This window comes from Episyrphus balteatus, chromosome 1 (assembly GCF_945859705.1).
Source record: "Episyrphus balteatus chromosome 1, idEpiBalt1.1, whole genome shotgun sequence".
In the NCBI taxonomy this organism is placed as follows: Eukaryota; Metazoa; Arthropoda; class Insecta; order Diptera; family Syrphidae; genus Episyrphus; species Episyrphus balteatus.
The window spans coordinates 2418779-2562957 of NC_079134.1; the positions used below are offsets into that span (position 1 = coordinate 2418779).

A 144179-nucleotide genomic window follows, 5' to 3' on the forward strand; every position below is an offset into this window, starting at 1 on the left:
CGGAAAGTGATTGGTGATTGCAAAATTTAAAGTCTAAGTCTCAAATGTAAGTCAATGAATGCAATCTTTTGATTGAAGCCGTTAAAGATTCCATTAAAAACATTGCAATCTTTTACAACTGTGATGAAAACCACTTTTTTACTTGCGATATAGGTACTATAGGGCAAGTTAAGGATTCGTAAAAAAAATCGAACTCGAGATAACAATTTTACATGACATTACGATGATGGAGAATGCCAAAAAAGTGGGTCCGGCAATTCTGTCTGTCTGTCTGTCTGTCTGTCTGTGTGTACCTCCGGCTACCACCTAAACTAATGGAGCGATTTCCTTCAAACTTGGAAGTTAACAGTTTTGGGTGATTCCCTAGAGGACAAATTGAAATATTTTTTTTAGGACCAAAACTACCGGTACCTTTCATATAACGGAAATAGAAAAGTTAATTTTTCTCAAAAACGGCTCTAACGATTTTGACAAAAATTTTTGTGTGTAATGTAACACATAAAAGCTTCCTTTGGAAATAAAAAAAATATTTTTTGAACCGTTATTAACGGTACCTGCCATAGAATGGTTTTTTTGATTTATGAATTTCTCGTAAACGACAAAACATATTTCGACCAAAATTTTTTTACAGAAACATTTAAACTATCGTTATTTTAAATTTTTCAAAAAACACATTTTTGAATTTTTAAAAAATATTTCAAAATTTTTTTTTGAAAAATCAATTTTTTGGAAACGGTTTCTCATAGCTCATATCTCATATAAAAATACATATTTATGTAAATATACTGAACTCAACCATCATAAGCGCAAAACAATTATTCTTTTAACCATATTCAAATACCTATGACCCGCAGTGTACCTACGAACTACCAATACGCACCTTGGTGCTTGGTCACAGAAATCAATTAAACTCACGCTTACGACTTCTCTTCAAAACATAAAACAAGTAAACTTAAGAGAATTCAAGTTCGTTTTGTATTGTGTCTCCCTGTTGCTGCTGTTTCCCATCATTTTACATTCATACCTGTGCAGCATAGTAAATAAATCGTTTGCGGTTGGTATTTCTTTTTTTTTTTTCTTAATCCGATTGTTACGGCTTCCAGTGTTCCATACCACATCTATGAGCTGGCATTTTAAATTGTGAATGAGAAGCTCAGAACAGAACCGAAGTTATTCGCGGTGAGAGAACAACTCACAGATACACCACACACCACCTGGGCAAGTAAGAAAAGTCTATTCGGGGCTTCGAATACTGAAACAGTTGTGATTTCGGTTTGGGTGTGGTATATTCGGTATAATTATATCGGATCGGAATTCCGTTTTAAATAAAACAAAAGAAAATAAATTTAATTTGTTTAAATAAGATAACCTCTGTATGCACACACACACCACTAATTAAGTGGATCAATATATTTCCTAGTGAATAAATACCAACGAGAATTTATAAATTGGTAAATACGAAATATGAGTGATCTAGTGAGTGAAAATCAAAATGACCAAAATGGTCATCGAGATATCCGGTTAACGGAAGGAAGTGATCCCATATCGGTAATCAATAGTCCATTATCGGATGTCGTCGATAGTAGTGGTACGGGTACCAAAAGAACATGGGTGAAATTCGATGATGAAACAGAAGAGGTGAAAAATAAAATAAATGAAAATAATTTATCTAATGCACTTGGGGGGGAACAACCCGCCATCGCCAGCACAGAAACACACTTAACAACAACAACAAAAACATCACCACTGGAAGCAAACAAGTTATCTCCACCACCACCATCACAAAAAAATGTAGCTACGCCAGCAGTGAAAGAGAGACAACGTTTACCATTTCCCTCTTCTGCTCCAATGACAACGTCAACGACGGCAACCGCTTCTCAGATAACTTCGAAAACACGATCAAAATCTCCTGTACAGGTAAAAGTTACAATCACACACCATTTCAATAAAAGGTAGCAAATTTTACCTAACTGATGTGAGTTTTGTGACCTGTCTCTTGTTTGCGCTCTTTAGAGAAAGTGTTTTGTAAACAACTGAGACTCTGTGAGATCCAAAAAAAATGTCAAAATATTTAAAAAGTAGTATGGTTCACATGAAATTAAGTTACTAGCTAATTAGCATCTCCTGACTGCCAATCCGATCATCATCATCATGTGATGTGGATCGAATTTGATGAGTTTGTTTGCTGTTGTTAAATTTATTTTCTTATTGAAAAAATTGTTGATACTCGATATTATGGTACGCTTCAGTGATGAAGTATTGATATCTTTTAGACGTAAGCAAACACACCTTGTGGGGGGTTTGAATCTGAAGCTCTATCTAATTAGGAATTGCTTTATATATTTTTCTCTTATCTATGTTTGAGAATAAGACAATTAAATAGCTATTTTGAAACAATTTCCACGCTTGTCACGTGCGTGATTGTTGTTGTGAATGAAACTGCTAGGGAAAAAAAGTTACTTTTCAAAGTGTTCGCAAAATAGAAATGAAAGCGCATGGATAGGTACATAGATGGCTTTTAAGTAATTGCTGTTTTTATTGTATTTAATAAATGTACTTCAGGCTAATAAATCCTCGTTAGTAAGTTGAATCACGTTTATTTACTGCTCAAATTGATTGCTCTCATCCAATTTTTTTAAACTTTGTCTTAAAGTTTCGTAGTTGTGATTTGTCTTCTTCCTTTAATTCGGCGCTGTTATGATCTCGATATCGAGGGGATCATAGGTAACTTCGTATTTATGATAAGGCCACAAAAAATAAGTTGAAAGTTGAAGAAGTTAAACATGTTTTTCAGCGGCTGATAAATACACTCGCCGAAGACGGCATAAAGGGGTTTGCCACACCGGAGGGTATGCGGTAGCAGTAACGATATTTGTATTAAAAAAATTCCACATCTGAACGTTGATGTGTCAGTTTGGAATTTTTTTTAAGGCTTGGCCACACCGGAGGGTATGCGGTATAGCGGTAACGATATTTGTACTAAAAAAATTCAACACCTGAACGTTGATGTGTCAGTTTAGAATTTTGTTCATACAAGTACCCTCACCGCTACCCGTACCGCTACCGCATACCCTCCAGTGTGGCCAAGCCTTTATACAAGTACCCGTACCGCTACCGCATATACCCTCCGGTGTGGCCTAGCCTTAAGAGTCGAATTTTAGATACACTAGGTTAGCAGTAGCAGCTTTTTCACTCCTAACAAAATGTTCAAAATTTAGGCCTTATCCTCTTCCAATTACAAAAAATGGAATGATATTTCTTTCAGTCTTACATTATGTTCCTGCATCTTCTTTTATTTTAGGAGATTTTACTTTTTTTTTAATTTAATTGGTTTTTACAAAATTTGGATACAAAAGTGTTGACTTGGAAATAATTTAAGTTGCTTAAAATGTAATCGCTTACGGAAACTAAACTGCTTAGCAAGAACACGGAGGACGATCCTACATATCTACACAGAGAAAATGGGCCACCTAAAATTAAGAGGATTTCTGTAGGTATATTTTTTTGCCAAGATGTCTTCTTATGAAAGTCTTATTATTTTTATCATAACAAGAAAATATTCATGTTAAATTAAAGGGATTCCCGCTTAATTTAAGACGGAAGGCATTTTCCCAAAAAAATTGTAGGTGGCCTTTTTCTCTGAGTACATAATTATTTTATATGGTTATGACTAGACTCCGATCCTCGCTTTTAACGTGCAAATATTGTTCCTATTCAAAAAATTAAAAAAAATTTAAATTTATATTAATTTTATTAATATTCTCATTAACTGTGACATACAAGGTAGTTGAATACTTATAAAGTGAAAAAAAAAAATCGTTCACTCAAAACCTTTGTTAATATTATTGAAAAATTAGATTTTATATATTTTTTTTTGTAATTAAGTAAATTTGTCTGTGGTATATTAAACGAATTTCAAGCGTACAGGTTTTGTCATACCTATACGTAATAAATAAAAAAATCAATTATGTTTGGCACGTTTTTATTGACAAGAAGTAAAATAAATAAAACAAAACATAAAAGGCAAACACAGACTTTTTAAACATTTTCAAGGTCGTTCGATTTTTATATTTTAATATAAAAATAATGTAAATGAATTGATTTGTTCTTTGCGTTTCATTCAGATTAGATTTATAAATATAGTACGCTTTTATCTTGATATATCGTTATCCTGATTAATTAACCACTCAATTTTTATTTATTAGGGGGGTTCACATTGACTAACTTACCGGACAGACCAGCCACCATTTGGTCTGATCTGATGCTGTTTTGATAATGTGAACACCCATCCGACGGACTGTCCGGTTTGCCGGATGGTTTTCAAAAAAATTTGATTTTTTGGTGGTCGGACGGACAAGTTAGTCAATTGAACGACATGTCTGTCCGGCAGACAGTGATAATCCATTCTCTTTAATTGGAGAGCAGAATATACAAAAGATACATTAAAAATAAGCTGAAAAATGGGTTTTGATGAAAATTGTCTGATGAGTGTGAACGAAAAATATAATTCCGCCATCAGGCCAAATGACAATCGGTCTGTCCGGTAAGTTGGTCAATGTGAACCCCCCTATTAATTTTCAACTATTAGGCTAAGCGCACACATACGATTTTAGTCGCGCGATTATTCAGTCTCAAAAATGGATCACAAGGATTTTAATGCCTGTGAACACACATGCTTTCCGCGATTAAAAATTTGAAAATTGTTTCCACAGTCATCGAAATTCTTGTCATCTTATTTGCGACTGAATAATCGCGCTTTCAAAATCGCATGTGTGCGCCTAGCCTTAATTCCGTGTGTGAATTGCGTTAAATAGTTAACCCCTGTTAAATTTTTGACACTATTGAGGTTAATAAAAAAATTTGAAAATTGTTTCCACAGTCATCGAAATTCTTGTCATCTAATTTGCGACTGAATAATCGCGCGATCAAAATCGCATGTGTGCGCCTAGCCTTAAGGCCGTGTGTGAATTGCGTTAAATAGTTAACCCCTGTTAAATTTTTGACACTATTGAGGTTAATAAAAAAATTAATTGTTTCCACAGTCATCGAAATTCTTGTCATCTAATTTGCGACTGAATAATCGCGCGATCAAAATCGCATGTGTGCGCCTAGCCTTAAGGCCGTGTGTGAATTGCGTTAAATAGTTAACCCCTGTTAAATTTTTGCAACTATTGAGGTTAATAAAAAAATTTTCAGCTGTATGGCTTCCTTTTTAATATTTTTCTCCGCCTTTTTCTGCCATGATACTTTTTAATAAAAAGAAAAAAAACTAAACAAAACCATCTGCAAAAAAAATTTAACTTTAATTTAACCAGGTCCCAGAGCCCATTAAATTTTTAATAGATGACAATTTTTTATTCACCTCAATAGTGTCAAAAATTTAACAGGGGTTAAATATTTAACGCAATTCACACACGGCCTAAATATGATGTGGTTTAGACAATGGTTCATATTAATTTGTTGTTGTTGTCTTACTTAACCTGGAGTTTATCCATAATGTTATTCAAATAGGATACACTTAAGTTTTTCTTCAAAGTAACTTAAACAGTGTTCATGAATAAACCCCAATATTTGTTTTCAAAATTTAAATATTTTCAATTTTGTAATGTAGATGGTTTGCTCTGAGGCAACGTTTCCAAACATTTTTTATTAACGGTTCAAAGACAACAGGAACGTTTTGGAAAAAAATATCTTACATTTCGATACAATTTGTAATTTGTGAAAAGAAACATAAGTCCTTGTTTTTTTTTACCTTTTTGTTTTTCTTCTTTTAAATTCAAATTATAACGCATTTGGTTTTACATCGATATCGAGGGCCTATTTGCCTCCTAAAAATATATCGATGTTGAAAAACAAAAAGTTAAATAATATATATGTATGTGAGTCCTTGGTTAAAAAAAAAATAAGTATACGCCACAGTGAACAAGTGCTTATTTTTGTTTTTTACCTTATTTGTAAGTCCAATAATGGTTTTGTCATAAGAAAAACAAAATTTAGGCTTTATGTTAAAAACAACAATACAACAATACTTTCTCTATCTGAACCAATATCATCAGAATACACCTTTTACAGTATCGCCACTATTGTGAGGAGGTTTCTGACAACTCAAAAATAAAGTTAGTAATCCTAAGTTAACTTTGGGTTAATTTACTTCGAGGTCTAAACTTATCACTGGTTAACTCCAGAGCTAAATTCGCACTAAAAAACTGACGCTGGGACTATTAAAATTGAGTTGGTTGGGCAGTCGTTGTTCTGCTTTTTCGACGAGTGGTGCGATAAGTTTGCTTTATTGATAAGAAGAGCCTCTAATAACTCCGCCACAAACTTCCTAAAGTTTCTGGCGTATGATAAGCACTATGGAAAATCTCCTCGGTTTTTTTGCGTTTACATTATTATCACTGTCATGTGAAAGTGCCTGTCATTTACACCGTTGCTCGGACTAGGCACAATTTTAAAGGTATCCTTCCCACCTATCTTGCAAACTTAATTCATGTACACAGGAATGGTTGATAGTTGTAAATTCATTACTCCAGCTTTTCTTTTCTTTTTCAACATTCATGAATCTACAGAATTAAAAATGTTGTTTTTAATTTCAGAGCCCGCCCACTATATCAGCAAGCATCACACCTGCTGTTTTAACTACCGAAAGTACACACGTCAATTTAAGTCATACATCTTCCACAACACCGGAAAAACCGGTTCCCCTTACTAACATCACAAATACAAACAAAACCACCTCAAATAATGCAACATCACCAACAGTACCCAAACATGATGTTTCAGTTCCAATTGGTTCCACAATGCGAACCATTGAACTTTCAACAGGCACAATTCGCGAAGGATTTGGTAAAAACCAAAACTTTTAAAATGTTAAACCATAATTAAACTGCATTTTAACCACTTTTTTAGCGAACGGGGATGTTATAGTAACATTGCTTCCATGTAATACAAAATGGCCTTGGGTCACTCCAGCAATTTTCCGCCCAGAACTGGTGCCAGAGGAATTAATGGCGCAAGGACTGACTGTAAGCCATTGAACCTCTAATTTGTTTCAGATAAAACCGTTAAGTTTTCTCTTTTTTTTCTAGCTAACCGTTGAGGAATATGTAAACGCGATGGAAACACTTGTTAACGACTATCGATTTACACTGTACAACATTTGTTACAAACGCATTCTTGTGTGTTGGATTCTTTTTGCATTTTGTGTCCTCTTGACCATGTTATTCTCAGGCCTCCAGGGAGTAGCTTTATTCTCTCTGGGAGTTGCTTGGTTATTTTTGAATGCTGCAGCTATCTTCTTGTGCATGTGGATGAAACTACGATTGTCACGTGGCTTAGAAAAATGCCTGGCACGAGTTAATAAACAGCTGATAAAACACAAAATCATTCTGGTTCTTGATGATAGAGGAAAAATATCATGTCACAAAGTTAATTTGTGTTTCTTGTATTTTGATTCGACACAATGTGTAGAGTTTTTGAATAGTTTCTTGGAACATACTGAACAAAATGGACATAACCTTCAAGCTGGATGGGAAGCAAAGCTTGATTTGGATGTAAATGATATTGTGATTCAAGGAAGCAATCCAATGAGATTGTCAAGGAAACAGGTGAGAATCAACAGATGATTGGATTTTTAGCACTATGAATATTTTTTATCACTCACTTCACTGCATAGCGTTTTTCTGTTAATTTAGCTTGTTTAGACATTTTCCAAGAACATTTCGTGGAGTTTTTAAAAATTGTTTTTCGACGAATTTTTTCCACATTCTAAGCTAAACGCGTTTTGAGTTTCGTTAGATTCTTGAAATCACTTTTTGAAACATTATTTTGCATTGAAGGGAATTAGTTTTCAATACTTTTTGAGATTGCATAAGTAGTTTTGCAAAAAAATAACTTAAAGGTGATGTAGTTCGACGTCAAATGTCCCAAAAAAATGCGTTTTTGACCTGTTAGTATTCAAGTATTTCAAAAACTTGACGTGTTAGTGAAATTTTGACTTCGGATTTGGACTCAACACACAAAAGTCATTAAGAAAAGTAGAGTTTGGTTCAAGCTCTATTTTTGTTGCCGACCAGTGTTGATCGGGCGCTTTCAGTGGTGTACGTTTAATTTTCTTTCTATGGAAAATTTCGACTAAAAATTGCCGCTAAATCTCTGTTATTTTTAAAATATTTTATATGATTCATTCGGAAGCAAAATTTCACCCTACGAGTATATAGCAGGTTATTTTCTCCGGAATCCCTCTATGGGCTTTTTAAACCGCACTTAGACCCAATTTATTCACTCTCCATTAAATTTAAAATCGCCATTTAAAATGGGAAATTTTAAAATTCGTATGCGATTTGACAGATTTTCAATTTTTAATGGAGACTTTAAATTTAATGGAGAGTGAATAAATTGGGCCTTAAAGTAGAGGAGTATGTTGATGATATCTGACTGTATCAAATGATATCAAAAACATTCCGAAATTTAATTCCGAAACTATTAAAACCATTTTGTACATAATTTAAGCTTTAATAAAAAAAGATGTTTTTATAATTCAGTATTGAAAACTATCTTTTAAATATGCGCAGCATAATTCCATCACTCAAAAAAATATAGGTATAGGTCATAATATCTAATTTTTGTTTGTTTACTTTTTTATGTTAATATGCCGACCACACAGAAATATCAAATAACGATCTGTTATCAGGCACAAGTTGACTTTCAATTCAAATTTTAACTAGCGGTAACGCATTTCAAGTTAACCATACGCCATACCCCAATACTGTATAATGTTAAAGAAGTCTCCACTCTTTTTCTTCCTTGTTGCAATTTTATTTTTAACGCTTTGCAATTTTGGACCTAGGATTTGAATCGTAGCTCTCTATCGTTTTCTACAGATTACTTATAGACACGGAACATTAAGGTTCCATCATTTTCTTAAGCAGCGATGCGATATTTATACTGGCCTTATTTATTAAAAAAAAAAACTACAACTTTTTCTTAAAATCGCTATGCAGTAGACGAAATATAAAGTACTGATATGAATATTGACATAAAAGCTAGAAAGTATCATTTAAGCTATTGCTTGTATTATTTTTCTTTAGTTTTACTAAACATTCAAATAATCTCTTTGTACATTTTTTTTTGTATTATTAACCTATGCAGGCAATTGCACAAGAAATATACCTCAGCTATTTGCAACGATGGGGTAAAGACTTCCTTAGAAGACGTTTGGATTGGACAGTGCAAGAAGCAGGAGTTCACGAAACCCCACGGCATCTGCAATCCTCCATATGTCCATGCCAATACGAAGAAGAGGTCCTACGAAACAAGATTAAAATTCAAAACCAAAGAAATCAATGTTGTGGCATAAATTGTTTAGGATGTTGGCTGTAACTTAAACAAAAATATAAGAAAACAAAAATTTAATGTACTTAAAGTTAATTATTATGAAAAATTTCGTCTCCTTTTGTTTTGTTTTAGAAATTATTTTTTAGTGGCATAAATTAAATAAAAACGCATATGCATTTCAAATTTAAATTGTTTCTTTTTCTATGCACTTACGCTTATTTTGTATTTATTTTTTTTTAATACATTCAATTTTTAATTTTACAATAAAGGAATTCGGATGGCGAGTATATCTACGATATGCTTCACGTTGGGGTTTCGACGCTTTAAATGGACACTTAAATGTTACACCATTTCAACCTGGTCGACATTGCTCAAAATATTTGTGCCCTTGTCAATATATTAAAGAACATATTTCGTGCAAACCTGAAAGTAAGTATATTTATCTAATTTAATTTATCGAATGTAAAACAATTAAATGGACCACACTTTTTATTGAAGTTCATAATTTGATTTATATTTTTAACGAAAAATTAATTTTTGTTTACCAAATTGTTACAGAATATCCCTGCAATTGCATTGCGTACTTATCGGATCCGAACTTTCAGAATCGCTACTAGTAATTTATTATTTTTTTAATAAGCGCAAAATTTTAAACGATTAAGTAAAATGCTTAAGCCATTTTAGGAATTTACTAAGTCAAAATCAGACTAGAGCAAAATTTTAAACGATTTAGTAAATTGCTAAAGCCATTTAGAAAAACGGCTTAGTAACTTACTACAATGGCTTTAGCAATTTAATAAATCGTTTAAAATTTTGCGCCGTTGTGTTTATACAATTTAATGGTGCTTGCTTACATTTAATAAAATCTTCTATTTTTTGTTTCTGTTATCTATGTAATATTTAATTTCATCAATGTCCAAGGTTTCATTTTTATTGCTTTTTTTCTGCTGAAAATGCAGTTAAAGGCTTGGCCACACATGATTGGTATGCGGTGGTGGTAAGGATAAATTCTATGAAAAAAAACCGGAACGTCAACGTCCAAATGTGGATTTTTTTTATACAATACCTACGACCATTCCAAAGTAACGGAGAAGACATGTTGACCTTGTTTCCAGTTTATCTCGTTGAAGAAGCAATCTTTTTTCTTGAAACTTGGTAGATCTGAAGGACTCATGATAAAGTTGATGTTCTAGAAGTTTCACGAAAAACTAATTAAACGTTGCCAAATTATTCACAGGTAAAACGGTAACAGAGAAGACGCGTACAACTCTTCTTCGTTACCGTCTTTGTCTGTTAATAATTCAGCTATTTTGAATCAAGGGGCACGGTAGTGCCCAGCCAAGTTCTCTAGCAACTTTGGCACTACACCCTTATTTACAGGAAACAACTCAGGCCATTTTCGACCCCCCTCTAACTTCCACACCAAAGATACTAGAAATTTCAAACTCGCTTCATTTGTTAAGCTAGTCAAAACAAAACTCCTCACAAAATTTCAGCTTGCTACGATGAGTAGTTTCTTAGATATAGGGCTTCGAAAATCTCAAAAACCGTAACTGACTGACTGACTGACTGACTGACTGATTCACTCACTGACAGATCATCAAAATTATGGAGAACTTCCCGTTATCGTAGAAACTTGAAATTTTACACGGTGATAGGACTTGTGGTGTATACAAAGGAAAAAATCGAAAATTTGAGATTTTCAATTCAGGGGGCGTGGCATCCGCCCATTTCCGCTGAATTTTCATCAAATATTATAGAGCACTTCTGATTATCTTAGAATCTTGAAATTTGGTAGAATGGTAGAGTTGGTAGTTTATACAAAGGAAAAAATTTTAAATTTGAGAATTTCGGTCAGGGGGCGTGGCAACCGCCCAGTTCCGCTAAATTTTCATCAAATTTATAGAGCACTTCTGATTATCTTAGAATCTTGAAATTTGGTAGAATGGTAGAGTTGGTAGTTTATACAAAGGAAAAAATTTAAAATTTGAGAATTTTAGCCAGGGGGCAACCGCCCATTTTCACTGAATTTTCATTAAATATAGAGATTTTCAATTCTACAGCCTTACCTTGCAAAAAGTAGTGAAATCACAACAAAAACATTACTGTTAAAAAAAGAGCCAAGTTCTCCTATGTTGAAATTATGCTGGCACAAAAAGTACTGAGATGTAAAAGTGTACCAAGTTCTAAAGTTTGGGTTCAAATTCGTATCAATAAAATTTTGATTGTTTACTTGGCAATTTTTGAAATAACTTTAAAAATCGTAAATTAAAAGAAAAATTGTCAAGAGAACAATCAAAATTTTATTGATACGAATTTGAACCCAAACTTTAGAACTTGGTACACTTTTACATCTCAGTACTTTTTGTGCCAGCATAATTTCAACATATGAGAACTTGGCTCTTTTTTTAACAGTAATGTTTTTGTTGTGATTAGTTTTTCTTGAAACTTCTAGAACTTCAACTTTATAATGAGCCCTTAAGACCTACCAAGTTTCAAGAAAAGAGATTGCTTCTTCAACGAGATACACTGGATAATAAGCGTGAAAATGTCCTAAGAATGCAAATGGCCCTACTAACAATTTTGCTTCTATAATGCTTTACAGAAGCAACAATTGCATCTGTAAAGCTTTATAACACCAAATTTGTTTGTCGGGTGGAATGGCCGAATAATTATAATTATTACCCATACCACTACCGCATACTTTTTCGATGAAAAAGCGAATGACCAGTCTCTTTTTTTATACAAAAAAAACTACTAAAACTACTACCGGGCTTAAAATTTTGCTTCTATGTTTTGGTTTTTTTACTGATTATAGCATTAAGGCTTGACCACACCGGAAGGTATTTGCTGTAGCGGTACGGGTACTTGTATGAAAAAATTTCAATCTGGAACATCAATATTCACGATTTAACGATATTTTTATTGATTAGTAATTATGTATGTATATACAATTTGCTTAAAGCTAGTTATCTAAAAATTTACATTGATTATATTAGTATTATGTTGGCACAAAAGGGGCCTAACGTTTTTACATTGTTTTTTTTTTTATAAGCTAAATTTACAATTACCTAATTGTAATTGTGTTTGTTTTAAATATTAATTCTGCTGGCAGCTTCTTAACTCAGGTTGTTCAAGTCCGGTTGTCATTGTAATGGTTGGATTAGGGAGGGGTGAGGTTTTCAGCCACGATAGTGAGCTGATCCAGGATCAGCGTAGAAGGGGATGTTCTCTTCGTCGTTGGTTGATACCAAATCCTCATCCAAAAGTTCCTTAGCTTCTAGGTACCGCTGGTTAGGATGTCTTGGCTGGTTTATGACTCTTCCTATTATTGGGTTTGGATGGTTGCTCAGGTTCTATAGGCATCTTCTGCTCGATTGGATAAGATATTTGTCGAGTTTTATAATTTTTGATTCTTAATACAGTCTCTTGTTGCTGACGTGTTTCCTGCGTATTTTGTCGTAGAGCATGCCTGTACATGTACAGATCCTTAAGATCTTCCTCTCCGGGATTGCTAACTTGTTTAGGTGGAATTTTGTCACAGTGAACCAGATAGGAAAACAGTAGGTGATGATAGGCCTTATGAGCTGCTTGTACAGGAGAAGCTTTGTCTTTTGGCTGAGTCCGTTTCTTTTCCGCATAAGTGGATGAATGCGATTAAAGGCGAGGGTTGAATCGGTTCTTCTCATCGAATTGTATTCCCATATATTTGACGTTATTTTTTGCTGAAATTTGTGTTCCGTCGGGAAGGCTTTATCTTGATGTTCCTGCAGTTCCTGGCTGAGCGTATTCTAGGATTTCCTGGGGATGCTGGTCGTCTAAAGCATATCAGTTCACATTAGGCTGTGTTGATTTTGAAGCCCCACCGCTTATAAAACTCGTAAAGTCGTCTTCCACTTTCCTTGCGGCTAAAATGGGTGACTTACGGCCATATTATTCACTAGTTTAAAAAATACATCTGGATGTAAACAATGTCAAATGTCAAAAATAAATCCAATTCCATAATATTCACTACTTAAATCCAATCTTAAATCCAATTTTTTAAATCCAATCTCGTTAAATCCAAACAAATTTAAACTGCTCTCTGGAGGTCTGTTTAACTTTATAAATCCAGATGTAAAATTAATTTTCACAGTGTTCAGTTGTTTTTTCACGTATTTTGTGAAGAAAAAATAAAGATAAATGCAAATTATACAAAATTTATTGAATAAACATATAATTTTTTTTGAGTGAATAATATGACCAAAAAATTAAATCCTTGGATTTATGAAATTCTGATTTAATGGATTGGATTTAAAATTAACTTAAATCCAAACTAAATCCAGAGTGAATAATATGGCCGTTAGACTTCGCGTACGTGAGAGAGTCGTCTGCAAACAGGAGATTCTGAGCTAATTCAGGGTGTGGCTGATCGGATGTGTAAATATTAAAGAGGAATGGTCCTAGCTTCGATTCTTGGGCAACTCCGGCATTAATTGTGTTCATTTTTGATAGGCTGTTTCCTAATTGTACAAAAAACGATCTGGAAATATTCACGTGTGGTTTTCATACAATTACCCGTCCCGCTACCGTATATACCCTCCGGTGTGGTCTTCTAGCCTTTAAAGGGCTTTTTTATACGAAGGATTTTTATTTTGAACCTTTAAAGACTTGGCAACACCAAGACAACACCAAAGGGTACTTGCGGTAGCGGTACGGGTAATTGTATGAATAAAGGAGATGGGGCAAAATTATATGGGACCTGGGCCATGAGCGTACATTAATGAGACTAGTCTCAAAATGTAGCAGGAGGTTAGTATATTCAATCTATGAATTTTTTTTTCAAATCGTAAGTCAAGGTCTTGAGATGCAAGGCTCCAAAGTTCGTTCTAATAACCCTTACTTGTCCCTTTTACATGCAAATATCATGAGAGCTACAAGAGATATATTGATGTTTTTGATGTCAAATGAAAGGTTGTTAAGTACTATGTAGTTAAAGACTAACCTTTTAAACAATATAAAATACATATTACACAAAACGAAGAAAGAAAATCGATTGATGTTCGAAATTAATGGCATTTATTTTCAAATTAAATATGCTTGCAATCGACACGTATGCATGTGTAGTTATTAAACTGTTTTAATTTTGTAGAATGCGATTAGAACCGGTTTAGAAGCTTGTTTATCTGACCAAATTATGTTATATGGGGAAAACCAATCGGCTAATACACTTTCCAAAAAACTTGGGAGATCACTTATAGAAAAGGAACGAATAAGATGTTGTTATTGTAAAGAACAATTTTATTAGAACACTGGTTTATTGTATTTAATTCCATTTTAATTAATTTCAAAGAACTAATCACTTTATTATAGTTTCAAAAAGGTCCAAGAAACATATTTTTAAATAAAACTGGGATAAGAGTGGATTTATCGAAAATCTTCTTTAGTACCTATGTATTTATTTTGTAATCTAGTTTATGTAAACAAGAGCGTAGCCCAGAGTTCATCACAAGAAATTATAGTTTTTGTGTCTCTCTTACATAATTTGGTCAAATAAACAAGCTTCTAATCCGCATTCTAAAAAATTCAAACAGTTTTATAACTACACTCCTGCGTGTTGATTGCAAGCATATTTAAATTGAAAATAAATAAATATTTTGAACAAAAATCGATTTTTTTAAATAACTTTTTACTTTTCTTTATTAGTTCGCCGTTTCTTTGTTTTGTGTAATATGTATTTTATATTGTTTAAAAGGCACTAAAACAACCTTTCATTTGACATCAAAAACATCAATAAACCACTTGTAGTTCTCATGATATTTGCATATAAAAGGGACAAGTATGGGTTATCAGAACGTACTTTGGAGCCTTGTATCTCAAGACCCTGACTTACGATTTGAAAAAAAAATCATAGATTGAATATACTAACCTTCAGCTTCATTTTGAGACTAGTCTCATTAATGTACGCTCATGGCCCAAAAACGCCCCATCTCCTTTCCACAGCTGAATTTTGATGTTCCAGTTTGGAATTTTTTTCATACAATTACCCGTACCGCTACCGCATGTAGCCTTCGGTCATGGTATAAGAAGAGAAGGTATGATCATTAGAAAAAACTCAGTATCGAGAACTGTCAAATGAAAGAAAAAAAGATGGCTACTTAAGGTTTTGACAGCCCAGCCCATTGAAATTGTTGTTGTAAACAAATTTGTCTTGGAAATTGTTGTTGCTTTTGACTTTGCCAAATGCCAAACGTCAAAACACTATTACCCCATTTTGTAAGATGGCGGCTCTAATGATCATACCTTGTCTTTTTATACCATGGCCTTCGGTGTGGTCAAACCTTTATAGAAATAAGTGTGACTTGCGCTTTATTATTAAACCTCTGAACGCAGCAATTGAAAATGACAGATTCTTTTGAGCGCCCATCTAGCTGTTTTTTTTTTTATACGAGTTGTGACAGATGTTCCATCTGTCATTATTCTCAATACAATTTGCAATCGTCAACACAATTTTAATAAATAGAAAACTTTTAAAATAATAAAAATGTTTAAGAAAAACAAAAACACAATTCAACCACCGACATCACCATCTACAGATGAAATCCTAGAAGATATTACAACATTTCACGTCGACAGACCAGTCACTAGTAAATGCAGGAATCTAGAAACACCACATAATCTTGGTGAATGGTGGAAATCTTTTGAAACATTTGTTGAAGATATCGAAGATTTATCCTCAATTCATACAGAAATTAATGGGTATAAATTAAAATTAGAATCAGCTAAATTAGATGTTCAAACTAAATCGAAAGTTATCAAAAACGACATAAGTGATAATCTCGAAGCAGCAGATATAAGTTGAAGTTGAAGAATTTTCTTTAATTGGTCGAATACGATTTGTGTTTATGAATTTATGTGATGCTACAAAAGGATTATTTGTAAAAATTTAATAAATAAATTTGAATAGTTATTACATACATAATTATCATATTTTTATATTATCTATCTAAATTAAGTTAGAATATAAAAATCTCAGACCCAAACATTTTTCTATGACCAAAGGTAAAGGTAGTTAAACCAGAGCTGACACTTTGTTGTGTTCGCTTAAAAGCCACTTGGTACCACAAGTATTTATTATATTTACTTTACTGCTTCGGCCGGTCTCACTTTTTTAGCGTTCCATGTCTAAGGCAATTCCAATGCAGCCTGCCAATACGGGGACTCTCAAGAAAAGAATGCGCAACATACCTTATTGGTCTGTAGGCGATGAGAGACTGAAAGAGGAGAACTGGAGGGAAACATCAGCATCATCACCCCAGATTTCACTGGTCAACAAGGTTTTTGCCACAGCAACTAAAATATACTTTTCTAGTAGTTTTTGATGTGCTGAACTCGAATCTGAAGTCAGAAAATTGTTATTGGCCTCCGTTTTTTAAATATTACCGTTAGAAAATGTCAAAAAACATCATTTTGGCTGCTTTCGAGGTTATTTTTTTATGTGGGGTAATACATTATGAATAAATTTGTAACGGTGGCTATAAGAACTGATTTTATTCTTTCAAAAAATGTTTAAAACTTTCCGATATCTCCTTTACTGCCCGAGATATTTAAAATTTAAATAGCGGTCTTTGAATCAGAAACAACACTGGCCAACCAAAATAAACTTTTTTTGCCACAAGAACCAAAATGTACTTTTCTGAAGGTTTTTGGGTTGTTGAGCTCGAATCCGCAATCAGAAAAATTTTATTAGCCTTAGTTCTTGAAATATTACCGTTATAAAATGCAAAATAAAGGTTTTTTTTATAACGGTTATATTTCAAGAACGGAGGCTAATAGAATTTTTCTGATTGCGGATTCGAGCTCAGCAACCCAAAAACCTTCAGAAAAGTATATTTTGGTTCTTGTGGCAAAAATTCTGTGACCAGTGACTTAATCTTTAAATTAAGTTTAGTTTCTCTTTGGCTTATTAACTGAAACTTAAGATATCTCGAGCAATAAAAGAGACATCGGGAAAATTTAAACAGTTTTGAAAGTAGAATATTAGTTCTTATAATAACCGTTACAAATTTGTTTATAATGAATTAGCCCACATAAAAACAGAACCTCGAAAACAGCCAAAATGACGTTTTTTAGCATTTTATAACGGTAATATTTCAAAAACGGAGGCTAATCAAATTTTTCTGACTTCAGATTCGGATTCAGCACCCCAAAAAATACTAGAAAAGTATATTTTGGTTCTTGTGGCAAAAAAAAGTCAAATTTTGTTGACCAGTGTAACACTAGGGGCATTGACCTACTATATATGGACTGCTAGTCGTTTGACTTTTACATACAAAAATTGAAAAAAAAAATGATTCCACATCTTTCTAGCTCTACTAGCGGTATAACCTTAGACGGCGAAAAGAGGAAATTTTTAGTGAATGACATCTGTCGTTAAAAGGTAGTGCTTTCTCTGTTTTTCTATATTTGTTCCTTTCGCACTTCGTCAAAAATGTTAGACTTATTCTCCGCTTTTTTTTTTAGGGCGCTAGTATTGCGAAGAAACAAGTGGAACCAACCTGAATATGCTTCTAGCAGTCCATATATATTAAGTCAATGACTAGGGGTATTCACGATTCGATGCAAATGGTCTTGTATCGTTGTAAAAGTGCAAAAGTGTAACATTTTCTTAAAATAAAACAACCAAATATACAGACTAAATTTTTTTTACACTTTTACACTTTTGCTATACCCCAACCCTATTGCAAAAATAAAATACAATGGTGTAAAATTTGTCTATTGTAGTTGTAGTAGTAGAAAACAAAATTTTGCATTTTTACACTTTTTTGTTACACCGGATCGTGAATACCCCTACTGTTTTGAAAAAATGCTAGCAAGCGAACAGAACTGGAGCAATTTCCGCACCTATTCAAATGACCTTCTCAGAAGGAAGAACTGTTCCACGAGACATAGGGTACTATTTTGATTTGATTGACTATTTGATTGATATTTGGGGTGTAAGATGTACTGCGACCTGTAAGATCTATTGTACCCCCTTTTAAGGTATATGAGTTAGTACCCCATTTTATAGCTCCTCTAACCTAATTTCTTTCATGAAATTGATTTATTTGGGGTATTTTCAAAGAGTGCATTTTATCCTCTTCGACTTGGTAGCGACCCATGTGTTTTATTCTTTGGTGTATTAGTGCATTGCAACTACCCAGGATGTGATCTGGTGTTTCTTCTTTTTCGCTACAGAATCTACATGTACTATTTAATAAGCCCAAAATATGTAGGTGCCTTTTTAACTTACAGTGGCCCGTGAGGAGCCCAGTGATTAATCTGAGATTGTTCCTAAAGACTGATACATGATTTGAAACGCTCTCGGTTGTAGTTCCCGGGAAGCATTTTCGACTTATAGGGTACTACGACAGCACACCTTCTTGAAGAAATACGAGGATTGGTCCCTTAACTAGCCTAAACTAAACTGAACTAATATATCTAATGAAACCTAACCTTACCTAACCTAACAAAACCATAACATAAGAATGGAAGAACAGTTCCGCGAGAAATCTTGATTTTTCAGGATTTGAGTTTTTTTCTAAGTGGATTAGTACGTATCTCATAATGCAGAGTGAGGTATTTAAGCCTTGTACGCAGCTGAAGCGAAACGAAAAATTTTCAAGTCTCCAAACTCCAAAGTCAAAATAAAAAAAAATTCCATAAATTAATTTAAAATTAAGAAAAATCAACCGAAAATAATTTTTAGCACAAGAAATAAATGAACCCGTCAACACTGCTCTTGAAGTCAAGAAAAGAGCACAGTAAAAATTAAAGTAAGGCAAATAAGTGAAAACTCTCCAAAAATACCATCGGGTATTATAGCAAAGTAAAAATAATAAAAATACAAATAAAAAAATTCAAGAAAAACATTGGAAAATAAGTTTTAAAGCAAAAAAAAAACAAATTTAATTTCGTTCAAGAGTTCGTTAGCGAAATTTGTATGGAAAATTTCGTTTCGTTTCAGCTGCGTACTAGGCTTTAAGATTAGTATGCTGCTGAAGCGAAACGAAAAATTTTCAAATCTCCAAAGTTGACAACGAAAATGCTAACGAAAAAATATCATCGAGTATTCTGTCAAAGTCAAAATAAAAAAATTCTAAATTAATTTAAAATCAAGAAAACACAAGAGATAAATGAATTAAAAGTGAAAAACTCGTCAACACTGCTGGTGGAGTCAAGAAAAATGCACAGGGCGATATAAAGTAAGTGACAAATGAGTGAGCTGCGTACTGAAAAATGAAAAGCTAAACGAAATTTTTCGTTCAAGATTTCGTTAACGAAATTTTGTATGAAAAATTTTGAAGGCTCCAAAGTCAACAGCAAACATGTTAACGAAAAAATACTATCGGGTATTATAGCAAAGTAAAAATAATAAAAATACAAATAAAAAAATTCAAGAAAAAACAGCGGAAAATACGGTTTAAAGATAAAACAAAACAACAGCGCACTAGGCTTTACACTTAAAAAAATTCCAATTGGAGACTCATAAAAATAAAGTGGTAGCTCTGATAGTACCTATACAAAAAGTACTTTATACCATTTAAAAAGTCATATGACGTCACATCACATATGTCACCCACCATTCACCATTTTTTCACTAATCATCTGTCAAATTTCCTTCAATTCAGTCGAAATTAAATTAATTAACACAAAAATTTACCCAAAAATGGTAAAATTACAATAAAATTGAATGCAAAACATCCACAAAAGCCATAATAGTAGTTTATTTCATTTATTTAAATAATATTCTAAGCTTAATTTTTAATTAATACAATTTTGGAGGTAAGATTCCGATTGACCTAATTTATCTTTTTTTTTTTTTGAGGTTATATCCATTTTCCATATTAGCAAGCAAAGAACTTTTTTCCATATCATTAAAAATTATTACTTTTTCTAGATGAAACTATCACTGTTACTTATCTTTCTATCGATATATTGCTATTGCGATAGATTCGCCATAGTCGGTGGTGATAATTCATTCGAAGACAGTGACTTTGCTGAATTCGAAGATTTCGATGCTGATGAAGAAGAATTTGATGGCAATGGAGCCACAATTGGTGACTTCAAAGAGAGCGATGAAGACTCGGTGCCAAAAGAGATTCCTGTTCAGATAAAGAAATCAGCAGATAATGATTTTGCTGCCATGAACGATGACGAAGATGACGGAGTCGTTGAGGACGATGACAACGAATTCGAACACTTTCAAGACGAGGAGGAATTTGAAGGTTTCGATGGTGGAGATGTTAAAGATCTTCCCGTAGATCAAAAAGCACCTGAACCCAAATTGACTGTTGCCAAAATTCCATTACACTTTAGGTAATTTATTTATTTAGTTGGTACCAGATACTCAATACATAATAAGACTGACTTGACTTGTAGTTGTTGGTAATTGGTTCTTAAACTTAGTTACAAAATATTTGGTTCTTTCAAGTCTTTGCTTTTAAGACAGTATTTTCCATACATATTAAGGTCTTGTACTAGTTTAGTAGTTAATGGACAAAAACAGTTTTTTTTTTTTATTATATCGGGAGCAGAGATGTAAAGAATCTTATTAGAAATGGCTCCTTAGTTCGGCCAATGGGAAAATTAACTTTAAAAAACAAATAAGTGTAGCACAGTCCGAGCGTTTGGGAAAAGGACGAAATAGGAGAACATATTTCAAATAGAAAGTAATGCAAAAATGACATATTCAGAAATCATATTTTTTCGCCCTTAACTTAGGGGGCGTTATAGCTATCATTGAATTGAATCATTCCAATTTTCAATTTCCAATTTTAAAAGAGGAAGTACGCAAGGAGGACATTTTGAAAACTTGCTTTAACTTCACTTCAAATGAAAAATATCTTAAACAACAAAATAATTTTGTTTCTTTTTTTCTTTAGCATTTTTATTTTTTAATTTTACCTAGGTGCTTATATTGCAGATTTTCAAGTATTATAAAATGTGTGGGTTTTTTGGCTTCCTTATTAATGATTATTGTTATCTTCATAAAGATTAAGTAATACGAGATAATAATAATCTTTTTCTCAATTCACTGTTCCATCTATCTTTCTATTCCTTCCTACTAGTGCCGTGCATTATGCATTTAAAAAAGACCTTAGGTGTTACAGGCATATAGTTAAAATTATTATTATTATGAATATAACGTTATGTTATATACACATTTTTCATAGAAAACTGGCCTCAAAAATAAAAAATTAGTACGGGCAAGAAAAATGAAAAAGCCTTAAAAAAATAATATCTGACCTATACAAAATATATAATTAAACGCAGTTTAATTAAAAGAGCATTTCCTTAAAAAAAATGACCTTAACAAAGTTTCTAGCGATAGGATTTAGAGAGAAATTAGTGTTAAAAACATAGTAAGCGTTTTTTTTTTAATCATCGAAAAATGCTATCAATTTTGAAGATAAAAACCTACTGTAGAACAATTTTTTCCTTAGAATGTAGCCAAAAACCACCCCTTAAATGTACCTTATTAGGGGACACCTTGTAAATAAAAAATAAGTGTCCGTTTGTAAGCTTATAACCAGGGCCCGGATTTCATATTTATTTTGGGCGGCAAATGAATCAGATAGTCTATCTGTCTTCGTCTGGAAAAAAATACTGTTGATATGATAATGAATGCTCTTTTAACGTCTTTTGACGTGGAGAGGTAGTTTTCCATATATATGTACAAAAGTTTTTTGAGGCCAAATGGCCAAGGTTTAAGTTTTGAAAACTAATTTATATAATAAGCTCATATTATTTATTGATGGCATTTATAACAGACGGAATTATTTTTTATTGTATTTCAATAGTTTTTTTTCAGCATATTGTGGATTTTGTAGAGCATATTTTAGATTTTTTTAAAACATATTTTGGATTTTTTATGGGATGTTTAGTCATTTTAAGCGCATGTTTTGTGTTTTATAGGGCATAAATGCGCAAACGAACGGGAACGACTTTATTCTTTTTGCATGCTCTTTGTATTTGTAAAGGGAATATTTGTGTGAACAATAAAATACACTTTTTTCAATTAGGAATAACAAGAATAAATAATAAAATTATAACAAACAAGAAGTGAAACAAAATTTGGAAAACTACTTACATTCTCAAACTATGAAATTTTCTTAGTCATATTATCGTCCGCGTTCAATGTAACATCCATCATGAATTTATAAAATTTCTTCACTGAGCGCTGAGCATTTTTCGGCTCCCACTGGTGTTTATGACTACAATTGATTCACTTCCACGAAAGATGTGACAATTCATCAATTTGTGATTCTGTAATTCAATTTAAAAAGTTTCTAATTCTGTCTGGTTCCATCGAACTGAGAGTTTGTCTGAAGTAGAGAAAAATTATTTTCAAACCTGAGTGAAAATGATTGATTGATACAGTGTACTGTGGAAATTGATATTGTTTCAAATTTGATGCTGATCCATCTGTTCGTGTAAGTGTTGCCGTGGGGTTTGTTGTTGTTGTTCGCTTTACTGCAACTGCAAACCCATAACACCACTAAATTCTGGGAAACCATTATCATTTTGAAAAGAAGCTTTAAAAAAATAACTCACAATTTCACAATTAAAAACTCTAAGGTTGCTAGAAAACTGACAGAAAATTTTGTTTATAATCCGTCTAATTTAAGCTGGGGATACATAAAAGAATGCTTCAAAAGGAAGGGCTTACTAAACTATCAGCGCACTTTAAGTTGGCGATGATTGTTCAGTAATCCTGAGCCGAGGGCTATCGACTTTTACGTTACAAAACATTGTTGTAAACTTATCATGATTTTTTTGTATATATTTTTAGGACTCATTGGGATTCCTATTGGATGGAAATGTTAATGTTGGGCGGCCTTCTAACTTATTTTGCCAATTTCTTCTTTGGAAAGTCTAAAAACTCAAAATTAGCACATCTTTGGCTAAATACGCACAGATCTCTATTAGAAGATAATTTTGTTCTAGTCGGTAAGTTAATATACACTTAAACATCCTTATATATATATTTTTTTTTTTAAATTTTTTTCTATTTTTCAAGGTGATGATGGAAAAATGGAAAATGAAAATCCTGGCCTTAATAAGGAGAGTGAAAGTCTATACACCTTATGGTGTTCTGGTCGTACATGCTGTGAAGGTATGTTGGTCGAACTTAAAATGATTAAACGCCAAGATTTGGTAGCCCTAGTTGCTGGTCTAATGAGACCACAACAAGATCAAATCCATATAAAAGTGGAAATCTCTAAAGATGCAATGGATTCATTTGTATTCTGTGTTGGCTCGAAGAAGACAGTCACTAAGTTCTTTAAAGAACTTGCTGATTTGGTAAATACATACATAACAATCAAAGGCTTTTTAATGTGATTTTTAATAATATCTTTTTGTAATTTAGAACAAATACTGTATTCTAGTCAATAAACCAGAGGATAGATTTAATTTACCAAGTGGATTTAGCGTGCTATCTGAGATACCTGAAGCCACATCGGCATTATTAGAGTCACGTGTCGTGGCTGTTTTAAGTAAATACCAAAATTTCATCGATTACATTCAAATTTCCGACCAATTCAGCGGCCCAGTTCAACAGGATGATCCAAATAATTTGAAACAACCTGAAGTTAAGCGTATGCTTATGGCTGGATTTAACTTGCCCAAAAATTGTGACATGGAATCGGTTAAGCCTTTGCTAGTTTTGGTCTTTTATATTATGGAAAAGTTGAAGTCATATCGATTGTCCAAAGATGTAAGTAGAAACGTGCAATTGGCTAACGAATGAGTTTGAATTTTTCTTTTTTCTCTTTTAGGGCAAAGCAAAAGCTGAAAAGAACCGCCTACGCGTTGAAGAAGAGTTCCTTAAGAGCACCCATGCAGCTCGTGCTGAAGCAGCTGCCCAACGCAGAGAAGACAAACGCAAGCAAGAAAAAGAGCGCGTTCTTGCCGAAGACGATCCAGAAAAACAGCGTCGCTGGGAACTCAAGGAACAAAAGAGACAAGCCAAGAAAAAGGCACCCAAGATGAAGCGCTTGGCCGTCAAGTCACTTTAAATGTTTGTTTCGTTCTATTTTGTCCAAACCTATAGAGAACAAAATAATTACTTTTAGATTGCTTATGTACTTCAACATTTTATTGGAATACATTGATCATTGGACAAATAACTTATATGATTTTTGAGTGTTTTAATTTGTTTTTGAGCCGAATCGAAACTATACGACAGAGTGCTGAGTTGGCTTTGCATTTCTTTTATAACAGCTTCTCGGTCGGTTATGGAGAGACAAGCATTTGCTCTGCATTGGGCAAGTTCCTTTTCGAGTGTGTCAATTCGAGAGTTCATTGAATTTTTTGTCATTTCAAATCTTTCCTTGGTGTTGGTGATTATTTTGGCCGACTCTCCTCTCAAGGTGTCCAAGTCAACCTTGGCTTTGAGCATTTCCTCAGAGACAATGTCCTTTTCTTTGAGTAGTTCCTCAATTTGGTTTTGCAAGAGTATCATTTCTTTTTCACAACTAGCAAGTTTTAGGCTACAGTCTGGCTTCTCTACCTTGGATGCTGCACTATCCTTGAGAGACTTTAATTCTTTGCACACAAGTCTGAGTTGTCCTTCTAGCTCATCACGCTCCTTACATATGGTTGCATATTTAATTTGTTCGTTTTCCAAAAGTTTCGGATACTGAGATAATTCACTGAGTTGTTCTTTAAATTTGGACTTGATTCGTTTTACTTCAGCTTCGATTTGTCCTTCGATACGTTTGTTATTCATATCAATTTTTACAAGTGTACTCTTTTGTTCTTCGACTTTTTGTTGGGAATCCATGTATTTCCGACGATATTCATCGAGTTGCTCTGATTGCTCTTTTATGATACATTTGTACTCTTCTTGCTCGTCTTTCATGTCTTCAAATTTTTCACGCAATAATTTGAGTTCAGTTTTGTCGACGTCACTACTTTTTTCATTTGAATCTCCTCCACAGTAGCCTTTTATTCGGCCAGACATTTCTTTTATTTGAGCATCTTTCTTTGCAACGCATAGCAACAGTTGGGCATAGTTTTCTTTCAACTTCTGGAGTTCATTTGGTTTTTTCTGCTTCGCTTTTGGTTCAGTGGCTTCTTTTTCTCGTCGCAAGCATTTTAGATCTTCTTTGAGAATGTCTACTGTGTTTCTCATGTATTCCATGGTATCGTCGTCTTGGTGTAGATTTTGTTTTCTACTTGGCTTTGAACGACAATTAATTTCCCTTTGAATGGTTTTCAATTTATTTGTAAGTCGTTTTATCAATCGGTCTTTTATGGCCATTTCTTCAAAGAATTTACATGCGTCAGAGTCCAAATCATCTTTTTGTATACCACCACATGGTTTCTTCTTCTTGTTTTTGGACTTTTTAATGCAAGTATGCTGATCATTTTTTATTTCTTTTGGTCTTAAGCCCAATGATGTCAGAACATCATAATTGCCAATACTTGGAAATACATCGTCTTCAATTGTAGTGACAATTGGAACTTCATCCCAACATCGACTCGGAATTTCATTTTGCATTTTGATGGCTCTCTGAACCATGCATTGTAATTTTAAGTTCTCATTTTCCATACAAGATCGTAGTTTTTTAATCTCTCTTAGTTGGCATTTTGTTAAGCAAGGATTATCGCAAGCTGTGAATAGTTGATCTTTAAGCTGTTCTACAATTTGATTTTGTCCTTCGATTTCTTTTAGTAATTGAAGGTATTCAACTTGGTGTTTCTTTTTATCAGCTGCACTCATGCCAGTAAATGAATCGCTCTGAAAGTAATAAGTATAAGCTAATAGCAGAACTTGATGATAGAAATCATGAAAGAAACCTTTTCATCATCTTCTTCTTCTGCATCTTCGAACATCTCTTCTGCAACGATCTCTTCTTGTTCCATTGGAATAAGATCTTCTTCCGAGACTACATCCGGGGAATTTACCTCGTTTGCTTCCATTTTTTTTTAATTTTATGAATTTTTTTTAATATCTGAATTAAATACTTATTTTTTATTTAATACAAATTTTATTCCCGAAAATATAAATCTTGTTGATCTTGTTTTACAGAAAATTTTATTTATAATGAATTTGTTTTGAAAGATACGGCATTTATGAAAATTTATCAGAAACAATTAAAGTAGTTTTGCCTCAGAGTAGTTGTTGATATCATTGCATTTATTTTTTGATAACAAGTTGGCCAAGTTGGATAGTCCTTCGTAAGCTATTTGAAAAGATTATAAACTCTCATACAAAAATATTTAGACAGTTTATGTTTCCGATACTCAGAGAACTTTTTCCATCAAATTCAGAAATAAGGAATATTAAATTATTAAAGCACGGGCAACACTTAGCTGTTTGCCAGTCGACAATTGGGGGAGTCACTTCATGCAGACAAGCGGTGCCATACATATTTGGTTTGATGATGTGAGTTGTGGAGTATTTATGATCATATGAGAAAGTTAAAAATGGGTAATAATTTTGTTGGAGCCTACATGATAAAAACTGTTACGTGGACTTTCTTTGTATTTGTTCCTCGAGGTCTCAGGCACACAAATAAAATTTTTGAAATCGACCTTTCTTTTTTAGCTACTTCCACATACGCCCTAGTGACCGCCAAAATGTAAACTAAAAATTTCTTATATTCTAAAAAATTACTTGTCGATTTTCGCTATTTTTTTGGAGATGAGTGATTTAGAATTTGATATTTTTTGGTTGTAATGTTTGTAACTTTCAAGGCTTGAAGGTATGCGGTAGCGGTACGGGTAGCGGTATCGTTACTTGTATTAAAAAAAATCCACATCTGAACGTTGATGTTTCAGTTTGGAATTTTCTTCATAGAAGTACCCGTACCCGTACCGCTGTCGCATACCTTTCAGGTGTGGTCTTTCCTTAAGTGTTAAAATAAATATAATTTTTTTATTTTTTATTTAATTTCAGATTGCAACGCATAATACACATGTTTTCGTATTCATTGTTCGCATTACTATCACTAGCCTAAATTCGTTGGATTAGTGTTTATAGGATAACATTAACCCCTAGAATTTCAATCAACGCAGAGCGGCTTAAATCTCATTAAATTAAAAGAAATATTCTTAGGGCCAATTTTTCAATAGTCAGATAAACCTCAGTTAGAGCTTATTCCTAGGAATATCTATTTTTGATTGATGATTGAAAAATAAGGGCTTAATGTCTTAAAATTCTATGTGTTTTCATACAAAATATCCATAAATTATAGGTAGTTTTGAAATACATAGATATGTTAAAAAATCGGTAAAACTGTTAGAGTTGGTAGAAAAGTTCCAAAACTGGCAAAAGTTTCAAGACTGTAAGTAGTAAATACCATTTAAATCAATCAAACAGCAAAATTGGCGGTTATTTATTAACTGGGTAAACATATCTGAGCATGAACTACAGGCATACCACCTTCCCACAAGGGCCCCCCGCTGTTTTTGTTTTTAGGTTAATTCTTACGAGGGTGGATTTAATTATTATAATAAAATTAATTTACATTTTTAAGGTACATTTCGGTAACTACTAGCTTAGCCTAAATGTGCTTACCTAAAGCCTTCATTAATTAACCTTTATCTAAGGAAAGGTTTTGCTTTAGGGCTCAGTTATAGCAGCTATCAGTAAAATCCATCAGTAAAAATTCTGGTTTGCTATTTTGATTTCTTTAAGATTCTAATGTATTGTAACGATGAATTACCGAACTACTTTTAAGATAAAAGTCTGAACACACTACCTGCTACAGTAAAGGTAGAAATGTGAACGGACCTTTAGTAATTAAGAAACTACCCTCTGAACGCATCCAAAGAAATTCCCTCGACTGCTGAATATCCCAAAATATCCCACTGGACTGGAAGTATGAAGCGCCCCCGTGGACACCGACCGGAGACAGTTTAATCTTGAAAGTGAAAGAGTACAGAACAAAGTGAAATAAAGTGTTGGAAATTGTTAGTAGTAAATAAAGTGTGTTTGTTTAAGCGAACAATAAAAGTAAATTGAGTTGAAATAAAGTGTGTTCTTATTTGAACGGAAAGTAAAAGTGGAAAATAAATAAACGAAATAAGTTTTATTGTGAACCCGAAATAAAACATTACAGTATGCAAAATCTTGATGAAATAAATTAAAAACACATTTTCAACTTACTTTTTTGAAAAAGAAGCAATGCATTTGGTGTTAAATTTTATGCACAAAATAAATTTTACTGATGAAATTTAATTTTACTGAACAGTAAAATTTATAAAATGGATTTGTGCATAAAATTTAACACCAAATGCATTGCTTCTTTTTGAAAAAATTATTAAAATAAGCTTTCAACTTATTTCATCAATATTTTTCTTAAAATAAAAGTTTAAAGTATTCAAAATAGCTAAAGAAAATTTAGCTATAACAGAGCTCTTACCATGAAAATACACAGATAAATATTTTATGTTTGATGAGATAATCTTACAAAGGATTTTTCTCTGAGTGTATGCATTTTGTCTTTTTATATTTTTGTCGGAAACTGATGATACAATAAGGAATTGGGTCGATTTATTGATCACATTAATTTTATCAATAAATTAATCAATTTTAATTTTTTATAAAAAAAAGTTGCACATACACCACAGTGTCCCATAAAAAAAATTGAGCATTTCTCTTGCATGGAGTGTGTACAACTCTTTTTCAGTATATGCACTTTGGCAAATCACCAATGAAAGACTTACACCAAAACAACGTTTACAAATCTTAGGATTTTACATACATACATACAAATTCAAAAATTCGGTCTGTTCACAAAAATTATAGGAAATACATGACGAAATCATTTTATGCGGTGTGCATAATCATTAATGTGACCAGCTTAAACGCAATACTGTGGATCGATTCTTGGGCACATTTAGGGGAGAGTGGGGCAGTTTTGAACACGGGGCACATTTGAACACTGCATATAAAATTTTAGTATATCAATCTTTTTTAGAAGTTTTTCGATATTTGGACCCGTCAACACGATATCCATAAATGTTAATGACTTTCCATCGTTATCTCGACTGACTTTCAGATTTATAGGTGGAAGGTGATTTTTATAGTGGTTTTGCATTATTTCAGTTTTTTAGTTGTAAGAGTTTAAACAAAAATTGGTACTTGATTTCAAAACGCAATACAATTTTTGTTAATGGTTAATGAATTTTAAACTAATTGACGGTGAATTTTTGAATGAATATATCAATGTTAAATATTTATTCAACATTTTATGTCGTTGACACAGTTGGGGCAGTTTTGAACAAGTATGGTGGGGCACTTTTGAACATGTTCAAAACCGCCCCGAGCAGTTTGTATCAGATATTTTAAGGACACTTGAATGTCTTTTATTTAATAAATCGTAATGTTCTTATAAAAAAAAATAATGAAACTAGCATTTGTGGCCAAAATTAAAGAAAAAATGGGAATATGTACAACATAATTGAAGATTTAAAAAAATGCCTGAATTCTTCAAGTTCTGCTAGACTTTTCTCGATGAGAACTCGATTATATACCGCTTAAGCGTTATAGAAATTAAAGTCAAGCTACCTACACCAATTAATGCTCCTGGTACATGAAGAACATCCGCTTTGCTAACATTTAGATTTAATATTTAAATCTAAATGCGATTTAGATCGCAAAATAAATCTATTTTACTCTGAGAAGCATAAATGGTATGAATACCATTTTTCTAAGATATATTTTAAATGAATTTTTCTTGGTTTTTGTTTTTCTTTTGAACTTATAAATGTGATAAACTGATAACTATAGTATACATTTTAATGTTATTTTTTCTGAGTTTTTATTATTTGTTGGTTAATTGGATATGATATAATAATCAATTTGGAGTTTTTGTATGTTCTTATTAAAAAACTAATAAAAAGTTAAGTATTATTTATTCATTACAACGAAACTAATACTGCTGTTCAAAAGTGCCCCTTCCATGTTCAAAACTGCCCCATACATGGGGCAATCAATCAATCAAATGGGGCGCTTTTGAACATAAGAGCCTATATCTTTAAAACATCAAAATTCAATATAAATAATTTGTTTAACTCACGAAATGTTCTTGGAAATCGAAGTTCAATGTTACTGTTCAATTTTAGTAAACTTTACAGATCAAGAAATCGAACATATTTCGTTCAAGCAGCTTCGAAAGCAAAAAGTGTTCAAATGTGCCCCACTCTCCCCTACTCTTTTAGACACAGCGCGGGAAACCATCATTCTGCTGAACCAAAGGTTTTGGTGACCAAATCGTCTTCTAAAATAGATCTGTGATTTGACACTTTTGCACTTAAGTTCTATGTCTCAAAAAAAAAAAAAATACTCTTTACGAGTATAATATTGAAACGCTGCAAAACAAAATTTAAAAACAAAAGGCTCTGACTCTCAATACAAGCAAACATAATTCTGGGATTCTAGCAAGTAAAACCTGCCCAGTGAGTGAAAAAGAAGAAATCAAACAAAAAAAGACAAATCAGATAGTCGAATTCCTGTGATTTATTCAATTAGATACACAAGTTTGTTAGGAAAGTTTATTACATACAAAAATAAATACATGCACTTTTTTCGTTCTTATATTTCTATAACTAAAATTATTAATAATTGTTAAATAAATAAATAAATTCTCCTCACTTTATTAAGTACTTTCTCATTCCCTATTCAAATGTTCATAATAACAATTACCAGTACTCGAATTGTACTCGATAATTTCTTCATAAACTTTTGCAGCATTCTGATGTGGTGTTGTATCCTCATAGGCAACATTCAACTTACAACAAATCTTATTCGGATGACCAGTACAATTACATCCTTTCATTGGAATTTCGTAACCTTGATTTGTAATGTTTGCCGCATTGTTACATGGCAATTGACGCACAATATCAAATCTCTCTGCTGAACTTCGAACCAACGGAAGACTTCGGTAATAAGATAAATGGAAGACTTTCTGACAATTTATCCAAAGATACAACAAGACAAATAGAAATGCTATTCCCACTGGCAACATAAACACAATTACCAAGGCTTCAGCTTTTTGATTTCGTTTTGACTCTCTCGGTCCCCCATAGACAATTGTGAATTTTGCTGTCGAATTTTTGCGACGATCATTTATTGAATTATCCATTGCATCGTTATCATCTGGCGGATAGGTCATGCACTCGAGTCCATTTACATTGATTTTTGAAATAAATTTCTCATAACGAAACACTCGATATTGTTCTGGCAAATTATATGAAATATTTACCAACCACAAACAGTTCCAGGGGTTCCCATCGATAAGAACGCGAAGATCTGTATTCAAAACAAGCAGCTCAGTGACGTCATTGATGTATTTCAGATCATTACTACGCAAATCAATTATTTGCAAATGACTCAACGAATTTGTAAACATCGACATTGAAAAACATTTCAATTTATTTCTTTGCAAATAGACAAAGTCCAGATGATGGAGTTCATCGAATTGATGGAGCGGAAGTTGAGTAAAATTGTTAGAACTTAAATCGAGAATTTTTAGGTGTGTACAATTTTTCAAGGACAATAATTGGCTAAGTGAATTGGCACTTAGATTTAACTGCGTCAGCATTTCATGTCCTCTTATAGTTGCAGACTTTAGGCCACAGTTGGTGAGAGTGAGATTTTTCAATGTCGGTGGAGCTATCAAGTCGATAGTTCTACTGTCGAATGTCGCTTTATTTATAGTCAATTCGTCTAAATTCACTGGCAGGTGCTGTAATAAATCACTGGAAACTGTGTCAATACCACTCAAGTGCAATTTTTCCAACCGAAGAAGATTTTCAAACAGTTTAGCATAACGTATTCTTAGATTCACTTCGTCAATCACACTAAACTCTCTCAAAGCTTGAAGACTATCGAATGCTTCAGAGTTTATATGCCTCAGATTATTTTTTACAAATCTCAAAGTCCTTAAACTAATCAAATTCGAAACACTAGCAGCACTTAAACTTGCAAACTCATTATGTTCGAAACGAACATTTTCCACTGCAATCCCTGACCCACAAATGATCTCATAGATTTCATCAAAATGAAAATTCCTCAAATTCAGCGAAGTTATCTTATCGCAATTAGGAATATATTCAAATCCAAATGTATTAACATTCAAGGCTGTTCCGCATCCATCCAGCGTGACGGAGCTAATATTTTCATAACGACGCTTTACAATTGAATTAATTGTTTGATCAAATAAATTTTCAGCTACCGAACAATTCACTGTAATAGGCAATACGTTGCCCGAATTGAAATGCAAATTCGCCGCGATTAGACATTCGTTCGAACTCCAACAGGAATTGGTCATAACTTCGTAATCAATTCCAATACCGTCTGATGAAATGGTTGTCGTTGTTGATGATGATTCTGCTAATATAACAACCGATTGCAACACCATCGACAGGGTGAAGATACATTGAAAAATTAGTGTCAACAGGCGCAACAACATATCGCTTAGTTCTCGACCCGATTTGCACTGGTCGTCGCCGTTGAAGATTCGGAGATTCCATTCAAACAGACTATGGTGGTGCTGTGAGATTGTTTTGTTTTAAAATTAATTTAATAAGAAATTCGGTCAGTAGCCTAAGCAGCGCCAAAGTAAAGATGTGAATGCTATTGAGTGCGAATGACAGTCGGGATGGAAAGTTTTTCTACAGATGTTGCATTTTTTCAGTTTAAGTCTTTAGTATTTTGAAAAACATACAACATTAAAACATTATTTTGAAATACGAAATTTTCATTCAGAGTATTTTAGGCATTTTATCGGCACGATTTTTTAAGAGAATTTAGTTTAGAAGAAAATTTGAATTGTTTGTTACAGCCATACAAAAATTATACAAAAATCATAGTTTAATTTTAAATGGTCACTGTGGCGTATGCGTATTTTTTTTTTGCTAAAATTATTTTTTATTTTGCTAAACAAATAATGAAATAATCGATCCAGAAAAATATAATAAACCAACATTAACATCTTGAAGTTTAGTAGTTTCATAATTTTTATACTTAGTATAGGATGGCATTACGAACGCCAAGGACAATAGATATCCCTTTTGGATACATATCAAAGCAGTCGCCTATTAGTATCCATATAAATTGTAAATTATATTATGTCAATTAATCCTTATTTTTTCGATTGGAAAATTTTTGAGCGGTCACTGTGGCGTATGTGGAACTTTTTAGTTGAACGATTTTCGATTATGAAGTGTTTTTAGTATAAAAATGATAACTGTTAAAACTAGCATTTAAAGCTCCAAAATGTTTTATAAAAAATTGTAAAATAGCCATTGAGAGTATTGAACTACCTAAAACTAAATGAGCTTGCGTTCAGTGCGTTTATGCTCAAAATAGTAAAATACAGGCAAAAGGTAAAATAGAAGTAGTACAATAATGAATTGTTTTCAATGGAGTTTAAGGAATAAAAAAAAGAACGTCTTTCAGTAACAAATAGTTTTTAATAATAAAATTTTAATTAAGATTTTTCACAACAAACAAAGAAAGCAAATTTTATTTAAACAAAATTTATATAAAAAGATTATATAAAATCAAAGTAGAAAACACTCTGAGAGCGTATTTTCAACATGTTTATCATAAAGAGATATGAACTGCTGGTGCTTGTGGATCTTTCAGGGTCAGAGCAAAATTGACAGCTGTACCAGAACATTAGAGACACGTAGTCTCTTTAGTTTAAAATCACTGTAAACATTTTTGAGATTATTGAAATAACTTACAGTGAGATTAGCGAAATACCAGGTCTAAAACCTGGTCAAAAATATTTGGGCACATTTTTCACATCAATTAGGTACCAAATGTTAATGTAAAATCACACAACTTTTTGAATATGTTGATGTTCTTCATTCATTACAGTTTAATTTATAAAATAGATTTAAGTATTTTTAAGTATATTTAATGTACATTATGTTATAATATAAGAGATTAATGCGTTAGTATTTAACGTGGGGAATAAATAAATAAAATGACTACAAAGTTATTTGGAAGGAAAAATTTTCATTTTCTTCGTACAGTTAAACCCACTTAAGTGCTTACCCACTTACCTCCCTATTAGCAGGGAGAAACAAATAGGTATTAAAAATCAAAAAAAGGCACGTACAATCTTCAGTTATAAGTATTCTTAACCATTTCGGACCCAGCGTTACTCTCATGTAACATTTTTTTTTTAAATTCGTAAAAAATATTCCATTAAATATTTTTTTAGGTTTCGATGGCTTAATTGAAAGATAATGATGCCAAGTTACTGGATTATTACAAAAATTTAGTCAAATATCATACCTTTAATTTTTTTTATCGAAAAAGGAACTGAATTTTAATTTTTTCTTTTTTTTGAAAAAAAAAAAAATTTTTATAAATGGTCATAATTTTGAAAAAAAAAAGATATAAAAAAAGTTAATCCAGAAAGTTTTTTGCTTTTTGCCTTAGAAGAAGTAGAATATATTATTGTTCTATGTATGTATTATGTATTGTATATACATATATTATATTATTGTTCTATAAAAAGTTATTCAGCCCTATCGAGGTATACATTCGGAGAAAGTTCCGAAACGATAGCCCGTTCCGATCGGAACTTACATTTCTTTCAAGGTATCCACTTTTGAACAAAAAATTAAAGTATACAATCGCATTCATTTAACACATGTGCCAGCGTGATTTATTCTTAATTTCAACCAACCTCTCTTGCCGAGGCTTTGTCGCTGTTTTTTTATTAATCTACACTAAAAAATCAAAATTATATTTACATTCTTCAGCTTTTCTGAAAATATTCCTCAACTATTTTGTGTCGGAGAATTTCCGATGAAATTCAGAGCACAACTGTCAAAAAGTCTTTGCTGAACACACTTCATCGCGATGCGTTGATGGGCGCCATGTTTCATCGGAAGATTCTCCGATATGTCAATCGGAACGGATACCTCGATAGAAAATTCTCCGATTTCGAACAAATCGGAAAAAAAATTTCTCCGAACGGATACCTCGATAGGGCTGATTTTCTCAGTTGTCCGAATTTTTTTGGTGGTCATAGGCAGTGCATATTACTAACATGTAACATGAGAGTAACACATTAATTTTGCTATTTATTGTTTTGGAAAATAACTTTTTGCTATTCATATTTCTTAGTTGTGATGTTTTTGATACGATAATACTGAAAAAAACATTTTTTAATATTGATTTTCATAGCTTGGCTCCGAAAGGGTTAAAGCTAATAATTTATTCTTTATTTTGTATTTTGACTCAAGTTGTTTCTTTAAGTGTTTTTCAGTTTTAAAGAAGAAATTTAGAAAACATTTTTTTTTCGTTTTTTAATTGATTTTGTATAAAATTTTGCAATGCTATGGACATTTTTTTTTATCATTATTCAATGGCCTGGTAGTTTTAAGTAAATTACTAAAGACCTAATTTAATAAATAATATCAAACTGAAAGATACTCTTTTCCCGGAAAACCTCTTTTTTATTTTTTTTTTATTTGCATTTACCTAAGTTGTTTTGCATACAAACTTTCAACAACCACTGTGAGATGTTCAACCTCATTGACTGATTAAATTGTTCCCAGCATGATTTTTTCCAAACAAACCATTTGCTCCCCAATAATAAATACTCTTCTCTTTCCAAAGCGCCCGCAATCTAAATATAGAATTTGCAGTGATTGGTTCCACCTTTCCTCATTTACAACACAGCTCGATGGCATGCGGCAGCAACGGCAGCAGCGATGTCGGCATCTCGGCATCGACATCGGCATTTAAAATTTATATCTTCTCAAGTAAAAATTCTTTTGGTTTTTTTTTTTGTTGTTTTTTCTTTTCGGAATAAGAAATTTTTCAGTTTATTTTGTAAGGAAATGATGTAACAAAAATTTTGAAGAAAACTTACAAAATTATTATTTTTTTTTTTCAATTTTTATTTTGAAATATCAAACCTTGAACTTTTTCAATGTTCGAGTTTCAAAATAAAATTTTAAAAAATAAACAAACATTTCGTAAGAATTCAAAGGAAAAATCATTTTCAAAATTTTTTTTGGAGTAAAGTGTGAATAAAATTTACTCCAAAAAAAAAGTTGATTGATGATTTTTCTTTATTTGGCTTTAATGGTTTCTGATGAATTTCCTGACATCGAATGAATATGTTTCCTCAACATGCGTATGTGTTTTTGGGACACCTCAAAGTTATGCACCAGGGTATTCAACTGTTGATGGAGTTCGGCAATAAGTTTGTCCCGTTCTTCAACCAGATCACTTGTTGAGTTTCGACTTCGCGTTAACTCAAGTTCAAGGTCGAGTATCTTCTTCTGTAGCAGACGTTGTTGAGACTCGCCACGTTCTTTCTGACGAGTCAAGTTGTGAGAATTCCGTTTAGACAATTCATCGTTCAAAGTTTTCAATCTTTTCAGTTCTTCAATCAAAGTACGTTTTTCGGTCTTTAGAATAGTATTTTGGTTTTTGAATATCTTGAGGTCTTTTTCGCTAGCTTTCAACTTTGTCAGTGTGGTGGTTCTCTTTTGAGCAGCTTCAACTAGCTTAGCGCGTGTCAAGGCCAGTTCATGTTTAACTTCCTGTACCCTCGTTATCAATTCACAATTTTGTTTGCTCAACTTTTCAACTTTGATTTTCTCTGCCTTTATGGCTTGTGGCAAATGAGCAGCTTCGTTGGTTTTGTCCTGTAACTTTTCCTTTAGCTCAGTTATATTTGAATTAAGCTCGTTTTCTAGTTGAGTATTGGCGAAATTGAGCTTTTGGATTTCACATTTCTGAGACTTGATTATATTTTCAGCTTTAAGGTACTTCGATTGGAAATTATTGAGCTGATCTTGTTGGGAGCTTATAAGGTTTCGAAAATTTTCCTGTTCCTCTTGCAGATTCTTTACGGTTTCATACAACTTTGCCATCTCACTAGAGTCTTTTGAAGCAACAGGAGCAGTCTTGACAATTTGTTTAAGAGTTTTTAAAATTATCTTCAAGTCTTTGTTGTTGTGAGATTTTTTCTCTTTGTCTTCTAATATTCTGTTGCCATTTTCTTGTTGCTTTTTAGCTGGAGGCGTTGGTCTGGAAGATTGGAGAAATATCTGAGTGTACTTTCTTTCTAAAGTGATATCAGATGTGTCACTGTTGTAGTCTTCATCGTCAGCACTGTTTTGTGAAAAACTTTGGTTGGTTAGATAATCTCCATGTCGTTCTTGTAACTGGTTGAATTCAAAATTAAGAGAAATACACTTTTCTCTTAGATTTTCGATATTGGATTCACTTGTGTTTCGTGCTGTTTCCATTTGTTCTTCCTGATCTTCATCATAACATGACGAAACTCTTGAACTTCGAGAAGATCTGAATATTTTTGAATTGCTTGTAAAACCACTGTCTCCAATGTTTTTGTCTTTTAGAGGGCCTCTTAATATTGACTTATCTTTGTTCATTTTTTTACTGTGACGTCGAGAATTATTATTCATTTCGGTGGAAGAAGCACTGCATTCACTGTTTTCTTTTGCCGAATTTCGACAAAATTTTCTACATTGGACGCCATTGCGAGGGATGCTTTCAATGTTGCCATGAAATGAGGGAACCAGAAAATCACCTCCAAATTTTGATCGTGTTCGTGGAAGGGACATTTTGAATTTATGGTTTAATTTTTAAACGTTTTATTGGTAAGATTTTTAAATTTTGTTTTAAATGAGAAAAAATTTATACCGTTATTAAATAAAATAGTGTGAACAGTCAGATTTCGGAATAACTTAATAACATCTGTGGAAAAATAAATTACATTTGTTAAAACTCCATAACATTTATTTATGTATCACGCTTCTCACCAATTCAAATATGGAACACATAAAACGGGGACAAAAATTTCAAAACATTTGAAATTGATATGTTGACAAGAAACTAAATATTTTTTTTCTAAATTTTGTTTTATAATTTTTTTTTTTGTGTTGAGTTAAACAAGTAGAATTATGATGGCAGTTAGTTTGGGTGATATATTAGCAGTTTTAACTTTGGGAAATGAGGTGTACAGAGAACTAACCGAGTCCTTTAAGATTTCGCCCCTAGTTCGATCTTAATAACTTGCGATGAAACGCAATACAGGGGCCCAATTCCGCAAGTGTGAGTTTTTCTGTTTTGCTCTTCTCACTCTTGCGGAATTGAGCCCCAGGAAAGTAGGGAAAATCTGACAAATGTTTTCAAGTCTTCATAGTTTGAATGAAGTACATTAATTATACGTAAAAAATATGTATAATTACGTATACGTATTTATAAGTGATAGTATGCACTATATTTGGGATTGTGTCTTCGCTATTTTGAAAAACACAGTTTGAGTAATTTCTCTAAAACAAATACTTGACAGTATTTTTTCTGATCGAAAATAGATGGGTGGCAATGGTGCAAAGGTAGCATAATCATTAGTCTTTTTTTTTAGTGTAGTGAAGCCAAAAAATTTAAATTTTTAATTACCGACTATCATAATCGGAGCTGTTCGGCCCGGTTACCTAATATTACCATTATTTGAGCTTTAGTTATACCACTTTTATCAAAATAACCGACTCAACAATTATAATTCGTAATTTGCCCTGGCGCAGATAGATACATATTAGGGTGGGTAAAAAAAAAAAATGGAAATTCGTTTTTCTGATTTGGTACTTCGAAAACTCGATTGCTAGACACCTCTAGAATATACTCACCAAATATGAGCTCTTTATCTTAATTTTCCATTTTTACATCAAGCTTCTACTAAAAAAAAATATTTTTTTTATTAATTGAATTTTTAGCCAATTTTTTTACATGTTCTTGTAGGAAATTGAACGCTCTACAAAAAAGGTTAAATACACTTTTTTGAATTATCTAACCGTTTAGTAGATATTTGAGGTCCAAAAATCGGGAAAATCTTTAAAAATTCGTTTTTTGTTCTTAATTTTGTAACAAATTGAAAAATTATAATAATCAACCGCGCATGACATATTCTTGTAGGAAACAGATTGTTCCACAAGAAAGGTCTTAATAATTTTTTTCAATAATCAAACCATTCTAAAGATATTCGAGGTCAAAGTTAAAAAAAAAAAATATGAAAACATTTTTTACTTTTCAAAATTTTCTAATTCACTGAAAATTTAATATTTTCAAATTAGCAAGATGTTTTCTTGTAGGGACTTAAACGTTCTATAAAAAGTTCCTTGGCAGCAAATTAATTTCTTTAACCCTTTAGAAGATAATCGTATTCAAAGCGCAATGCATACTTGTCATAAGAAAACTATTGAAATCAGTGGGCATTGGTTTGGATACCAATATCTTCTTAACGGTTAAAGCAATTAATTTGCTACCAAGGAACTTTTTATAGAACGTTTAAGTCCCTACAAGAAAACATCTTGTAGGGACTACATATGTAGGGTAAGCGGGGGAACATTTGACACCGGGGCACATTTGACTTTGCGTTTTTCGGTATGATCGTGCCCTTAATTAACAATAGTTTGGATGAAGAAAGAAGCTTAGTTTGATTTAAAGAAATTTTGCGAAATTTTGCAGTCTTTCATTAACTTTTCGCGGAGTAACACGTGTTTTCGTGTTTTCTGTATTTCTGATCTTATTTTTGACCACCGGTATGTAAGCGATTTCTGAACCTAATAAAAAGTTTTTTCAATGCTGAATCAATATTTTGATAGCACTATGCTTCAAGTTAAGTAAATTAAAACCAGCTTTGTAAAAAAATAGTATTAGTTATTGAAAAAAAAAGAAGAACAGTTATGAAGCTCCTTCGGGGCACCTTTGACTTTTGCAATTTGGGCACATTTTTACGTTGATTTTGGGGAATTATTTATTTAATAAATTATTTAAAAGTAAATCCACATCGATTAATTTTGATTAAGATTTAAATGGAGAGATTTTTTGAAATATTTTATGGTTTTTTGTTTTTTCTTCTTCTTTTTAGAAAATAAATTTTTTGATTTATTTTTTTCGTTATATTGTTGAGTAGATTGTTTAAAACCAAAAATGTATTTTTTCTAATTAAATAATAGGCGAGTAAGATCCGCTGAAAGTTTTAAAAATGTAATGCACACGATGTGGGGTTTAATCCACCATTGTCAAATGTACCCCTTTTAAAGTCAAAAATGCCCCGGGATCGGGGCACTTTTGATAAAATGACTTTTTTTAGAAAACATAATTTTTTTAAATGTTGTAATGTTCTAAAACAAAAAATATTACTGTTAGTATAATCTTGAATAGTCAATAAATCAAATACAAAACAAAACATTGGAAAACATTAACAGTTTTCGAAAATACAGACCTTTAAAAGCTAAGTGTCAAATCTACCCCCTTCTCCCCTATATTGATACTTATTTAAAAAAAAATGTTTTCTTTTTATAATGCTTTTGTTTTCTTCTTCTTTGCTTTCTTTTACATAGATTCCAAAAAGATACCAGATTAGCAAAAAGTGGAGTTTGGACTAAACGATGTAAATATACTTACCAAAACTTACACATATGTATGTACTTCAGAACTTAAAATTGCATAAACAATTTTCTAATTATTCCTTATTTCGTGACCTTTTTGAAAGTAAAGTAAATTTTACTGTTTCGTGGGCTATAGGTCTTGCTTGTATTTTCTAATGGTCAAAGTTCGTACCAGTCGACGTTTCGGGTATGGATATACCCTTCTTCAGGACTAATATTAAAAACTTTTAACCTCTTAAGGTTTCAAGATATTCTATTGTTGAATTTTTTGAAATATCACTGATATAAAAAAAGCTAAGTAGTTTTTGACAAACCACTTTTTGGGAAACCTTAAGAGGTTAAAAGTTTTTAATATTAGTCCTGAAGAAGGGTATATCCATACCCGAAACGTCGACTGGTACGAACTTTAACCATTAGAAAATACAAGCAAGACCTATAGCCCACGAAACAGTAAAATTTACTAAACAATTTTCTTTTTCAATTTCCTCCTGAATTTTATTTTTGACGTACTGAAAATTGCAACACAATAAGTGAATTACTAAGATTTTTTTCAATAAAAAAAAACATTATTTAAGTTTGAATACAAGCTTCATATAGTTGTTTTATTTTTGACATTTAAAATACATAAAAGGTCTAGGACATTCTTTGCAAAATGCCCATAATTATTTCGAGTATAATATAGTTTTTAAATTGGAAAATTTTGTGATATTATATCAGAATTTTGAAATATGTATAGTATACAATAATATGTGTCTTTTAATATAATTTTATTAATGTCGAATAGTAGGAGCCGAAGGCGTGTTCTTATTTTTCGAACCTACTAAAATTCTTCTTACAACAAGGCTTGATTTATTTCGCTTCGGCTTGGAAGCTGCCTTCGATTCAGCTGATGAATCTGATTTAGTGACTGAATTTGTAAAATGCACAGTCTTTGTGTTGCCTTCATCGGCGAGAATGTCTTTTTTAGTTACCAAAATCGATGGTCTTGATTTGGGACTATTAACATACTCTGGCGTGGTCGTCGTCGTTGTGATATTTACATTAGATTCTTTAAGTGTGATTTTGGCACAAATATTTGGCAGAGTTTCTTCATTGTCTTTAGCTATGAATATGTTTTCTTTATTATCTACATCTCTTGATTCGGTTTTAATACTTGGATTGTTTAATTCTAGTTGAGCTTGTGAGTTAGTAATTTCGTTATTTGATTGCTTAGTAGTATTGCTTTCTAGTGGCTCTGATTTAACGACACAATCTAACTGTTCGTCTTCAAATATTTCAATACTCACACTCTTGATGATTGGTGTTTTTTGATCTTCTTCAACTTTTATGACGGTTGGTTCTTGAGCAATTGCTACTTTGTTTTCGTTGGTATCATGTGTTGGCTCATCGCCATTTAATTGAATAACAGAAACTTCTAGTTTCTCTGCGACACTTGTGTCGAGATCAATAATCTCATTTTGTTTCGAGCTTTTATCCTCTTCAGAATGTGGACTTGCGAAAGTTAATTGAGGTTTGGCATTATTCAGTTCACTTTCGCTAAACGATACATCTCGATTTGTGAAGACTTTGAATTCGATGTGGTTGTCAGTGAGTAAGGTTTCGCGATCAATTAAAATGCACCGCAACTTTAGCGCTTCAAATCTCCACCTGTGATGAAAATATTTTTTTTTATTGCAAAAAATGTTTCCGCATTTTTAGTTATTTCATATTTTTTTACTTAGCCAATTCCTGTTGGGAGTTTCGTAATTTTTCCTCAAGAATTCCCTTCTGAATTCGGATACTGTGGAGTTCCAGCTTCATTTCGTCGGTTTCTTGTCTTTAAATTAAATTTTTTTTTTTTTAGTTTTTTTTCTTTTTATATAGTTTTAGGATTTTCTGAACACACACTAGTTTTTTTTTCTTTGTTAACAACTATTTACTTAAATCTAAATGGGGGTTAATACGCTTTTGTTTAAATGTATTCTAAATTAGTAACACGCAATAAATAGGACGAATACGATAATATTAATACTTAGGACTAAAAGCACGATCGACAATTTCTTTCTTTTTTGGTTTGGATTATTTACATAAGAAATTTGGCAAATGAAATGTGTATTGCTGTTGCTCTAAGATGTTGAGCTAAATAGAATATTTTTGAAATTGCATACTTGCAGAATAACAACATAGAATCTAGCCATACGACTCCTTTGTCGTTGGCCAATGAAAGGAGTTCCTGTTGAGTGAACATAAGCTTCTTTTCCAGATCTTCGTTTTGTTTTAGGAGTTGCAAAATTCTTTCGTTCAGTTTTTCTAAAAAAAATAAGAAAAATATAATATGATGAGGTATTACTTGTAATTGAATAAATTAATTGGAAGAGAAATTTTGAAATAATTTTCTTAAGATAGAAGAGCAATAAATAAAGAAAACTCCCAAAAAATTTCAACCCTAACTACAAATCACGCAAAAATATTTTGATTTTTAAACATATATGTATTATGTTTAACGGCTTACCCGTATTAGCAAAGCGATTCAATCTTTGGTAACATAATTATTTACAAAAATGTATTTCGAAGTACTCCTCGCGATCCAAAACACTCAAACCATAGAAATTAAAAACAGTTCTAAAACGAAAGGAACATTGTAAGATTATGTTTCTATTTTGATGGGGGTCTTAAGAAAACCAAAAATTGAACAAATAACATAGGAACCGCTGAAATTTTATTAAAATGTTACGATTTCTGAGAAAATCATAGCACAGCAAGAAAAAATCATTTCACAAAGATGAAGTTTTTCAACCATTTAATAAGAAAAGGGGTTTGCGGTCCGAGATAAATATTCACAATATTTCTTCTCCTACTTAAATAAATTTATTTTTAAACATTACCGTTGATACGGTGTAATCGAACTCCAGCCTATGAGCTTGATGGTAACACACACAAGAAATTTTTCATATCGTTGCACTTACACTTTTTTATTTGTTGATGATTTCAATTAATTATTCGGCCTCAAATTCTGAATTATACATAAATTGATACTTTATATAAAATAGTTTGATTGGTACCGCATTCAGTTTTTAACCCTTCAGTGCAGGCGTTAACTTAAAAACTAAGGAAACTTCTAAGTGCACTTTTGCTCTAGTCTAATCTTGAAAGCCTATAATCAAAAAAAAATATTTTTTTTTTATTTGAGTAGTTTACAACAAATATTTAAAGTCTACTCCTTGATTTTGTATGCATAATAGTTCAATACTCAATTGTAACGGAAAAAGTTTTTGGAATTAAATGAAAACTTACTAGTAAACACCACATAAAAATGGAATAAAGGAGTCTGATGATCGGATTGGCATCCGTGAAACAGTGCTGTAACTCTAGTCATTAACACTTCGTTGTAGCACCTCCAAGATGTTGTTGTTCAAAGATTATAATGAAACTGACAGAAAACAGCAGCCTAACTGCAAGTATGGAAACATATGAAAAATAAAATTTTATAATAGAACCCGTTTTTTTGGATTTTATTGCGAATTTTAATTGGTGGAGGTTTTGAGAAATAATTTATCTGATCTATTGAAAACTGGGATTCCAGCTCACTACGGACATGCATTTAAAAATTTATTGAAGAGTACGGTACTTATTTTAGTCCACAATTTCCTATTACACAATTCAAACTAAGCACGATAACTACGCCCGATCGCATTTTCCATTTCTTGAAAAATTGACATCTCTACCATTTCTTATGGCAACGAACTGCGTAAGTGAGAGAATATTCCATAAATTTAAAAAATCAGATATATTGGCTTTCTGATTAGCGGACATGTAAGTTTGAAATTTGGAGGATAAGTAAGGTCATTATTTCAATGTCATCCTTACCACATTACTTTGACACTAAGATTAGGTTGATAATCAAAAACCAGAAAAGAAGAACCATCAAGTCCCTCAAAACATGCAATATGCAATCAAAATAAGTTTTGCCCTTATTGTAAGTGTCGTTCAACTTTCAATGCAATAAAAGTCGATCGAATCGATAAATATCTCTTTTGATAAGGTGTATCTCTATCGACAAAGATATTTGCTATTGTGAATTAAGAACTTGATTTGAGTCGATAGCAAAATTGGAAACGAAAAAAAACAATAAAACAAAAAAAAATATAGTTCGCAAATTGTTAATCACACTAGAGGTTCACAATACCAAAATTCATTTTCGATGATCGACAAAAGTCGTCTATAGATGGACCAACGACACCCGCAATTAGTAGTCTAGTCTTTTCGTCGGAAAAAACGGCTTAGAAATGCAAATGAACCGAGAAAGCTAAATTTTGGATATGTTGTAGGGGGTGCTTAGAAAAGCTTTACTTGAAGTTTTTGATCAAGATTTCCTATGAAATTACTAATAGTACACTAACAAAAAAACATTGTTCGGAATTCTTAAAATAAAATTTTTAAGAAGGTATACCAATTTCTTCTCATTATTTATTAAATACATATGTATGTATATAAATATGTGTTACTGATAAAAATTCATATATATTTAAAAAAAATGATAAATGATTTTGTTTTTTTATTTAACAACCTTGCTGGTGGGCGCGGACTCAACGACTTTGCGACCGGTTGGAGGTCGTAATTTTCGTCAAAAATGAAAAAATTAAAAACCAAATTGTAGGATCTACAAGTTTATCTGAGTAATTTTTTCGATATACATATATCACCAAAAAATTGATATGGTCAATTCCATGGTAACTGACGTTACATTCACAAAAATTTCCAACACATAAATAATTTTTTACTTGCGATATAGGTACTATAGGGCAAGTTTAGGATTCGTAAAAAAAATCGAACTCGAGATAACAATTTTACATGACATTACGATGATGGAGAATGCCAAAAAAGTGGGTCCGGCAATTCTGTCTGTCTGTCTGTCTGTGTGTCTGTCTCTATCTGGAGCTGCAGCCTAAACGAGTGAAGTGATTTTCTTCAAACTTGGTAGTTAGCAGTTTTTGGTGGTTCCCTAGAGGGAAAATTGAAATTTTTTTTTTATGACCAAAACTAACGGTACCTGCCATATAACGGAAATAGAAAAGTTAATTTTTTTCAAAAACGGCTCTAACGATTTTGATTAAAATTAAATTTTTGTGTGTAGTACTGCACATAAGAGCCAACTTATTAAATAAAAAAAATATTTTTTGTACCGTTATTAACGGTACCTGTCATAGAACGTTTTTTTTCGTTTCTGAATATCTCGTACAAAATTAACCCGATTTAAATGAAAATTTTTATACAAAAGTGTGTAAGTAAAGATAATATTAAAATTTTAGAAAATTTTCAAAAAACGCATTTTTGGTTTTTTAAAAAATATTTCAAATTTTTTTTTTGAAAAATCAATTTTTTGAAAACGGATCAATGAAAAATTTTGAAATTTAGTTTTTATGTGTAAATTAATTATTTCTTCAAAATGGCATACCAATTTTTTTTTTGAAAAATGTTAAAACATTTTTATATATAAAAAATTATTTTTTTTAAAAAACGGCTCCTACAATTTTCGAAAATTTTTTTCTAAAAATACCTTTTTATACAAGAAATAAAATGGCATATCGTCGGTGAAACCAGAAAAGTGTGTAACTCCATTTTAGCAAATTTTATAAGAGAGCAAAAAAACAAAATCGTTTTGAAGGCATTTGTATGAGTTTTCATTTTCTAGTTTGCAAATAAAATAAAAACTATGAACTTTAAGGGGATTCTGAGTTTAAGGAACGGTAGATATTAGGTTTGTCTAACAGATGACATTCAAATCTAATTTTCAGAAAATTTGGAGTTACACACTTTTCTGGTTTCACCGACGATATTTGTTTTTTTTTTTAAGATAATGTATGACGGAGTTTAATTAATTATAAAATCCGATTTAATTTTTTTATACTACTTATGAAATTTCTTCAAAATATCAAATTTTAAATTTCTTAATTAAAAAGCTTTAACATTATAGTTACTTTAAGCATGAGAGCAAGTACGTGCGATCCCAGTCGTGCAATTTATTTTTTTTCAATTTTATTGTAAATTGATACGAAATTACTATCCATGAATGGAGCATAACTATTACTTTCATAATTAAAAAAAAAATTTTCTTTATTTTTAGCATTAGCTTGGGACAAATAAAAGTATGATGGTAACTCACGTTACAAAAATCGGACACGAGTTTTAAGAGTCCGACAGTATGAAGTTTTTCTGCGAAATTAAGAATCTTAATTTGTTTTTAATGAAGATTCCATACATAAAAAATTACAAGCTTTTAATATTAGTGAAAAAAAACCAAATATTTGTTCAATATTTCGAGGAAAAATTTTAAAATATTTAGGTAACTCACGCTACATTATTTTGGTAACTCATGTTACCTGCGATTTGTAATTCCAAAAGTAAAGAAAACATGCATTTTCACTCAAGTTTTTTTTTAAATCGAATATTGTGTAACGAAGCTTGCTTAAACGTTTATTTATTTTAGCAATCATGAGGGGATATTGGCATCGTCACTATTAGATTCATCTCGTTTTCTGTGGGCAAGAACAAGAACTACATTTTTTGATATCAGGGAAAAAAGATATTATGCCAGCCATTTTTTAGCACTTGTATTATTTAAGAAACTGCTTGTTATTACACTTTAATTTGCAAACTCCATCACCAAAATATATAATAACATTGGGGCCGATTCGAACCCACCTGAGTAAAGACTGTAACGGGTTTTGTGATTATAAATACAAAATGTGTGCCTAATGATCCTACCAAGTTCTTTAAATACTGTTTGAAAAAGTTTTAAATAATGTAAGAGGCAACCGTAGTTTCTCTTAGTAATAGAAAACAGATTTTTTTTTTTAAATTTAGGTATGTGAAAACAGAAAATTTGAAATTACCTTTATAAGCTTTATCAGCGCTGCAGAAAATTGTGCTGCAAGTTTGTAGTTCCGTGTGCATTGCAACATTTTCCCTCTTAAGTCGGCGAATTTCATGCTGACTCTCGTTGAAAATCTTCTTCATTTGAAGATAGCTTTTCTTTTGATTAGCCAACAATTGCTTCATTGCCTGTCGCTGGTCATCGACCTCAGCAAACAAAGAATTGCCTTTGCGTTCTGGGGAAAATTATTTTCATTTTTAAGAATTTAAGAGTTTTTGACTAAAAGCTTAAACAATTACCAGCATTATCAGGACATGATGTGAGCAGAGCTATTTTAGCATTCATCTCAACAACCTGCTCCTGGGCACTCTCAAGCAAATGAGTTTTCTCATCAACTTCTTCCCGTTTGGATTGTAAGTTTTCTTCCAAACAAAGGACTTGATCTTTAAAGATTTCTATGTGTTTCTAAACAAACAAAAAATTGATAGTCAGTGAAGTCTACTAATTGCACAAACAACTTACTTCTTTTTCAGCTAAAGCCATAGTAAACTTAACAACACTTTCATGCGTTTCGTCCAATTTGGCAAGCAACTCTAAATTTTCGGTCTCCAATTTATCTCTCAAATCCACATATTCTTTAGGTATTTGATAGGATATCTCCACAGGAGACGATGCAGCATTTAATTCTCTAACTTCTTGTTTGAGTCTTTCATTATCAGCGCGCAAAGCGGCAACATTTTCATGCAACTCTTCATTTTCAGTCAGCAGCACAGCTTGCCTCTTTTTCAGTTCATCGATTTCGTTTTGCTTTTTCTGCAATGCAGCATCATCCTGTGATGTTTGCACTGAAGACAATTGTTCGAGTTCTTGGGAGAGATATGCTTCGGCAGCTGTCGCTGTGTCGAGACTCCTTTTCAATTCATGAATTCGTTGTCTATCTTGATCGCTTAAAGCGATTAGTTGAGAACATTTTTCTTTTAATTTTTGATATTCTTCTTGTAAATCTTCAATGGTAATGGAACTAATGTCCATCAGTTCGTTCATAATGTGATGGGTTTTAGTTATTTTAATTTATATTTTTATTGTATTTTATAATTTTTTTTATTTGGAAGAATAAAGTTGAATGTCCTTTTTGCAAGCGGGCTTTCTTGGAATTTTTTTTTCTTTATTCCTTGACAGTTTGCTTGGTTTTTTTTTTTCAAATACAGTCATACCAACATGAAGGAAGTAGAAAATAAATGAAAACAAACAAATTTCCCAGAGATTCTCAAAGAGTAGTTTGTTTGTTTGGTTGTTTTTTTTTTTTTATTTAAAGGTAGTAACACATTTTGAATGCTTTTTAGGCACAGTGGTAAGTACTATTTAAAGGCTTGGCCACACCAGAGGGTATACGGTAGCGGTACGGGTAGCGGTAACGGTACTTGTATGAACAAAATTCCAAACTGACACATCAACGTTCAGATTTGGAATTTTTTTAATACAAATATCGTTACCGCTACCCGTACCGCTACCTCATACCCTCCGGTGTGGCCAAGCCTTTAAACGCTGGGCCACACAGGAGGGTATGCGGTAGCGGTACGGGTAGAGGTAACGGTACTTGTATGAAAAAAATTCCAAACTGACATATCAACGTTCAGATGTGGAATTTTTTTCATACAAATATCGTTACCGCTACCCGTACGTCTACCGCATACCCTCCGGTGTGGCCAAGCCTTTAAACGCTGGGCCACACAGGAGGGTACGCGGTAGCGGTACTTGTATGAAAAAAATTCCAAACTGATACATCAACGTTCAGTTGTGGAATTTTTTTAATGCAAGTACCGTTACCGTTACTGCTACCCGTACCGCTACCGCATACCCTCTGGTGCTACCAAGCCTTTAAGCATTTAAGGCTTGGCCACACCGGAGGGTACGCGGTAGCGGTACGGGTAGCGGTGAGGGTACTTGTATGAAAAAAATTCCAAACTGACACATCAAAGTTCAGGCGTGGAATTTTTTTAGTACAAATATCGTTACCGCTATACCGCATACCCTCCGGTGTGGCCAAGCCTTTAAGGCTTGGCCACACCGGAGGGTATGCGGTAGCGATACGGGTAGAGGTAACGGTACTTGTATGAAAAAAATTAAAAACTGACATATCAACGTTCAGATGTGGAATTTTTTTCATACAAATATCGTCACCGCTACCCGTACCTCTACCGCATACCCTCCGGTGTGGCCAAGCCTTTAAGCAGCAAATAAAGGTGCGCACACTGGACACTGGTGTCCCATTAACAGTATCGCTACTGACAACGCAAGGCGTCAGCGACAACACAAAAATAAGTTCATTGTAGAATCTGCAATAAACCGCTGTTTACCTAAACATTGACAGCTGAACGTGACACAAAAACGAGTTGGTATATGTAGGTTTGCAAAAGCCTTGCTGCAGTGACGAGTTCAGCTAAAGAAATTTAAGTTGTCCCACACCAAAGACGACTGACGACAAAAAACGTTTCCTACAAATTTTTTTTTTAATGAAAAAACTCCAAGCCGGAATACGGTCAGCCGTCTTTTTTCGCCGATTTTAAGCCTACTACGCAGCTGTAGTGAAACGACATTTTCCATACAAAATTTCGTTAACGAAATCATGAACGAAATTAAATTTGTTTTGTTTTTGCTTTAAAATTTATTTTCTGATGTTTTTACTTGAATTTTTTATTTGCATTTTTATTATTTTTACTTTTCTCTAATACTTACCGAATGATATTTTTTCGTTAAAATGATCGCTGTTGATTTCAGAGACTTTAAAATTTATCGTTTCGCATCAGCTGCGTACTAGGCTTTAGTCGGTGTGGAAACACCATTACTGTCATTATCGTTTTTTTATTACCGTCGTTGTTTGGAGAGCCTTTAAGACCTCACATATTTAATACATTTAAAGTCGCCACTAAAAATCTGTCAAACAACATACAAATTTTTAAATTTCTCGTTTTAAAATGGCGGCTCTTAAGGCTTTACTACAATGACCTAAAAAGTGAAAAAGTGGGAAATTTACAAATAAGTAAAAAAAATTTCTTTCTTTCAAGCTCCATTTGTTTTTGGAAAAAACTAAAAAAATTGTTTTTCAAACCAAAAAATAAGCTTTCTGCATCATTATTTTTAATTTTTTGGTCGAAAAAACTATCACAAAATGAGTTTGAAAATTTTCACTCCTTGACTTTTTGCAAAAAGTGGCCGTTGTAGTTAAGGCTTGGCCACACCGAAGGGTACATACGGTAGCGGTACGGGTAATTGTATGAAAAAAATTCCACATCTGAACGTTGATGTGTCAGTTTTGAATTTTTTTCATACAAGTACCCGTACCGCTACCGCATGTACCCTTCGGTGTGGCCAAGCCTTTATACCTTTAGGGCCAGTTGTACAAATATTTAATCCGTGGATCAGCAACTTTTATCTTCTGAAATCGGTAGTAAGGCTGAAGTTTAGCACTGGTTCAAGGTTAATATGTGAAGAAATAGACACATTCATGCTTGAACCGACGTTGACCCGCAGCTAATCCGCCGAAATCGGTGGGTTAAATTCCTGAACCAAGGCTGATCCACGATTGTACAACTGGCACTTAATATGATGTTTCAAATCATCAAAATAAAACAAATTTTGGTATTTTTCATTTAGAAACATTTCTACTGTACCAACATCAAAAATATCCCATAGCTCTTAAAACCAACGACAGTGTTTGACAACAACTGAACTATTTGTCAGTTTGAGTGCTATTTCCATTTTTGTTTCGTACAAGTCGGTACTTCTCAATTTCCTTCCTTTCAAACGCAACCAACCCATTCAACAACAACAACCAAAATGCATAATAGTGACTTCCTGTCGGTTTTAGAAAAAGAACAATCAAATATATCAACAGTTACAACATTTCAATCCGATGATTTAATAGAAAAATTAAAACTTCTTAATTATGAGAAACATTTGTTAAAAGAAATGAAAATGAAAGCACTAACGAAATTCTACTTTGTCAAATCATTCAACCCTGGAGAGCAATTTTTCATGTTTACTTCGGTGTGTGCTTGGCTATTGAGGAAATTGGGCAAACATCTTGACCAGCCGCAAGAACATGAAGATCCAAATGAGATAATAAATAAAATTTTGAAAATTTTACAAGAAATTGTAAGTTGTTTAAGATTTTTGCTAGAATTTTGTTGAAATAAATTAGATTGTTTTGGATTTGTATAGGACATTGTTGTTGACGTGCCAACCAATAAATTGCTACAAGGAGCAGGACCCATTTGTTTGTACATACTCGATTCCTTAGCAACACAAGCTGTCAAGGTGTCACAGGTAAGTTTTCTAAAAGGGTATGCAACTAGTGGTTAGGTTCTTACTAAGGAATAGGAAAAGTTTCAATTTGCAGTTTTTGAAGTGATTTGAAAAAAAGATGAATCAAAAAAGCGACAGGAAAAATCAATTGATTATAACTTTTTTGTTTTTATAGATAGATAAATAAAGTTTATACTGTAGATAGGTAATTGAATAAACTATAATTGTGCGAAATTTCAATTAATTTTATATTCAAAATTCTGAGATAACTGTAAAAAGATGTCCTTTTTCTAAACACGTTATATCTTTTAATCTGGAGCACATAAATATATATGATTTTAACTTTAATATGCATGCTTATAATATTGCCTTTCATTTGATATATCACACATAACAATATGTGCTCTAAAAGTTAGGTACCTACACAATCTTAAATTGAAAAACTTGAAAAATAACTGAAAACACCAGTGGAGATCTGTATGACCAGCCACCAGTGTAGGAAGTTGGCTTTAAAAAATTCTTATTTTTTTGTAGGAATATAAAAGGTGAAATAATAAGCTTTCAGATGATATAAAATTTATTATAGGTTTTCATATAAAAAATATGGATTTAAAGGTGATGGAATTATAAATCATTTTTATAAAAAAAAAAAAACAAAACCGACTGCCATGGATCAAAATAAATTATTATAGAACTGGGTTTTATGGTTTTTCTCATAGTTTTTATACCCATAAGCCAGAAGTGAACGAATTTTTTTGAAAAATGATTTAAGGTTTCACTTCTACCACGTGTGAATTGCACACATGATTCTTTTTTTTTTTATTTTCGCTAACACCGTGAACCTACAATGGGACATATTTTTTAAAATCAGTTAAAAAAAATAATAATTTTTTGCCTTCGGTCCGTTATTAGGTAATTTTATTGACGGTTAAAATTAAGTTTAAATATCTATTGAAATATGATAAAAATGTAGGCAAATTGGTTGTCTCTGCTCATATACCTGATGGACTTTTTTTTTTATAAAATGCTTTAATTTTAGAGGAGCCTTAAGATTTTTAAGTTCAAAAATTGAAAGAGCCAAATATTAGCTGTGTTTTATTATTCCCGTGATCCAGATAAGATCATTGTTTTTATTTGCTTTACAACAATGCTTTACAACAATAGCAGGATCTCACTTTGTTATTGTAAAGCTGGATCCAGACTAGGTTGATCAACATACGTTCCGTTTTGTCTCCGACTCTCTTTCTCATTTTCATTAATGATCTGCTCTCTGAAACTTCTTATCCATTAAATTGTTTCGCTGATGATAGTATTCCAGTTTTTCATATTCATTTGAGGATTCACACCCAAGTCTTTTGGATGTGGAACTTCAACGATAAAATATGATAAGCTCATTAAATTCTGATCTTAACAGCATTGTTCAATGGGGAATAAGAAATCGTGTAGAATTTAATTCTTCAAAAACACAATGCTGCTTACTATCATTAAAACGGAACCTTCCTCCCATGCCATTATCAATGAGTTGCACTTGCATTGAGGAAACTGAGAAACTTTCCATTCTCGGTATGAGTGTAACAAACCACCTTCTGTGGAATGAACACATATTCGATGTCGCCAAAAACGCTGCGAAATGTTTAAGAAATTCTTCTCATCTTCTGATCTAGCTGTAATCTATAAAGCTTACATTCGACCAAAACTCGAATACAATTGTCACATCTGGACAGGTGCTCCGATAACGTATTTGAGTTTCTTGGACAAAATACAAAAACGTGCTTTCAAAATGATAGATCGATAACTGAGACAATTGCGTCCCTAGACCACCGACGTAATGTGTCATGTCTCTCCTTGTTTTTTTTTTGTTCAGATAAAATAGCTAGTTGCATTCCTCCCCTGAAACAATTTAACCGTAATACTCACGCTTCTAGGAATGCTCATCAGTTTACCCTTGAGCCCAACTTCGGACGTACCGTCAAATACAGAGATTCTTTCATTAGCCTCTGTTTTTCCCTGCCATTTTAATGTCCAGAGCTTTAAAACTAATGTTCATCGGTTTCTCCTTTTGAATCCCTCCCTATTTTCCTGAACGTTAACAAATACAATGATCTGATTTGGATCACGGTAATAATAAAAACACAGCTATTAATAAATCGAAAATCACAATTTTAAGAAGTTAGTAAAATGTTTAAGGAGCCTGTTTGGCGATAAATAGCCGGCTTTGGCAAATGTAGTTAATGCAATCTTATTGTTAAAATTATATAATTTTTCTGTAAAATTTTTCATTGTTTCGAAACAAAGATCTAAAAAGATTACAAGTTAAACATCACATTCTCATGATATTCTCGTAAACGACTTAACTAATTCCAGTTAAACTTTTATAAAAAAAAAAACATTTAAGTTAAAAAAATTTTTTTTTGATATTTTTAAAATGTACATAGGTTTGTATTAATTTTCATTTTTACCGACTCCGTCTGTACTTTTTTTTTTTTTTGTTATGTTTGTTACCGCATAACTTTGGACTGAGTGAACCAATTTTGATAATTCTTTTTGTATTGGAAAGCTGGTGGCTGGTGGCAGTGTGGTTTTTGTTCACTTTTAGACATAGGAACTATTTTAAAAACCAAAAAACCCAGTTTTGATCCATGGAATTCGGTTCTGTTTTTTTGTTAAAAATGATTATTAAATAAAATTTTTGTAAATAAACCAACTACACCTATATTCTGCATTTCACTTTTTGGAAATTATTAAAACTTCTTATATGTATGTATTTGTATTGTTTTGTAACGTTTATTTGTTTATATTAGCTACATGTATTCAAATTGTTCAGTAATAAAATAGATAACATTTAAAGATAATTTCTACAAGGATTTTTTTGATGGGCGTTAATGAGTTAGTGGCATACAAAATTTGTATTGAAAAATTTTTGATACTTTTATTTATAAAAAAAACTTTTTATGCTCAAGTTCCTCAGGTAGGTAGGTAGAGACGGCGGTTAAGACACCGAGCTTAATGACCCAATTAGCGCAGAATGCGCCGTTTTGATACTAAAACTCATAGGACCTATGAGTGATAAATAAATTTATTTAAAGACAGAATTTAGATTGATTTCAAAAGGAAAAACAAGTGTTTAGGAAGTCCTTAATCCACTTCGTTGCGTTGAGGAACGAGATCAAGTCTTTGATCTTTGATTCTGAGATCTTATCTATGTCATTGAGAAATAACGAAGAACAAAATAACAAAAATAATAAAAAATTATTAAAATTATTTTAATTTTAAGTGGATGAATATAATTCAATATAAGTAACCTCAACTCCAAAAATTTATAAAGCGTTTCGCCCAGGTCCGACAGTGGGCGAAACGCTTTATAAATTTTTGGAGTTGAGGTCACTTGAACTTATATTGAATGTCATTGAGAAATTCACTCCGCAGAGAAAGTGCTCTATTCCTAGCGAAGGCAGGACATTGGCATAGAAAATGGAAGACCGTTTCTTTTTCTTGCTGGTCCGAATAGCTGCGACAACAAGTATTGTGTGTCTTCTTTGTTAATAAAAAGATTACATAATTTTAGAAACTTTTACTACAGAAATTAATACGTGAACTGTTGTCATGTATTTTATTTATTTTATTTACTCTTACAGATTTTTTTCAAACACCATCATATAAAGCAAGAAATTGAATTGGCTCCAGAATTTCTAGAAGACAATGCTGAGATCATACTTGAGAAACTAGATGACGAACAAAATACAGCATTCAGTGATGACAGCGATAATGGAGGAAATTCGTTAAAAGATCTAAACTGGTTCTCTTCACAAAATGCCCAAAAACGAACTAACAACGATTTAAATTACAATGGTGACAATTTTACCGAACATGAAATCTGGAGATTAGAACTTGAGCGTGTGCTTCCACAGTTAAAAATTGTGGTTAAAGCTGATTCTCGAGATTGGCGCTCACATCTTAGCCAAATTGAGAATTTAAAACAAAATATTGATGGAGTCAGTAGATATAATTTGTTTTGAAAAAATGTGTTTTAATTTTGTTTCTTTTTTCTAGATTTCTGATGAAACACAAATGCAATTGAAAAAACTTCACAGTGAATTTACATTTAATTTGGACAAAGTTGAGAGCCGAGAGAAACATTTGAATAATGAATTGAGTGCTCTCATTAAGCAGTTTAAGGATGTGTCAATAGAACTTGCTGGAATTCAATTTGCCAGCAAGCAGATTAGTCAAGATACTGAAAAGACAACAACAGAATTGATAACAATTGTTCAGGAAAATGAAAATAAAAAGACCAAAATGGAACAGCGAGGACAATTAATGTCGGATGGAAGTCAGATTTGTATACTTATTTATTTTTGAACAATAATTACTCACCTTTCCTTGTGTGTTTTTTGATTATTTACAGGTTCCGTGGTGCATATAAAAAAAGCTATCCAAAAATTGAAGGAAGATATTTCTCATCTTAACCTGGAAATCGGTTTACTCTTGCATGCTTATGACCACGATATTATTCGGCAATCGTCTATATTTAGTGCTTCATAGAAGAATTTCAATAAAAAAATAAAACAAAAATTCAATATTCGATTTCCCAATTTCTTTTTTTAATATATTTTTGCATAATTATGTGCTTTTACTTGACACAAAATAGTAAATGCATTATTATAATTTTTTTCTTCTTCATAGATTGGGGCGGAAATTTCCTAGGATTGCGATAGCTGCTGCGTGAACTTCGATCGCTTTTTTTTTTTATTTTTTTTTTATTTATTTAGAGAAAAAACAAACAAAAAAATATACGTTTTTGGTAGACCTAAATTAATTAATTAACATAAAAAATAAGTAACGATTATTTAATTTAATTATTTAGTTCCTATAATTTTAAATGTAAATTCCTAATCTTTTTGTTGTTATTGTTGTTGTTAAACCATTGTCTTGCTCTTTCCTTTCCACGAATCATATGATTTTTCTGATCCAGAGCTTATTTGTCCTTTATATCGATTGAACATGAAATAAAAGAATATTAAATAAATATTTTAAAATATTTTGTATAGAGTAAGGAGAAAAGAATTATGTATAACACACAAGATGATGAAATTATTAATATCAAACAACATGATAACACTGGTTGACAAGATTTCTGTCAACAAAGTGTTATCATGGTAGCAGTTTGGATAATCTTATATTTTATATTTTCAAATAAAGCTAAAATAGAAAAGAGGTTATCGATCGAAGTTCAATTTGATATGAGGGAAAAAGATGTGTAAAGAATGTAGTGATAATGATTTCACTCTTCTGATTTAAAACAATTTTTTTTTCAAAACAAAGCACTAAACTAGAAAAGGGAAATGCTTCAAACTCAAAACTTGCATTTTGAAACAAACCCAATTTTCGTCAGTGATTTTCCAGAATTGAAGAATATTTTACTTTTTTTGAAGTAGCTGTACAAAAGAATTATACAACTTTTGTGGTCACAAAAAAAACATATCAATTTGGAAATATACAAATAAAAGATAACTCACCTTTGGTAGACTTTTTTGGTCGATCTTTGCTCTGATTCGAACCTGACTGAGGTGGTGGCGAATATGCTTTAAAACTACCCGATCTAGATCCAGATCGATGACTGCGTTCACGTGGACTTGGCGGTGGACTAAAATCAGTTTCTGTATCGTAATTTGATATTAATTCTGGATTGTAAATGTATCTATCTGGTGAGTATCGATATGAATGGCGTGGTGGCGAATAACTATCTCTCCAATGACCTCGACCTCCATTGTCATGGATATCCTCGTCATCATCATCGTCATCAATGGGTGAATATCTATGCAAATGTGGTGCTCCAGGTGGTGGAGGTGGTGACATGAGACGGCCCATTGGTGGAGGGCGCATTTCACCAGGCGGCATAAATGGAGGTATTCCCATAAAGTGTGGAGGTGGACCCATAAATGGTGGCGGTATAAAAGGAGGAGGAGGAAGTCGGCCAAGCATTGGCGAAGCAGGTGAATCCATGTGAATTGGTGATGGCGCATTGTTGGGATCTGATGCGGGAAGATTCAAATCCACTGAAATTATAAAATTAAAGATGTTAAAAGGAATCATAATTGAAAAGAAAAAACATTGAACTTACTATTATTTTCTTTGGCAAGATTATGAGAATTGCTGCCAACAAGAGAAGTTAATTTCCGACGCAGAGCTGTGGCATCAGATCGAGCTTCTTCAAATCTTCTTTCAGACTGTCGGGCAGCCAACCATGTTTCATGAGCTCGGTTTTCGAGGGTACCAATCTGCGCTTTATGGGCGGCAAGTTGCGCTTCAATTTCTGCCCTCAATGAATCATTTTGCGATCTTAAATTTAAGCAAAATACATAAAATAAATTCAAAGTGAATCTTAAAAGCTTTTCTTTACTTCAATGTCTGGATTTCCTCCTGCATATTTGTGAGTCTATCAACAGTACTGGTTGTTTCTCCTTGTTGCTGCAGCCACATAGTTTCTTTCAAGCTGAGTTCCCTAAACAAAAAAAAAGCAGTTTTTAGATTTGAAAGTCTTAAAATGGAAATTCTACTTTTGCAATTGATTTTCCTTTTCTTTGAAGTAATTTGATAACACCTCGAGACGAGTTTGGGCTTCTAATTTATCTTTTTCAGATTGATTGAAATCTTGTTTTAGTTTTTCAATTTCATCACTAAACGATTTAACTTGAACTTCCAGCAGTTTTCGAGAATCCTACAGAACACAACAAGAAATGATTTGAATTCTTATCATAATCATATTTTAAAAACTTACCGTTTCAGTTTCAAGTTTCTCTTTTAAAGACGTTTTTTGAAGTTGAATATCTAAAAGTTCAGCTTGTACATTAGCCACATCCAATATTTGCGATACCTTAATGTTAGGATCTCTCTTTACAGTTTTCAAACAATTTTCCAATGCCTTGAACGAATAAATTAATCAAACTAAACGTTCAATGAAAAGAATTATTACAAACCTCAACTTTAGCCAAACTTGTTTGCCATTTTCTATGCTCTTCATCACACTTAGTTCGAAGGCTCATGATATCAGCTTGAAGACGTTTAATTTCAGCATTTTTACCTTCTAATGCTTTGGTTATGTCCAAATCGAATTCAGCCTTCATTTCATCTAGTTTCGATTTGAGGATATTCTTTTCACCTTCTAGCTCATCGTTGTCTTGTTGAAGTGATGCAATTTCTCCAACGAATTTTGCATTTTGTTCAGCTAGCATAAGCTGAAGTTCACTGTTTTCACGACTTTTATCAGCTAAAACAGCATTTATCTCTAAGATTGTATCTAAAAAAAAAATAAATAAATCAATTAAAATAAGAATCGAATTGAACATATATGTGTCTTTCAGAGCTATTAGCTTGCGAACCCTATTTCCGCAGAAGATATATCAAATTCCAATAGAAAAGACTTTCGACGGAGATAGAGTTTCTCTTTAACGACAACTTGCTGTTTTGTAAAAATCCCTAACCAAATTAATTCATAAAAAAAGTAACTTACGCTGTTGTTCATTAAGTTGCCTTTGAAGTTCCTCTACACTGCTTATGATAGACTCATCTCCACTTTGATTGTTAAGAAGTTCGGATACAATCTTATTCAATTCCAAACCTGCTTCAGCTGCATTTTCCAATTCCTTAAAACAAAAAATAAAAACAAATAATTATAAAAAACCCGTCTGAATTCCGATTTAATCATAACACAATCTTACCTTTTCTAAAGAAACAACTTGATCCTCCAGCTTAGCTTTGGCTTCTTCACAAATTTCCAATTCCTTCTTAATCGCTATAACCATATCATTCGATCCAAATGAATTATTTTCAATGCTGGCCAACTTATCGCAAGTTTCACCAAGATCATGTTTCAAAATGGAGGCTTCCTTATGTGACGCCATTAAACTTCGTTCGACAACATTTAGTTTAGCAATTAATTGGCTCTCCTTGCGACATTGTGAAAGACAGTAGTAGCCAAATATAAATAATAAACAAGCAGTTGCTGATATCAACATACAACAGAGAACATCAAATAGTTCGACGAATCTTTGGGATACATTTTCAAGGAAATTCGTTTCCTCAGGATGGATAAAGCTTTGAAGTGGCTCACTTGATCCACAATTAGTTTCTTTTTCGCAAAATTCTTCTTCCAATGGCTTTGCTTCAATTGGCTTGGCTTCTTTTTTGGGATACAGAATTCGTTCAAGTTCATCGCTAAGTTCGTTTTCTTTGACAGCTTCTTGTGATGGCAAAAAGCCTTTAACCGTTCCCAAGATAGTCTGGAAGAGACCAACTTGTGGCGGTGCTTGTACATTTGGTGCTTTCGGATTCTCAGTGGTTTCATAAAAGTCAATAGGATTTGGTATAGGATCTTCGATTTTAGGTGTTGTAGGAACTGGTTTTGTGACATCTTCGATTTCGATTTGTTGATCGTTCGTTATAGCGTTCTGTTCGATTTCGGATTCGGCACTTGTTGGTAGCTCTGTTGTGGGAGCTTCTTGAGGTATTTCACTTGGGACGACAATGTCATTGGCACTTGGGTGAACAACGTTCTCAATTGGTTGTGTTTGTTCTGCTATTGGTTCAGATGTGTATGAAGGTTGTGTATTTACAGGCAATTCAGAAGGATTTAGAGATTCTTTGGAAACCTGCCCCATTGATGGTTCTTGTTCAGCAGAGTTTTGTTCTTGGGTAGCCTGAGGTTCAACTGGAACCTGACCTGTGAAAGCAACCTGCTCAGGGATTATTTCTTCTTGTAAACTTGGTTTCAACTCTTTTACAGTCTCAGTTTGCGGCCATGTATAAGCTGGCTGCTCAGGAACTTGAACTTGTTGAGGAGGTATCTGTGCCTGTGGCTCCACGGATGGTAAATCAAGACGAGGATCTACTGAATTAATATTATTAGCTGGCGGTATTGAAGGACTACCAGCTCCTTGATAGTAAAATCCGTTTGGATTGTTAAACTGTTGTCCCAGTGGTATTGCAATAGAAGGTTCGAGAGTAGGTGTTAAAGTTTTAGATAAGGTACCTTCCACGACAACGTTTGCAGTATTCTGATCATATGCTGGTTGCTGCTGCTGTCCCGAAAAAGGTGTGTTATTCGGAATAGCAGTGGTCGGTTGAGCGTAGAAATCATTGGCTGGGCTAGGATTACTAGCTTTCTCGACTGTAGTTCCAAACACAGGAGGTAGCACAGTGGTTGCATCAATGTTCTGGGCATGGACAACTGGTTCTAGTTGAGGTTTTACAAAATTTCCCTCAGGAAGTGAGTTTGCTGTTTGGGTATATGAGTTTCCATAGTTTTGATTATTGAGAGGCGCTTCTGTTGGTTGTTGAGGATTACTTTGTACTAGCCCCTCGTTTACTTGCTGACCTGAACCTTGTGAGTATAAATTATTTGATGAAGGGGAGTTGTAAAACTGATTCCCAGTTGGAGCATCATATGCATTTGGTGGCAAATACTGAGATGGCGTTGCATCATAAAGATTGTTTGTAGGATTTGAATAGGTTGATGCTAAAGTTGGAGGTACTTCTGTAGCAGGTTGGATATTAACTGGCTCTTCTTGTTGAGGGTTTATTGGTTTAGAAGATTCAATTTGCGGTTCAACTTGGTCTGTTTTTGTTTCTGAATCAGATGGGCTTACTTGTTGTGGATTGATTGGTTTTAAAGATTCAACTTGCATTTCATCTTGGTTTGTTTTTGTTTCCGAATCAGATGGGCTTACTTGTTGTGGATTGATTGGTTTTAAAGATTCAACTTGCGTTTCATCTTGGTTTGTTTTTGTTTCCGAATCAGATGGGCTTAATTGTTGTGGATTGATTGGATTTGAAGGTTCCACTACCGGTACAACTTGCTCTGTTTTTGTTTCAGAGTCAGGATTTGAAGACTCAACTTGTGGTTCAACTTGCTCTTCTGTTTTTGTTTCAGAACCGAAAAAACTTTTTATAGCCCCGCTGAGTAATGCCATTTTGGATCCATCTTCTTTTATTATAATTTTTGCCTTAGGTTGCTTCTCAGGTTCTGGTGAAAGTTCTTTATTTTCTGATTTGGGTAAAACTTCTGCGCTATTGTTATTCAAATCTTCAGATTTGTTCACTTGAGGAATGTCAGCATTTGTTTCTGGAGTTGTAGTTGTTAGTGTGTTAGATTTTTCTGAAGCCTCTGCATCCGGAGCAGTTTGATTATTGACTTGTGGTATCTCAGAAGATTGAACAGCATCTGATGGTAATGATTCTTTTTCATTTGAATTGTTGTCCGAAGTGGTATCTAAATTACCTAGAAACAAATTATGTTTGTTATTAAGTTAGTTGTTTTATTTAATAATGAATTTTCTGCCACTTTACAATACAGAGGTCAATAAAGAGGTTAAAAGTTCACACTTAGACAAATTTTTAAAAGTTACAAAAAACCATTTCTTAAAACATCATAATATGAGAGCATACATTGTCTAGAGCTCATTGTAACGATTACTGACTCGAGATTCTTCTTCATGGAATGGTCTAAAAACGGTATAGCGCGACAAGCTTCTGTCGTATCTATACCTTGCAACAAAATTGAACTGACTCCATATAAATATAAGTAAATAAATTTTGTGGCGCTATGAACCTCAAATGGGCCAAATCGTAGTGATTAACATATTTCAACTATATAAGTACGACTAGATAGCTCTTTTTTCAATTAATTTATCCCACCCTCCTTTACTTCCCCACAACAACAAAGTGTAAAATTAACAAAAATAAATAAAAAAAATAAAATAGCTTTAGGATCGAACAGACCCTTGTTAAAAAAAAAAGTTATAAAAATTCATAAAGTAAAAAAAATTATTAAGTACCTCTTGAGTTATTCAAAAAAAAAATAAAAGGCCCAGTTTCAGTCTCCCTCCCATTTTTGTTATTAATGACAAACTAGGAGTATATTCTTATGTTAATTGATTATTTGGTAAAAGTCCTTGTTGCTAAAAAAAAAGTATGCATATTACAGATGCGGTCAAAATAATAGTACACATTATGAAACAGCAAAATCAAAAAATTTGTTTGCAAATTTATCAAAGAGATGTTAAAACCAACCTTTAAGTATGTATTACCAAATGGAGTTAAGCCAAAATGTATATTCATATATAAGACGGTTAGAATCTTTAACTTGTATTAAGTTGCATGTCTTTTGCAATGGGATTAAGGTCCGGAGACTGTGCGGGCCACTCCATCATATCAACTCTACTTGCCATCAACCACTGCTTCACAAATTACTCTTATTCTTGGAGTCGTTTTCATCTGAAATACCTATTTCAGTGGTATTTCATCTTCAGCAAAGTAGCATTATTTCTTGCAATGAGATGCTAATCAATAATGACTTCTTCAGTTTGGTGTATGGTGCCAACACCATAGAAGGAACAAAAAATGCACAAAACCATTATAGTGGATGTTTAATTCTTTTTTGCTTTTTACATATCGACGACAACTATAAAATAATCATTGACCATAGAATATTTCTTTACTTTTGTGCGGACCAGTGCAAGTGTCTCCTTGCAAATTTTAATCTTTTTGTAAGCAATAAAAACTATGAAGAAGTAATGGATAAACAAAAACTAACCATTTTCAGAATATTTATTTCTAGAAATAAGGGAAAAAAATAATGGGCCATATTCATAGTTCTTTCATAAGCTGTTACTTTCTAGCTTCTTAGATAGACTGAGGTATATCTTATTCATGGACAATTTAGACCCAATTCTTCATCATTTTTCTATGAAAAAGAGCTGCTTTTAACCTGGGTAATAACTTAAGACTCCAGTCTAAGTTAGAATCGCTTTTAAAATATTTCTTGACATAAGCCGATGTACTGCTAATATTTTGACTGGAAATTTGATTAATAACGGTTGTTTATCTAAATTAAATTATATTTTAATCTACTCTGAACATAAATCTACAGACTAGAAACACAACAGCTTGGGAAACATAGTCCATCTCCATCGGCTGATATAACACATTTTGTAACGTAAATTATAGATGCTCTAAAAGATTTAAATCTTAATGCGTTATTGTAAATTTATATCTTTTTTTTGAAATAAATGAAAATGAAATGGATTCAGTTAAGCTGGCGATTTAAAAAAATATTCTCAACCGACCATTGGGCTCGAACCCATCATGCCACCACCACCTCTGTGTTATTGCCACCTGCAGTTTTTTGTTTATTTATCATATTACAGTAGCAACATAAAAGTGTACATGATCATTGAGCAATTGAAATAAAGTCAATATTGTAACACTTTTTAACTATCAAAGTAATCCAAAATGAACAAAACTTGTCTTGGGATCTAAGGGCCGTCGGGAGTATGTGAGAAGACCAAAAAATGTATCAAACGATCCACGATACTCCGTGAAAACGGTGAAGCATGGCGGTGCGAAACTAATGCTTTTTCATACAACGGGGTTGCGCCTATTTATCCCATCAAGGTCCATCAGGGGTATAATGGAGTACCTTAAAATTCTCGAGGAGGTTATGTTACCCTATGCTAAAGAGGGAATGTCTTTGGTTTGGCTATACCGACAAGATTATGGCCCAAAGAATACTTAGAAAGGGGCAAAATTATGGTTTCAGGAGAAAAAGGTATGCGCTATGGAGTTGCCCGCACAATCCCCGACCCTAGCCCTTTTAAAACTTGTGGGGGAGTGTAAAAAATGAGGTCCATGAGGTGAAACCGAAGAATTCGAGAGAATTGTGGGAGATAGAGCGAGATTCGCCGATTTCAATACCGGTCAAGAGGTGTAAAAATTAAAAGAACTCTTTGCCTCGAAACTGCATTCCAGTCATTAAAATAACAGTTATTCCACAAAGTATTAATGGTAATCTTAAATAAGTAATACACTTTCATACAACTTTCAATAGTTTTTCTTACTTTTTGCCTTATAGATGCAGTACAATGCTATGCACTGCTATTTTTGTGAATAACCACGAATTTTTAAAATTGATGTATCTGTGACAAAAGCAACGGTAAAAAATCAATCTTTTTTCAGATAATATTAATAAAATACTTTAATTTGAAATTTAAAGTTTTGTGAAATATATTATAACGCTGATAATATTAGCCTTTTTGTTTTATTTGGGGAGCACTGCTATTTTTATGAACACAAATGTAGATTGTGGAGAATTTTGATCTTCAGGAGGTGAAGGTTGTTTGGATATTTTCTCTTACGAAAACAGAAATTTTTCAACATCGAGCGTTGATCTAAGATTTTCGATGGCTTAGCATTTTGCATGGGAGCTAAAATTTAGCATGATTTTCCTATTAAACAATGAAAATAGACGTTTCATGTTGATAAATGGGGTTTCACAGCTGAAACAAACCAAGTCAAAAAAAAGAAAAAAATCCAAAGGTTTGGCTCTACTAACGTTTTTCATTAGTTTGATCCAAAATCGTTTCGATTCAAATTGTCATTTGTTCGAAAAAATATTCATCATAAGATTCAATGGAAACGTATTTACTTTAACTCGTTATATCTCCGAATTCACTTTTTGTGACTTGGTTCACTTCAGCTCTTAGCCCTCCATATATCACTGAGACATTCATTTTCTTTTTTTCAAAAAATACTATAAATTTGAGTTTACGTTCCCTAATATGGTTGCCCAAAATTAGAGGATTTACCTTCCAAATATAGGTGGAGTATCCTGTAAAATACAGAACACATGGGACCGCTATACATAAATACCTGAATAATAGACCTTGAACTACACATACACAAACAAACCCACATTTTATCAATATTAAATTTTTCACTCATTCCAACCCCTTGCCTATGTGTACTTTTAACCTAATTTCATTAGAAACATCGATTTGTTTTTCATTCACAACTCAAATTACCTTTTGATTCTACTTTTTGACTTTCTGAGCTTTTTGTAGCGTTCTCATCGACTTTGGAATTTCCTTCCTCCACAGTTGCTCCTTTCAATTCTTCTTTTTTATTCGGAGTCTTTGTTTCATTAATTTGACTATCAGCAACATTGTCGTCAACTTTTGCCATTGGTTCCGTTTGATTTGAATTGTTGGCGGCTTCTCCTTCAGTCTCTGTAACGTTTGCTGCCAATGGAATGTCTGGAATCACTTTTTCCTCCTCAACAATATCTACATCATCTCCTTCTTCTTCATCATCTTCATACTCTTCATCATCATCATCTTCCCTGTCCTCATCATCATCATTCATTGTAACCAAATCAGCATTTTTTTCAAATAATTTCTTAATATTCTCATCTTTTTCTCCTCCACTCACTTCTTCGCCCCCAACAGCAACTCCATCAGGTAATTGAGTTCCATCGACAACCTTCGCAGTTGGTGTAACATTTAATAGATTCTCATTTGGAACTTGAGCTTTACTAACAATCTTTTGATTTTGTAAATCTTTTGCTAATGGAGGAGATGCCGAGTCAACTTTTAAGGGCTTTGGCTTTTCAGAACCTTTAAGTTTTTTGTTATTTTTTTGAGGAGGTGCAATTTGTGGAATTCCCGGTGTCAAAGATGAATCTCTGCGATACACTTTGTGCTCTTGGAGAAACATTTTCGGAGCATAGCCATTTTTTCCGTCGATTTCAACACCCCACAAATCGGAATTGGAAGACTTGGATGGTTTTGATTTTATTTTGACTTCAGAGCCAAATTTAAAAGGAAGAACACCCTCTTGATCGGGAGAGTAGTTTTTGATAGTTCTTCCGAGTGAAATTACTCCTATTAACAAGAATTTTGATAAAAAATAAAAATTTATAATTGGAAAATGATGAAGAAAAAAAAACACATCATAGAATTTTTTTTTGTACCTTCACATTTTTCATCAGCACAAAGCCGCTTGTCTGCTTTTTCAGTTAAACTATTATTTTGAACGATTAGTGCAAAAATAACTAAGATTTTTATTAAATGAATGGACTTGATCATTTTAGCATATTATTTTTTTAATTAGATTTTTTAGAAATATTAAAGTAAATATCAAAAATTCACAAAATTGTTAATCGCCACATCACAAGCAAAATTAGAAAGTTTGAAGGTTGTCAGACCTGTAGAATGACGTTTGTGACATCAGCTGTGGATGGAATTTTATGGGCGACGTCTGGTGGTGAGAAATTGAATGTTTGATAACAGAGGTGGTAAATAGGTAGAAAAGTATTTAAAAAGTACTTTAGGAGTTTTGTTTTACAAGGAAGATTTTTTTAATTGATTTTTAAAGAGTGGAATTTCCTTAAAGATTGGGAGCATATGAGTAGATCTGATAGTAAATACACTATAGATCGTCTTTTCATGGGTATATTTGCCAACTCCATTGAAATAATGCTAGCACTGTTCCTTTGGAAATAACAAAAGGTGTGTATTTTGTATTACAACCGGGCTTAATTGGACAAAAACGCATCGGGCCTTAACCGGTAATCTTGTCAGCACTGACAAAGAGATACAAAAATAGATGCTAGCAAAACTAGTTAATAAACAATTTGTCATTCCAAACGTCAGTTTTCACGTTTATAAACAAATTCTAAAAAATTTATGAAAAAACTAGTTTGGTAGCACAAATTTAAAGCTGTTCAAAAAGTTAGGCTAAACAACAAAGGCCGGGGGGCTACTAGCTCATTTCGTAGCAAATATTTTTTTTTTCGAAACGGCTCCGAAGTGGCTTCGCAACCAGCTCGGAATTGCTTCGGAGCCGTTTCGGACCGAGATCGGACTCGTTTGCTTGAACTCTTCAAGCAAGAAAACGGAGCTCAGAAAAGACACTCCAACCTCAAAACGCGAAAAACGAGGTTACACTCAAACACTTGCGAACTTTTTGTGTATGAACACAAAGTCGAAGGAGATACCGTGGTGAAAATACCAATACATATGCAATCGGCTCCGCGGTGATTATAATTTCCATACTAATTTTAGCCGTGGCACCCGTTTTGTAGTCGAGGTCGGACTCACGTTCGAGCCGATTATTTTCTGGCAAGCGGCAGGAGTAATTGATGTAATTCCAAAAAAAATTTTCTCAGTTGAATGTTGTTCGTGGGTGGTGGTGGCGTCAGGCTGCAGGAGAAAATGATTTCCTACGAAAACACACAAAATTTTTAATTAACAAAATTGCTTCGAAAGCACACTTACCAATATTTCAGCGATGAATACCTTTTTTGGATTGAAATATAAAACAAAGAGACACGCGACATGACAGAGTTTGCAAAAAAAATGACGCTTTTGTTATTCTATTGCCTTTGTCTTTCCTTCGCCAATTTTCCTTTAGCACTTTTCACCACACGTTTCTCATTCGATTTTGTGTTCATATACAAAAAATTGTCCATGTGTGAGTAAAATGGCGTGTCCAAAGAAGGGAGACGACTATAGTTAACAGGCTATGCGTACTAGAAAAAGAAAAGCACAATGGAATCTTAAACGAAAGATATGGACAGGAAAACGTTGCATTTCGAAAAAGTACTAAAGTAAAATAACTTTTTATTTACTGCAAAAAGCACCAAAACCATAAACAAAAAATTCCAAGACTGGAAGCTGAGTCAATCTGAGTGTTCGTGTTGGATGTGTGGGGAATGTCGTGAATCTATAAATGAGTACGTGTTAACGTCATTTACCAACATGAAGGCTTTCACATATATTCACAGACAACACTGTACACAAAAGGGTTTTGGGAGGTAAGACGTACGAAAGTTTCCAGTCTTGGTATAGTTTGTCGATGACCAAAACATTTGCCCATATTCTTTGACAACGTTTACGCTACTTTTAAGAAAAACTGGAAACTATATAGCTATATGAAAATATATTGATAAAAATGTCCATATTTTTTTTTCAAAATTCACTGTCTAAACGGACAACTTTTTAGGCACTAAATAGTATTTGAGCCCATATTACATTGGCAAGTTAAAAAACAAAAATATTAAATAAAACGTCAGCTCTTTATGCAAATAAAATGCACGACTGGGGTCGCACGTACTTGCTCTTGCAGTTCAAAGCACTTTTATGTTAGTTTACTTGTAGATTTTAGGAGCTGGCTCTATATAAATAAATAAAACTGATATCGGGGAAGAGCCGACATTTAAGGAAAAACTTCGTTAAATAAAAAAAAATTTTTATTTGACATTTTTTGAAAAAATAAAAATGCACTTTTATTGCATTTGCTTTGAATATTACGTTTGCAAAGTTTTATCAAAATCGTTAGAGCCGTTTTCGAGTTATTTGGTTAAAAAAAAAATTTGTATGGGAGGTACACTTTCTAAACGAGATATAAAAAAACAAAAAGAAACCAACTTTTAGAATTCTATAAAAATCATCTGTACCAAATTTGAAGAAAATCCGTCCACCCGTATGGGCTGTGGAAATGTGTACAGATGGACGTCATCATCACTTAGATGCCTTTTAAGATGTAATTTTGGTAGTTGACTATACTGACTTTTTTACAAATCACAACATTAAAACACTCTTATTTCTTAACTTAACTTTCCTGAAGTTTCAGTTTATAATAATGATATTTCTTTCTTTTTCTTTTTTATTATTTTAAGTATCTTCTTTCTTACTTCTTTAAAATGAAACAAAACATTTCTGAAAGTGATTACTCATCATAAATATAATAATGGTGATATTATTACCTCTTTTATTTTTTTTTTTCACAAACTATGTGAATTGAAATCTTATTGCCGAGCAGATTTTATCAGTAATTCATACATTTTATTTCGAAAAAACACAAAGCTCCTTAAAAATAGCGAAAATTCTGATTTTTTATTTTCTACCAGAAAACAAGTTACCAAATGCATTTTTCTGAACGAAAATAGTTTTATATAGGTAGGTACTATTTCAGGTAGCGATAAATTTAAATCCAGACACAAAAAAATTTATTTCTTTTTAAAATGGCTTCCATTTTCGTTTACTTTTTAATACAGTTTGATTAAAATTTGATTTTCTTGTATTAAAAAAAAGAAAAGGAATATTTTATTTTAATTCTTAACCAGATAAAGTTATAATTAAGGTACAAAGGAATTAGTTTTACAATTCAAATTTTCTTTTGTTTCAATACTTTGGATTATATTTTAATGCTTTGTATTTGAAACTAAAACATTTTAATTTTTTGTATTTGAGATTAATAAAAAAAATTATTAAACAACTTTGTAATAAAATCACAATATTAAAAACTAATAACTTTTGTTTTGAAATAGGCCTAATTACCTATAAAGGTTGTATTAAGAAACGACAGAATTTTTAGCCCTGTATGTGGCCACAAACATGGGAATAATTATTTTTCATAAGTCTTTCAAACGTTTGTTAAAATGATTCAAACAGGAAACAGCTTTTAAATGTATTAAATTGTAAAAAATAACATTCACATACAGATCATCAGTTCAAGTATTTAGATTATGAAACAGTGTGAATTTAGCGTACTCATATTGATAGAAAAAGCAAGGTTTTTTAACCCCTGAAAAAAATAAAAAGTCGCGATTTAAAGCTGGCTTACTTTAAAATTCGTTATTAGAACGCATAAAAGTTCGGAAAAGTTTTGCAAATGCAGTAATGTAAAATCGACAACGGAATTCTGCATTCCAACCCCCACCTTTTTTTCAACCCTAACAGGTACAAGTGGTTTGTCAATGAATAAATAATTAACTAAAAAGTTTTTGGTTAATATCCTAAAATAAAAGTTTTTGGGAGACCTCAAGATTTTTGAACAGGACTAGTCCTCAAAATATTTAACAATTTTTTTCGTTTGTGAAATTTTAAATTTTCCTTTCCTTTTCTTAAACAAAACCATTGGCATTTATTTATAAAATAATCTTTAATGAGAATTTTGCAACGCCATTTTTAGTTTTCTCACAAAATAAAGTTTCGGCATTATGTGATACACATACAATATACACGTGCGGCAATGTTAATAATCCAGTCCACCAGCTTTCCAGTACAAAAAGAATTATCAAAACTGGTTCACTCAGTTCAAAGTTATGAAGTAACAAACATAAAAAAATACAGACGAATTGAATATGTAATCCTTTTTAGAAGTCGTTAAAATGAATTGAAGCAGTCTTTTTTCACAAGATTCATAGTAACACGATTTTGTTAGAAGATCGAACTTTAAGCTATTTTAATATACATCACAAAATGGTAGAAAATTTTTATAATAACGCCGAAAATGTCTACTTAATTGCAATTTTTCTAAACAATGTTTTACTGTTTGTTTGGTACTACTTTCTTCGCACTTAACAAAGAAAAAAACATTATTTGTTAGCTAGATAAGATATTATTAAAAGTAGATTTGCCATCAAAGAAAACAATAATAGGAGTACACATACATATATATATAAATTTATTAGAAACCGAAGTTTCGAAAAAAAAAAAATTAAATTACATAGCTATAACTTCGGATGTGCGATTTGATAGTCACACAATAAATACTCTGATCCTATCTTTGTTATTATACTAAATATCCAGTTTTTATCTTAGTTTGTTGAAATATGAATAAATATAATTTACGGTCACTATGGCGTATACGTGTTTTTTTTGTTATAATAACAAAATTATAATAAATCTGCTACGTTCCTCAAAAATGTTTAGTTATTGTTATGGTTTCATATTAATACGTAGTACATAAATGGGTAACTACTTTTTCATCTTATCTTCATACAAATATAACTTACACATACACAGTTTTAATAAGTAAATCTTTTCGCAAATTTCTATCTATTTGACTAAATGTAGGTACTGTTTGAAACACAATAGTAACTTCTACAGCAATGTGAGAACGTATTTATTCGAAATATATATATATAGTACCTGGAGCCGGCAGCCATTGCAGAAACATTTTAATAAAGATAATTTCAAAATGGAAGTGAAAGATGCCTATTTAGTAGCTACGAAAACCACAGATTTTTCGTCCGCATCCTGGCACGATTGACATAGTATAGTGTAGTTTGCATCTCATAGAGCTAAGAGACTTAATTGATGTCAAATTAAGGGTAGTATAATATCTTCTTTCCAAATTCAGAGGTCAAACCTTGCAGCCTACGAGTTTTTATTATTTGTTTTTTTTGTGTGTTGGTCGAGGAGCCAAGGAATAAGAATCTTTAACGTTTAGACATGAAATGATCTTTTGGCAATTGCTTGATAGTTCCTGAAGAATGACGCAAAGTATATATGTGTATCAATGAATAATACAGGAAAGATATTCATGTTTTAATCAAACTCGATTACGTACGATTTGTCATATAAAATTTCTCACCGCAAACATGAGAAATTACAGAAGATGTCGCAAACTAATTTGTTTACTCTTCTCTGATATTATCCGTTTTTGTATAAAAGATCACCGTTTAACTAATACGCTAATAACAATAAAAACAAATATTAACTGGCCCATTATCTTTAAATGATGGATATACTGTAGGTAATTAATTAATTACAATGCTATAAATTTGATTCCATTATCACAAATTACACAATTATTTTTCATACTTTTACTTTATTTTATATGAAAATTCAATGAAAAATAAAAGCAGGCTCTTTAAGTTTGTCATGAAAATTCAATATTCCATGGTAAACATATCTAATTAATTGTTTTTTTTTTTTTTTTGTTTTCGATTCGAATAGTATGTATAATTATTATTTAGCTATATGAAGTATTCTTTCTCAATAAAAAAAAACGCCTTTAACCCGAAATTCTATCAGTCACCACTTTTTTCAAAGGGCAATTGGTAATATTCTGACTTTTGCTTTTTAAGTAAAACGCTATTCATGAAGAGTCAAATAAAATTTTATAAATGATGAGACATTTTGGTATTAATTTTATTCTAAAGAAATAATAAAAATAATAAAAATGATAGAAATTATTTTTATTTTACAAAAGTGGAGCGATTGAATATAATTAAATTTAAAATTAATATAAAAAATATTAGTTACATGAAGCTTTTTCTTAAACAATCAAACATGAATTGCTTTAAATAGAATTTTGTTTAATTTTTTTTGGTATTAAATAGATAAGAGGAAGGATTGAACCAAAAATTATTTCAAATTTTTTTAAAAATATATTATCAAACAGGTTTCGTTTTAATAAAATCATAGTAATCTTTTTTTCAGGGTAGGTAAAGTAGGTATCAAATTAAAGATAATCATCTACTTTTGAAAACCCAGAAATTTTTCTAGTAAAAATTTGGAAGTTTTGATCTTTCCCTCCTTTAATTTCGTTATTGGGCACGTTCAGGAAATATTAGGGACTAGATATTTAGGCAACGTCATTTTCTGAACGGAAATTTGAGTAAATTTACTAAATTAGTTTGGATATGATGCTATTGTCAAATTTCGAAATTTATTTAGGTATTTTACCGATCGCATTGGGAAGACACCAAATTTCACTTAACTTTAATGGATAAATAACATTAATTATAACCGATAATGCACATTTTACTCGTTTTTCACACAAATAAATTTAATTTTGCTAAATTAATTCTTTAATTAAAAACAATCTGCTGTCATGTTGACAAAAAAAAACTTTCCTAAATTTTTAGGGAAAATTTTCTTGCCTAACTTTCCAGTTAGCTTTCCAGTAAAATTACCTAAATTGGAAAGATTTTTTCTGACAGCAGACCAATCAGAGACCGAGAAATTACCTAAATATTTAGTGCCTAACGTTTCTGAACCTGCCCATTATAAACGTTTACTGCAAAACTTTTGTCTAATTTTTCTTTGTATTTTTGATAATTTTGAATAAACTTTGCGTATAAAAATAAAACAATTATATATGGACCAAAATACTATTTAGTGCCTAAAAAGTTGTCCTTTTGGTTGAATTTCATTTTTCTTGAAGAAAAAGTACAAATTAGTAGGAAAACTATATTGAATTTATAAGTTCAAGTGACCTAAAGCGTTTCGCCCAGGTACGACAGTGGGCTCATCAGTTAGATCTGTCGTACCCTTACTAAGACTTCTTATTTTGGTCGATGTTTACCGACACTAAATAAAACTCACAGCATGAATATACTGTGAATTTTAATATTGTTAGGGAATTTGTTTAAATTCAGACACTTAAAATAAAAATAATTTTAATATTTTTTTATTATTTTTGTTATTTTTTTCTTCGTGAAAACTATATTGAGTTATAAAATTAACATTATTATACATTTACAAGTTTAAAACCCAAATTTGGATCGAATTGTTTGCAAATCACGGTAACATTGTTGTTCTGTACTAAACAACCTAAATCTAACTTGCCTTAAAAATCATTCATTCAAATTTATCAAAATTATCAATTATAATTTTTATTCACAATTACCAAACATTACAAATCATACACTATGAATTCTTCTTAAAATTTAACTCAAATCAAAACTGTAACTTATTTTTTTTGCTAACTTGAAATCTAATGTAAAACTCTTGTTTGTATTTGAAAGCACAGTAACTTAATTTTCGCTCTTCTTTTTGTGCGTATATTCGTTGCACCTCACCTGCAAGCATAAAATATTTCAAAGCATCTTCCCTTTTGAAGCGAACCACCAAACAGAGCAGACCTTTCTTGGAGCTGGTAACAATTATCGAATTAAATAAACATTTATATTACATATGAACTTATTATCGTTGCCTTTATATTCTGTGCATTTTGTATGGGAAGATTTTCTGCTCAGGCTTCGCTGTGAATCATCATCAATAAAATTACAGTCCACTATTCCTAAACATCATTGATCCTTCTAAGCCGAATTAAGTGAACAATTTCTTAATTTAAAGACAATCGTGTTTCTGAAATTCGTGAAATTAAAACTATAAAAAGTATTAAAGACTACGTCGAATTACATACATATATGTATGGATGAAATGATGTGATGTTTTTTATATATATGTAATCCGTAGCTCTATAATACTTGGTAGTGCTATTACATATATTTATTTTTTGTGCAGTACCTACGATTTATCGAACATTGAATCAATAACGGTACAGGTTAATTAAAACTGTTTTGCACACGTTTCTGCATAAACATACGAACTCATACGAACATATTAATTTTTTTTTTGTTTGGTTTTAAATCATTTAATCGAAAATTGAATTATAACTGCGATGGCAAGTGCATTAAAAGTTAAGTGCGGTAATGCAAAAGGGCGCTTAACTCGGGCGGCAGCATTTGCAGAAGCGATTGATGAATCTATAACAATCGAAATGCTTGAGATTCGGTTAAATAAACTCGAGACCACATGGTCTGAATATTCATCTCTTCATAACGAAATTCTTGAAAAAGCTGAAGATGAAGAAGTTAGTGAATTAGAATCTGAATTTTCGGAATACGAATTAAAATATTTTGTTTCAAATGCCGAGCTCGTTAAAGCCATTCGCGATAGGGAAAAAACTTCCACCAAACCAGTGGAAGTTCTTGATAATTCTTCTGCGTTTAATCGCTTAGCTGAGCAACAATCAGCCTTTCTCGAAAAAATTAATTCGTCTTCGCCATCGTCAAATAATTCCAATACTTCTAAACTTCCGACAATCGTTGTGCCACCATTCAGTGGATGTTATAAAGATTGGCCTTCGTTCAGGGACATATATCTGGGTTCAGTCGACACTAAGGTGAATCTTAGTCCGACCCATAAATTTCATTACTTGAAATCCTATCTGCGTGATGACGCAGCCAATCTTATAAAACATTTGAAAATAAATGACGCAAATTATTCGGAAGCTTGGGATCGCTTAGAAAGACGGTACGATCGAAGCCAATTGATAGTTCAATCTTTTATTGAAACTTTTTTGTCACTTCCTACTGCAAATAACTCTAATGTTCAAACTTTAAGAAAAATTTCTGACGGTGCCGATGAAGTTGTGCGTGGTCTTAGTGCGTTGGATAAGACAGGTCGTGACCCTTGGCTCATTTATTTATTGTTAAACAAACTTGATTCGGACACCAAGCAAGCTTGGGCAGAGAATATCGGTTCTCGGGAAGACGTTACTGTAGTCGAATTACTAGACTTTTTAGAACTACGGTGCAATGCCTTTGAGGCTTGTCAATCACTTTCCAGTCGGTCGGGTTCATCGCGTACAAAGCAATCAAACAATATTCGAGCTCATCTTGCTGGGCCTTCAGACTCAATTTCGAAATCCAAATGCCCAATGTGTCAAGACAATCATGTCCTTACTCAGTGTACAAAATTCGTCGCGTTAGACATTGACTCTCGTCGAAGTTTTGCGAAGACAAACTCGCTTTGTTTTAATTGTCTTAAAGCTGGACATTCATCGCAAAAATGTTTTTCTACTTTTCGCTGTCGGGTGTGTAGATCACGCCACCATTCGTTGGTGCATCCTGATGATGCAGCAAATACAAATCAAGTTTCGTTAACGGGTTCTTCTAACCAAACTCAATCTTCGTCATCAACCTCCGCTCAATCCAACACCACCGAATCGCTCGTTAGTAATCATTCGCTTGATGTTAGTCGTCCTAAGAAAACTCTTTTACCAACTATCTTGGCTAGAATTCAAGACAATCAAGGAAATCTGATAGACTGTCGTGTTCTTTTAGATTCCGGGTCACAGTCTACATTCATTGTTGAATCTTTCGCTCAAAGACTCGGTTATCATCGTAAGCATTCAAGAATTCCTATCCTCGGTCTATCGTCGACTGAAGTTGGATATACAAAGGGCCTCATCTCACTAAATCTTCGTTCTCGTGTCAATTCTTCTCACTTATTCGTTGATGCCTTTATACTCGATAAATTAACTTCAAACTTACCAACCAAATTGATAGATGTTTCCTCCTGGTCTCATATTCAAAACCTCGACCTTGCTGATCCTACTTTCAATGTCGCCGCCCCAATCGATGTTCTTCTCGGTGGTGACAAACTTTGGAGCATTCTCAAAGATGGACAAATTCGAGGTCCCAATGGATGCCCAATCGCACAACGCACTTCGTTTGGATGGGTCATAACCGGACAATTTTTTGAACCAGAGGAATCGAACCATTTTATCTCATTTCACTCTTTACTCGATTTAAGTAATTTGATGCAACGTTTCTGGGAAGTTGAGGAGGTTTTCCCAGCAAACAGTTCTATCGTTTTCGACCAGGCCGAAGAACATTTTCAACTGACTTTCTCTCGATCTCCTGACAGGAAGTATGTTGTTCACCTTCCTTTTAAAACTCCAAATCCATCTTTCAAAAATACTCTTTCGCTCGCTGTTTCTCGCCTATTCGCAATGGAACGTCGGTTCGCTCAAAATTCGAAACTGAGAGACTTGTATTCTGATTTCATGCGGGAATATATCGGCTTAGGCCACATGATTCGAATTCCTCGTGACGAAATTAAGTGTTCTAACGGTAGATGTTTTTATCTACCACACCACGCGGTGCTAAAACCAGACAGTTCGTCTACTAAATTGCGTGTCGTTTTTGATGGCTCTGCCAAAGACTCCACTGGTAACTCGTTGAACAATGCATTGTTGATAGGCCCTCCTATTCAACGGGACTTAATAGGTGTTTGCTTGCGGTTTCGACAACATCCCTTCGTTTTTACTGCCGACGTCGTAAAAATGTTCCGTCAAATCTGGGTAGATGACTCCGATTGCGATTACCAACGCATTGTTTGGCGCGACTCTCCCTCAAAGGAAATCGAACATTTTCGGTTACGCACTGTAACATATGGTACAGCTTCCGCTCCGTTTTTGTCAGTTCGGGTTCTGAAGCAGCTTGCTGAGGACTATAAATCAGAATTCCCGAATGCAGCGCGTGTTCTACTGGAAGACGTATACGTGGATGACGTTATGACGGGAGCAAAGTCACCCAAAGACCTTATCGAATTGAAATCCGAATTAGTCACTCTTCTTTCCATGGCCAACCTTGAGCTGCGGAAATGGAGCTCCAATTGTTGGCCACTCCTAGCTTCTCTTCCTAAAGAGCAATGTGAATACTCTTTTTACGACACTGAACGTTCAAATTCGTATATTAAGGTGCTTGGAATGCATTGGAATCCATCAAACGATGAATATTCCTTTCGCATCTCGAAGTCTCTTCCAACCATTTCATTGACAAGGCGTTCGCTGTTGTCTGAAGTATCACGAATATTCGATCCGTTAGGACTGTTGGCACCCTCAGTTGTACTTTTCAAAATGCTCTTTCAGGAACTCTGGTCATCGAAGTTAAAGTTGGGATGGGACGACCCGTTGCCTCCAGAGTTAGCTGATCGTTGGGATAAATATCGGAAGGAAATCTGGTTTTTTGAGCAAGTCCAAATACCCAGAAACTTGTTTACCTCTTCCTTCGATGACATTGAACTGCATGGCTTCTGCGATGCATCCACGCTCGCTTATGGTGCCGTCCTGTACACTCGCTGTAAAGTTGCTGAAGGAAAGTACAACATAACAATTGTCGCTGCCAAGACCAAAGTTGCTCCGTTAAAACCGGTGTCCATTCCACGTCTAGAGCTGTGTGGGGCCTTGCTGCTGACTCGCTTGTTAAGTCTTGTTAAATCGTCGCTTTCGTACAAATTCACAAACATAGTGGCTTGGTGCGATTCCGAGATCGTTTTACACTGGCTATCATCTCCTCCTCGTCGCTGGGTTACTTTCGTTGCCAACAGAACCGCTGCTATACTGGAAGTTACACCAAGAAGTTGCTGGCGCCATATTTCATCAGAGTCAAATCCAGCAGATTGTGCGTCGCGCGGTGTTATTCCGTCTAATCTCCCGAACCATCCCCTTTGGTGGACTGGCCCATCATGGTTGCGTCTGGAGGAAAATGCATGGCCTGAACAAAAATTCGTGACCTTACAACAAGAAAACAACGATATATTACTCGAGCAAAGACTATCTCCGCTCCAAGTGCTTCAAACCTCAGCGGAAAATTTTGATGTCATCGATCACATAATCAGCAAGACCTCGTCGTGGTTTCGAATGCAAAGAATACTCGCGTACGTCATTCGCTTTATATTCAATTATCTGTGTGAAAAATCTAAACCTAAACGTCAGCGTCGTACCTCGTATCTAACTCTTAAAGAAATTCATGTCGCCAAAACAACCATAATTAAATCGGTCCAACTAACATCATTCAGTGAAGATATTCGTACCCTAACACTCAAAAAAGAATTGCCCCTGAAATCCAAACTGCTCAAATATTCCCCATTTCTCGATAATAAAGGTCTGCTTAGAGTAGGAGGAAGAATTAAAAATGCCAATATATCTTTTAACATTAAACATCCTTATATTCTTCCAATTAATGACTTTTCTCATCTTATTATAGAAGATATTCATAAGAAAAACTTACATCCTGGAGTCTCCGCAACGTTCGCAATCGTTAGACAGCAGTACTGGATCCTGGGTTCTCGAAATCTCACCAGAAAGATTGTTTTCAAGTGCACTACATGCTTTAAATTGCGAAAAACAACTTCTTCGCAGCTAATGGGTGACTTACCATCGCAACGCGTATCACAAAGCCGTCCTTTTTCACACACTGGGTGTGACTATGCTGGGCCGCTTTGCATAAAGCTGTCCAGAGGTCGAAATCCAAAAACTTCAAAGGCATATATCTGTCTATTTGTGTGTATGGCTACGAAGGCTATACATTTGGAGCTAGTGAGTGATTTGACCTCTGACGCATTTCTCGCAGCTTTTCGTCGATTCGTTTCCCGGCGTGGACTTTGTTCGAATGTGTATTCGGATAATGGAACCAACTTCCAAGGTGCACGTCGGTGCTTGAACGAGATGCACAAGTTAGTCATATCAGAAGCATACAACGAGGCTGTTGCAACATCACTTGCGAAGGACAATGTAACCTGGAACTTTATCCCTCCATCGTCCCCTCACTTTGGTGGATTGTGGGAGGCTGGAGTAAAGTCGGTGAACCATTTACTGCTGTTCCAGAGCCAACAACGCTGTCCACGCCTTTGAATCGCTTGTCGCACTGGAACCATCTACAAAATATGGTACAAGGCTTCTGGAAACGGTGGCATGTGGAATATATCACCACCCTACAAGAACGATCGAAATGGAAGACGGCAACTCCGAATCTCAAACCAGGGGACCTGGTAATAATTAAAGAACCAAACCTTCCGCCAACTAAGTGGCTTCTTGGCAAAATCGAAGCAGCAACCCAAGGGACTGATGGCCGAGTACGAGTTGCTACTGTAAAGACGAACAGTGGAACATTTGTTCGTCCAATTACCAAACTTGCCCTACTACCCATATCCTGAAACTCGTTCCAGGGGGGCCGGGATGTTCTGTACTAAACAACCTAAATCTAACTTGCCTTAAAAATCATTCATTCAAATTTATCAAAATTATCAATTATAATTTTTATTCACAATTACCAAACATTACAAATCATACACTATGAATTCTTCTTAAAATTTAACTCAAATCAAAACTGTAACTTATTTTTTTTGCTAACTTGAAATCTAATGTAAAACTCTTGTTTGTATTTGAAAGCACAGTAACTTAATTTTCGCTCTTCTTTTTGTGCGTATATTCGTTGCACCTGCAAGCATAAAATATTTCAAAGCATCTTCCCTTTTGAAGCGAACCACCAAACAGAGCAGACCTTTCTTGGAGCTGGTAACAATTATCGAATTAAATAAACATTTATATTACATATGAACTTATTATCGTTGCCTTTATATTCTGTGCATTTTGTATGGGAAGATTTTCTGCTCAGGCTTCGCTGTGAATCATCATCAATAAAATTACAGTCCACTATTCCTAAACAATTGTGGTTTATCTTGGTAACGCAGTGGTATTTAAAAAGTTTTAAAGCTGATTTTTGGTGATAAACTATTGGGAATATTTAATTGAAATTACGTTGTTCCTATAGTTTCAAATAAGAATATTAAGGAGCTTAATTATGTATATGATTTTACAAATAAAACTGAAATTTGCAGTAAAGTAACGCAGTTGTTTGGTTTTGATCACTTTATGTTTAAACTGTCATAAATATAGAAATATCATTCCAAACATCGGTGCAAATGTTATTTTATAATAGATTAAAGTACCTATAGCCATTCTATGTCAACTAAAATATATGAAAATATATTTCCATATTTTTTTTTTTTTTTCAAAATTCACTGCCCTAATTAGGCATCAAAGAGTATTTTGGCCCATATAACTGCTTACAGTTCCGGAAATCCGTTTGAAAATCATGGAAGCCAGGATTGCAAATACATAGGTACCTATTGAAAAAGAATGTATGTAGTTGATACAGATACATACATTTCGCACTGATAAACTTTTCTACAGAATGTATTTAAAATTTAAATTTGTTAGCTCTTTTTAATATTCAACTGGTAATGTTGATGACTACAAAGAAAACTGTAAATATGAAAAATTGTAATTGTTAAATTGCAAAACCAAAACATCCATTAAAGCTTTCACAAAGTTTTTATATGAAAAATGTTGGACACATAACTTACCTAACATAAGATTTCAATTCAAACATTTTCTATTCAAATTGTTATCTACTGAAAAAATATGTTTAAAAGTATCTTTACTCAAAAAGGATCTAAATGTGCATATATGTATTTCTCCATTTTGTTTTATGTTTCTTTTGTGTAAAATTGGAAGGCTTCACTGTGAGAATTGGCTCACTGGTGGGACACTTAACCCTTCTGCCAGATAAAATGTTGCCTTATCAATCACAGTTTAAGTTGCTTTATAAAATATTGTCAAAACCAATTCAACCTATCTACCTTCAATGTATTAAGAATAAGTGACTTAACATTAATTCATTTTGTGTGTGAAAAGTTTCTTTCACAATGCGTCAACAACAAACAAAGTCGGAAGAACATCAAAATCGTGACTTAAAGTTAAGAAATGTAAATACTTACCCAAATTGTTAACCGCACAAAAACTGTCCAAAAATTCTTTATAAGTAGGTATAGATATTCAACCGGAAGAGCAATACAAGAAATCGGTATACAAAAAAATAAAACCCAAAAACCCATTATAAATCTGTGGGTAAAAAAAGCACCTCTAACAACCTACATATATTTTACTTATCTTTACCTTCCCACGTCGTCGTCAAATAAAGTAATTTCAATGTATAGTAGTGTAGGCTTAACTCAACTCTACCTTTAGGGTTAACTTAAATATGACAGTTTTTTGACACGTCTCACTTCTGTTGGGGGCATCCTCTATATAGATATAGCGGTTTCCTTAAGTCATTTTTCTTTTCACAAAAGAATCCCGCACTCACTCATCATCAAGCAAAGCACAGAGCACAGATGGGGAGAAATTCTTAGAATTGCGTTTATAGACATTTGCTCTGACTCTGACTTTGACTGTGTCGGTAAAACGTCAAATGACAGAAAGAGTTTATTTGCTTGGTGACCATAAAACTTCAAGCAAATGACATTTACTGAAGGCGGCCGCTCAATATGAAAATTCCTTTTGTCAAAGACTCAAATACATACCTATAGCAATGCTATAAGGTTGATATAACTGAAGTGATAAACTATTTCCATAAACCACCATCATCTTCATCATCATAATCATCTATTCCACGTTTACCTATCTCGAACAATATTTATGACAAAACCCATTCAATAAGTCAAATAGAGAATTTTATAGTTTTCAGTAATTAAATATAGGTGGGTCGACTCTAGATCAAACATTCCATTCTTCTTCTTCTAATTTGAAAAGTTTACCAATTTGATTTGTGCTAAAGCTTATACCTCTATGATACTGAAACACAAAAACAAAAAACCCTCAAAAGACTTCAAAAAAACCCAAAGATACCCAAATATATGTGCATATTTAAGCATTTCCCACGGCGTTGCGTAACAATGGAAGTCGCAATTATTAACAGAGCCACGGCTTCCCGTGTTTACTCCTATAGTCACTCTTCTTCACTCATTCAGAGATTTTCTTTCTTATTCTTTTTTGTTATCTTGGACCCGACCCGTTTTTTAACTGCTGCCTCTCTATCCACTCGACTGCCATAGCCATTAAGCTGAACAAATAAGAAAAGTACTCACACCAATGCAGAGGGTGTGTGCCGTTTCTATCGTTCATATACAAAATACCAACATTCCCGCACAGTGTGGCGGGTGTTATCGGCTTTAAGCAAGTCGAAGAAGAAGAACAACAAAGATAATATTGAATTCCGGCAGGCCACACACCGTTGCAATAGATAAACCTATACACAAACAAGAGTAACTTTTTTCAAAGATAATGGGGAGCCATTGCAGAAGCCCCGCCCTCTTGTTTATGAGTGTGCGCCAAAGGGGCGGTACTTTGGAAAACGTGCTCTCATCAACCCCCAAAGATGTGGTTTGACAACTAACTGGCTACTGGTTTTTATAAGCACACACCGCAGATGCACGTAGCTGCTTGCTACTACTGACGTCTGACGGTTGACAATTGAATCTTATTGCAAAGAGTGAAGCCCGCCTTCCATATTGGATTTTCTACTCGAATTGGAAGATTGGAAAGCGATTTGGCAGCATTGCGTTTCAGGTTGTGCAAAAAACAAAAAATATGTTCACGCGTAAGACAGTAGCACCTGCGTGGCACACACATCCTGGGTTAGAACCGCCCTTCGCACTCGATCACGACTCGATCGGGACGTAACGCTAGCGCCGCACCGTTCGCGCGTTCCCAAAAAGGAGAATGGAGAACACGCCAATCCGGCGGCACTTGCAGTACATAAACGAATCGCCGAATCAGGAAATGTAAATTATAGGTCCACTAATACTACTATAACACTCCTATAACCGCTTTTTAAATAAAGACCTGTTGTATATGTGTATAGTTGCCGATCTCTGTGATCGGGTTTCCCAATGCCAACTCCAGCTCGAAACTTGGCTTCTTCAATGCTCGTCTTAGCACAGCTCTTCGGCTGACTAATAGCAAGAGGAGGAGGTATATGTTAAAGTTTACATTTTTATTTATTTATATCGGTGTTGTGTCTTCATACGTTTTTACTTGTTTTTTTTTTTGTACGTTTTTTTGTTCGCTCTTGTCGTCGCTTTATCGTATGTCTGTTTTTTTTTTTTTTTTGCGGTCGCAGCAATTTGGAGGCAACCATCTAACCAGAGCCAACCATCTTAGCCAGCCCCAGAGCAGCAAGCAAGTAAGCAAGCAGCAGCACCAGCAACCAGGCACCATCAGCAGCCAACAACAGCAGCAGCAGCCGAACGAACACAGGCAGCACTTAACTATCAAGCTGAAGTTGAGATCGTAACTTTGCAGTTGGCCGTCGTGCACGGAAGCGTTCGGAAGTGGAATATACTTTATTAATAATATTTCGAGACTTGATACAGATTTGAATAATTCAACATTTTTATATCACATCTTAAATTCAGACTGGGACTGCTTTTATACATTATTCTCGCATTTACATTTGCATTTTTTCGAATTCGAATTTCATTCAACAAGTGATTTAGTTGTCAAAATTGTTATTTATTTAGTTTCTTTGTTTAATTTTTGTAATTTTAACTTCGCGAAGGTCTTAATTTGATTTGCGTTTTACCGTCGCTTTTGTTGCGTTGCGAATTTACCTATAATTTCGAATTCGAATATTGTCGAACATTGATTGTCCCATAATAGCGATCGAGAGCTGTTGCATTTTCTTCCTTTTGGATTCTAGAACTGGTAAGTTGTTGTACCTATTTTTGTTGTGTCTTTTGTGAGTTGCAAGAATTATAAAATGGTAGATATTCATTGTGTTGCGCCACTGAAAGCAACGACGGTGGCGATGCGTAACAACCAATGGTAGCTCGTGTTTCGCACACTCGTGATTCTAAATGACAGCTACTGTGTAGGGAGCTGTCATTTGGAGCCCGATATGTACGTATACAAGGAGATCGTTGTTCGTTGATGATGGTGTTGGTTGGTAAATGACTGTGTAGTAGTGTGCTGGTTCAGCTACTGGGCTTAAGCACCTCCTTCTGCGGGTAAGACGAGTAGACACCACACTACTGACTGGTGCAACAGCACACGGTTGGTTTCTGGGTCTGGCCTCGTCTTACTTATATGTGTTTACCCAGCAGCAGTCCATTCATGGGTTTCCTTGTGCGTAATTTATACTTATTGGACGACGAGTACCTCTCTCTATCTGTGTGTGTGTGTGTGCATGTTTGTTGAATGAGTGTGGGTTGGTGTTGGTGATGAAGGTGATGTGTGGTGTATTTGTTGTATGTTTTACCAGGTGAGGACGAAGGTGAGGAGATGAGGCCGCACAGCTGGTGGCACTTCGAGGCATTAGTCCATTAGTCTAGTCGGTGGAAGTGAGGCATTCGGAATTTAATTCATTTTGCTCGTCTTGTTCGTGAGCAGCACACCGTATACGCGTGACGATCTCTTCTTCTTCTTCTTCCAAATTTGTCAGCAGCAGAAGCAATCTTTCGTGTGAACCTATGTGATTTGTTATTCTTATAAGCAGTCTCCTATTTTTATAAGTGTAACGCCAACACTATATCTTAATAATAATTTTGTCCTCTTCAGTCAGTAAAGTTGTGGCAGTTCTCAAGGTGTGATTGGTTTGTGTACTGGTAAGTCTCCTCTTCTTTACTTATTCTTATTTTACTCTCAATGAACTCTATACCTTTACCTACATATATATTGTGACACTCTCGCTACTGGCTGTGCGAAACCCCTATCATTTGGTTGGACATTCGTGTTTTTTATGCCCGTAGCCCGTAACGCGGTAGCGGCCTCTTTTTGTATGTCGTGTTGTGTATATGCGCGCTGTGTAGTGTATAGTTTTGCATTGGTATTGGTTAGGAACTACCGGTTTTACGCGTTCTTATTGGCGAGTGAGTGTTCTTTCTTCAAATTTTGAACAAAAAAAATAACGAAAGTAAAAAATATTGGGTATCGGTGGAGAATAGTGCGGTTTGGTATAACGCACTTTGTGTAACTTTGGTTCGATTGGATTGGTAACGGCTAACCAATCAAATTGTAACCGTTAAAAGCATACATTGTTGGCTTAAATCGTGCGACGTCATTTTGAAAACTTTCCGGGAAAATGGTTTTTCCCCAAAATGATGATCTTTTGCATTTAGGGATTTGTGAACAATAAGGCGGAGTTTGGAGGAATTTTACTTGATTTTGGTAAAAACCTTCGAAATTTCGAATTCGATTTCGGAAGAAATTGAGTTCCTGTTATAATCACAAAAGTTCCTGGCTATTTTCGGTGTAAAAAACTTTCGCCGTGTATTTTCACCAGCCTAGTATTGTCGCGCACAATATTTTCGAAAACTGAAATTTAGAAATTTCGAACTATTTCTTGATTTATTTTTTGGGTTGATGATAGGTGCCTATGTCCTAATTGTTTTCTATAGGGAAGTTATAGATTCCAGAGCGTGTTAATTTACCAATTATACGTAACGCGTTACGTTAACTTTTAGAAAAATGTGTCAGATAGTTTGAAATTATGAACTTCTTTATGAGTGATAAAAATGCTAACGACGGCATTTTTATAAAATTTTCGTTACCATTAACCGTTCTCTTAATAAAAATATTAAAGGTTTTTGTAACGCTGCAAGGTATCTATAAAATTGGGAGAAAAAGAGATTTCTGACTTTTTATGGAAGCTTTCTTATTTCCACTTATTTAATTTCTTTTTTATGAAAAGTAAAACAAGATTCGATAAACCAACAATTTCTTGTAACAAATCATTTTTGTTTACCATTTCAATGTAGTTTCGATAACAAAGTTATCATAATAAATCAATTAAATTCCAATTGGTTCGTGTTCTATTGATCAACAGCGCGGCCTTTAATAAAATGTCAGTAAATATAGCTTATCCATATTGATATCTATGTATGTCTGTTTATTTTGCAGTTGTTACAAAGCTTATCTGCAACGGGCGTGTAGAAAAAAAAACGAACAGTAGCATTTTAAACAACGATAACATAATTAATCGATAAATGAAATCATGTAGAAACTTGGCATCACTTTTCTCAACTTACTAATAAAGTGTCAACAAATTTATGACAACCTGTCAGAATTACACAGAATTATTAATAAAATTGATTTTTAATGGGAAATCATAAAATTGCTTATATAGCTTAGCTAATATCTTGAAATATTTTTTTTTTATAATCTGTATGCATATTTTGTTGATTTTTGAGTTGTATATTAAAATATAAAACGTTTTTTGATTATTGTTGATATCATCTTTAATATTTTTTTTTTGTTTTTTGAAAAATTTGCATAAATTCATAATTCAAAGGTTTTTTGTTTTTCTCTATTTTATTTTTTATGATTAAAAAAACCTATATGATCATACACTAATATGGTAGCGAAATATATTACTAATCGAACTATTAATAACTTTTTTTTTTGTTTTTTTTTGTCAAAGTTTGATCGGAATTTTTGGTTTGAATCTTTGATTTGTTTCTTGCATTTTAAATAAGAGAATATTTGTCATACAAAATGAATTATTCAGATTTGATTTCAATTTAATGAGAAATGTGTGGGAGCATTTAACTGTTAAAAAAACTATTAAAAAAATCTTGATAAAATGGAAGTTGCCTTTTGTAAGCAAAATTCAAACTATTCCGTAATCTAATCAAATTTTTTCTAGTTTTGCTCTCCATGTTAGCTATATAGGGTAGAGTTGCCTATTTGCGGCCGTCTCCAGTTTCCGGCCACCTTTCGGAAAATCGTTATAACTAGTGATTTCGTAGGCTTTATTCCAAAATTTCGCTCTTATGCTGTTCTTACATATAAATGAAAAGCATAAGAGCGAAATTTTGGAATAAAGCCTACGAAATCACTAGTTATAACGATTTTCCGAAAGGTGGCCGGAAACTGGAGACGGCCGCAAATAGGCAACTCTACCCTATTCGGTTGAAACTTTCTTAAAAGACTTAAGTATATTCATTCATATAATTATATGGATATGTAGATCATAAAATAAATATCAAAATGATTTCAATAGTGGCGCCCGGTTCAAAACCTATTTCTTTATTCACTTTGAAAAATCTTTAAAAGCAAATTGTTAAACATTATCATTCTATTCAATAAATATATTTTTTAAACCAAAAATAGCTAAAAAATAATAAGAAAAGTTTTGAAAGTTTATTTTAAAATGGCTCCCGGGTGAAACTATTCGTTATCTTGAGTGGCGCCCCATTTCAAACCCAATTTAATGTTTATTTTAGTCAATTTGAAACAGTCAAGATTTAAATTATACACTCAAAATTTAGTAAAACAGTTTTCAAAGTGAAGACAAGAAGTTCTTCAATTTACAAAAAGTGGCACCTTTTTTAAAACCTACATCTAAAAATTTAATCAGTGTTCAATCTTTTGCATTACCTTTAGTAAACTAAACAAATTGTTTGACATTTTGAAGAAATTTTATATCCAAATAAATTGCGTAACTTATGTTTCATGTACATGTACAAGGTTCTATTTATTTTATACCTTTGTTTTCACCAAGAGATCGATTTCGATCATTACTGTCCACTTTTATGGATATCCGTAGATTTGGGGCATATCTCTCACAATTAACCTACAGTTTAAATTTGTGTTTTTGGTGCGTGTGGTACACTCTTTAATATAAAAATCCAATATAACACAAACGTTGAAAAAATAAATAATTTATAAAGTGGCGCCCGGGTCCAACACATTTTTATTAATTCCTGCTTTGCTTATATTTTTTTCTCAATTTGTAAATTATTGATGTAGGCATGCGTCCACATTTTTGTGTTAGAAGTATAAAGTTTGAACTCTGAAAAATAAATTATTTATTTTATTAGTGGCTCCCGGTTAAAAACAATTTACTTTATTTTTTGATAAATTCCAACACCAAAGTTTAAATTATAAACATTCCATTTATTTCAATAGATAAAATAGGAAGATGCTTAAAGAAGTATTTCGTTACACCAGTGTTTAAGAATTTTAAGAATGGCGCCCGGTTCAAAACTATTTTAGTTGTTTTTCATAATTATTGCATGTAATTTCAGTGATTTCCTGATTATTTGCCGCACAAAAATGATCAACTTTTACAAGTTTAATAAAATTATAACAGTTGAAACTGTAAAAGGCAAAATCAATATGAAAATGAACAAATGGAAAATACATTCGTTGTAACGAAACACTAGAAAAATGTGAAAGATGCAATATTTTGTAACATGTTAATTTGCATATACAATATTTGTTTCAAACGGTTGCTTTTTCACTAGCAAAACCCTTTTTCTATAAAGAAGCAGTGAAGAACTCATGAATCAATTGTCATACTTCTTTTCTACTTCTTGGCTAATAAGTGTCAAACAATCAGTGAAACAAAGGGTGTAATATCACCCGGTGATCATAAACTATTTACAAGTGTCACAATGGACACATAAACTACTCAATTCTAGATTAGGTACCGCAATATAAAGAAGAACAAAATACACACTTAGGTACAAAGTACCTACTCTAAAAACGTAGTAGCACTTTTCTACACACTCGATAAAACACCAATGATCGAGATTAATGTGTCGACCATCACACAGTATACCATGACCATCAATCATCCTGGATATACCAACTTGTATAGTCGCGTAAGATCCAAAGAAGTGCGTAATTACCACCTTTATACCAGATCAAAATCATTTCTTCGGTTTTGTGTTTTTTTTTTTAAACATATAAGTTATAAAGTAGACCCTGCTGCGGCTGGCCAAAGTCAACAAAAAAACACCAACAATGATCTCAATTTTGATTCATTGTTATGTGAGTAGGCTCAAACTCGTCAGTTTTTTCTAAGAATTCCAAACAAAAATCAAAATAGACAAAAAAAAAAAAAATCTAAATTATCTCACCAAAGTCCTCTCGTTTTCCTGACCATGGTCCTGGGAGTTTTCCCTTACATTTTTGTTCTTTTTATCTTTTTTTTTTTTTGTTTTGTTGAACAAAAGACCACAAAAAAAGAAAAGAAACTTGTTTCGTTATTCTGAATCTGATTGCCATAGATCCACCTCTAAAAATCAAAATATAGATTTGGAAAGCCACACAAAAAAAAAAAAAAAAAGGTGGCAGCGGCGACACTTTACTCATTTGTAGATATCAGGACCAAGTTTTTTTTTTAATGTTAACCCTCTGATAAATGAACTAACTTAAACCTAAAGAGTTCTTATAGAAGTGGTACTGGAATATTTCACAGAAAAAAGTGGTAACCATGAAATTTTTGGCCAAAGTTGGTTTCTACCTGCTCATCTCAGCGCGAACATAGCGCAACAGGGTTTTCCTACTTTCCCGCAAATTTTTGTCTTTCTCTCTACCTTTACCTTGACTCCCTATTGAGAATGAGAAAATCTGAAAAAAAAACATCCATGAGATGTGTTGGGAATGTTACCACCACCTCTCTCGCTGTCATTGTGTATTTCACAAATCTAATTTCACGCAGCATTAAAAGAATACTGGATATGCATAAACAAGAGATTTATTTTTGTCTGTTTGTTCGTTGTGTTGCTTCCTTCAAGGAAGCTACACAACGACAACCCAGGAGGACCATCAGGATTACCTTCAAAAACCTTCATCCATCGAAGATTGAAGACAAAAGCAATGTTTGCAAATTCTTAATGGATTTTCATTACCTACCTTTATATTTTTGTTAAGTGTCAGAATGGCGTTTCGTCGCGTTACGTTTACGTCTCGGTTAATCTCTATACGGAACCTAAAGAAACCTAATTACCTGATGGTCAAACACAGAAACATCGGATTAAGAGACCAAGTCTCATGCGGTGATGTTTCTCCAGCTTAATTTTACTTAAGCCACGAACCATGACGATGACAACAAGCGTGTACACTAGCGACAACAACACGCGGGACAGCGACAATGACGAAAAACGAAAAGGGTTGTCAGTGACTGCCAGTTCTCGTAGTCACTATATATTTTGTATAGAGGGCCTCTCTGGCTACCTTTAGCGCCAGATATTTATTTCACCATAATGTGGGGGCCTTTTTTTTACCATCAAAGCAGAGTCCCTCTGACAGTTCGAACAAAGAAATCGACAATGACAACGAGAGAAAAAGAATCCATAAAAAGCGCTGCAGCCATAATAACCCGCACCGACTATAAAAATAAAAAATTACACAAAAAGTTATGAACATAATTTGAATATTTTTCGAAAATGTCCCTGTCCCCGTCCCCTTATGTCGCCCGCGCACACTATCCAGCTGTGAATTCGGTAATAATTGCGCTACGATATACGACGACCCTCGTCTCTCTGGCCTCGCATGGACCATTGTCATCATGACATTCCACACACACATTATAGCTATACATCGCGTACAATATGAAATGATGACCAAAATGTTCTCTCTCGACTCAAGACCATGGGAACCACATCGTCAGGCTTATTAATCACCGCAACAAAACGTCAGAATAAAACACAAAAATACCTAACATACTAAATCTTTAGCCAATATGTCAGTCGCAGTAAATGTCAATACCTGGCTTCAATTTGTTTTCGGTGTCAGCACCAATAAAACACTATATACAACGAAGCCAACGACCGACGCGACGACTAACGACGAGAATGACAAGCCTGCAAAGTGTTGTTTGGTGTTTCAAAAGCTTCCAACAATAGACCCACAATGCCAAAGTTAAACAAAGTTCCTTTGATTGTGGGTTGATAAGCAAATTAAAACTTCTTTCACCAACAACAACAACAACAATAAAATCATCGAAAATTAATTGAAATTTTAGCATTTTCTGTCAATTAATATAAATATGGCGGACTTATGAGATGCTGTCTTTGCTACTCTATACGAGCTTAAAAAGTCATCGTCGCAACTTGTTGTTGTTGTTGTTGGTGCGCTTATGATGACTTGAGCTGCTGATGGTGTGGTATATTGATGCGGCAGGCGAATAAAATGCTTCCCTTCTCTTGGCTGGCGCATATTAATAATCAGGTAGTTATATTTGGAGCGAAGGCAACTCGTTTATTTTGCCGCTCAGCAGGGGGTGCTGATGTTTGTGTGTCTGGATGATGGGGGGCCTTCTGGGTCGGGTATCTTGGCGTTCCACGAATCGCAATTAGTCGATCTTTGGGATTTTAACTTACAAAAAAGAAAAAAAAAAAAAAAAACAATGGCCTTGGGGTCACCATATTCAGTAAACTGCAAAAATTATTATTAATTTCTGCAATCATATACAAGAATATATTGTATCATCATCATAATCATCTTCATCGAATTGGTTGTATTGAATTTCATTCGAAAATATTTTTTAACAAACTGGAATACATGGTCTTGCATTGCCTTGCAAAATTTCCTTCGTTGGCAGTAATTAAAATGATGATGTTTCTTGTTTGTTCTTTGTTTGTAATTGATAAGAAACATAATTGTTCTTTAAAATTCACTGGATAATGGATTTCCCATAAAGTATAACAGTTTTTTTTGACAGCAATTGAAGTTGGAACTAGGAATGCTTCCACAAAGAAAGAGAAATAAGATTAAATTTACTGTAATACTGTTATATAACAGTGCAGTTTTCCATTTTCTTTTATTTAAAAAGTAAAATAAATACTGTTATATTGTTTCATACTGTTATACAAAAGAAAATTTGGGTGAACTTGTCCTTTATATTAAAAGAATGAAAATGATAACTTTAATTTTAGGTTATGTTATACTGTTATACAAACAGAAAACCTGTGTTAATTTATAATAGACAGCCCCAGTATCTTCTACAGTCGTGTGGTTAAAAGTGTATTCAAATGTGTTTGGTCCTTCGAGCCGGATTTCAACCAACAAAATCAGTATAATTCTTTAAGAACATCTCCCCTAAAATTACTTAGCCTTTTTGACATTATAACACTTAAGTTTTGCATTTTATGTCACTTATTTTAATTTGTCTCTTTATTTTTTTTTATATCTTTTCAGGATCTAAACGGAATTATCATCAAAAATTATTTATTTTCGAGCTGTGAAATCAAATTAACAAAAATAACAAAATGTTTGCTGTAATGAGAATTGATAATGATGACTGCAGGTCGGACTTTCGTCGTAAGATGCGACCGAAGTGCGAATTTATTTGCAAATTCTGCCAGCGTCGTTTTACCAAACCATATAATTTAATGATTCACGAACGCACCCACAAAAGTCCCGAAATTACATATTCTTGTGAAATTTGTGGGAAATATTTTAAACAACGTGACAATCTTCGGCAGCATAGGTAAGATAAAGAGTTTTATAAAATTTTCATTGGTATAATTTATTTGACGATATAATAATAAATTTAATGGTGTGATATATTGTTGGGTTTTCTTTTTGGGACATAACATTTGACTGTCACAAAATAAATTCCCTCTATAAATTCGTATAACACTTTTTGATGACGAAACATATTTGCATCCTTTCTGTCAAAGGTGGTCAAATACTTTTTTCTTGGTTTTTACATTTTAAAGATTCACTTGAAGAAATTGTATCCTTAATCCTATGCTTCTTTCAGAGCAAAAATATCATGATATATTTTTGACGTTTTAAACGTCACTTCTATTGAAGAAAACAAGACCTTTTAAATCTATTCTGGTTTATCGGAATTCAGAAAATCGATAACTTTATAATAAAATATTTATATTTTTATAGATCGATATATTCATATTTGCTTAAATTATTTCTTAAGCGCAAATAAGATATGGTGAGATGAACGTGACAGTTAAATGTTAATTCTAATGAACTGTATAAAAAACCTTCACAAAGAAAATATACCAAATACAAATATCACATCAAATAACTACCTAAACTCAAAAATCCTTTTTCTAAATTATCCTTATCCTTTCAAAATTCATTGCACTCCTATTTTATTTATTTCTTTCTAATGGTCTAAAATCGGGTCCTTTCTTATCATCACTTTCTTATTGTTTATCTGTTCTTGATAACTGGGTGTTTAACACTGCATGTCTAATTGGTTTGTATTCAAAGAAAGAACAAAAAAAAGGACCCAAACTAAAACCATTGACCAACAATTTCAATTTCTAAATTAATTCTTCCCACATATTTTAGAGTCCGATCTTTATCAAACCTAAAAACACCTTCCACTTTATAATTCACACACTTACCTATGATTTCATTTGGAATTTAAAAAAAAAATGTATCTATGTTTTTTCTCTTTTTTTGTAGATGTAGTCAGTGTGTTTGGCGATGAATCTTGCACAAAACTTTTTAAATAAAAAAAAAACCTTAAATATGTTGCACGCACTACTACTCATAAGAACACTGATGTGAACACTGATCTCTGTCTATATTGGTGATGGTGGTGTTAAAAAAATAATTAATTTAGTTATTATTAAAAATTAAAGAAAAACAAAAAAAATAATTATAAATTTATAAAAAAAAATAAAAATAATCAAAGTGAACTACACAGAAAAACAAAAAAAAAAAATTAATAAAGTCTTGATGACTCTTATATAATTTTTATATAAATAATTAATATTTTTTTTTAATAAATAAATAGTTACAGCAAACAATATAAATTTAAATTTAATAATAAAAAAAATAAAAACTCTTCCTTTGGTGTGGCAATGAACACAATAATTTTTAAAAAATAATTGTATTTTCTAAGCAAGAAGTTTTAAATATTTTTTTTTTATAATAAACTATTCAATTAGAATTAAGTTTTAGTCCACTATATATATAAACAAAAAAAAAAAACTGATAAAGATAATAATTGTTTGTTAAATGAAAAATGTTAAAAAAAAAACAAAAGCAAAATTGTACATAGAACTTTCTTATTTATATATTTTATAATATAAAAAAAAAACTATAAATACTAACAAAACAAAAAAAAACTTTTTCGCATTTTTTTCTATACGTTTCTATGCTTTTTGGATGGCCGGTTGGGTGATGTTGATGATTTATTAGTCGGTTTTCAAAATTTTTAAAATTTGGTGGTTTTTTGAAATTTTTTTTTCTTCTTTACTCGGACTCAAACAATACAATACAAAAATTTTGGATTAAAAAAAAAAAAAAGACTGGCAAAATTTTAAAATTATTAAAATCTACTTTCAGAACGATACACGTGGATGCGTATGGTCGCACTTACTAACCCGCATCGGCCTGCAAGCTTGCAACAACTTCCACTGCTTAGTTCTTAGCTTATAAAAAAATATTATTTATATAATAATGTTCCTCTCTGTCTGTCATTCTGTTTACCACTTAAGGATATAGGATGTAAAAAAAAAAACAAACCTCCGTATTTAAAATAAAATTCAATTAATTGAAGTTTTTTTTTGCTAACGATAAAAAAATTTCAAATTCAATTCAAATGAGGTGTAGTTTTTATAATGAAAATGGATATCACCAACTTTTGCAAAGATGAAACAAAGATTTATCTAGAAAAAACCAATTAAGTGATCCTTTTTGGCTTTTTTGTAAGGATAATTTTCAAATGAACATCAAAAACAATATCCATATCAATGCAGTTAAAATAAAAACAAATATTATGCATTTAATATCCTTTTTTCCCTATGCTGCTTATTAATTTTTTTCCTCCATTCATACCAATTTGAGTATTTTTTTTTGATAATTTTTTTTTATTTTATTATTTATTGACATTAAATAAAAAAATAAAAATATATATTTTTTTTATGAATTTCTATTATTTTTTTTTAATTTTTGATATAAGAGATTAATATTTTTTTGGAAGTGTTTAATAATAAATTCATAATTTATGATTTTATAATTTAACAAAGCAAATATATTTTATAGTTGAAAAAAATATAACTAAAACCAGTATAAGTTTGTAAAAAACCTAAACATTATAATTTATAGATTTATGTAATAAAACATTATTTGTATTTAATTTCATTGTTTGATTTTTTATTAAATAAAAATGATATAAGAAATTGAAAATTATGCTTCTTTTTATTTTAATTTTAGAAAAAAACATGAATCTTTGGAAAGCATAATGCATCTTCCTATATTTCTATAGCTAAAGCAACAGATACTGCCAGTGTTGCCGGAGTAAAATTTTAGAAAGTATTATAGAACTTATTTCCTATATTTCTATAGCTGAAGCAACAGGTACTGCCAGTGTTGCCGGAGTAAAATTTTAGAAAGTATTATAGAACTTTAAAAATATTAATATTAAAGAAACAGAATAGACATCATTTTTAATTCTTCAAAGCGTGCAGACAAATTTTAATGCTCACTAGACAGAAAATGATTTTCCTTTCGGGTAAAATTTAGTTCAAAGAATTTAAAAAAAAAAAATGTTTATGAACTTTTGAAATACATAGTTGTTTAGCTCTAATGAAAAAGATGTTTCCACCGACACCAAAATGGACAAAATTTCAAATTTAGTTAAGACCTGCTCCTGAGTCTTGTTTTTTTTTACCGACTTCCAAAAAGGATTAGGTATTCAATTCATCTTTATATTTTTTTGTGTTTGTTACCTCATAACTTTGGATTGAGTGAACCAATTTTGCTAAATTTTTGTATTGGAAAGCTGGTGGTCCCATTTCAATTTCGTTAAGTTTTAGCCATGCGAACAATTAGAAAAACCATAAAACCCAGTTTTGATCCATGGAAGTTGGTTTTGTTTTTTGATAAAAATGATTATTGTTAGATTTTATTCGGACCTGTACTATCAGTGCAGGCCAAATAACTATTTCTTTTTCCATGACCTTTTTAGTAAAATAAATTTTACTGATGAAATTCGGCAGGAAGGTTTTAGATGAAAGGGTGTTTTTTTTTAACCGCTGAGTAATGTGTGAGAAAGGTTTCTTAACAGCTGACATACATTTTGCTTTTTTTTTTTTAACTTGGCTTCGTTTGTTATCTACACTTCGAATCTTAAGAGTTTACAAAACTGTATTCAATGAAAGGGTTCTCAATCAACACCATGAAAACTTCAACGAAAATTGGTAAAAACGATTCATTTATAACAGAAACCAAGAATCTAATCACTGCATACAAATATTTTAGGTATGAAAGATTGTTTTTTGGGAAATAAATAATTCGCTATAAATCCGATTAAATCAATGGAATAGATGGTACTTTTATTAAAAATGTTGTCTCACCCATGGCAATTACAAATCAAATAAGTCTACACATTTATTTCATGTGAAAGGGTGTTTGTTTTTTTAGAGGTAGACTGAATTAGGCTTAATTGTAAAATCTAAGTAGCAGTTCAAAGTTAAAAAAATTATAAAAAAAATTTTTTACTTTTCAAAATTTTCTAATTTACTGAAATTTAATTATTATCAAGTTAGCAAGATGTATTCTTATAAAAGCTTAAACGTTCTACAAAGAAGTCCTTGACATCAAATTGATTGTGTTAACCGTTTAGAAGATATTCGTATCCAAAACAATGGGTGCTTTCATAATTGCATGGTTGCTTTGTTTACATGCGGTCATTTGCGATCAGACTAATGCCAGAAAAACTATTTGCGCATGTATTTTACTTTGAATTTATGAACACTTTTTCTGATTTGCGTCATTTGGCAAAAGTTTTAAGTTTCAATTCACCCTCTTCTCCAAAACAAACATATCTTCTTAGAAGAAAAAAAAAACTTTTTTTAACATTTCTCTAAATATTAACAAATTTATTATATCCAAGAAATTCGCGGCTATTTTTGTTATTTTGCCTTGAACTTTGAATTTCCAATCAATATTTTGACGAATTTGAGAAATAAAGAAAAGCTGTATCATTTTTACCGCATTTTGCTTCTTTCTTTGTGTTTAAATTCATTGCGCATGGGAATTTTTTCATTTGCACATTTGCGCTGCAAATATTTGCGTTTTACATTTATGAACACCTGACATTTGTCATTTGCATTAATGAAAGCTTTGCATTCGTTAGACTTGCGCAACCATGCATTTATGAAAGCACCCAATGCCCACTGATTTCAATAGTTTTCTAATGACCCGTATGCATTGCGATTTGGATACGAATATCTTCTAAATCAGGCATGTCAAACTTGCGGCCCGCGGGCCGCATGCGGCCCACAACGAATAACTTTGCGGCCCAGTCCACATTTTTATTAATTTTGAGTTTTAGATTATAATTCACAGCTTTCGACACACATGCACCTCCTTTTTTCCTAATCAACAAATAAATATGGGAAAAAACCAAAAAAAATAACAAATTTTATAAGCTCTCGTGGGTTAAATCAGGGTAAGTTATGTGATTTTTTAAAGTGAACTAGGAAGCGAATATTCTGAGTTAACCTACCAACGATTCTGGGGCTTGGGAAATTTTTTAGTTTTTAATGATAAGTCTTTAAACCAGCATATCTTGCTATCTACCTACCTAGATGTAACAAAAAATTTATCTGAGTTAAACTCAAAACTGCGAGGAAAATTCATAATATAACGAATATGTGAACAAATGCAACATACAAATGCAAATGTGAATTCAAATGCAACCTAGCTCTTTTGGAACATCAGAAGATAAACGTATCAAAAATACTACGCAAAATATCTAAACTAAAAAATTGAATACGAAAAAGGCTTGCAGAGTATTTCTTGAAAGACAAGTTCGCTTGATTTTTTTCGATGAGTTCCATAAACATAGATTTAATGCCGAGTGATGTGAAAATGGAGGAAAGCGATTTCTAATTTGACTCCGAAGTAAGTTCCAAATTCGTTGAAATGCCCGATTTTAGAAGTATTTTTGTGCACTTGAAAACTGCCATATAAAATCGTTTGTAAATTTCACAGTAGGTACCTGTCGAAGCGAGCAATTATTTCAGTCATTAAGAGGAATGAGTTACTTATAAAATCCTGAATAACTAACTTTGGTCTGAGAAAAAAATGGTAAATGAAAAAAAAAAATAGTTTCATCATTTTCGCTGGTTTTTTTACAAAATTGTTTTACATATAAAAATTGTAGCTTAACATGTTCTGCGGCCCACAAAAATTTTTATCTCGCTGTTTTGGCCCCTTGTAACCATTGAGTTTGACATGCCTGTTCTAAATGGTTAAAGCAATCAATTTGATGGCAAGAAATTTTTTGTAGAACTTTTATGCCCCTACAAGAACACATCTTGCTTATTTGAAAATAATGAATTTTCAGTGAATTGGAAAATTTTTAAAAGTAAAAAATGTTTTTATAATTTTTTTTTCAACTTTGAACTCGAATGGTTTTCAAATGGTTAGATTAATGAAAAATGAAAAAAGTTATTAAGAACTTTTTTGTGGAGCAATCTGTTTCCTACAAGAATGTCTTACGCGTTTGATTATTATCATAATTTTTGAATTTGTTACAAAATTAAGAACAAAAACGAATTTTTAAAGGTTTTCTCGATTTTTGGACCTCAAATATCTTTTAAACGGTTAGATAAACAAATAAAAAAAAATGCACAAGGTCGTTTTTGTAGAGCGTTGAATTTCCTACAAGAATATGTAAAGAAATTAGCTAAAAAGTCGATTTATAAAAATATGTTTATGTTTTTTTTATTAAAAGCTTGATGTAAAAATGGAAAATTACGAAGCGGAGGACCTTCCCATTAATATAAAGGGTTCATATTTGGTGTGTATATTCTAGAGGTGTCTAGCAATCGATTTTTCATAAAAAAGAATTTCGATTTTTTTGACCCAACCTAAGCTACACTATTATAAATTTAGCAATTACGTATGCTATATTTGAGATTGGAAATACGAATATAGATTATTAAATGGTTAAAAGGGTGTTTTTTTTTTTAAATTGAAAACAAAATTGATGGTACCCTAATAAAGTTTGGTAATAATGTTACATTTGGAATAGAAATCAAGAATAAGGAGACTTCATAAATTAATTTTGTATGCAAGGGTGTTTTTTTTGGCATCCATTGATACTTGACTCAGTGCTTTGATTAAAAAAAAAGGTTAAACGTCTTGAGTTAAGCGAAAAGTGTTGATATGGAGGTTGTAATGTGGAGTAATACATTACGAGTGTTTGGCGAAATGATTACGAATACCAGGCACAAATGGTCTTCACTGATCCTGCCGATATATGCAGACGAGTTCAAGGTAAGGCCTCAAGTTGTGATTCGACAATTTTTGAGCGTCATTTCTCTTATCTAATTGATGCGTTTTCTAAACTGTGGCGAAATAATCTCAACTCTAACCATAACGAACATGAAGATTTCTCAAAAACGTGTACAGGTCCTACAGATAGGTACTTTAAAAAAGAGTTATTCTTAAACGAAAATAAGGGTTTACGAACACAGGAAGGAATAAGAAGAAAGGAATATTTTTAAGGCTCACGAGTTATGAGTTCTTGAAGAAACCGACTTTAGTCAAATGTCTTTAAGGTAATGTTTGCTTTGGTAATGATCCACAAGGTAGTGAAAAAAGTCGAGGCTATTTAAAGATGGAAATAAAATCTTTCTTTAGAACTTATTGACAGAAATGCCCATTTTCTCGACGTCATACTGTTGTCTCCTAACATCAAACGACTTGCGCAACGTGAAGTATCAAGAAACTGCCAGACAAACGTTTACTTTTCATTCGAATGTTATCCTCAATTCTCTAAATGCAATTTATTTAGAAATCCTTGGAATTTTTTTTTATAAATGCAATCATATCTATCAATTCCCTTTAGTCTAAATTTTGTGTGTCTATATGGAAGCAGTTCACACGGTCTACCTTATCAAAAATAAAGAAAAAAAAAACATCAAAACAGACAGAAAGGGATTAAAAATTAGACAGAACAAGAGAAGACCAAGAAACATAAAAAAAAACTATTTGAAATGGGCATCAAAATTCAACCGAAAAATACTCCCAATTAGGACTGCTTCTGATACGCAAAGACCAAAATTGAAGTCATCATTCTAAGCGGTCTGTGGAATTTCATATATATTATTTTCTACCCAAGCCCAAGCCAAAAGAGATGCATTATTTTCCTTTCCCTTGACATTTTAATAACAGTCTTTGGGTCCTGAAGAATAGTAAACACAATTTCCTACGCGCCCACAATAAACAGATTCCTTCTCTCTCTAAATGTTTTCTCTCTCTGTATAATGGACTCTTGAAGAAGATTGAAGCTGCCGTAATCGGTAGGTAGGACCCGAATGTTGAAGATCGATGCTCATGGGGGCGGATGAAAGTGAAGAGATCACGTTCCAAAATTAAATATATTTTTTCGACTGGACATGGATATGGGAATCGGCTGAATGGGATTCACCGCATCGAAAACATCAACTCTACAATTACAGGTTTCATGGTCTAGCATCATATAAATGCCTCGATTATTCGATATTAACTGCTGGAGCTCCTGTGTGAGGCATATGGTCAACCAATTAGCCATCATCCACACACCTATATAGGAAAGTTGCTATGATGCAGAGGTTTTATTTTATGATCTTGGTTATCTGGTAGGTACGACCGACGCGACGCGTCATGGTCCAAGAATTCCACCATTGAGGATGGCCTGAATATATCGACCGCAGATTTACAGCGAAAAACTACTGTCAGCTAATTTTCTCTCACCTCTTTGGTTGCGAAAGACAAACGTGATTCAGCTTCTGTTATTGCCCATGCTGGCGAGAAACTCCATAAACCACGAGATGACTTATTGCGTAACGACAATGAGTCGGATGCGATGCGTAAGATGCCTTCGCAACAACCAACGACAAAACTCGCAGGTATACCTATGAGCAAGACTCATATAAAAGTGTAATCAATTCAAGACCTTTCTGGTTAGCCCACAAGAAATTGAGAAACTCATGGATGATACACGACTTGTGATAAGGATCATCGACAAACATGACGACGTAAGTATATGACAGCTTTGGCAACTGTCACACAAAATCACCCAATAATAAAAATGGCATGGGTGTATGGAAACTCATGGTGCCCCCATATCATGGTAGAGATATGTCATTTCGTAATTCGGGGTTTGGTGTGCGACCCAACAAGTATCAAGTCATTGCGGCGAAGCGGTGCGCAGTGTTTATGACATAGCTGTCATCAGAGAAGCTTAAATCTGATCTGATATGACTTTGCTGAAAGCATGCCATGGCCTGGCCTGGAATTGAGACTTAATTGCAACCGCCCGGCTCGGTGCGGCCCGCCCGAACGTGCCAAGTTGCTGTCACTGAGCTTCCTTATTAGATCGGCTTGGGGCGATAATGAGATAATTTAATGGCAATTCGTCGGATTTTACGAGTAATTTTGCTGCGCTTTTACTCCGCTAAATGATGATTAAGTGGAAGGTGGGGTACCTGTTCTACCTAACTTAGAGTTGAGAAGGTGCAAATCGTATATCGGGGTCCCGCAAGCATTTACTCACGTATGTGAATCAACACGGGTTTATTAGATCGAAAAAATATCTTTTTTTTTATTTGTATTTTATATAGCAAAGACGTTAAGGAATGTGTGTATCTGTATATGACGTGAAACATTTGGGTGTTTATGAATATAAATTTGTTTTTTTTTTTTTTGTTTATCAGATTAATTTGGCCACTGTTCCTTTTAATTGCGCTCTCTTAAATTTTAAAAGCTTTTGCCTCGTATTTTATAGACTAAGTGTATATCGGAGAGATCTTTTTAAGTGGACTGTCAAGGTTTGTTTAATCAAATGATTATTCAATTAGCACCATTTGCGGATTGCAGTCAGGCGCGCTTCTAGATGTGTGTTGATTGTGGAGGCAGTCGAGTGACTTAATTTAGTTAGTCAGCTTAATGATTTGGTGTATTTTTTTTTTTTGATTTTCAACTCAATTGAAAAACCTTATAAACCTTTGTTCGATTAACCGATAAAACTTTAAAGTTGCACAAAATTTACTTCTAAACTTTCATCTACATATTTCGTTCTCATGGAAGACTAGCTTGTTTACCGGGCGCCATTTATTTTTTTATTTTCAAGTTGTTCAATCTTGGATTGCGGTAGTAAGAAAATGAGAGGATGATGTTCACAGAAACTCTTTTTGAATAAAAGACTTGCACGTTGATATTTGTGCTAAACGAACGCGATACAAATTCTCGGACACTGAATTGGAACTTGATCCTAAGCTGTACAGTGTCTGAACAATTCTTTATCTTAAATTCCATTATGAATTGGTGTTTACCCGAGTTAAAATGGAATTCCGTCGCACTACCGCTGCACCACGTCCGCACCACTTTTTGACCGCCGCACCACCGCTGCACAAGGTCCGCACCAATTCATTTTGAAAATATGAAATAAATTCGCTGCACCACCGTCGCACCACGACTGCACCACGTCCGCACCATTTCGTTTTGAATAAAAAATTCGGTGCACCACCGCCGCATCATGGCTGCACCATGATCAAAAATTCTATTCTCGTACTTATACAAAAATGTTTAAGTCCTCTTCAAAGTTATTTTGACTTAAGAAGGGTTGCAAGTTCGTACAAACATGACTTGTAGTTGAAAGTGATCTAGATATTCGAGTTCGAATCTCATTCTCGTCGGTAGTTTTTTTTTTTTTAATTTTTCAACAATCCAAATTTATGTAGGTATATAATTTTATTTGTTTTTAAACAAAAACGTCTTGTCGTTTTCGATAAACTAAAAAAAAAGCTAAAACTACTTTTTTTCAAAACACCCATATATTTTTTTTGAAAATTAATTTTTCAAAAACTGTTTCATTAAACAGATTTATTTAAAAACAAGATACAAGAACAAGTCTTTGGCCTTACAAAAAAGTACAGTACGATATTAATGGTGTAACCGTTGATTTTTAATAATTTTTTTTCCAAATTAAGTCATTTTTTTAGAAAATCCCCCCTCCCGGCTAAACGGAGGTAAATAGACGCCCCGTCCTATACAATTTTTTTCTTGCCTTGACTCAACCTATACGCTCAAGCTTTTGGTACGTTCCTGTCCGTATATCATTCATCTTAATGGTTGCCAACCCTAAAACATCGTTTCATAGCTTTGGTGTTCATAACTCTGGTCTTTCATAACCCCGGTTTTTCGTAACTTCGGTCTTTCATATTTTCAGTCTTTCATAGCTTCGGTTTTTCGTAACTTCGGTCTTTCATAACTTTGGTTCTTCGTAACTTCGCGCATAACTCTGGTATTCGTAACTCCGTTACCATTTCCTTTTATTTTTACAAAGTCTTCCCCTCTCTTTAGACCGACCTGGATTTCGTTTTGAACATAAACAATAAGTAAATAATCCAATTATCACCAAAGTATCATCCCCTCGATCAATGATCAAATTCACAATATAAACAATTTAACAAATCGATGACTCTAATGCCAAATATTTTGTAAAGAAATCAAATTCAAAGAATAAAAACCAAAATCACCCATCACAACAAAAAATTAATAATAATTAAAAAAAAAATATTGAAAGACATCGCTAAGTGGTATTGTCACATTTCAAATTGGTTATATTTTTGACCAGTAGCTTTTGTTGGTGATTAATAAATTTATCGTTCGTTGTTGAGTGATACCTAATTCTTTTTAAACACAAGCATTTCTTGTGGCTAACTTCTTCCAATTATTATCTGACTCATCTTTCTTTATTCATTTTTTATATGGGATTAGACTAAATGAGTGAGTAAGAAGCAAATCTGTACAACAGCAGCGGAAAGCATTAATTTTTTTTGTTTAATATAATAATTTATGCCAAAATGCTTTTAGATTAATTTAAATTTGACAATGTAATTATTTATAGGTAGGTTGGAAATGTTTTATTTGTGGTCAATGTCAATGGTTTCATTTTTAATTATAAATCAACTAATTGATGATGGCACGAAAAAGTCTGCAAACCGCAACCGAATTTATTTAATCTTATGATTCATATTGATGAGAAAGTTAATTCATTGATACTCCCGCTTTAATTAAATTATAAATCATCCAGTTAAGTTTTAGAAAAAAAGCTTAAAAGGGTTCTTCTTTTACTGACATTTGTCATAACCTCAGATTGGATCACGATTCTCAAACTTAATTGTTTCATGCGGTGTACCTGTAAGTAAGTTCATTCATACCCTGTCGCGTAAGCTTTTAGTTGATGGGATCACACAATGTTTCGCTATTGATGAAAAACCCAAGATATTTGAGCTTTTTCTATTGTAAAAAAAAGTAAGGGACTCAAGACGCTTCCCTGGTGCACACCACCTTTGTTTGGGAATTCATCATTGGCACCGGCTGGCGTCTTACCAAAGTTTTTACATGCTGCATCTAGACTGCTTCTACTCCACCATTGGAACCAGCAAGCTTAACAATGACAAGCCTATTAAAATAAGTTACAATCACGATCTACTGTGTTTATGTAAAAACAAGTTTAAGAAATAATTTTTCAATGAAGTTCAACCCAAATGACTTACATTTTTTAAGATGAATTTCAATGTTAAAATATATTTTATTGTTTTTTCCTAAGAGTTCATCAAATTAGAAACATGATGTACAATTTCCAAGGTGATTAGACGCATCGCTTTCTGTCTATTCTACCAATGATTTGATATCCTTGTCTATGTTTTCTTTCTTTTGCCAACACCTTTTTAAAAAAATTAACTAAAAAAAAAAGAGTCACGAAACACCCATCTATGACACAACGGGTGATATTATTTATGCGCCATTATAAAGAAGTTGTTTTCCTTTAACTTATCCCATTGTATAGCTTGTAGGCATCTAAGTTTTATGCCATATTGCCATTGAAAACCTTGGGCGCATTAAAATATATAAATGTATATGTGTTTAAAGTCCACCTACTAGTTTGTAGGAGTCCCGCATAGGAGATACCAATATAATACGCTGCTGCGCGCTCCCAGATTGCAAACATAATTTATAGCTAGCGACTTACACATTTCCCGCGGGCAAATGTGTCGCTTGATAAATAGCCAACTAATCGCGACATGCACTCTATAAAGTTCTCTAAAACTGTTCGCCGGAAGCGTAATGGCAAATTGAAAACCAAACATGTAAATACCACACAGCGCATAGAACCACAGAGCACAGACAAGTCAATATATACAGAAACAGAAACAGAAACTCTCTAGGATCCATCACGCGTGTGGACGTTAAGAGCCAATAATTAATTTGACGGTTCGAAAGGCAGTTCCCATTTACACCACCACCACCACCGCCGCCATGGACAATACGAGATTCTCTTTCTCTGTGGCTTTAGCTTCATTGAGAAATGGTCAGAATAAAGTGCCAGACCAGGCGGTCAATCGACTATGGCCATAAAATTGGCTCAAAGAGAGGTAAAAATAACTTAAAACAAAACATAAGCTAAAATAAAGAAAAGAAGCAAAAAAAAGCCCCAAGAAGACAACAAAAAACATCAAAATCGAATAAAAACAACAAAACCAAAAAAAAACATCATCCCCGTAAGGTTAAGCCGTGACAGGAGCAAGAAAAACCTGACAAGGAGAATGCAACTTTGCGGGCATGTGTTTCGGTGTTGTTAAGTAAATTTCCAAAGGTGTCAGAAAACATCTTGTCGGAATTCATCTAACAAGAAATTTGGATTTTGTTCTCATGGGGCTGATGGAGGTTTTGGGTCGGCCGACTGTGTTAGGGAGATTTGGGGGGAACAAGCATTTCGCTCGCCAAAAGCGGAGCGAGTTACCTGTGTGAGCTTGTTTGCTCTGGGTGTCTTGCATGTTGTTTGATCCTTGTTTTCTTACAACCCAGAGCCTAGTTATTACGGTGCAAGCATTTGGGTTGGGCATACTTAACATACTATTCCCATTAGGAGCTCTCCGCCATCTCCAGAACCAGACCAGAACCATAGTGGGGCTTCGGCTTCATTCATACCTCACCACCAGTCACCACCGAATTCTTTAAGCTTGCTATGTAGTTTGGTGTATGTTTGGCATAGGTACTACCACCGACCGCACCGGTAGGCGACCGCAGAGCGGTCCGCCGAAACCGATCCGAACTTGAAGCACATGCTGAATCGAAATTGCTTTGGCACACGTCACTCTCTGAGCGCGAACAGAAAGGATCTTATTAGTTGTCGTATAGCTCGTCCAAGTCCATGCGTCGCGTCTCGTCGTCGTCGTCTTCGTCGTTGTTGTCATCAACATTGCATGCCAACAGTCAGAGCCAACCCAACAACCATCTACCATATTGGGTTGTCGTCGACTCCGTCTCGTTTATAACCGATACTTATCGGCATTCCAACAGCACAGCAGATCCAAAGATATTTGTTCGCACTGTTCGCCAAGAAGAATGAACTGACCGCCCGCGATAAGCGATCTCAACTTATTTGTGACGACAAATCTTTTCGCCTTGGTATTCGTCCTCTCTCGATCATGCTGCTGATGATGATGATGCGGCCTTAAAGTAGCCTTCTTCTTCTTCCTCCTCCATTTTTTTTTTGAAGAGTCGAGTCGAGGTTGAATCTTTCGATATTCAATTTGCCAGGACTGATGATCTCTGAAAGTCGCTGATTCTGATGCAGGAAGAAATGTTTTTCGGTGGTCATAAATCCTCCGCAACAAAAGCGGCTACAATTTTTTGGGTATTCTTTATTTGGTCGCTGGGTGAAAAGTAATTCGTATATTTTTGGGATTTCTTTTTTGTTTGGTCTCCAAGCTCTGGCAATAAAGATAAGTCAAACACATTTGATTATTTATTCATTTGCGATAGCGCGTGAATGCCTCGCTTGTTTTGTTATGGCTTATGGATGGTTAAAGTTGGGTTTTTTTGTTTGGCCTTTGTGTGACAAACGATATTCTTATGAATGGGTGGTGATTTTAATATTAAAACAACAGCAACAACAAAAAAAATGTTTAATTGGGTGACAACATTCGAAATAGAATTTATATGAGCTCCAGACTGCGATTTCGCGTGCATATCGCGGGTGAAGAAACAAATAAGATAACTTCAAGGTCTGTAAGCACCATCATGCACCCACTATTTAGAGAGATGAAGAAAAGGCATTTCAACATTAATCTTTTTTTTTTTGTTGAGGAATACACCAGTTTTATTTAATGAATTTGCTTTATCAGTCTCGAAGACAATTTAATCTTGATTGTTTTGGAATAAATTAAAATTCGAGTTTTGGTTGTTATTTTCATAAGAGATAGGAAAGGGTGCAATTTTTTTTTCAAAATCAATTCAATCCATTGAAATAATTTAATTAAACAACGTCGTATATGGCCCTGGTGTACAACGCATGAACCATGATCAACTACAGAAGTTTGCTAAAAGAGCTGATGAGAAGCAAAATACATACAGTCAAAATTTTAAAAGTTCAACGAATGTTTGTACATATTTTGTAATACCTACGTAAATTTAAAAAGTTATAATGTAGTTCTTTAAGCTTTTTTAAATGAAGAAATTTAGACCTTAACAACGTTTATTGGACGGGCAAAGCTATTAATTTAATTTACAACAAGTCAGGTGGCCTTTTTTTAGAAGGCGAAATAAATTGAATTAAAGGCTGCCTTTTTAAGGTCAAAGTAGGATTTTAAACACGGACGACTTCGACTTAGTCCGCAGCACTTTTTGACCGCCACAACTACGCGGCACCACACCCGCACCGTTTTAGAAATTTTTAAAATGGTGCGGACGTGGTGCAGCGGTGGTGCAGCGGTTTTAAAGCTGAAACACAATCACGCTTTGCCGTCGATTTTGACAACTGCCAAAAGTTCAACCATACGAAATCTGTATAACCTCCCACAATGACGCTTTTCTTACTTACGCTTTTTTTGACAAACGTAAGGAAACGTAAGAAAGCGAGCAAAAGTTCAATCACACTGAACTTTTGCTCGCTTTCTGACATTTATCAGACATAGTTACAGTCACCCACATAATTATTGGGCCAAATGTGAATAAAAAAAAAATAAATTATTGCAAACCTAGGTGTGTTTTTTAATTTCTCTTTATAGATTTTGCACAAAAAAACGACATCGAGATATTTTAAATCAAAACAATTTACGTATTAAAAACAAAAATAATTTAATGATGTTGTAGACTGAGTTTTATTGTTTGTTCTGTTTAAAAAACAATTTATTTTGAATGGTTTTGTTTTTATAATTATAGGATTAAAGAATAAACAAATTTCTATGCATTTTCGGACGCATTAATATCCCTCTTCATTTTTCCACATTTTAAATCAAAATAAAAACTTAGACCAATATTTTTGTTGGTGACTGTGGGCAGGTTCAGAAACGTTAGGGACTAAATATTTAGGTAATTTCTCGGTCTCTGATTGGTCAGCTGTCAAAAAAAATCTTTCCAATTTAGGTAATTTTATTGGAAAGCTAACTGGAAAGTTAGGCAAGAAAATTTTCCCTAAAAATTAAGGAAAGTTTTTCTTGTCAACATGACAGCAGATTGTTTTTAATTAAAGAATTAATTTAGCAACATTGAATTTATTTGTGTGAAAAACGAGTAAAAAGTGCATTATCGGTTATAATTAATATTATTTGTTCATTAAAGTTAAGTGAAATTTGGTGTCTTCGCCATGCGATCGGTAAAATACTTAAGTAAATTTTGAAATTTGACAATAGCATCAAATCCAAACTAATTTAGGCAATTTACTCAAATTTCCGTACAGAAAATGATGTTGCCTACATATCTAGCCCCTAATATTTCCTGAACGTGCCCTGTGTTTTTTTTATTTGACAGCAGATTTTATGTTAAAATCAGCTGTTCAAAGTCAAAGTGACAACGTAACGCGATGACGCGTCTGGCAAAGCGTGATTGTGTTTCAGCTTTTATTCCTGTGTTGTGAGTTATTAATTTGCAAGAATTTTCTGCAGAGCTCAAACGACTTAGCAGAGATGGACTATTTCATGACAATAATAGTCTTGGAGCTATGAGGCTATATAAATTCCTCGCAATAGGTAGTATTTCTAAAAAAATTTCTAGGTATGTGGTTGAGGCTAGATTAGAACCCAGAACATTTTTCAGGGTATTTTATTTTCATTTATATACAAATAAACTCAAACTAAAAATTATTGATTGAATCTTTATTAAATATTTCCAAATTTCCATTCCAATTTTTAAATCACAAGAACATTTTTATATTCCACAACCTTTCAAATCATTCAAAAAAATTAACTTTGTAACAATATTTCATCGACTTTTAATATGTTTTATCATCAAGCCAATATATTCCTTTTTCTTTTGTGTATCAACAAAAAAAAAAAAAACTTCTGCGACAGAACATTAAATCATCTTCAACTATTAACACAATTGACATTTAATTTTGCACAAAGTTTCAAAACAACATTTTATCGCTGAATTCATTTCGATAAAAGATGAACAATTTGACAGTAAGACCGCCTTTGGCCACACAACTGTCGGTTGCTTGGTCGCTTCAATCCGAAAAGCAACCAAAGCAGCGGCAAAATCTAGTTTATAAATTATTTTAAAAAATAAAAAAAAATACTTCATTCAGGTATATAAATATTTTCATCTGCGCAGATCTACTCATACGAGCGCATAGGCAAGCAAAGGTACAAAACTATAAATAATAATCATCAGCATTATTTCGCGTCCTCCAAGTTCATTTGGGATGTTTGGTTGATGGTGATGTGGGGACTAGCTTACACAAACAAAAATACCACCCTTTAGAAGAGAGTTGTAGATCAGAGAGACGCACAACAAACGCAAAATCGTTTCAAAAGTGCCGATAAACCATCGAACCGAATATGATGAGGGCAGTGCCGTCCCGGTATGTTGTCTTCGTCGCCATCGCAATCACCAACCCAACCAGTCCAACATGCGATGATCACGATTGCGATCCTGATCCGATCAATTCGACTGCGAAGAAAAGATCGATGCAAGATCTCGCACTATCTGGTGCGCGTACACAGAGCGTTCTGATGGTCCAGTTTGCCACCACCCGTTACCCCTGTATAACCCCCTTATGCCTATCACACAGCCAATAACCGCCATTCAATCGAACAGAGTCCCCAGTGAAAGATTTGTCACATGTCAAAATCAATTAAAGCCAATCCTCTTCACAGGGGGTTCGGCTCGGCAATGGCTCATGGTCGCCCCTCATATCGCATCGCACATTCGAGGATAAAATTGATGAAGTTAGGTCAGCATGCTTACACGATTCATTGAACATCGGGGCTGTTTAAATCTCAACTTATTCTGCGGATTACTTGTTCGAGAATCGAGAGTAATCCCGCAACCATCATCATCAGCATCATCATCCAGTAACTGAGCCAAGGGAGCAAGCCATCACCATCACCAAAGGCATGCATGGCCAGGCCCAGTACATACCCAGACCCAGACTTAGGCCCACCAGCACCACCACTTCACTCCACTGTCAAATTATTGTTCGCGCCCAGTCTCCCCCATAGCATCAGCTTCAAAGCTATACGTCAGTTGAATGAGGGGTTTCGCAATCATCATCAGACTTTAGACTTGCCGCTGCCACCGCATACCGCCTCTTCCGTCACCCCATCACCATCATCATCTCATCGTCATCATCATCATCATCGCGCTTGCGATTCAATTTAACATTTCAACATCGCGGATAATCTCGCTATCACATGGCATATTTAGCCCACTGATGTCCACGGAATTTGGAATTTTATCTGTGGTTCCGCAACTCTATCCCGCTTCCCGGCCCTCTACTGATTCCATGATGGGGCTGGATGGCTGTCTGGAATTCCGTTTTTTAATTAAGTGCGTTTTCACAGAATTTTTGTTTTGATTACGATGATTTAAATGAAATTGAAAGGCAAAATTTTGGAGATTTGATACCTCATTGCTATACTAGTAGAATGTATCTTCATCGTCATTAACATCGTCTCCCGAACCCGGCCCGTTTTTGGGCCGGTTTTTGGCGGCCCGCCCTGGGTGGCCGCTGTCAACGGCGCAATCGAATAAAGGAAATCGTTATAATATTTATGTAGTTTTGAGTTCTTTTTTGTTTTCTTGTGTTTTATTTATTATGCCACATCAGTCGTGCCAATATTGAAATATGTACATTTGGTATTTTAATTTCACAGATACACTGAAAGAAAAAACTATGAAATAGACTTTTTTCTGCTATTTTTTATTCACCAGGTTTATGATTTTCTTATGTTAACGTTAAGATTTCATTGAACTAAAGCCGGACAGCAACTATGCAATCAGTTTCCTGGAAAAAATTTCTTAGGGAAGTCATAACCTTCCGAAGTTATGACTTCCCTAAGAAATTTTTTCCAGGAAACTGATTTACAACTACTATAAAATTGTTGAAAAGTGATTACTTCGCGTAAGAGAGCTTATAGAAGCTATAATGTGACTTACTGAAATGAAATTAACAACTTCTATAAGAGTACTGTCTAAAAAGATTGTTTAAGACTTTAAAGTCATTCTTATCTGTTTGTATTACGTTGAAATTTTATCGAAATCTTACCGAAGGTAGAAAATAGCTATATTTGGACCTTACAGAAGCTGAAATTTAAGTTGGAATTCAGGTATCTGTTTAAATATAGAAAAGGACGTATGAAAATAACTTGGTCGTAAAAGGTAAGAGTTGCTTCGATTGAAGTAATGGGGAACTTCTGTTAAACTTCCTTAAACGCTTTTAAACAACTTTCCATAAGTTCTTAATGGAAGTCCAAAGTACGAACTTCTATATGAAAATTGGTTTGGAGAAAATTTTATAGAAGCTTTATACAAGCCATGACTATGGCTTAATGCCATAAAGTCTACATTATTCTCTAAGGCTCGTGAAAGAAAGACAAGTTCACTGTCAAAATACTTTCACGAAAAGATATTGAATTAAATTAAAATTAACGCAGCATTTGTATGGGACATGCTTTTTCAAATATTTGAGGCTTCTAACAATCCTCCCAACTAAACAATTTTGCTTCTATAAAGCTTTATAGATGCTAACATTGCTTCTATAAAGCTTTATAGACGCAAAATTGTTTGTAGGGCTCTCCAATGCGGTATTAATGATAACTTCTTTAACTTCACATACACTGCGTTTTTTACTCAAAATGGTTTACTTGTATAAGTTACCCTTAAGTAAGCTCTATACAAGCAATAACTTCTCTAGTCAAACTGTTTAATTTTCGACTTACAAGAATTGCTTGCAATAGATTTTTTCTACAGCAGTAACCTTTAGTTTTCTGTCAGTGTACAGTACTCGCAATTTCATGATTTTTGGGGTTTGATTTGCACTCGAAATATTGTATATATGGGGTCACAATACAGTGATGTCAGAAAGGAGAGTGTCAGCGGTGGCGGGCGAAAAAAAGCCCATGACGGATGTTGCGAGTTGGTACTTTTATGCCGATACGGTAATTACCCATTGCCCGAGCGCAGCACGTTGACCGAAAGTATGTATTTTAACTGTGAGGTAGGTATAAGCTGCATTAAATTACTGCATGCGTATGGATATACGAGTGTGTACGCGAAAGCGACGTTTTAATCGCATTTGGCGAAACTTCACTTCATTCCGTTTAAATCGTTTAAGTCGGACAACTGCGTTGCGCTGCGCTGACTTGCTGACCACAGCAGAGATTGACCATCGTAGCATACTATAAGAGAATACGTGCATGTCATTTTAGCGCGAGCAGCACCGTAATACTCAGAGCAGTCAAAGCAGCCATCAACATCATCATTGGCAGGCATCGTGTCGTCGTTCGTCGTCTTGTGGTCGTCGTCGTCGTATAGTCGTCTTATAGCTCAAGCATCATGAATCAGGCATCACTATCCGCAATCCGCATCCGATCCGCCAAGTGACTTAGTGCGGAGATGTGTACCGATTTAATTTAAGAGATCGTGATTAAAGTTGGAAGCCGCTTGATTTATTTACCTTTAACATTTCAGTTTTCAGCCTCAGCCGCCGCCGCCGCCGCTGCCGACATAGGCCATTCGCATTAGATGCCGGTTCAATGGGCCTGTTTGCCAGTTTACCAGCCTGCCACAGTCACATCACACAGTTCACAGATAGAAAGAGAAAGAAAGAGCCTATACCTCACCGAAGTTATCCACGGAATGCGCCCCGTCTAAATGGTGTTGGCGCTGAAAGTGTATCTCTCCATTGGTGATACAGCTACTAAGTACATATCTCCAGCTGACATCTGGGGCTTGATGTCTTTATACGAATGCCATAAGCTCTTGGGATGCATGTCCGACCTATCACATATCAACGCGCTTTAGATATCTGTAAGTCTCTGTACAGTTTCGAGTCGCATTAAGTCGCATTCTCCACCGTGTTGTTATGTATGCTCGATGCTGCTGGCCTCTGCACCCCGCGCTCCTGGTGGAAAGAGATATTAAATTGGAAATGCGTGCTGCGCAGGGCTTATGAGTTGCTGCGACGTGTTGCTGGTTTGTTGGTTTGGTTTGGTTAGGTTAGGTATAGGTATAGGTACCCAAGGCCCATGGGAATGGGGTTCTTGTTTTGGTTTTGGCTTAAGTCCTTGGGCTCGATGACGGCCGAGGGAGACTAAATTACAAGGATTTAGCTTACATGTTTATATTGATTGCGATAGTCCGTTCAATTAGAGGTCTTGTGAGTCATTTAGTTGACAAGTCAGGGGCCCACAAATTGCAACAATTTACAGTGTGCAAAGTCTGGTGTGGCATCTTTCTGTTTTTTTTTTTTTTTTTTTTTTACTTTTGCTTTGACAAGGCAAGCTCTCTAGCAAACCAGTGATTGGGGGTAATAAAGGTTATCCGCGTGCACATTTTATTGCGGTGCGATTACTGCGATTCGATAAGGAAGCCGCATTTCATATAGGGTACTGATGTACACATAGAATTGTAGCCATCAGCAACAGCAGCAGCAGCAACATCAGTGGCTGGATGCGGCGGTTGTAGCGGCAATGCAATGCCAAAGTTCACCAGCTGCAGATATGTTTATGACATTTGTTTCATCTTAAGTGTGTGGAAAATATTGCTGACGTGTCAAGTGATACAACACGCGATAAATGTCGCAAGTTCAATGAAGAACGACGCTTAAACATCTCCAGATTCATTTCACCCACTGTTAAAGGTATAGAAGGTAGGCAGGTTAAGGTAGGAGTATGTTATATGGATGAAGATGTCGACAGGGGTAAGATTACAGCACATATCACTCGCAAGGTGAGACCAGGGGTTCAATAAATTAATGAAGAAATCATAGATAAGCAGCATAGGGACTTGACGATCCTTGATTTCAAGGTGAGTATCGAATTGAAAAAAAAATAAAACTAATGTCGTTTTTTTTCACTCTATTAAGGAGTACTCTAAATTTGTACTCCTTTTTCTGGAGTGAAAGAACATAATGAGAGTAATTTTTTTTTGTAATTGTGTGTGTGACAAGGCAAAAATGGATGATTTCCTTGAAAAAAATAGTGATAACAGGCCTAGGGAAAAAAAATTTATGAATTAAAAAAAAAAAAATTAATATTAATAACATGAAGCATAATAAGCGTTCGTTGATAAGTCTGCTTCTACACGAAGACGCAAGGCGCAGAAATTATCTTCGAATTTCCTTTTGATTTTCGTTACGGTCCGTGTCGTGCGCTTCTACAATCTACACCAGTGTTGTTCCTTTACGCGTCGACTTTGATTGTCTACATTTTTACGTAGACAATTGTCTCGAGAATGTAGAAAATGTCGACAATGTAAACAATGAAGTCGACAATGTAGACAATGAAGACAATTCATTCCAATCTGTCATTTTTGATGGTTATTTCGCTTGGTTTATTTAATTTTGTAAAACGTGTGTGTTTGAATTAAGTTCAATATAGATATATTCAGCCTTTTGTTGTTGAAATATGTCTCATTGGCTCCAAAATCAATCACCATGTGCAACAACAATTTTATGTATTTTTTTGAAGACGCAAATTTGACAGCTATTTTCTTTGTTTTTATTTTGTTCTTGTTTTCGTATGACGACGAAATAAAATAAAAGCAGAACAGCAAAAAAAGAACAAGATCAAAGAGAACGTCAAAAAGAGTCGCAAAATTTTGTACCGGAGACTCATGGTAGAAAATCTCCGTTCCCTTTATTTCGAACTTCATTTCTCCCTTGCTCTTATGTGCGTCTCTCGCTTTGCGTCTTCGTGTAGAAGCGGACTTAGTTTTACTTTTGGTATATTTTTCATTATACTTCTGATCGGTTTTTTTCAGCCTAATTGACGATTTTAACGATTTAACGATATTTTTATTGAACAGTTATTATATATACAATTTGCTTAAAGCTAGTAATCTAAAAATGTACATTGATTATATTAGTAATATGTTGGCACAAAAGGGGCCTAACGTTTTTACATTGTTTTTTTTTTAAGCTAAATTTACAGTTAATTGTCATTGTGTTTGTTTTAAATATTAATTCTGTTGGCAGCTTCTTAACTCGGGTTGTTCAGGTCCGGTTGTCATTGCAGCCTAATTGACACACACCCTTAATTTATAATTGTAAAATAAAAATATCCCATCATCGTAGAAAAAAATGGGATTTTTTTTATCTGGCACAGAATTTTTTTTTATTGATGAAGAACACTGGCTGAAAAAATCCTTTTATTCGGTTTCAATTTCATTTTGGAAAAAGTGAAGAATTAACGAAAATAATGGAAGAAATGTATGTGGCGGAATATAATATAATAGGAAATATATGCATAATGGTTGTTTTTGTCAATAAGAAAAGAATTTTAAAGAAACACTTTTTGCATTTTTCTCTTTTCAAACAAAATTTTTAAAATGTCAAACTTCAAATTCATAAGTGTGTGTGTGCAAATCGGTGTAAATCTGACTAAAAATGTAGAGTAAATACAAGGTACTCCGTAGTACTAAAATTACTCCGGGGTAATTTTTTGTTTACACTTTTGTGGCGTCAAAGAACACAAAACCTTCAAAAGTGCAAAAATAAGTACTCAAAGGGTACTCTCATTGGAGTGAAAGAAAACGACATAAGAATAAATGTCAAACTTAAATTGTTGGTTTGGTAGAGTAAAATAAAATGAAATTTTTGATAAAAAGCTAAACGATTTATTAAAGGGCATTTAATCAGGGTATCTGCTGCTTTGATAGCCCATAATTCAGAAACAAATAGAAATTAGATCTAAAAGAATGCTCCCATTGAGGAGAATGAAATGAAGTGTTACGAACTTATGGTTAAATTTCGAATTCGTCGTGGACCTAAATCAACAAGTTTTTTAAGCTAGTTCTATGTCAAGCAACTATTTTCAGATACACACGGAAATTGTGTTCTCCTTTGGCGGCTTTGGTGAGACAAGAAAAAGGAACGGCCTTCAAAAAAGTGGGTTTTAGAGTCGAATCAGAGTTTGATTGATTCGCAGATCCCCTTGTTTTGTTTGTAAAGGAACTCTTGCACAAATTTTATAGAAAGTTTAAAGATAAGAAGCTTCTCTGGATCATTATAGAAGATGTTATTTGGATTGCTCAACCTTAGCAAATATCGGGAACCAGTTGAGCGTTCTTGTCGTCCCTTATAAAAATGGAAATTGAAACTTAACCGAATCATCTCATGCCGTTTGGAGAAAAATTGCGGCGATGATTCAGTGGAAGTTCGGTGCTCAAAAAGTCGTGCAGTAGAGTTTGGGTGGTAGTTCGGCAGTGCTTCAGAAGAATTCCATTTTTGCTGATGTGGTGTCGGTTTTCTTCCACTCATGTGTGTTTGAATTTTGTACGTATGTTGAACTTCTGTTGAAGGTACCCTGTAAAAAGTTTTCTGCACATTGACGAATTCATTAGTTCTCGTTATCCCGAACATATCGAATTCCATGTCCGAATATAGCGCCACTTTAAAGAGTGTAAAAAATTAAAGTATTTTTCCATTTCATCAAACCTTCAGTATTTTCTGAAAGAAACTACATTTTTCACTTCAATCTTTCCGACAAACATCACAAATCTATACAGTTTTTAAAAATCATTCAAAAAACTATTATTTATGAGAATGCATTCATTCAACTAACAATACTTTCATCATTCAAAATGAAAAACCATATATGAACTCCCACGCACAACGCTTAACAAATCGATTTCACCAATCATCTTCCATAATTTGTTTCGTATAAGTTTCCATAATACCTACCATCTCTCATATGAAATCCATACAAAGCACTATACCAATCGATTAAATGACATCAAGTGACACATGTAACTCAATCGTATTTTAATAGCCGATTAACAATAGCATCCACACACTTCCAATTCGAATTCCAATAATTCCAATCTCTATATAAAGTGTCTTTACCCCACACACGCCATCACGGCATCACACACTTCTAGACGAAATTCAATTCAAATGTAATTACTCTTGTTTCGAAACAATTAATAGACCGCCAGTCTTTTGAGTTGGGTCCAAGTCTGGAGCTCTTGGAGAGATATTTGAATTCGGATTCAGATTGGGGGCCTTAGACTTGTGGGCCCAATCGCACATAAAAGACAAGGAGACGGAACTCTCAACAAATTCATAGCTCGATTGCACAAACAAAGGAGCAAACTTGTTCCTCCTATTCATATCAACGCGCGAGTCCGTAACGCGTATATTTATATAAAATAGCCTTCGTTTTATTGTTGGCCCATCATGTGTGTATATCTACACGTTAAGTTGTTCTGTTTTTTTGTTGTCTTTTTTATTTTAATGGTCTCACCAAGCCTCATATACCAGATCCACTGAGAGCTGCCTCCACCTTGTGTTATGCGTTCGTCTCTGACCACCGACCGCCACCGCCACCTCTGTCTTCATCGTCACCACTATGCGTCGTTGTTGTTACCAGTGGTCGCCGAGGAACGACTTGTGTCGTACTCGTCTTTTTGGGGCATAAAATCCATTGCTCACATATGTTTAACTGGTGTCCATTGATGAGATGATTGTGTTAAATGTACAAACTGTGAACATGGATTTCATTTCAGTGTCCAATAGAGGGCGACAAGAGAAATTTTATTGCCTTGTGAAATTTGCGCCTATGGCCGTGTAGATTGTAGATTAGGCTTTGCATTATAAAGTGGAGAGGGCAATCAGCACATTCGCACTTGAGGTGGCTTAATCTTGCCAAAATATGTGCTGAATGAAACAAGATTCTGTTTTTTATGGGAAATCACGTTTTGGTGTGCAATTGGCATGGGAATTCTTTGGGGCTTTAAGAAATTGAACGTTAATTTCTTTCCTTTAGGAATATTAAGATATTCAGAAGAGGAAATGCAGATAACTGGTACATTCCGCGGAAGGCTTTTCGTTAATGGGATCTTTTAAGAAATTAAGTAAGCTAGATCTTATTCCTTTTTTTTTCATTGAAAGTAGAAAATGACAGCTCAAACTGGTGGTTCTTAGCTGCGGAAAGTGCTGAATCGCAGCTGAATTGGAGAATTCTTATCTGAATCTTGCGTATATCTGGAGGAATACAGAGAAAATCGGCAAATCTCAAGTGAAACGTAACCATTTCAGCTGGAACTGGTAGTTTTAAGATGTGGAAAGTGCTGAATCGGAGCTGAATTTGGGAATCCTCACTTGAATCTTGCAAGACTTTACAGAAAACTAACAGATCTCAGCTGAATAGTGACCGCTTGAGCTGAAAGTAGTTTTCATCTGGTAAGTCGGAGCTGAATTTAGGAACTCTCAGTTGAATCTTGCAAATATCTAGAGGACTCCAGAGAAAACTGGAACATCTTAGCAGAAGCTGTTAGTTTATCTGATGAAATCTATTGTAAATGGGCTTTAACAATTTAGACAATTTCTTTGTTTGGTGTCAGAAAAATAACTTAGATCTTAATGTTGAAAAATGCCAAGCAATCACATATTCCCGCAAACGACTCCGTCCTCCACCACGTGACTATTTTATCAATGAATGTATTGTTTCAAGAGTAACAACCATTAAGGATTTGGGTGTAATTTGTGATAATGAACTTAACTTCAGATCCCACTATGACAATATTATATCTAGGGCTAATTCTGCTTTAGGTTTCGTCAAGCGCTGGTCTAAAGAGTTTTCTGACCCTTACGTTACGAAATCACTTTATACCACGTTTGTGAGGCCTTTACTTGAATATGCTAGCCAAGTCTGGTCCCCTTATCACCAAGTCCACATCAAGAGAATTGAAGCAGTACAGCGTAGATTCCTCCGTTTTGCCTTAAGAGGACTTCCGTGGGTTGATAATTTCAACTTGCCCCCTTATCAAGAACGTTTGCAACTCATTAACTTACAATCTTTAGAAAAACGTCGCGAAGTTGCCGATGTTATTTTCATACACCAAATTTTATGTAATGTAATTGAAAACTCCACCCTCCTTGAGCAAATTAGTTTTAACGTAAGTTCCTATTCTCTCAGAACGACCCCGCAATTTCATCAAGCTCTTCATAGAACTGATTATGGCAAAAATGAAACGATTACGATAATGTTAAGGAATGTTAATAAAAATTGTAATATTTTTGATTGTAATAACAGCAAGATCACACAAAAAAACCTACTATATGGTATTTCATAGCCCTCTTGGACCTAAAGATTAGTAATGATTAGTAAATAGTGAAATAGTAAAAGAGAAACTGAAACTGGACTTTTTATTTTTTTTACTGATCTAACAAGTGCTTAAGCATGCTTTTTTATTTTATTTATTGTTTTTTTTTTTACACTTTTTTAATTTTTTTACTTATTTTTAAATTTTAACTTTATTTAATACTTTATTTAAATTTTTTTTCTATATGGTTGTATGTTTCCCCATGCTCCCATATAGTTACATATTTATTTTTACATTTTGTATCTGCTTGTAATAAGCAGCCCCGCTCTTATCTCGTGTTTATTTTTTTCTTCAAAAAACTCTAATTTAAGTGCCGATATGACTAGCCACCGCAAGTGCCATCATACTCGGTGTAAATGGACCCCAGCGCGTGCGGTATCTGGGGGGGAAAGAGGCGTGGGATAATTTAAAACAAATTCTGCCCACAAAAGTATGTAACTAGATAAAACTGGAGGTTCTCAGCTGAATCTGGTAAATATATAGCGCATTAGCGGAAACATGCAAGTTTCAGCTGACTCTGAAGTTTATCAGCAAAAATGAGCCTACTAGGAACGGCTAAATCACAGCTGAATCTTCTTAGCTGAATCTGTCAAACTCCAACGGAAATTGGCAAATATCAGCCAAAACGGGTAGATTTCAACTGATTAATAATTTTAAGCTGAATCTGGCAAATTTCTAGAAAACTCATGTGGAAACTAGCAAATATCATCGGAAACGTATAAAATTCAGGTGAAACTGAAATAAATCTGCTGAATCGAGCTTACTATAAACTTCTTAATGCTGCTGAAACTATTAATTCTTAGCTGAATGTGACAAAAATTTAAAGAAACCTAGAAAAAGATTACATGTTAACGAGCAATTTATTGACGTTTACACGTAACGAATTTAGCTTTTACCAAAAATCTATAAGTTAATACTTAAGGCTTAAGTTATTTAAGTGCTTAATGATTTTACCTTAAGTTGATTGTATAATTTTAATATCCACCAAAAAACCATCGTTTTAACGAAATGGACTTGTCAATTTGACAGCTTATGTTTTCATTTTCTGTCAGTGTAAACCAAGATACGCTTGAGCATTTAATATTGACTTTTCTTTGGCGTTAATTTGAAATGTGTTACATTCAGCAAGCCTTTGGGTAGAATACGGAACTATGCCAGTTTCATGGCATGGCCAGCAAGCGAGGCTCGCGCTAAATTGAGTGGGCGTCAGAAGCGCAAAGTATCTTGATAGCCCCAAAGCAGCCGAGCACCGTTCGTAAATCAATGTGAAATATTTAATTCTTTATTTAGCCAAATTATTTTAATATTGTGTGGTGTTGAAATTTGATTCCAGGGCACATCAGGAATTTCCACACACACACACACTGCGACATAGAGGATTATTTCTACTCTGGTCTCTATAGAAGACCAAAGATATTACTCTGAGTGATGCGATAGCCAACAAGTAGGGGCACGCAGGCGCAATGAGTAATTGATTGACAATAAGAACATAAATACACTCTGGCTGCTCTATTGCGCTCATCCGGCGGCGGCAGTGAATGAGTTTTTTTTTCCCACCAAATGCATTGCAGTCATCGCACTGACAAATTACCCGACAGACAAACGTCAAAGGGCCCCCATTGTTGTATGGTTAGTTTAGAGAATGTCATCGTGGTTGTTTCTTTTTTTTGTTGTCGGCAGAGATATGCTATACAATAGACGACAAAACACCTTAATCTGACAGCTCTCACGCAATTATCGAATCATTCAATTTGTCAGGTGACACCTTGTGAAGGCGCATTTGTCCCAAAACTGTCCCTCGAAGAGCCGCACATAAGGGATAATTAATCGATTGCCTTTTCAAAAGGCCACAACATGAAGTTATCGCGATCTGACAAAATGCGCGTAGATAGTCAATTATTTATCCTGATGTGTGTTCGAGAGAGAGGAAGTTGGGTGTCGAAAGGACATTTGTCCATTTAGTCATCGTTGTTGTGGTCGCCATTATTGTGTTGGTCGACCACAGAGATGACAAATAGACTTATCCATTAAGAATGTCGATTGACATTGACCCAAAAAAAGTCAAATAAATAAACGTCAAAACCACGCGTTCAGCGGATTAGAATGCAAATATGAACAATCCTTGTGTAAACACCCTATAGAACCCCTATAACACAGCGCAGGGTACAAACAACAAATAAGGAAATTTTCATCATCATCGCGCAGACAAACAGAGAAACTATTAGTGCGGAGGTAAATTAATTAAAAGGTTCCCGAAGAGAGATAAGGAACTGAAATAAATCACACGTTCTAGCCGCAGCCGCATCAGGTACACGTAATTATGGTGGCTTGTTGGGAAATCGTTGTACGCGCGTGTACATACCTGGAACGAAGAGGCGGGTAGAATGGAAATTAGTTGCCATGTCCAAACAAATAAGAAAATTACCCAACCTAACCCGACCCGAAAACGGGCGACTTACTCTATACAACGACGAACTCCAACATTGAGATGTATAGCCTCTGCTTCCATGACCATGCCAGAGACACAGAGAAGAAAAGCTTTACAATGCATCCATCGCGGGACGATATTGCGATGACTATCGCATATGGATGGATGTGGTCAGGTCTGGTGTAGTTAGTCAGTCATCGCGAAGCCTGATCGTGTTCGATCGGTTCGGTGACGCGATATCTGGATCCGAAATCAAAATAACTCTTCCGAAGCTGGCGGAGGAATCCTGCGCGCCACGCCAAACAAAAAAAAAACACACAGCGCACCAGATTCATCTGAGGGCAATTTGTCGTCAAATCCATTATACCGCATGAGAGGTGATTGGGTATAGATTTTTATTGAGAGGAGCACTCAATATGTATCTATCCTCTATGTGTTGTGTTTTATATCCCCAAACGGACTCTCTCTTGGAGTTTATTCAAAACGAATCCGATTTTAGCAAGTGATAGTGTCAACTAAAAGGTCCATTCATCTTGCTATATAAGCTAACGTGTATGCAGATTGCAGATGGGTGCTCCGATAAAAGCCGAGCGGGTATAGTATTTGTTTTAAACTTATATGCATTTGCTAAACTGACTCAATTTGAATGTGAAAATGTTATGGGTTCTGCTGTGCTGTGTATATGAAAGGATCTCAATGATGATGCCCACAAGGAATATTTTGTTAAGGCGATGATTTGATTTAAATCTTGCCTAGATAGTTACAAAATAGATTTATATTGTGGAGCCCTTGAGAGGAATGTGGTAAAGCATGTGATGATGTTCGTGATCGCAGGATCATGCTGTTTTGTCAACTGCTACTTTGAACAGTTTGCAATGTAAATTCAGGGATGTCTAGAGACCACTAAAAAATGCAACCAAATAAGCACTAAGCATAGACAGGAGAATTATGACAGAGGACTTTTTTCAATTTTTGAGACCCTGAATATTAACAGCCTCCTTCGTAGAATCATTCCTAAAGTCGTTTCTTAAAAAGTCAGGGCAGTATAACTAGCTGAATTCTTTAAATTACTGATAAAAGTGAGTTCTTTACAGGTTGCTAAGATAGCAATCTTGAGTCGAACATCAATCCCACCGTCATGTCAGTTACAATTGCTTGCTATTACTATTCTCAAATCATCCCTGTCGTGCTGTTTGGGGCGAAATTGTAAATCTCTAACTGGAGACAGTTATCTAGGGCCTGGTTCATGGTTGAGTCCTAGATAAGGCAAGGCTGTTACTACTGTTTATAACCCTCTCTATATTAGTCCTGTGTAGAAGAGGGCATAAACACGTGAAGCATTTCCGCCGAATAGCCTCCCTAACAAACAATTTCTAACATCGGTTGCGGCTATAAACGGGTTATTAAAATTTTCTGGCTAATTTTAAATTGCATAAAACCCAGGGGGGTCATTCCGTAATTTTGAAAACGATAATCGAATCGATATGATAATCGTTTTACAGTTTGGGAATCTTTAAAGCTATTTTAAGTCAATTCTGATTCAATATTTCCTAAATAGTTTATATAAATAAAAGTTTTCGTATCCTTAGCAGCCGTATTAGTCTAGGTGAATTAGTAGTTGCCTCTTACTCGGGTGTCCGAGGTTTGATTCCAGAAATAGAAATTGTTTTTTTTTTTTATTTTCTCAATAATCGTCAATAATCGTCAATAAATAAACGATAGCTAAATAGGTCTCGTTTTTGGAGAATTTATTCGTTTTTGGATGCAATATTTGATTTTTTTAAAGTGTTTATTAATTTATTCAAATCAACGATTAATTTGCAAACTCCACAAACAAAAAAAAATGTTAATGATTAATTTCTACAAATAACCATAATGTTAGAGTAAATAATTTTAATATGTGTATCGAAAAACTATTCCTTTTTTAATACAAGATATTGGCGGAATGTATGTTGGACGGCGGCCGTTGTTTAAATTAATATTTTCTAATACTAAAACGAACGTTTCTTTGGATAGGGGAAAGTTTTAAAAAAAATCTGTGAGAATTATTATCAAAATGGTCATGTACACTTACATATGCGTTGGAATTGGAATATAATATATATTGGAATATAATTTTAAAAATTTTTATTTTCCAAAATTAGTGCGTTTAAACGTCGAAAAATTTTGCTGTAGCTGGATCAATATGAATTTTTTTAATGACCCAAAAGTCAAAACTTACATACATTGAATAGATATAATTTTGGGAAATGCGTAAAGTGTTTTGTTACACATATTAAAATAATTTACTCTAACATTATGGTTATTAAATAACAAAATAACATTTCTACAAATTTTGTAGAAATTAATCATTAATATTTTTTTTGTTAGTTGAGTTTGAAAATTAATCGGTAATTGGAATAAATTAATAAACACTTTAAAAAAATCAAATATTGCACCCAAAAACGAATAAATTCTCCAAAAACGAGACCTATTTAGCTATCGTTTATTTATTGACGATTATTGAGAAAATAAAAAAAAAACAATTTCAATTTCTGGAATCGATACTCGGACACCCGAGTAAGAGGCAACTACTAAATCACCTAGACTAATACGACTTCTAAGGATACGAAAACTTTTATTTATATAAACTATTTAGGAAATATTGAATCAGAATTGACTTAAAATAGCTTTAAAGATTCCCAAACTGTAAAACGATTATCATCGATTCGATTATCGTTTTCAAAATTACGGAATGACCCCCCTGTATTTTCGGAGGTTGGTTTTGGGTTAAAATTATAATTAAAATAAACTTTTTAGTCATAAATTGGTTCCAAAAATTCCATTTTTAAATCAAGGAAATATTTTGGGTATTTATTTACTTTTATTAAACCGAGGCTACCTTTCAGGTAGTTTTTCAGTACATTTTTATTGGTTAAATAATAACTTAAGTTGGATGTTGGTATAACCAAGTTTCTTTAAACGTTTGAGAAAAATATTTTAATAACTCTTTTTTGACCCAAAGTTTTAAATAAGTTTTGACGTGATAACGTCTTATAAATCGATGAACCATGGCAGCCACCACAAAAAAGTCACGCCATTTTCTAACGTTACGCTCTCGCACTTTCGCAGCAAAAAATTTCAATTCAAAATTAAAAATAAACTATTAGAGATACAAAAATCTTCTATAGCTTATTTGAAAGATAAAAACCTAAAGCTTAATCCACATAAAGGATTTTTAAAAATTCCATCATTTGATAGGGTAAACAGGGGTAAAACGGAAAGATTAAATTTGGGCTAAAATCTAAACGCGAAGTTGTAGAGAATTGATTTTTTTTGCTATAGATAGATGAGATTAATTTAAGAATAACTGCATTTAAGAAAAAATTCTAAACAAAATTTGAAACTAAACTTTAACGTTTTGTTTGAACGTTGTACACGTGTTGGGGCTTTGACAAAATGATGATTTTGGGTAAAATTTTTTTTTTTGACAATTCTAAAGATGCCATGTTAAAGATGAGGGAAAAAAAATTAGGCGTCTGATACGGATATTTTTCCAACACTCTGCGTTTCGAAATATGAATTTTTGAAAAACACCTTTTTTTAGGGGTATTTTTGGGTAATTTTGGATTTTTAGCTTTTTTTTGGAGCGTTCAAAAAATCTCAAACTTATAGGACATGTAGGTTTTGGTCTTATGCATACATGTGCAATAGGGTGGTCCAATTTTTTGGTTTTTACATTTCCGTTGTTCCCCACTCAAAAATTGGTTGCATATGTGTTTTGTATTACACACGTGAAATTTCAGCTTTTTAGGTGAAGTGTAAATGGGCGTTCAACAGGTTCAAAGTTTTTGCTCACATGCTGTTATAGCTGGGTCCTCATGCCTAGTAATTAACTCTTGTTTTGATTTATCAAGTGGATTAAGTTATGATGTGGTAAAGTTTTTCATAAAAAACCAATAGTTAAGTGATATTTTCACAGATAATAATTTTTGTTCATTTAAATTCGTCTGTAAGTATTTTTTGCTTAAAGTTAACAAAACAGAATTAATCAATGAAATACGAGCTAGTGACTCAAAACCAAAGAAACATGAAAATCATTTACATGGTTGTCGGGAACATGCGTGCTTATCATGTTTAAGCCAAATTCCAACCTCAAGCCAAGTCCTAATACAATATAATCAGATATTAAGGGTAAGGTAAGGGTAGCAAAGTCTAATATTCCAAAGCTGATGAGCGCCCTCTTCCATTTACTTTTGAGGGCTAAAACTTTCAGCATGTGTTGGTATTGATGTCTGTAGCAAAATAATGCGTGGGGAACTAATAAATTATATGGTTTATTTTTTTGCCTTATAACGTGGACCACACTTATGTGCAAACTTGGAATCGTTTAGTGAGTTTTGACTGAATAACGGAAGAAACAAGTTTTTACAAAACACTTTTTTTGACCGTTTTTAACCGATTTTCATCGTCTTATATTTTCATCTTTTTTTCTTTAATAGATACAGGAATAAAGTATATGGACTAATGATAGACCATGACCACGACTATATGTGTGCGATGTTTCAATCATTTTCGTAAACACAATTTTGAGATAACGGTAAAATAAAATTTTAGAATTCAACAGGTTATAACTTTTGACCAAGAGCAGATAGAAATTTTATTAAACTTTTATGAGCATCCCGATACAATTACCTTTCATTTGGTATATCACACATAACGGTAGACTAACTACAAGCTACACAATGTTAAATCAAGAATCTTGCGAAAAACCTCAAAACACAAGTGGAGATCTGTTGCCCCCCGAACAGCCACCAGTGTGGGAAGTACCGTAATCTCAGTCTGGAAATTCGACATGGTTGATTTTAAAAATTTCTAACTTCTCTTGTAGGCATCTTTGAAATGAGATTGATACGTCATTTGAAAGGTGAAACAATAAGCTTTCACATGGTATAGGTTGTAAAACAAAAAAATTGATTCCATAGCGTGAGAACATAAAAATAAATGTTTTTTTTTTGCTTTTTTTAATGAAATTTGATCGGGTTTAAAAATTCTAGCTTTTTTTGTAGATGTCTCATAGACCTGATCGATATAAATATTTTGAGCTAAGACAATAAGCTTTCATGTTTTATAGGTTGTTAGGGAAAAAAATGGAATTAATGACGTGAGAAGATAAAAATTCATGTTTTCTTTGCTTTTTTTGATGAAAATGATTGTTTTCAATAATGCGCAAAAAGTGCGCATTGTAAAAATTTAAAAATGGTTTTATTGTTAAGAAGAAATAAATACTTTTAAATTGCATAATTTTGTTTGTAAGCTTTTAAAATAAAAAAATTAATATAATGAGAAAATAAAGAAGGTATGTATTTTTTTTAGCTTTTTCTGGTAAATTATTATTGTTTGAAATAAGTAAACGCTTCAATTGACTCATTTTAAACAAAAGCACACAACCTGTTTTCTGACGACGTTATCACGTAAAATCATCGTCCGTAAACCGGCTTTACAGACAACATCTTTTTAAATAACTTCTATATTTGTGTTTTAAGGGTTACAATAAAACGACCAAATTTTGATTCCAAGTTTTAAGTAAGTATATAAAAAACTCCTTTTTTACACAAAAAGCTATTTTTTTTTTAGAAATTAAGCAAGTTATATCTTAAGTTTGAAACGAGATTTTAAACTACTCACTTTTTTCATGAAAGTTGTTTATTAAATTAACCAAAATGTAATCACCTCTTTCTTAACTAAAACTTTAGAGTGAATCTGAAGTGATCATTCAAGAGGTTTTTCAGCTGATGTTCGCAGCACGCTTCCTAGAAATCGTTCGATTGATTTTAAGAAAACGACCAATTTCAAAAACTATACATAACCTGGTCTAGCAATTTCTTACATGTTAGAGGGCTACTTTTGAGGTTGATAAGCACTGAGATTCAACTTAGTCTCGCAGTCTTGATCTCCTTCCTCAATTCTACATGGTGGATTTAGGATATTCTGCAAATTTTGTCTGCATGCCCTTAATTATTGCTGGCGTTGGCCGTGAGGTAACGGGCTTTAAAATCCTAGAAAGCTATACTCTGGTGACACTTTCTATGATCACCATAATTTATATTCAAATTCTTTTTATTCTTCTATAAATCCATTTTTATAACTCAGAGGTTTCATGAGTTTTGGCATCAAAACTCCATACTAATTGGGTCATCAAGCGAGTTTGCTTGGGAACAACATGTTTACCTATGCCTACCACAAGTTCAAGAAGAAGTATTCAATTTATAATTCAATGTGACTGGTTGTTTTTACTTTGCTACATGAAGAGTGTAGCCGGTTTATTGATTAGAAAAGTCACATAGGAAGTTTGAACCATTTAACACTATATCAAGTGAAAACGAGAATCCGAAAAAAGGTTTAAAACAAAATATATTTAGAGTCCAAGCGAAAATACATTTCTTAAAAAAAAAAAAAAACTTGAGGACTTGAAAATAACAAATAAATCCAACACAAAATTGAAAAGAGTTAAACTTTAGACAATTTTGGAATATTTCTTGCTGCTGTTCCTGCTAGTGCCGTCCTAAGAGTGATAAAGATGACGCAGTGAAAATTCCAGTGTTTCGCAATCAAGTCGGGAAGGAGCATGAAAAACATTAAAAACATTTACTTTATCATCTGAGGACTTGAAATCGTATACCAAAAAGGTGTTAAGTGCATTTGACAGTAATAGTGTGATTAAATCAACTACATTATTATGTGAGGTAGCATTATTTTTTAATGAGAGTAAACAAAAACCAGAAAAATCTTCCAAGACTTTGTTATCAATCTAAGATAAATTAGTGAAACTAGTCAAATTTCTAGAGGAGGATAATATAACTTCGTGGTGGGTTTATAAGACGGGATGATTAAAACGAAAGATTTAGATAATGACAAAAGTGGATAGACTAGCGGAAAAGACTTAAAGAAATCCAAAAGGTGTGCAAATTAAGAGACGGAGGCTGCACCAATCAAATACGGGTAAGAATTTCAACCCGTGTTCATGAAAAATGTATCAATCAACTAACTATGGAATCAACTTGAACTTACTTAACTTCTTCTCTTCACATAAAAGAAGGCATTTATAAAAATTTTGTGAGATTCACCAAATAACGATCTCTTCTTCGTTTTGTATGTGTTTATCAAAAAAAAATAAATTGTTTAAATACTTACTTATACATTTTCTTTTTTAACAGATAAACTTCTAGAATCTACATGAACAAAATTTGTATTTATTTTTTTTTTTTTGTTAAAATGTTGAAAAAAAGTTTTCCAATTTTATTTTTTAATAAATTTTCTTTAATTTATAATTTAATGTCGTTTTCGATTGGTTTCACTCGAGTATTCACTCGTTCTGAAATCCAATAAAACGGTTTGAATCACTTCCACTCAATTCTATTTTTTTGCGTTTGTGTAAAATTTTATATGTCAAAAATTTGAATTAATTTTTTTATTCTGACAAACTAATGACATGGATTAATGTTGACAAATAATAATTATGAGGTCCACGACGAAGAAGATGATGATTATAAATAATTCCGTTGCTTAAATGCATCCATTTCTTTTTTTTAATTAATTTTAATTTCAGAAAACAATTAATTCTTGAATAAAAAAAAACACACTGATTGAGTTTTTTTTTTGGCATTTGAATATTCATGTATTAGTACTTCTTGAGTGGATTCTGATTTGAAATCGAGAAGAGAATTTCTCTTCTCAGAATCATTCTAGCTGTCATTTTCATGCCAATAAAATGGTTTCAGAAGGCTTCTGAATGATTCCGGACGTTTCCGGAGAGCCAATCGAAAACGACATAAGTAATTTCTCTCTTTGAAGCTCGTAGTTTGAAATCGTAAAACTAAACGAAAAAAAATTTTACTCAGGATTTATTTATTTATTATTCATCAAGCAGAGACACAGCTCTTAAAGATTACTTAAAAATATTTAACTTCTTCTTCTTCTCCATTATCGACGATAGTCATGATCTCGGATGGGGTCACAACTCTCCCACTCTACTGCTTCACACTACTGCTCCGCATGTGGGGTTCGCCGGGTTGACCTCAGGAAACGTCGGCAGGCTTCTCGATTTTGAATTGTTCCATGTCTAAGGCCAACTGAATGCAGTTGTCGTTGCATTTGTCTTCTCCATGAGTTCTTAGGCCTGCCTCTTCTTCGCGATTGCGTTGGAACGTCGTATGCGATCGCCTTTTGAACTGGGTTCTCAGGGTTTCTTCTTTGTACATGGCAGTACCAGCTTAAACGGTCATGCTGTATTTTATCCAAGACGGTATTTTTGACGTGAAGACTTCCTCGGATTTTCTTGCTTTTTATTCGATCAAGCTTTGTTACTCCTGCTGTCATACGAAGCATCTTCATCTCTGCTGCTGTCAGTTTACTCTCATACGTTTTGTACATTGTCCAACATTGTGAACCGTATGTAAGTGCCGGGCGAACAACTGCAGTATAGAGCTTTCCTTTCAGTTTAGGGGGCATTTTTCGGTCACAGAAGATGGCAGAGTTTTCGCGCCACTTCATCCACCCTACACTTATTCGGTGGTTGATGTCGTCATCACAAGAAGCTTGGTTGTTGATCATAGATCCAAGGTATTTGAACTTTTCGCACTTGGAAAGTATTGTGCCATTCAGGTAAATGTCCGGAATAGGGCCGTCTGGGTCAGAAAATGGACAGCAGAGATATTCTGTCTTTTTCGCGCTTATCCGGTACCCACTTCCCTCCAGAACATCCACCCATACATCAAGTGCTCGTTGCAGGGATGTTGGATCTTCACTTATGATGGCGCCATCATCAGCAAAGAATAACTGACTCACTTTCGGATCCGTCACTTTTTCTTCAAGCAGAAAGTCAAGGACGGTAATAAAGAGCAAAGGACTCAGGACGCTTCCCTGGTGCACACCGACTTTAATTGGGAACTCTTCGGTGACTCCTGCGGGGCATTTTACCTTCGTTTTTACTTCCTCGTACATGTCCTTGATCATCCGCACGTAGATTTCCGGAACCCCTCGCTGTCTCAGGGACACCCATATCAGATCTCGTGGTTGTCTATCGAATGCCTTTTCGAAATCAACCAGCACAATATGCAAATCCTTCGAGGAATCACGGTGTTTTTCCATTCGGATTCTTAAACTCTGTATGGCATCTGTGGTTGATTTACCCGAGACAAACCCGCACTGGTCATCAGACAGCCGTATTATTTTTCGTAGTCGGCCGTCCAAAATCCGCTCAACGATCTTCATGGTGTGTGACATCAGCTTAATCGATCGGTAGTTATCACAGTTTCGTGTGTCCCCCTTTCCTTTGTAGATTGGGAGAAGGAAACTTTCTCTCCACTGATTTGGCATTTGGTCACCGCTAATGAGTTTGGAGATGAGAATCGTGAGCCATTTACACCCAATGTCTCCCATCTTCTTCCAGAACTCAGAGGGTATTTCGTCTGGACCAATCGCCTTTCCTTTCTTGGAGTTTTTCACCGCCACGCTAACTTCTTCGACTGTAAGGTCGGGTACTTCTTCTAAATTAGGTTCGGCTGTTGGAAAGTAAATCCTGGGAAATTGCTCATTTAGGAGTTCGTCACAATACTGTCGCCACCTGTGGAGAATTTTGTCGTCATTCACAAGTAGTAGGCCTTGAGCATCGTTAATGAACTTTGGTGAACGTATTTCCTGAGCATTCCTTCTCCTTTGAGCGGCAATTTTGAAGATAGCTGCACCCTTGTTCATCTTGGCATGTCGCAGTTCCTGGAGAGCCTGGTTTGCATCAGCAGCTGGATCAGATATTTCCCCAAGCTCGCGATACATGCTTTCCGTACTCTCTGCCTTATGCTGGGCGCATTTCTTCTTTGCTTCCTTCTTGTAGCGCTTGTAGTCCACTTCGAGTCGTGCTTTTTCATCTCTATTATGAGAGGGGCATTTGGACCAAGCTTGGAAAGCGGTCTTTTTCCTTGATATCACTGCTTTGACTTCATCGCTCCACCACCATGTTTCTTTTTCCCGTTGGTAGTTTCCTTTAGATGTTCCTAGCAGTGACCTCGCCTTCACCAAGCAAGTTCTTTGCAGAGAGTCCCACATATTTTGTACTCTGCACTCTTCGTTTTGTAATCTGCTGGTGGTCTCGCACAGATAATTTCTCATAACAGAGATGAATGCATCGCCTTTTTCCTTCTCCAGGTTGTACCACTTGATACCTCCGGTAGCCTCTCTTTGTTTGTTTGCCGCCTTCGTCTCCATAAAAAATTCTGTCAGTAGGAGACGGTGTTGCTGGGCGATCGCTTCTCCTAATATCACTTTGCAGTCTTTCACTAGCGGCTTCATGAAACTAGATACCAGATGGTAGTCGATCTGTGTTTCATTTCCACCGCTGCTATAAGTGATAAGGTGTCGGCTTTGTTTAATGAACATGGTATTCAACACTATAAGACCATGTGACCTGCACATGCTTAGAATTTCTTCGCCAGGAGGGTTTCTAGCTCCGAATCCAAGGCCACCATGGCAGTCCTCATAGTCTTTGTTGCCGTTCCCTACATGTCCATTTAAATCTCCACCCACAAACAAAAGCTCTTCCTTTGGGATGTCTTTAATGAGGTTGTGGAAGTCTAGCCAGAATGCATCTTTTTCCACCTGCTCACATCCAATTTGGGGAGCATATGCACTGACTATATTCCACACCTTTCCTTCCATCACCAGTTTAAGAGACATCAATCGGTCACTGGACTTCGAAATGGCCAAAACGCTTCCAAGAAGCTTTTCCGCAAGGATGACACCGATTCCGTTTCTACCTTGCTCTGTTCCGTAGTAGAACATCTTGTATTGTTTTGTCTTGACGTCTAAGAAACGGGCTCTGTTTCCAGTGTTTCGCCACTTGGTTTCTTGGACGCACAAGATGTCCACTCGCCTCCTCTTCATCATCTCTTCTAATTCACAGCTTCGGCCGTTCATACTACCCACGTTCCAACTCGCGACTCTCAATTTTCTTCTAACCTCGTGCATTACTTTGCTAGCCCCCGGAATCCGTATAGCTCTGACCCGATTATTTCTAATCGGTCCAGGATCAGTACCGTGTGTAGCAGCGGTACTGCCTGGCGGGGTAGTGCTGTTCGTGTTAGCAAGTACTTCCATAATGCTCGAAATTTTTCGGAAAATTTCGCGAAACGTTTTTCGCAAATTGTCGACACTGGCATGCTCCTGTTTTTGTAATGTGATCGTCTTTTACTACGCCGGTGATCTCCAGTCGCCTAACCCAAGGAATTGCATGCACGCTTAATGGAAAGCTCTTAGATGTTGGTGTGTGTCGCTAGGCTCACCTTGATGTTATTTTGCCTAGATGTGATTTGCTCCTTATAGACCTGTGCTCTGAATATGTCGGAGTAGCTCATATAAGGGGTTCACCAAGTAGTTCGGCCTAACTGGAACTGGTGACGCTACCGTTGATTCTGTAAATGAATTCTTCCGCTACCGTCAATTGTTGGGAGTGCCTTGGTGGGAACACTCCTTCGTTGGGGGGGTAATTAGTAGCAACAGCCTACTCCGCTTCGACCTGTCGACCATGGGAGGCCCTTCTGCGAAAACAAGTTTCGCGATCGCATAGCTCTTAGCTTCATAGTAGTAGTCACCGTAAGCCCATCCGCCACGACAAGGCTTACCCCCATGGATATTTAACAATATAGGTAAAAATATAACAAAATAAATACATAAATACTAACCACCGAAATTGAGACTTAGTAACAATCTTTTTTTAAAACAATCTCTACTCATATATAAATTAAAATCAATGACATTATATAAAGCGTTACCTTGTCTTAAACAGCGAGTTAAGGGTTCATTGGTTCCATAGTTAACCCTATGAAAAGGAACATAAAATAAACGATTATTTCGTAAGGTACGATTTGGAACGTAAAAACCCACTAACGAAAGTAAATCAGGGCAATTGATTTTATAATTAATTAAATCGCTTACAAACATGACATCAAGATATTTACGGCGTGTTTCCAAGGATTGAATGCCTAATAACAGACACCTCGTTTTATATGATGGCATGTCGACATTCCATCATAAAATCCGGATTGCTGTTCTAGTGAAGCGTTTCTGTATTCTTTAAATTCTAATAGCATGAGCAGCATACAAACGAATCCATATAGGAGAGCAGTATTCTAATATTGATCGTACATAACAAAAATATAGAGATCTTAAAGTAAAAGGATCTGAGAAGTCTTTAGCATTCCTTGAAATAAAACCGAGCATTGAACTGGCCCTAGAAATGATGTAGTCGATATGGTTACAAAACTTGAGTTTTAAATCAAAGATCACACCCAAATCTTTTTTTTTTTCTGAAACCTTGGACAGAGCAAATGTATTTATTTCGTAGGAAAACTATATTGGAGACATACCACGGTAAAACATCATACTATGACATTTAGAAACGTTAAAATGTAGATCGTTATTGGTTCACCAAGCAACTAAATTATTAAGATCGTTTTGAAGTTTTATACAATCCGCTATAGATTTAACACAAAAGAACAGCTTAAGGTCGTCTGCGTACATTAAACAAAGACTATTACTCAAAACATTTGGAATATCATTTATAAATAAGAGAAAGAGAAGGGGTCCTAAATGACTCATTTGGGGAACACCGGAAGTTACAACAATTGGGTTCGAGGTGACGTTGTTAATACGAACGTATTGAACTCTACCAGTAAGATATGAATCGAACTAATTTAGTAAGTTAGAGCGAAAGCCTAACTTATGAAGTTTAGCAATTAATATTGAGTGATCGACCCTGTCAAAGGCTTTTGAGAAATCAGTGTATATGACATCACATTGATATCCCTGTTCAAGAACACTCAATACATAATTACTAAAAATCGCGAGATTAGTGGAGGTAGATCTTCCACCAACGAAACCATGTTGCAGAGGAGAGATTATTTCTTTCAATGAAAAAATAAGCTTATTGTAAACAATTTTTTCAAATACTTTTGGGATAACAGATAACTTACAGATAGGACGATAATAATTAACGACTTCATCAGATTCAGATTGGGTAGACGTAAGAGCTTTTCCATTGTTTTAAGAAGTAACCTTCATGGAGAGAGCGATTTAAGATAATTTCGAGAGGGATTGTCAAAGATAAAGCACAATTTTTTATAATTATTGGTGCAATACCATCAAATCCCGATTGCTTTTCATCTTTTAATTTCAATAGTTCATTGAGTATATCATTTTTCTCTACATATAATTGACTAACATTGACAGAATCAGAAGAACACATAAACAGAGGTCTTGTTTGCTGGCATGTTGGTTTAAAGACAGAACGAAAGAAGTCAGCAAAGAAATTACAGATACTAGACAAGTCACTAGAAGTTTGTCCCATATATCGGACTGAATTTGGAATTCCAGTGGAATTTTTTTTGTTATTAATAAATTTCCAAAATGATTTGCTATTTTTTTTTTTTAATTTACTTTCCATACTTAATAAATAATTTTTATAAAGGAATTAATTCGAAGGTAATTCATATACAGGGTGTCCCAAAAGTTAACGTCGAAACGAAAACGGGAATACAAAAACTTAAATAATATGAAAAAATTACCTCATAAGAAAGTCTGATTTCTTAAGAAAAAAAATTTTATCTCGGTTATTTATGGAATATTCTCAACAATGTTATACCTTTTTGAAAAGAGAATTGAACAGACCAACTCTTAAGGTAACTTGCCGAAACATCGTAGTGTATTTTTTTTACACTACGGTTCATTGAATTAGAGCCATGTAAAATTTTTTAGTACTTAGTTGGGCAAAAAAGTAATTTTTGCTTTAAAACTGATGCAGCTGAGTTAAAATTTTTGAATGCATTTGATAGTAGGGTTATTCAAGGTTCCGTAAAAAAAATGTGAAAACTTAAGATTTGTAGTCACGGCACATGAAAAACCGTCACAGGGTGACCATTTTTTCGACTTTTTTTCAAATGCCCATAACTCACAAAATAAATGGCTGCGATTTTTTTTATTATTTTTCTGATAACTGTCACCACCTACCCTATCTACCGTTTTCGTTTCGACGTTAACTTTTGGGACACCCTGTATAAAGCATTATTATCCCTGGAATCACGGTAGAGTTTAAAAGCTTTGTTTTTCCGATTATTTAGATTAATTAGCTTTTTATTAAACCAGCAAGGTTTGGATTGAGATTTCTTTTGAGTTTTTGGGGTATTCAAATCAATTGCTTCATTTATTAAATTCGTTAATATTGTAAAAGTTTCCTCAATATCAATACTATCAAAAATAGAAAACCAATTCACCCTATTCAAGAAATTAGAAACATTATCAAAATTACATTTGTCATAGTTTAGTATATGGCCAATATCCGATGCTTGCTCATACAATAGCTCATACAAAGTACTACATGATTATCAGTGTTAGGCAATGGGGGTGGAGTGGGACTGTCGATACACACACCTAATTCATTATCAGTAAATACTAAATCAAGATACCAATTAAGATGATTTTGAAAACAATTGATCTGCTTTAGTCCGAATTCAGCTAGAGTATCGACAATCACACTCTCACAGTCACTGCTAACGTTGAAAGGAATTAAACTTTGTCATCGTTATCAAAACCCAATTTAAATTTCCCTCTTCGACTTGAATGATTAGCAATGTCGCATTGACAAAGTAGGTATCTCATCTTTAAAGATTTCATCAAGGTATGTTTTGCATACAACCATTTATGTCAAATCAAGACCGGAAGCTTTTTCAAGTTTCAAAAATAACTCTTTCCATCAAAACATCTTTTATGGGAATAAAAATAAATAAAAAAACAAAAAACCGTTATAATTTAAGTGATGACCAATTCCAAAATTACATAATTGTTTTGTTTAAACAAAGAAGAGTATCCCATTCAATATGCTATTCATCACGTAAGTCGCCGATATAATTTAATCAAGATCGAAATTTAATTGTTCGAAGGCTTTTTTAATGGCCTATTTTAGTACCAAGACAATATAACTGTTCTCTCTTTCTGCGATATTGAAATTGATGGGTGTTATTGACTTGTCTTTTTAAGTCAGACTTACAATGAAAAAACCCAAAAAGAAATTATTGAAAGTTTAACGAATTCATGATGATGATGATCACATCAGGAAAACGATCGTTGCTAAGAAAACGAATAAACACCATTGAACGGTTGTTGCTGAATCATTAAAAAAGATAAAACAACAATAAAGACTCATAAAGAACACAATTTTGTTGGTCCACTTCTTCTATTCTCTCGAGACCAACTATTTTCAAAAATAGAGTGTCAAATCGAAAGTGATAATAATATACAAAAACACGACGATGATATATTTGAATAAGTTTTGGGGAATTTCACCATTTCGTGGATTCATTAAACTACCTCTACAGCAAATACACATTTATTTAGAGCCAATAAAACTTTGATATACAACCCAGATAAGAATGGAATTATTCTTTTTATTGCCGAGAGTTGTGCTGACATTGTAGCTATTTGTGTGTGTGTGTTTTTTTTTTATTCTGGAAATCAAACATCTGGGAATTGACAGAGGCGCAATATTCTAGAATTTCGTGTCGATAAAAATTGACAGTATAATCTTCATCTTGTTTGACTCGTGTGTGCGCACTGAATGATTTCTAAGATTTCTCATATGATATTGCTTAAGCACCGAGTCAATGAAGATTATCTTGAGACTGTAACTGGATAGAGATCTCAAAAATCAACAAACAAGATGTCATAATAATAACAATTATTATTGTTGCCGACACAGTCGTTGCCGCATGCGGGAATCCCCTTACCTAACTTTATGTACACATACTAAAAAAAAAAAAAAATTATAGAAAAATGTGCGAAATGTCACGTTCATGTTGTGGTGTTTGAAGAGTTGGTAATCTTTGACTTGACAAGGTAAGAAAAATAAGGTTTTAATGGTTTTGTATGGAGATAGGAATTTGATAAGCTGCTTTTTGTTTGGGTTGGATCTTTTAGTTTTGATATTAAAATAGCAATTTTCGATTTTTATAATTAGTTATATCTATTCGCTCATTTAAATAAAGCAAGGAGATTTGTTTATAGACAATAACTTTTGACTGATAACACAAAATAGCTTATCGACGGGTGAGATCAAATCATGAGTGTCAAGCTGTCAAGTTATTGTAATTACTGATTGATGGCGAGTTGGGAAATAAATTAGGGAAAGATTGACATGGTTTAATTATCACCTAGCTTAGGGTTACCAGATATATTTTGACGAAACTAGTAATCGAGATGTAAAATCCCGGACTTTCCCGGACAAATAATTACACAAAAAAGAGAACAAAACTAGGACAAAAGGAATGCATAGTTTTATAAAAACAAAAAAAAAGCGGAACAATCTTTTCACAATTTAACTACAAATCACATTTTTAACCCTTGATCCCGTAGCATTTTTTTCTTATTTTTTTCACAAAAAAATAAATAAAAGTACAAATTTTAGCTAATATTATAAAAGTTGGAATGTAGTTACAGTAAAAAAAAAAATTTTAAATTCCATTAAAATCCAATTGCTCAACATTTTAAACGATTTAGAGCCAATTTTTCAATCTTCTAATAAACAGTCAGTTAACTGTTCGACGAATAAAGTTACTAGGCTCATAAACAATCAGATAAAAACATTGAATTTTTCAATCAAGAATAATTTATTCTACAGAATAAAAAAAAAAAAATGTCAAATTCAAAAATATTTAAAATTAAACGTCATTTTTATTCATGATTGTTTTTGTTTTCTTGTGTTCCACTGTATTTTTTTCAAAATTCTTTCAAAACAGCTTTGACAACTGACACAATATTTTTGTTGAGATTATTCCTTAGAATAATTTTTATTTGTCTCTGAAAGAAGCAGATCGTTCTATTCTAAGGAATAAGCTATATCTGCTTGTTGAAAAATTGATTTTTTCTCTATCCTTAGGAATAAGTACTAAATGACTGTTTAACTGACTATTGAAAAATTGGCCCTTAGTTAAATGCTAATAGAATTTTTAGTAAGTTACTATTTAAGTTAAGAAATGGTCTTTTTGACTTAGCAACTTACTTAAGCGGCCTTATATTTTTCTTAATCGTTTAAAATTTTGCGATAAATGCAATTTTCTCACAATCTGACTTCAAACACAAAAAAAATATTTTGAAAACAACGGCAACACCTACAATATTTTAAAAATCATTTTTAAAAAGCCAGAACCTCATTCTTATCTCTTAAATTTAAATCCACTAAATTTAATTAAGAGTTTTTGAAAAAATGGACCTCAAACTCAGAATTAAAAAAAAAAATGTTATTACAAAAATCTAAAATGACTTTTTTCCAAACTTCTTCCAATAAAATTAAAATTTATTTTAAAAAAATTTTTGACCATAAATATTATCAGTTGAATTCCGAAGCAGAAAAGGTAGTATATATAACACTTTTGAAAAAATAATTAAAAATTACTTCAATTTCAATGGGTTTTTTTGATAAAAACTGAATTTTTGCATTGAAATAATTAATTTTCTCAAAGACTTTGGTAAATAAGAACTTTAAATTTTTGCTATTTAATTTTCAACAGTAAGGGTTATTAAATGAATAAAAAATAATTTTATATTTAGATGTTGAACTTTAAAAAAAAAATAAGTAAATTTTTTTTTTCAAAACCTATATTAAAAAAAGTTCTTCGAAAATGAAATACTTTTTAATTTTTTCATTAACCGTTATACATATTGACATTTCCTTTTATAATTTCAAATCATAATAAATGTGACCAAACAAATTTGAAAATAAATGCATTTTATATTAAGAAAAAGTTTTAAAACCGACATGTTAAAATTTGTTCAATAATTTTTTTTTTTCAAAATCTGAGTTCAGTTACCATTCTTTCAAAAGCCCTTCATTCAATTAACTTCATTTTAATTTTACAAATATGACTAGGCTTCTCGCTTTTTAAAAATGTATATTTAAATATTGTAGGTGTTGCCGTTGTGTTCAAATATTTTTTGTTGTGTTTGAAGTCAATTAATAAGAAAATTGCATATATCGCTTGAACGATGTAAAATTGTCCCTCACTCCCATATATTTTTTTTCCTTGAATTTCCTAGACAATCTTTTGGCATCAATTAATTTATGAAATTTAAGAAAAATTTTTGAAAAAAAAAATTTTTTGTTCACAAAAATCTTCAATTAAATTTAAAAAATCAAAACGGCAACACTGGCAATTTTTAATCTATAGACTTTAAAGTATTTTTAATTACCGACGTTTGAAAAAAAGATCATCAAAATCTAAGCTGTTCGGCCGGGTTCCCTGATATTGCCAATTTTTGAGAAAGTTTTGTGAGTACAATTCTTAAGTTTCTTTCTGTCAGCACCGACATTTACGACATTTTTGGAATGTTAACAATTTTACCTGGTGATCATTGAAATTTGAGGACTTTTTGATGATTGAAGAGGTACTTTAAATACTTTTTACAAGGTTTTTAAATCGCAAGGCAACAAAAATATGAGAGTTTTTTATTAATCTTTGAATATAATAATATGATTAATATTAGATTTATGTTTGAATTTTCCTTTTGTTTGAAATATTTATGGTAAATTTTTTTTTGGGTAATTTTAAACCACTTTCCCCTAATTGCTACAGTGGTATTTTTGTTTACAAGCCTAGTACGCGAAGGAAGATGTAGTAGGCTTATCTATTCAGTGAGTGCAGTCCCATCAGGAAAATGCTGGGCTCAGTGACAATAATCCCCACGTGTTGCCACAGAGTTATCCACACCTGAAGAAATCTAGGACTTCACTAACAGAAGCCAACCGAAGAATTCAGCAGAACCAAATAAGATCGCCAAGATTTTCCTACAAAAAATAGGAATTTTAAAGTTTTATGAAAATCGCTTATCGAGATATTTCAATGTTCATTGGCATCAAGAATAAGAAAATACCATGAGCATATCTTGGATGAAAGGGTGTTTTTTTTCTAGTAAACTGAAATTATATTGGATTTTAAAGCTGATAGCTATTAGTATTTATTTATTCATTTATTTATTTATTTATTTATTTATTTATTTACGTCTATATGTAATACAACTCTCTTAGGCCCAATTTATTCACTCTCCATTAAATTTAAAGTCGCCATTTAAAAAGGGAAATTTTAAAATTTGTATACGATTTGACAGATTTTTCATTTTTAATGGAGACTTTAAATATAATGGAGAGTGAATAAATTGGGCCTTAGACTATTTACAAAGATATTACTTAATAATAATTACAAATAATTAATTAATTAATATATATATTAATATATAAGAAAAAGTTACTTCTAGGTCTTAAGGCCCTAGAAGGTGCATTTATACCGAACAAGGCTAAAAGAGGAGGACATTCAATATGGTTCGTTAAAACGTCTCTCGCGAATATTACCGAATAGTATGTTATTCTACTAGATAAAGGCTTTAAACCAATTAGTAGGCATCTACTGTCATAAGATGGCATGGAGCAAGACCAATTCAACTTTCGAAGAGCAAATTTAGTAAATCTTTTTTGAATTTTTTCAATGCGATTATAATCTCTTTTGAAAAGTGGGGACCAAACTACACAACAATATTCCAAAATAGGACGAACTAGAGCTACAAAAAGAGTTTTCAATGTATAGGGATCCCGAAATTCATGAGAATTTCTAAACAAAAATCCAGACATAGCATTAGCCCTTGATATAATGTAATCAATATGTACACTAAAAGAGAGATGTAGATCAAAAATAACCCCCAAATCCTTTTGAGTTACAACTCTTTCCAACCTCACTCCACCCATCATATAATTAAATAAAATAGGCATGGTGGACCTCGAAAAGGACATTACTGAACATTTGTTGAAATTTAAGCTCAAAGAGTTCGTAAAACACCAATCTTTCAATTTTTCAATGTCTTTTTGAAAATTTAAACTGTCTGACTTGACTGACATAAAAATTTTAACATCGTCCGCGAACATTAAGCATTTTGAAAAATTAATTATTGTAGGAAGGTCGTTAACGGAAATTAAAAATAGAAGGGGCCCAAGATGACTGCCCTGTGGCACACCCGAGTGGTTATAAATTTTAAAAGATAATGTAGACCCAATTTTTACAAACTGTGAACGATCACACAAATAACTGCTCAACCACTTTAAAAGAAAAGAGTGAAATCCAAAAAAGGAAAGTTTTTTTTAATAAAATTCGATGGCTAACCCTATCAAATGCTTTTGAAAAATCTGTGAAAATCACATCAGTTTGTCATTTATTTTCCATATTTCTTAAACAAAACTTTACAAAGAGAGTCAAATTTGTTGAAGTAGACCGCCCTTGTACAAAACCATACTGGTAGATCGATATATGATTTTTTACCGCTTCATAAATTTTCCTTTTCACAATTGATTCAAAGATTTTAGGAATCAGTTGCAATTTGGCTATAGGTCTATAATTTTCTATATTCTGTTTTGGACCTGATTTATAAACCGGAGTTATATAGGAAAATTTCCAAGAATCTAAGAACTCTCCACTTCGAAGAGATAGATTAAATATGTAAGATAGAGGTTGCGACAAATTACTGGCACATTTTTTTAAAAATTTAGCGGGAATATTATCCGGTCCTAAACTTAAATTAGTATCTATATGAAAAAGCTCCGCTAATACCTCTTCCTCATATATGTATTACCATCGACCCCATATCAACCACTTGAGAATAAGCCGGCAAAACATCTTTACTTGAATCATCGACAACAAAATTTGACTAAAAAAATTTGCAAACATGTCACAGATTTCAGATATATCAACTACTTACGTTCCCATTGTAGGAATTCCAACCGATTTTCTCTTTGAATTATAAAAACTCCAAAAAAATTTTGAGTCATTTTTAATCTTCGATTCCATAGACCATACATATTGATTAGGGTGCTTCTTATATGGGCGAAAAAAATTTTTTTTCGATTTTTTAATGGGACACCCCTGCTTTATGTTCTACCATATAAGGATAGTATATGGTATTTTTTTTTTCGATTTTAATATTAAAATTAAGGGGTCGCTACCATTCACTAAAGATTTAAGTAAAAAAAAAAGATCAATTTCAACAAAAACTTTTTTGTTAGGTACAATACAAAGTATCTACGCTTAAGACCCGATTTTTCAATCTTTTAATAAACAGTCAGTTAACTGTCTGACGAATAAAGATATTAGGCTCATAAGCAATCAGATAAAAACATTGAATTTTTCAATTAAGAGATCACTTAGTTAGCTATTCTAAAGAATAACACAAAAAAAAATGTCGAATTCAAAAACATTCAAAAATGTTTATTCCGCTGTATTTTTTATCAAAATTTCTTTCAAAACAGCTAAAGATTTAATATGAAGTACTTAATTCTGATAACAAATTTTAAAATTTTGGAAAAAAAAAAACAAAATTTGGTGTATTTTTCAAAACTTGGAATTGTGGTAGCGACCCCTAGAACGTGTGTAAACTGGCCCAAATTTTACCCAATTTATATTTAAGGCAGGAAGAACAAAATGAAAGGGTGTCCCATTAAAATTTCGAAAATTGATTTTTAAGAAGCACCCTAATATTGATTATATAAGAGCTTCTTTAGGAAGTTATATTCTTTAAGTAAACGTCAATAATTATCTCGAAAAGTTGGATTGATCT

General features: G+C 33.5%; 9 protein-coding genes and 1 long non-coding RNA gene across 11 annotated transcripts; 4 read left to right on the forward strand and 6 right to left on the reverse strand.

Moving 5' to 3' along the window:
- Positions 1 to 1047: 1047 nt before the first annotated feature.
- On the forward strand, positions 1048 to 10027 carry LOC129905908 (uncharacterized). Of its 2 annotated transcripts, XM_055981538.1 has the most exons (6): positions 1048 to 1917; positions 6597 to 6846; positions 6910 to 7025; positions 7089 to 7607; positions 9606 to 9765; positions 9895 to 10027. In XM_055981538.1, the coding sequence occupies exons 1-6, from the start codon at positions 1465 to 1467 to the stop codon at positions 9951 to 9953; spliced, it is 1557 nt and encodes a 518-aa protein (XP_055837513.1). In that variant the 5' UTR covers positions 1048 to 1464; the 3' UTR covers positions 9954 to 10027. The 2 variants fall into 2 exon arrangements, with proteins under 2 accessions (XP_055837513.1, XP_055837512.1); XM_055981537.1 differs by lacking the exons at positions 9606 to 9765; positions 9895 to 10027 and adding an exon at positions 9151 to 9519 and having other exon boundaries at positions 1054 to 1917.
- Positions 10028 to 19954: 9927 nt separating this feature from the next.
- LOC129905531 (PAT complex subunit CCDC47) lies at positions 19955 to 24492 on the forward strand. Its single transcript, XM_055981004.1, has 6 exons — positions 19955 to 20139; positions 20255 to 20673; positions 23150 to 23307; positions 23378 to 23661; positions 23729 to 24076; positions 24138 to 24492. Exons 2-6 carry the CDS (start codon positions 20255 to 20257, stop codon positions 24375 to 24377), a joined length of 1449 nt encoding a protein of 482 aa, XP_055836979.1. The 5' UTR covers positions 19955 to 20139; the 3' UTR covers positions 24378 to 24492.
- Positions 22541 to 23151, reverse strand: LOC129905532 (uncharacterized). The gene is made up of 3 exons (XR_008770614.1): positions 22912 to 23151; positions 22743 to 22862; positions 22541 to 22682 (listed from the first exon to the last, which is right to left on the reverse strand). It is a non-coding gene; the product is annotated as an uncharacterized LOC129905532 (long non-coding RNA).
- On the reverse strand, positions 24440 to 26420 carry LOC129905530 (myosin-6). Its single transcript, XM_055981003.1, has 2 exons — positions 26164 to 26420; positions 24440 to 26104 (listed from the first exon to the last, which is right to left on the reverse strand). The coding sequence occupies exons 1-2, from the start codon at positions 26284 to 26286 to the stop codon at positions 24449 to 24451; spliced, it is 1779 nt and encodes a 592-aa protein (XP_055836978.1). The 5' UTR covers positions 26287 to 26420; the 3' UTR covers positions 24440 to 24448.
- A 4389-nt stretch (positions 26421 to 30809) lies between these two features.
- On the reverse strand, positions 30810 to 33086 carry LOC129921396 (slit homolog 3 protein). Its single transcript, XM_056003202.1, has 2 exons — positions 31353 to 33086; positions 30810 to 31280 (listed from the first exon to the last, which is right to left on the reverse strand). Exons 1-2 carry the CDS (start codon positions 32784 to 32786, stop codon positions 30984 to 30986), a joined length of 1731 nt encoding a protein of 576 aa, XP_055859177.1. The 5' UTR covers positions 32787 to 33086; the 3' UTR covers positions 30810 to 30983.
- A 3324-nt stretch (positions 33087 to 36410) lies between these two features.
- On the reverse strand, positions 36411 to 38222 carry LOC129907313 (outer dense fiber protein 2). Its single transcript, XM_055983435.1, has 2 exons — positions 38140 to 38222; positions 36411 to 38074 (listed from the first exon to the last, which is right to left on the reverse strand). The coding sequence occupies exon 2, from the start codon at positions 37939 to 37941 to the stop codon at positions 36418 to 36420; it is 1524 nt and encodes a 507-aa protein (XP_055839410.1). The 5' UTR covers positions 37942 to 38074; positions 38140 to 38222; the 3' UTR covers positions 36411 to 36417.
- Positions 38223 to 41348: 3126 nt separating this feature from the next.
- On the reverse strand, positions 41349 to 48823 carry LOC129906146 (protein Spindly). Its single transcript, XM_055981797.1, has 6 exons — positions 48146 to 48823; positions 47923 to 48088; positions 47643 to 47858; positions 42918 to 43059; positions 42488 to 42586; positions 41349 to 42417 (listed from the first exon to the last, which is right to left on the reverse strand). Exons 1-6 carry the CDS (start codon positions 48665 to 48667, stop codon positions 41541 to 41543), a joined length of 2022 nt encoding a protein of 673 aa, XP_055837772.1. The 5' UTR covers positions 48668 to 48823; the 3' UTR covers positions 41349 to 41540.
- Positions 48824 to 51423: 2600 nt separating this feature from the next.
- On the forward strand, positions 51424 to 56473 carry LOC129905644 (intraflagellar transport protein 57 homolog). The gene is made up of 5 exons (XM_055981173.1): positions 51424 to 51778; positions 51845 to 51949; positions 55564 to 55920; positions 55979 to 56258; positions 56334 to 56473. The coding sequence occupies exons 1-5, from the start codon at positions 51461 to 51463 to the stop codon at positions 56468 to 56470; spliced, it is 1197 nt and encodes a 398-aa protein (XP_055837148.1). The 5' UTR covers positions 51424 to 51460; the 3' UTR covers positions 56471 to 56473.
- Positions 56474 to 56665: 192 nt separating this feature from the next.
- Positions 56666 to 66945, reverse strand: LOC129921195 (transport and Golgi organization protein 1). Its single transcript, XM_056002924.1, has 11 exons — positions 66732 to 66945; positions 65785 to 66642; positions 59647 to 62204; positions 59439 to 59571; positions 58906 to 59225; positions 58707 to 58850; positions 58486 to 58646; positions 58329 to 58430; positions 58050 to 58267; positions 57445 to 57984; positions 56666 to 56912 (listed from the first exon to the last, which is right to left on the reverse strand). The coding sequence occupies exons 1-11, from the start codon at positions 66844 to 66846 to the stop codon at positions 56845 to 56847; spliced, it is 5217 nt and encodes a 1738-aa protein (XP_055858899.1). The 5' UTR covers positions 66847 to 66945; the 3' UTR covers positions 56666 to 56844.
- An 8017-nt stretch (positions 66946 to 74962) lies between these two features.
- LOC129906395 (uncharacterized) lies at positions 74963 to 79765 on the forward strand. Its single transcript, XM_055982153.1, has one exon. The coding sequence runs from the start codon at positions 74963 to 74965 to the stop codon at positions 79763 to 79765; it is 4803 nt and encodes a 1600-aa protein (XP_055838128.1).
- The last annotated feature ends 64414 nt before the right edge of the window (positions 79766 to 144179 follow it).

Bases quoted from the DNA above. Each gene is read 5' to 3' on its own strand.
- LOC129921195 (XM_056002924.1), bottom strand. From the start codon at position 66,846: ATGATCAAGTCCATTCATTTAATAAAAATCTTAGTTATTTTTGCACTA. The intron at 59,572-59,646 runs GTAAGATTGTGT...TTTTGTTTTAAG, and splicing joins AAGTTGTTTCTTTAGAAAAG to GAATTGGAAAATGCAGCTGA. The intron at 56,913-57,444 runs GTGAGTTATCTT...ATCGATATAAAG, and splicing joins ACCAAAAAAGTCTACCAAAG to GACAAATAAGCTCTGGATCA.
- LOC129907313 (XM_055983435.1), bottom strand. From the start codon at position 37,941: ATGTCCCTTCCACGAACACGATCAAAATTTGGAGGTGATTTTCTGGTT.
- LOC129905531 (XM_055981004.1), top strand. From the start codon at position 20,255: ATGAAACTATCACTGTTACTTATCTTTCTATCGATATATTGCTATTGC. The intron at 23,662-23,728 runs GTAAATACATAC...TTTGTAATTTAG, and splicing joins TTAAAGAACTTGCTGATTTG to AACAAATACTGTATTCTAGT. The intron at 24,077-24,137 runs GTAAGTAGAAAC...TTTCTCTTTTAG, and splicing joins CATATCGATTGTCCAAAGAT to GGCAAAGCAAAAGCTGAAAA.
- LOC129905644 (XM_055981173.1), top strand. From the start codon at position 51,461: ATGCATAATAGTGACTTCCTGTCGGTTTTAGAAAAAGAACAATCAAAT. The intron at 51,779-51,844 runs GTAAGTTGTTTA...GGATTTGTATAG, and splicing joins TGAAAATTTTACAAGAAATT to GACATTGTTGTTGACGTGCC. The intron at 56,259-56,333 runs GTCAGATTTGTA...GATTATTTACAG, and splicing joins ACAATTAATGTCGGATGGAA to GTTCCGTGGTGCATATAAAA.
- LOC129921396 (XM_056003202.1), bottom strand. From the start codon at position 32,786: ATGTTGTTGCGCCTGTTGACACTAATTTTTCAATGTATCTTCACCCTG. The intron at 31,281-31,352 runs GTAATTGTGTTT...ATAAATTGTCAG, and splicing joins ATCAAAAAGCTGAAGCCTTG to AAAGTCTTCCATTTATCTTA.
- LOC129906146 (XM_055981797.1), bottom strand. From the start codon at position 48,667: ATGAACGAACTGATGGACATTAGTTCCATTACCATTGAAGATTTACAA. The intron at 48,089-48,145 runs GTAAGTTGTTTG...TTGTTTGTTTAG, and splicing joins TGGCTTTAGCTGAAAAAGAA to AAACACATAGAAATCTTTAA. The intron at 43,060-47,642 runs GTAATTTCAAAT...TATTTTTTTTAG, and splicing joins CGCTGATAAAGCTTATAAAG to AAAAACTGAACGAAAGAATT.
- LOC129906395 (XM_055982153.1), top strand. From the start codon at position 74,963: ATGGCAAGTGCATTAAAAGTTAAGTGCGGTAATGCAAAAGGGCGCTTA.
- LOC129905530 (XM_055981003.1), bottom strand. From the start codon at position 26,286: ATGGAAGCAAACGAGGTAAATTCCCCGGATGTAGTCTCGGAAGAAGAT. The intron at 26,105-26,163 runs GTTTCTTTCATG...TATTACTTTCAG, and splicing joins AAGAAGAAGATGATGAAAAG to AGCGATTCATTTACTGGCAT.
- LOC129905908 (XM_055981537.1), top strand. From the start codon at position 1,465: ATGAGTGATCTAGTGAGTGAAAATCAAAATGACCAAAATGGTCATCGA. The intron at 1,918-6,596 runs GTAAAAGTTACA...TTTTAATTTCAG, and splicing joins GATCAAAATCTCCTGTACAG to AGCCCGCCCACTATATCAGC. The intron at 7,026-7,088 runs GTAAGCCATTGA...TTTTTTTTCTAG, and splicing joins TAATGGCGCAAGGACTGACT to CTAACCGTTGAGGAATATGT.